A 144,179-nucleotide genomic window follows, 5' to 3' on the forward strand; every position below is an offset into this window, starting at 1 on the left:
GGCCACTAAGTCTGCACATTGCACAGGCTGTTTGTTTCCTCTTCCTGCCCACTCATCCCCTTTGGCCCCTGATAAGGCTAATATGGAAAGGGCAAACCCATTTTCACTTTGCTTCTCGACTTACCCTTAATGATCAGATAGGAAGTGAAGGTGGGAAACCAGCCTTGTGAGTACAAATGGAAGTTCTTTTGCCTAATAAAACCTATTATAGAGTTTCTTATATTTACTTGTACTATTGATTTCATGCATCTGTATAAAAAAAATACAGGTTGAATAAAAATATGCAATTCAGATTTTTTTTAAACTTTTTTTCTGCATTATAAGTTGTCTGTTTTTTATTTATTTATGTTCTTAATTGAATGTGGCTGAAACATGGATGTAAAAGGGGACAATCACATGTAAACACAATGCAAAAATGTAACAGGTGCTTGGAAATTCAAGCTGTTGCCTTCTATAGGCTAAAACAGACCTGTGGGAAAATAATGTGTATTGATAAAAAAAAAACAGCAAACACATAAATATCTGGAAATGTCCACAAAACTACTTGAGGCTGTGTTCACACATAGTATTTCTGTCAGTCTTTTTTTCAACCAAAATCAGGAGCGGATTTAAAACACAGAAACTGGAAAATCTTTCCATTATAATTTTGCTCTGTGAATTCCACTCCTGGTTTTGGCTGAAAAAATACTGACCAGAAGACTGATGGAAATGCTATGTGTGATCATAACCTAAATGTATAATCACTGTATTATTTTTTTTTACATAAAAGAATGGAATCAGACTATTTTGTGTTGCATGTTTATACGATAAATGTATCTGTGGGCCACCAAAACTGTATAATTGTGGCCTCTGGATGACTCTGTAGAGGTTTCTGTAGATTTTCTGTATGGAATAGAACAGATTTCAGTGTTATAGAGTTGTAAAGTACTGTGGAATCTGTTGGCTCTATATAAATATAAATAAATATAATGCTTCCATGCACACTGTGTACCTATGGACTAGCTGCCAGTGGTGAGTGGGCTTTACTAGAGATGAGTATAGTCGTTTGAGTATACTATTTGCTCAAGTATCAGGGTGCTTGAAGGTACGTGGTATTCATGTAAAATAGAAAGTACTCCCAGATTACAGGGGTCACCTGTCAGAATGTTAGAGAGCATTATTGTCACTTCTGTGTCTTCTATTTGAAGTGTAATGGTGGAATATTAGCACATTTATCTAAAATGTCTTATACATTGACAAATAGGGGCATCCAGTTACTATGACGTTTGGTGGCCATTTATCGTAAAACGCAACATCCGGGTTCTTGATCCTTCCTAAATGACCTTGTGTGTACAACGATTTTACAAGTTGATTTCTGTTAATGCTACATCCCCACCTGGCTGGTTGGAGGTCTTCCCTACCCTATTGTACAATGGGATCATAATGCTGCTTTCTTACATGAAAGTCTTTTGGAATACTGTTTATGCAGTTCCAAAAACCAGAAGTGGATCCAACAGGAAAGAAAGGTACAAGTCCTCTCTTTATATTTTCCATCTTTGCGCTTTGCACAAGTGTATTAATGATCCAGCCCATGTTCATTATACACATAGGTGGGGAATAGGAAGCAATCTGCCTGGAGCATTCCTAATGATGAGGAGGGTGGGGAGGAAGGACAGAGAGGGTGTGCCAGCCTAATGCATATACAAATGTAAGCCCCGGCCAGACACAGCGCTGCAGGATTAAAGTTGTTTTTATCACTATAACTGCATCCCCTGCCGAACGGACTCCAGGACACATCTTGGATTAAAAGCAGCTATCTGAAGGTACAAGCGGTTTGGGGGGTGAGATTGTGGGTACGGAGTCGCTTTAAAGGAGATCACCTGAATTTTTTTTTTTTGCATATTTATGCATCCAGTGTCACCCTATAAGTTGCTGTCTGTGTTTTCCTTTTTAAAAAAAATCTGTATATTAGACAAAAATAGTAATTTTTATATGTGCATTTCGTATGTTTAGTGTTCCTTTAAAAATTCTGATTTTGTAAGTAATATATACAGGTATATATATGACAAAAGTAAACAATAATTCCCTGCCTTTGTATGATGTGCGCCGTGCATCCATCTGTTCTATGACTAAGCAACTTCCTTCACTCCCTTTTTTGCTATTTCTCCCCTCTGGGTTTAGACTCTGTCACTGTAACACAGAGAATTCACCTGAAGATTGCTTGTCAAAACCAGGCCTTCATTTTTCATACCTTTAGATAAAGACTTTGATGAAAACAGCATCCCCCCCTGCGTTTGATGACCTGAAAGGTAGGCAAGGACTGTGGTGTAGCGAACGCGCTGTTGGGGGGGGGGGGGGGGGCTGGGTTCTTTGTATCACGGAACACGTTTGCAGTGAGCAGAAAGTGCTCTCTGGTGCCTAATGCAATACGCATCACAGACAGAGCTAGAGGAAATTACAGCTGACACCCATTCTGCTCAGTGTTAGCGTGCAGAACACAGCTACTGTGGTTTCCTAACCCTCATGATAATTAAAGGTATAATGTATTTCTCATCCTCTCTTCAGTGTGCTTTGAAACTGGTTTTCACCTTTCTTAGGGCCAGGAAGATTTCTACTCAGCTCATTTGAGTTATGCTGAATTGCTCTCATGCGAGGTGCAGATGGCTTCACATCACCTTCAATAACGGCATTTTACATAAATATATCGTACGTATCGCCGCTGCTTCATTTGCAATTCAATAATCTTGGTGGTTTTTGGTTGTTATAAGAGTATGAACAAAAAACTGACTAACTAAAGATTCATATTAGGAGGGGGGGGGGGAACAATCACATTATCGGATAAAGCTCTTCTCCAAAAACAGAATAGAAATATACTGTATAGAAAAAACTGTATAAAAATATTAGAGATAAGCATGCTCGAGTCCGTCTGAACCGAAAAGGAGTCTGCCAGAGAAGATTGTAATGATGGAGGTAGAGACACATTGAGAGCCTCTGATATTTGCCAGGCAGGAGAACGTCCCCAGTTCAGATGTTAGATGGATCTTTTAATGGGGGTTTTCTGATACAGTGTGTAATTCATATCATGGCCAAAGGCGTTTCCGGGTTCTCATTGACCTCTTCATCAGTGGCTGGGTTATAGTAGTAATTTTACGGTTCCTGACATGGACAGAGGTGGCAACAGCAAGAATACACCACTTCCTGCAGGACATACAGCAGCTGATTAGTACTGTAAGACTGGAGATTTTTATATAGAAATCATTTACAAATCTACTCTAAAACTTTCTAAAACCAGTTGATCAGAAAGAAAAAGATTTTCAGCGGGGTACCCCTTTAACTTAATCCAGATGCATAATTTTACAGAGGATCCTAAGGCTGACCTGTCCCTGGCCCTGGGGCAGAATCTGCATGAAAGACGTGGATTGTCAGAACTGGCTGTCCGGGATGTCTATGACAGATGGACGTTATCTGTTAGAATGATTCTGGACTGTTGCTTTATCATTTCAACTTGTTGTTTATAGTCCCCCTCCAGCATAAAGGTCAGGCGTCCGCCCCAATTCCGGATGAGCCCCCAAAGGAAGGGTGCCGATACTGTCTGACAACAAATTCTTCTTCAGGCAGAAGTTTCTTGAACTCCTGCGAATCCACTGACACCCTAAGAGGTCTGGTCCAAATCTGTAACAATTAGATGACAACATTTCTGTAAAATGAATAATAAGAGAGGCTCAAAAATCCCCTTTGAAATCTTTATTAAAGGAAAACTCTGTCACCCGCTTACCACCCTGGCTCCTGCGCTGCCGCCCGCTAATCATTGGAAATTCAGGAGAAAAAGCCAAAGGTTTGTTATAAAGAAAACTGACCTATAAGCAGATTCCAGTAATATCTCTCTATATACTCTTGTTGGCCTGTGTGATGGCTCAGGGGCTATGTGTTATACCTCTCATACTGGAGACCTGGGCTCAAGTCACCTAAAGGCCCTTTATTCTCAGTTGTAGGCATATATTGTATGCTCAGAGGAGTGGAACTTATAATACTATCAAAAAGTCTCTTCATTGTGGTTGGTTTGATGGCTCATGGGGTATCTGTTATACCTGTCACGCTGGAGACTGGGGTTCACATCTCCTGAAGCCCCTTTCAAATCACCTTCAGGTGTATATTCTATTGTATTCTCAGAGGAGTGAAACTTATAAGATTGTCAAAAAGTTTATAAGATTATTGAAAAGTCACTTCTTAATAGTGACTGGTGTGATGGCTCAGGGGGTACGTGTTATACCTCTCACGCTGGAGACTGGGGTTCATGTCTCCTAGAGCCCCTTTCAAAACACCTTCATGAGTATATTCTATTGTATTCTCAGAGGAGTGAAACTTATAAGATTATTGAAAAGTCACTTCTCAATAGTGACTGGTGTGATGGCTCAGGGGGTACGTGTTATACCTCTCACGCTGGAGACTGGGGTTCATGTCTCCTAGAGCCCCTTTCAAAACACCTTCATGAGTATATTCTATTGTATTCTCAGAGGAGTGAAACTTATAAGATTATTGAAAAGTCACTTCTCAATAGTGACTGGTGTGATGGCTCAGGGGGTACGTGTTATACCTCTCACGCTGGAGACTGGGGTTCATGTCTCCTAGAGCCCCTTTCAAAACACCTTCATGAGTATATTCTATTGTATTCTCAGAGGAGTGAAACTTATAAGATTATTGAAAAGTCACTTCTTAATAGTGACTGGTGTGATGGCTCAGGGGGTACGTGTTATACCTCTCACGCTGGAGACTGGGGTTCATGTCTCCTAGAGCCCCTTTCAAAACACCTTCATGAGTATATTCTATTGTATTCTCAGAGGAGTGAAACTTATAAGATTATTGAAAAGTCACTTCTTAATAGTGACTGGTGTGAAGAGCCCCTTTCAAAACACCTTCATGAGTATATTCTATTGTATTCTCAGAGGAGTGAAACTTATAAGATTATTGAAAAGTCACTTCTCAATAGTGACTGGTGTGATGGCTCAGGGGGTACGTGTTATACCTCTCACGCTGGAGACTGGGGTTCATGTCTCCTAGAGCCCCTTTCAAAACACCTTCAAGAGTATATTGTATTCTCAGAGGAGTGAAACTTATAAGATTATTGAAAAGTCACTTCTCAATAGTGACTGGTGTGATGGCTCAGGGGGTACGTGTTATACCTCTCACGCTGGAGACTGGGGTTCATGTCTCCTAGAGCCCCTTTCAAAACACCTTCATGAGTATATTCTATTGTATTCTCAGAGGAGTGAAACTTATAAGATTATTGAAAAGTCACTTCTCAATAGTGACTGGTGTGATGGCTCAGGGGGTACGTGTTATACCTCTCACGCTGGAGACTGGGGTTCATGTCTCCTAGAGCCCCTTTCAAAACACCTTCATGAGTATATTCTATTGTATTCTCAGAGGAGTGAAACTTATAAGATTATTGAAAAGTCACTTCTCAATAGTGACTGGTGTGATGGCTCAGGGGGTACGTGTTATACCTCTCACGCTGGAGACTGGGGTTCATGTCTCCTAGAGCCCCTTTCAAAACACCTTCATGAGTATATTCTATTGTATTCTCAGAGGAGTGAAACTTATAAGATTATTGAAAAGTCACTTCTCAATAGTGACTGGTGTGATGGCTCAGGGGGTACGTGTTATACCTCTCACGCTGGAGACTGGGGTTCATGTCTCCTAGAGCCCCTTTCAAAACACCTTCATGAGTATATTCTATTGTATTCTCAGAGGAGTGAAACTTATAAGATTATTGAAAAGTCACTTCTCAATAGTGACTGGTGTGATGGCTCAGGGGGTACGTGTTATACCTCTCACGCTGGAGACTGGGGTTCATGTCTCCTAGAGCCCCTTTCAAAACACCTTCATGAGTATATTCTATTGTATTCTCAGAGGAGTGAAACTTATAAGATTATTGAAAAGTCACTTCTCAATAGTGACTGGTGTGATGGCTCAGGGGGTACGTGTTATACCTCTCACGCTGGAGACTGGGGTTCATGTCTCCTAGAGACCCTTTCAAAACACCTTCATGAGTATATTCTATTGTATTCTCAGAGGAGTGAAACTTATAAGATTATTGAAAAGTCACTTCTTAATAGTGACGTGTGTGTGTGTGTGTGTGTGTGTGTGTGTGTGTGTGTGTGTGTGAGCGCGCGCGCGCGCGCGCGCTCACTCTCATGCTGGAGACCTGGTGATCAAATCTCCTGATGGTTGCAGTAAGAAAGGTTAAGATTCCTTATAGAAGACTCCTACTTGAGTAGTAATATTAGGTTTTAGAAGTAGCTTCTTAGGTTACTAAGGTTCTTAAATTAGGTTAATAAGGTTCTTAAATTAAAGAGCTGCCCTGGCTAGGGCAGCTCTCTTATATAGAGTACATGGGAGTCCCTAACAAACAGGGACCTTGCACTGCTATTAGCAAGGAGCCAGTAGCAGGGAGTACACCCTCCTAGCACAGGGTACTGTGCCTGGGTCACTCACACCAGCACAGAGCATTGAACCTTCATCACCAGCACATGAAGCATTGGGTCCTGGACCTGGGTCTCTATGCCAAGCCAGCATGGGGTGCTGTTCCTGGGAGTCATTGCTCCCCAGCACCTAGCCAGCATTGGGTATTAACCTGGGTCACTCACACCAAGCCAGCACTGGGTCTGGTAGTCCAACAGCAAACAGCACTGGGTTCTGAACTTGGGACTGCAGCACCACATCTGGGACCTCATGGTTCTTACCCCCTGAGCCACTGCTCCAGCTCTTAAAGTTAGTGGAAATAAGTAAAGGATGAAGGTCCTGGTCAGAATAAAGGAATGTTTTAGAAGAAGGGCAGCCCAGGTCTCAGTCCTATAAGCAGATGACACAGGATTAGAACCCTGGTCTCCAACATTGAGCATAGACAGGCTACTCAGACCACTGAGCTACAGCCCCTGCTCTCACAGTCAGACAGCTAATCCTCCAAGCCACAGAAACAAGAGAAGGATGAGAGAGGAGGAAGAGTCAGGTTATAAAGGAAATCTACACTTTTCCTGTAAGATGTATACACTCACAACAAACCAGTATTGTGCCACAGAGGCCAACACCTTTAGCCAGCACTGGGGACTGAACCTGGGAACCTGTCTGGGACATCATGGCTCATACCACCAGAGCCACAGCTACTGCTCTGAAACCTATGGGAAATAAGTGAAGATGAAGGTCATAGTCCTAAGAAAGGAAAGTTTATGAAAAGAGGAAGACCCAGGATTAGAACCCAGGGCCCGAGCACTTACTCAGCCTGCCACCCAGCCCTCCAGGCCAGAGTAATAATACTAGAAAGAACAGGTCTGCTAGTGGGCAGCTTTCTAGAAAGAATGTTATGCAAATTATATTAGAATATATCCATCTATCTATCTGACAGGATATTGAACCTTCTTCACCAACACCACAGATTAGTTGTCTCTTAACCCCGTGAGCTCCTGCTCTGAGAATTAGAGGATTTGAAGGAAATTCATAGCCAAAAATAAATGACTTACCTTGTAACAAAATGGTAGAGTAGGATTTGAGCCCTGGTCCCCAACATATAAGGCAGAGCACTGAGACCACAGCTCAGCTCCCTTACAGAAAGGCCTCTTCCTCATATAATGCCCCAGAGGGCTCAAACAGGATCATTCACTCCAGACCCTTACCTACTGAGCCACAACTCCTCATACTCATCACCATCCATCATCATATCAATGACATTAGAATCCGTCCTTCTAGTCATCACCATGAACTCTGCAGGATGGCGTATCTGGTGGTTATCGGGATGCTCTGGTTCCCGTGTACATCCGGATTGCTTAGAAGCTTCACCTCACCAGCCCTTCCTCAGCCTTGTTCTATCCCATTGTCTACATAGAAGACTATGGCCGGGATGAGGGGAGGAACATAGGGGCAGCGGACGGAGATGATTGGCTAATTTGTTTAGTATCTAATTGCAGCGAGATAAAATAAAATAAATTCATCAACTCATTAAACTTATCGACTCACTCAATAAAATTCATTCATCGACATATTGTATTGGAGAGAATCTGTTCTGTGGGTTGATAAACCTTTCAGTGGTGAGAACACTTCTAGTCTTGTGGTCCTACAGCGAAAACCAGATTGAGTATACAGCTCCGTGTATACGGCTCCACCGGGAGACATCTCAGCCACCGGTGCACAAGGCTCCAAACTTCACTCGTCACCCTAGAATCTATGTAAAGTGTAAAAACCATCTTGGAGGAAGCTCTCATAGAACTTGATTTGGACTCTTAGAAGAGAACGAAAAAAAATAGTAGACCCTACCAGAGGAGACGACTATATGAGTAGGCCATACCACCTGCTGCCTCTCCTGTGGATTCTGCCATGTCGGTGAGGTGGGTCACAGATCTGCTGGAGAAGATCCTGCAGCCTACGAAGCTAAAGGTCTAACCAGACGCCCCCTCAGAGCTTCCTGGGCCTTCTATGTGCTAAGGGCCGTGTTCCGGAAGGGATTCAGCCCCCAGCGGATGTTATACAGGGTTATACTATTACAGTGCTTATATTTCAATGCTCTAGTCACTGACATGTAGCACATGCTGACCTTGAACAAATATAAAGCAACTTTATGACTATTGGGTGTGCAAATTTCTTATAGCTTAGTCACTTTTTCTTTTTGTTTTGCATGTAGCGTATGCTGAAGGTACCTGAAGGGTTTACAGTATTCTGCTGTGAAGTCTGTCACCTTCTTGCAGAGTTGGTCTGTCTGGGTGAGTGCCCCACTGTCAGCCTATCAGGGCTTTGCCTGTATCTCCTTATTCCCCAATGGGCTGTCAAGTTATCTAAGGCCTCTCTCCAACAATTAGAGCTTGCTCCCTTTAGTATAAAAGGGTGACTAGAGCTGGCCTGGGGGTTGTTCAGTCAGTAAGTCCTGCTCTAGTGTTTGTGTGAGAAGTGCTAGCTGTATCCAGAGCCAGAGAGAGTTTTCATCCAGAGGCCTGGCCGCTGGCCAGAGCCTACCCTGTCCCTGAGCTGCTGTACTGCTGTTTCCTGTCTGCCCACATTCCAGAAACACCTAAACACCTGAGGTGCCACTACCTCGGAGGAGCCTGCCAGTCCACGCTGCAACGTCCATCGTCTCAAGTAAGGATGGTCCGAACCTGCCGAGGTTCGGGTTCGTACGAACCCGAACTCTCAGCAATGATTACGCTGTCTGTCCACTCCGTGGAGAGGGTGGATATAGCGGGAGGACCGCCTGGAAAACTGGGATACAGCCATAGCCATAGGCTGTATCCCAGTTTTCCAGGCGGTCCTCCCGCTGTATTCGGCTCCCAGACAGCGGAATCTGATGGCGAGCGTTCGGGTTCATACGAACCCGAACCTCGGCAGGTTCAGGCCATCCTTAGTCTCAAGTCAAGTTGGGGTTTGGAGAAGTTGCGTCTTGACAAAAGGGTCTCCCTGCTCCTGCTGCGTTCCTGTTTCCTATCTCTGGCCAAGGTCAGCTCCTATCAGCTTCCACATTGGTGCCAGTACTCCTGCATGCGCCACATGGGTATCATATCACAGCAAGGTCAGATATCCCTGTGAGTGCGGTTTTCTCTATCTTCAGTCTGCAGCTGAACCAAAGCTGTAAAGTTCCTCGCCAACACAGTCTAATCCTTATTGGAGAGTGTCTTCTTAAGTCTCTGCCAAAAGACAACTTACCAGCACCCTGATTCAGAGACTGACCTTTGTCTAGCACCCTCCCCATCTCAACTCTCCTATATTTCAATATTCAATATTATAATCGGTACAATGAATTTAAGGGGCAGTGACAGACCCAGATCTCAAGTATTGTATTAAACTGGATTGTACTTAAAAGAGTGATTTTCCCAAGATTCACCTGCTAGCCCCACATTGTAACCCCTGTCTGCAGACCCTTAGTCACCGCACCGTCAGGGTCCTATTCCACGGGCCAAGCAGGGCCTGATCAACGATGTAAACGAGCGCCGATCTGCTAGATCGGCGCTCGTTTACTGGGCCTATTCCACTGCCCGACAATCGTTTCATACATTACCGTTCAAGGTGCAGGTCTTCTCCTTCTTCCTCTCGGTCCCGTGCCGCAGCAGCTTCGGAGCGGCCTGTTTGAACTGACAGACCGCTCAGCCAATCACTGGCTGCCGCGGTCCTGGTCAGTGATTGGCTGAGCATTCCGTCAGTTCAGAAAGGCTGCTCCGAAGCTGCTGCGGCGCGGGACCGGAAGAAGGAGAAGATGTGTGCCTGGACAGGTAATGTATGGGGCTGCTGAAATCGACGGTCGCCCGCCGCGCCCACTATTCCACGTAGCGATGCGCGGATGGCGACCGATGATTTTAAAGAGTCACTGTCGTATTTTTTTTTTTGCAGAAATCAATAGTCCAGGCGATTTTAAGAAACTTTGTAATTGGGTTTATTAGCCAAATCTGCCATTATCTGCATGTAAAAAGCCTTTTCCCAGGTCCCCCCCTCCTTCCTCTTTTTCATCCACTCTGAAAAATCTGAAAATTGTGACTTGTTGCAGGAGACGTCCCCTGTCTGCTCTATGGAGAGGGGAGGGGGGAGGAGGAAGGAGGGAGTTAGCCGGCAGCAGAAAGCAGATAACAGAGGATTACAGGCAGGAGCTGGGTGACATCTGTAATCCGAGCTCAGACAGGTCACTGGTGACTGTCACAGGAGATATCCCCTGAGGGATTTGTAAATTAACTCTTTGTTGTCCTGTTTTGGTCTTTTCTTTAGCTCTCTCCATAGGAGAACAATGAAGACAGGGGGGAGAGCTTCAAACTGCTTTTTCATGATAAAAATGCATTTTTCGGATAATAAACCCAATTACAAAGTTTCTTAAAATCGCCTGGACTATTGATTTCTGCAAAAAAAAAAATCACGACAGTGACACTTTAAGTCTGAACCTAAATGAACGATCAGCCGATGACGCGATCATTGGCTGATCGTTCTCTCCATTCCACGGAGCAATAATCGTCCGAATCGGGATGATTCAGCCGATTATCGCTCCGTGGAATAGGCCCCTCATGGTGGGAATTGTCGTTTTTAACAAGTTGGAGGGACGAGGGTTTCCCTTTTTCTTGTATAGGTTTACTGTTGGAACAATTGAGATCTTGAGGATCAGTAAGGTCTTATCCCTATGAAGTGAGAGGTCCCCACAAGTACAAACACATGCACAGTACTTCCATCGATCTCAGTCTTCCTCTGATGTCATGCTACTCCAAAGGTCTTAAGGACCTGTAGGTCATGTGACACATCTGGTGGGTCCTGCAACCCTCTCCTGCAAACACTTATACCTTAGGGATCATTGCCACAAATCGCTGCAGGAACCACCACGTACAAACATCACTAAACTGCAATGTACAATAATCCCTAAGGTATAAGTGTGAGCTGGAGGCTACAAAACGTCACCTGAGGCAAGAATCTCAACCCCCCTTATGGACGGAGCTGCTCCCATACTCTGCTCGCATGTCAGTCTTCACTGTTAGTTCTTATATTCTAATCACATTACAAGATACTGACAATGAAAAGGAAGAGGCTCTTCCCACATGAGGCGGTGCTGAAGTGAAAGGGGTTATGGGAGGACTCCGCAAAAAGTCACCCTGAACGGTACAAAGAAAATATATGATAATAAACCATGTGACTGTCCTCGTCAGGGTGACCTCCTGTCCCTTCAATGTCACCTCACTCCTGCTGTTACTTATTAACCCCCCCGGCTGGGGTCACAGTCTCCTCGGGGGTCAGGTCACCATGACATAGTTATAGGGAAGATAAAGCAGCCATGTTGCCAAGAATATAAATAATAAAGGAGTCCAGATTCTCACTTATGTTGAAGGACGTGGCGTAAAGAGAACAGTAAGAGTTTTACTGGATATTTTGGTGTTTTTGAGTTATTGGTTTATTATATTTGTTTTAAAATGTCAAATCTATTAAAGGAGCAGTCACTATACAGGGAGATGTGAGGAGGGGTGCCCCTGACATTGGGGCAGAATGTTGCATTATGGGACTATATGAGAACAGTATGAAGTGCAGTTTTTGTAAAATTTTTGAAATGTAAGAAATATTTTCAGCTTTAAGGGAATAACACGGTCATCTGAAACTAATCAAAATGGGGCCTCATAAATATTAATCATGGGTCCGCCCCTGCTTACCTTATATGTTGTGTTAAAGTCTTCTTATGTGGCAAAGGAGCCGCACCGCCTGGGTGCAGGGGTTACTTCACCCGTCTGCAACACCCCTGCAACCATTTTAAAGTGTTGCTGTCCTTTTCATGTTTTCTGGGTTCACTATAACTTATGAAGGGGCCGAGGGGGATAAGTGAGCAGGGAGATTATAGAACCAGTCCGCACACCTCCCAACCGCCCCCAATCTGGTGAGACATTCACAATTTTGAGGGTGATGTCCCTCCATTCCGGGACAGCCCCCATGTGTCCCACTTTCTTAAACATACCTGGCCCCTTTTACTATGAGCGCTTGGAGATTCAGGACAGGATTCTCCCTCCCCCTATGTTCCAGCACAATGCTGGGGAAGGAAGGAGGAGCTGGAGGACTGAAGCCCTGAAACCGTTGAGTATGTACTTTTCTTTCTTAATAAGATGGAGGGAGGAGGGAGGGAGGCTAGCTGACAGGGAAAATGCTCAACATGGTAATCCTCTCACAGGGCTGGGGGGCATGCCTCAGTATACCAGCAGTCTCACCCCACACTGTATTATACTGGTGGTATACTGAGGGGGCCACATGAGGGGATTGTGTACCAGTATATACCAGTTACGGGGGCGGGGCAGGGCGGGGCGTGACGTCACAGGGGCAGGGCTTGCCGGGACATACCCGGGACATTAATTTGCCAGGACTGCCCTGTCAAATCCGGGACAGTCCCAGCAAAACTGGGACTGTTGGCAATATGGATGCACAGAGGAGGCCTGACTTCTATATGGGGACACAAAGGAGGCCTGACTACTATATGGATGCACAGAGGAGGCCTGACTGCTATATGGGGACACAGAGGAGGGCCTGGCTACTATATGGGGACACAGAGGAGGTCTGACTGCTATATGGGGACACAGAGGAGGGCCTCGCTACTATACGGATGCACAGAGGAGGGCTGACTACTATCTGGGGACACAGAGGAAACCCTGACTACTATATGGATGCATAGAGGAGGGCCTGACTACTATATGAATGCACAGTGGAGGCCTGACTACTATATGGGGACACCGAGGAGACCCTGACTGCTATATGGATGCACAGAAGAGGGCCTGACTACTAAATGGGGACACAGAGGGCCTGACCACTATATGGATGTAAAGAGGAGGGCCTGACTGCTATATGGATACATAGAAGAGACCTGACTACTATATGGGGACACAGAGGATTGCCTGACTACTATATGGATGCACAGAGGGGCCTGACTACTATACGGATGCACAGAGGAGGGCTTGACTACTATATGGATGCACAGAGAAGACCCTGACTACTATATGCATGCACAGAGGAGGGCCTGCCTACTATATGGGGGCACAGAGGAGGCAATTTGTGAGAAACCAACTGCTGAGACCCCCACAGGATAGGAGAGAACTAGGTGACTGGTGAGGAAAGGTGTTATACTTCCCTTAATGCTCAATCAACTTCTGGCTTTTATCACATTTACGGCTGGAAAAAATCTGCAGTTGAGTTACCCTGGGGTGTAGCTATGGGTATGTGGCTATGGGGGGCATGACTATGGGGATGTGGCTATGGGGGGGCATGACTATGGTGATATGGCTATGGAGGCATGGCGATGGGGGCTGTGGTGCACATGTTCCTCTTTGCTCTCAGTAAAAGTTGGTAGGTATGAGCCTGTGCAGTCTGCAGTATTGGAGCCAGCACAGCACAACATCCTACAGTCTTACCTCGCCAAGTTCCCAGACCAGCACTAATCAGTCAGACCTGTGAATCCGGCGTTTTATGTGCCCAGTCCCCAAACTGCAGGGCTGGTTTTTTGAAATGAGACTTAAAATAGAAGTCTGGTGAAAATTTTTATTAATGTATTGTATGGCCCCCCCCAAAAGGTTATACAAATCCCCAATATACACTTAGTACGGGAAATGCTTATAAAGTGCTTTTTCCCTGCACTTACTACTGCATCAAGGCTTCACTTCCTGGATAAAATGTTGATGTCACTTCCTAGATAACATGGTGATGTCATTTTCTGGATAACATGGTGATGTCCCTTCCTGGATAAAATGGTGATGTCACGACTCCCAGAACTGTGCGGGCTGTGGCTGCTGGAGAGGATGATGGCAGGGGGACACTGAGGGACACAGGGCACTGGAAGGACACTGAGCATCCCTCTGCCATCATCCTCTCCAGCAGCCACAGCCTGCACAGTTCTGGGAGTCGTGACATCACCATGTTATCCAGAAAGTGACATCACCATGTTATCTAGGAAGGGACATCACAATGTTATGCAGGAAATGAAGCCTTGATGCAGTAGTAAGTGCAGGGGAAAAAAGCATTTTATAAGCATTTCCCGTAATAAGTGTATATTGGGAATTTGTATAACTCCAGAGAGGAGGAAAGGAGCCTTGAGGAGGTGTAAGGGAATAGGGTCACTAATGCAGGTGGTCGGGAGAGAGGGGAAGAGGAGACTGGAGGAGGTGTGAGGGAATAGGGTCACTGAAGTAGGTGGGAGGGGGGGACCTGGAGGAGGTGCGAGGGAATAGGGTCACTAGAGTAGGTGGGGACCTGGAGGAGGTGCGAGGGAATAGGGTCACTAGTGCAGGTGGTGGGGCGAGATGAGCCTGAAGGAGGTGTGAGGGAATAGGGTCAACAGAGTAGGTGGGGGCTGGAAAAGGTGTGAGGGAATAGGGTAACGAGAGCAGGTGATGGGGCGAGAGTAGCCTGGTGGAGGTGTGAGGGAATAGGGAAATCACTTCCCACAGATATTGTCAGCCTTTCTTTAGGACATAGGAGGCCATGTCTTCTTTTATTTAGTGTTTTCATGTACTGTAAGCCCATGAAAACATGTGGTGCTGGAAACCCCCTAACCAAAAATGTTACCATGGCCCCAATGACTTCCATACTCTGCAGATTATTAGTGAATGGAAATATTCTGATCTGGTCCTGACCAGCAGTTTCATGCTTTGATAATTCTTACCAGCAGATGGACTTGTAGCCAACCTTCTTATCTGTCACATTGTTGTGTTCCAGACAGAAGATGTGGCTGCCTCTGTTCCTCTTGTTCTCGGTCTCCAAGACCATCGCCTCCAAAGAATGCAAAATGAAGGAAGATACTTTAAGAGGTCCGTGGATAGGTGACAGCTTATCCGAGTCCAGTATGCGCTTCGCCATCTCACTTTATAAACTTGTGTCTTCCAAGACGTCACATGTCGCACCCCACGTCTTCATGTCATCGATCAGTATTTACACCAACCTGGCCATGATGGCTCTCGGGGCGAGATCCTTAAAGGGAATGTGTCACAAAGTCACAAAAAATGAAAGTGTTAAAATTGCATTTGTTATTTTTTTGCTGTTATTTTTTGTGTTTTTAATTTTTTTTTTACATGTAAGGAGATATGAAAAATTAACTATCTAGTATCACGGCCTGTACTGTGAGGACACTGACCTCTCACCATTCTGTGAGTGATTCCTGTTCAGGGTTGTGGTGTCTCCGGTACCACAGGCATTGTGATCGGACTCCCCTGAGCTGATGTGGAAGTCGGCAGAGTATTGGCAGAGCAGGGGGGGGGGGGGGGGTGCAGCTTCTGGCTGCTGCCCAGTCAGTGTCACGGACGGTGGGATAGGACGGGGGAGGGAGGCCTCTGGCTCCTGCTTTGCTTGGTCAGTGTCACAGAGGGGATAGGACGGGGAATGCAGGCTTCTAGCTGCTGCCCGATTGTCACAGGGGGTGGGGGGCTGTAAGCACGACACATGAGGCCATATCGCCACTTACTGGAGGAGTCATGGGGTGCTGCGCTGTATTGCCACTCCTCCTGGCTGCCTCTATTTACTGTTAGCTACCTTTAAGCCTCACACATTTCCACAGTAATGGGTGCAGGCTTCCCTTAAATGGCGCCCCCTCTTACTTTATGATGCGGTTGTGTACTGCGCATGTCTGTAAACATGTGTAGCACACAACTTATTAAACACAGTGTAAGTGAATGGAAAGGACTCCGTCCGTTTACTTCAACACTTTGTGTGTGCCGTACAGCGTCTGTGTAGGTGTCGTGAAATGACACCATACACAGACGCTATTCAACATGGCAACTCCCTTGGCAAGCGTTTTAAAACACTGATGCCATATGCCAACGAAAAGATTATAAACACTAAAACACCTACTTTTTATAATTACATAAAAAAACAAAAAGTGACACTGTCCCTTTAATTACTGGCTGCTGAAGAAGTCACGGAACGGCCAGTGTCTTACACCATGTGAACATGGCCTTAGGCTAAAATAGTGGCTTTTATCTTCAGCTATTGAAGTCTATAGAAACAACGGCTGTTGGTTTACACAATTCAATTGAGTCAAAAATGTGGGATTTTTACACAGCTGAATAAGACTAAAAAATTCTGTCAAATCAACTGGTGCTAGAAAGTGTCAGAGATGTGTAATTTACTTTTTCCAGCTGTATGTCCTGTGGGAAGTGGTGTTTTCTCTCCAGTCTGACACAATGCTCTCTGTTGCCACCTATGTTCATGTCAGGAACTGCCCAGAGCAGTAGCAAATCCCTATAGAAAACCTCTCCTGCTCTCCAGACTGGAGAAAATACACCACTTCCTGCAGAACATAAAGCAGCTGATAATTACTGGAAGACAAGATTTTTTAATAAAAGTAAATTACAAATCTCTGGCACTTTTTGGTGAACAACCCCTTTAAAGCAATATTTATAAACTAGTGAGTAAAAATAATCACTGAATATTCACAGAACTGCTACTGATAAATGACAAATTAGGGCAAATCCCAGGATATAAGAATTTTTCGGTGAATACTCAAAACAGGCATATTAAAAAAAAATTGCATCTATAAAATATTTGGCCGTAGAATACTGGTTCATAAAACAGAACTAAGTCAAAAAAATTTGGTACAAACATATACAGTGGTGCCTTGGATTACAAGCAAAATTAGTTCTGGGACCGTGCTTGTAATTCAAATCCACTCTTAAACCAAAGCAAATTTTCCCATAAGAAATTACTGAAATGCAGACAATTGGTTCCACACCCCAAAAATAATGATTTATTATTCTGAATAACATGTAGAACAGATGAAACAAACATTTAGAAACAGCAGAATATGTGATATTATAAGTTACTGTACAGTATAGCAATCAGCATGTGGAGTATAATGTATAGTGAGTGAGTGTGAGTGCAAGCACAGTATAGCAGCAGTGTGTATAGCTGAGTGTAAGTACAGGCACATTATAGCAGGAATGGAGAGGATCGGAAACACAAGGGCTGACAGAGACTGCAGGGAGCATGAAGGAATGAGTAGGACAGATGTTGGCATAGTATAGCAGCCCTCTCTGTCCGGGGAGAGAGGGGTTACAACTATGAAGAGATTACATCCACAGTCCTGTCCTCTGATGCAAGCCCCAGCCTTAAGTGGATCTGCTATGATTTGGAAGGTGAGGGAGACTTCCTTGGTCAGTGTACAGTGCTGTAGACCCCGCTGTGCAGACCATGCCCCTCCTCCACTCTCCTTCCCACCCAGTACAGGGAGCTCTTAAACCAAAGCAATGCTCTTAAACCAAGTCACAATTTTGGACAACTGTGAGCTCTTAAACCAAAACACTATTATTCCAAGTTATTCTTAAACCATATATATATATATATATATATATATATATATATATATATATATATATAAATATATATATATATAAATATATATAAATATATATATATATATATATATATATATATATATATATATCTATATTAGGCCCAACGCCCTTAATAAATGTCCCCTTTTGTATTTTTGGTGCATGACAACATAAATATGGTGCATAAACTTACACAAAAAAAGTGTCAAACTCATGCTAAGGGTGTGTTCAGACTACGGAATTCTCGTGGAAAAATTCAGCGGAATTCCATCTCCTGTACGCGCTCAAAGCCTCGGGCCTTTCCGCCGGCTCCATAGACGCCATTCTATGGACCGGCTGATTGCGCATTCCGCTGAAAGAATTGACACGTCATTGGCATGTACAGGCGACGGAATTCCGCGGAATTTATACGTGAAATTTCCTCAGTGTGAACCCACCCTCAGGGGGGAATAAATCATGTGGGACTGTTTTTGGCACAGATTTACATGAGTTAATTTGGCTCATTAAATCTGTGATGTTTCAATCCATAGGCATCTCTATAGTAAAATAAAATTCCCAAAATGTTAATGTTGAAAAAAGCCACAAAAAATACAAAGCACAGTTAAAAGTTGTTGAAATTCATAGTAGTTTTTTTTTACACAGGAATAAAAGCTGGGGAGAATGTAAGTATAGGAGGCTCATATGATACTGGATGCCAGATAGCTGACAGCTAGCCAGGAGGCTGCGTACTGAATAAATGTTGATGCAGGAGTGAAACCCCATATGCAGAAGGTTTCTATTAAGGTTTTGTTCACATGTCATAGTTTCTATTTTAACACCTTAGTTACCAGAGTATTTTTGTCTGTACATTGTAGTGGATTTTTGTTTGTCTTCAGCTATCAAAGAAATGCTCTTGTTTGCCGTTTTCTTATCATTTTTAGTTTTTTTTCTTCTAATGTTATTAGTTATGTTTTTATGAAGTGTTTATAGTGTGTTTATCTGACAGTTTTTTTTAAGCCAAAGACCGAGATTTCTCCTCTTCTCAAATCCATTCCTGGCTTTGGCTTCAAACCTCTGTCAGACAAATCCGTCTGCGTAAACACACTATTAGGCTATGTTCACGCTATGTAAGTACAGTAGTAATCACAGCCGTTGTAACAACGGCTGTGATTTCTATGGTATTTACGTAGTGCTGCACCTGAGGGAATCCCAGATGGAGTTTATACGCATAGGTGGAGATTTATGAAAGGGTGTAAATATACACCTGGTGTAAACTGCCCCCAGCAACCAATCAAAGCTCCTCTTATATTATACCAGAGCTAAAAGCTGAGCTGTGAGTGGTTGCTGTGGGCAGTTTACACCAGGTGCATATTTACATCCTTTCATAAATCTCCCCCATAGTGTACACTCCGGCCCGAATCCCTAGCGGCGCCGCAAAAAACTGACATGTCAGTTTTCTGTGGCCTCTATTCACTGAATAGAGGCTGCAGAAAACCTGTCAGTTCACACAATGGAGCAGTACTCAGTCAGTACAGCCTCTTTATTACTTTACTTCCCTGACCTCTAATCTTTGGGAAACCTCTGCCCCTGTCATTGCTGCACACAAATCTTCATATACTGCTCAACACTAGTGCTGAATTTTAGTAGGTCAGGCAGAAGCAACCAGCCCTAAAGAGGTGAAGGGACAGCCAGTCCAGCACCAATCGAAATAACCCATTGAATGCAATGAAGGAAATTTTAAATGTAGTGAAACATAACAAAATTCTGTATCATTTTAATCATCCTGACCTAAAGAATACTTACAATGTATCAGTTTTTCAATGTACCACAAACTATCTATCTATCTATCTATCTATCTATCTATCTATCTATCTATCTATCTATCTATCTCCTATCTATCTATCTATCTATCTATCTATCTATCTATCTATCTATCTATCTATATCTCAATCATATAGGCAGCACCCCGATATGCACGAAGGTAGGTGCCAGCAGACCGGACCGAGACCATAGGTCCAAATTAGCTATAAATCGATACTCCGCAGCACTCCAGATGAGTTGAAAAACGTGAAGTGAATTTATTGCATCACAAAAAACGAAACACAGCAACCAAGTAACAGGTGACACGACGTTTCGGCGTCCACATACGCCATTTTCAAGTGTCTTGAAAATGGCGTATGTGGACGCCGAAACGTCGTGTCACCTGTTACTTGGTTGCTGTGTTTCGTTTTTTGTGATGCAATAAATTCACTTCACGTTTTTCAACTCATCTGGAGTGCTGCGGAGTATCGATTTATATCTATCTATCTATCTATCTATCTATCTATCTATCTATCTATCTACAAATATTAAAGCAAAAAAAAAAAAAAAGTAAGATAATGGCACAGAGAATGCTTTTTTTGCTAGACTCATTATAATCAAACAATGGATGGCTCCCTCGACACCAGATAGTGAGAAGTGGGAAAGGTGTTATGAGAAGTTTGAAGGAGAAGGGAACTAGATGTTAGGGTTGAAATCGGTTCCTTGAGCAGACCAGAGGAGGGGGGGGGGGGGGGGGGGGGGGGACAGGTAGGGGAGGGAAGTTGGGGTAATTTTGTACAGTGTTTTTTGTTATATATGTTTGTACATGGAAAATTGTTAAGATGTAGTAATGATGTTATTTTTATGGAAAAATGGTAAAAGAAATAAAGAGATTGTAATATAAAAAAATCTATCTATCTATCTATCTATCTATCTATCTATCTATCTATCTATCTATCTATCTATCAGAACAACTTTTTTTGGCTTTGTCCCCATACTTGGCCCTCTGAGCTGTCTGTCATGTTTACGGCTGTTATCTAGGTTCTGAATTACCTCTCTGTGTTATTAGCGGTGGCTGGGCTTATGACTTCGGCACTGCTCTTCTCTTCCATGAAGGGAGGGGTGGTCGGATCTTGGAGCATGGCACCCCTGCTCGGCCACCTTATTTGCAAAAATTCATCTTCACACTGGCAGCTCCCAAACCCGTGGAGCTGTCAGAATGGGACCTGACACAGCAGAGCTCAACACAGAACAGCAGAGTACAGGAGAGCACAATGCTGGTGGCCAGAACAGCCAATAACTGTGGAGATGCTCGCCCTCCACTCAGAGCAGAAAGTGAAAGCAGGCCAGGTGCATTAATAAAGGGGCAAGTTTGGCAACTAGGAATATCCCTTTAAGGTTTTAATCCCTTTAAATGCAAAAATAAAAATTAGTTTAGTCCTAAAGGGATTAAAAACACACTGCAGTAGAAGCTTTGTATGCTTTTTGAAATAAAAAAGAGGTCCAAAAATTATCCCTTTTCAGTGTCAGATTCCTGCCCTTGTTTATATGCACACAGAGGAATAAGAAAAAAAATCCTATTTTGGTAAAATGGGAAAAGTGTTCAAAAGCCTCTGCTTTTTTTTTTTTTTTTTTTTTTTTTTTTTTTTAAATATCTTTTTATTAGAGCTCAGACAAGCAGTTTACAAAAACCATCTAAGCGTCGCAGCGCTCAATTTTAGTTTTGTAGTTGGTCAATAGCATAGAATCTTACAATCGCCATTCCAATGTAAACGGCGGTTTAGAGCCGGCAGGCATCTGCTCTCTTTTTAGTAGAGATGCCCCGGAAAGATTATAATGAAAAACAAAACTCAACAAGTTAACAGGCCGATACTATAGTCGTCATAGCGTCAATCATATCAGCTCCAAAGAGAAAAGAAAGAAGAAGAAAAAAAAAAAAAAAAAAAAAAAAATATGAGAAGGGGGGGGGGGGGGGGGGGGGGGAGGGGGATAGGGGGAATGAGAAGGGGAGAGGAAGAAGGTACAGGGAAGGATAGGGAGGACAACACAGAAGCACTCATTCTCCAACCCATCAGAGCCAATCTCCCCCGAACACAGTGACACCACCAGACGGCCAAGCTAACTGGCCGGAGCCTCCGCCACTATTGCACGTCTCGAGGGCAGTTTAAGCTTCCCCAGGGTACCACTAATATCCGCCTTCAGATACCAAGTAGAGAATCTGTACGGGTAAACAAACGAATAGATTTGCTGCTGTGAGAAATGGGTCAATATGAAAGTCTTCCATTTGTGAAAGAATTTTTTGGCGTGCTTGTCGGTATTACGTTCTGCCTCCAACCTATCCGATGCCAGAAAAAGTTTCAGGTCGTCGACAAGCATTGGCACCGTAGGTGCCTCCGGCTTCAACCATTCCCGCAGTAAAACACGTTTGGCGATCAGTAGGACAACATGAACTAGTGCTGGCACCGAGTGTAGACCACAGGCTTCCACCACAGCGGAGTCAATACACTGGAAAATTAGGCCGGTCGGGTCAAGGGGAAGTTTAAGTTTCCAGTGAGAGGAAATGTAAGTCACCACCTCTCGCCAGAAAATCTGCGTACATGAACAGGACCACATGCTGTGCCAAAAGTCCGTGGCCGGAACGTTACACTTAGGACAACTCAGGATCCTGTCAGGATATAGAGGATTAGCTGGTAAGTTAAAGCCGAAGTAGGCATGGTGCATTACTTTAAAGAAGGTCTCCCGCCATATTTCGCTGACCACATGTTTCCTAACTTTGTTCCACCCCTCCAGAATTTTATCCCCAGGGTTCTCCACCCCTAGTCTGTCCGTCCATTTATTAAAGATGTCATGTTTGCGGACAGTCAAAAAACTATCATTAAGCGCCCTATAGGTGTCCGAGAGAGTCACCCGCCGTGGGGTAGCCCCCAAGAAAGTCTCAAAAACGTTGGAGGTAAGCTCATTCTTCAGGTTAGCTAGTCGTTTTTTGCAAAAAGAAGTCACCTGATGTATGGCCAGAAAATGACGGTCATCCAGGCCAAACTTGTCTTTAAGCTCAGACGCTGTAAGCCACCTTTTCTCCCCGTCATGCATCAGATGACTAGCCGTGAAAATGCCCTTTTCCTTCCATACTCTGAAGACAGCATTGTCCTGCCCCTGTGGGAACTCAGGATGGTTCCAGAGCTGCATTCTTCTGGACAGCAAGAAGGGTAGGCCAAAGAGCTTACGTACCTCCCTCCATGCCAACACAGTGTCTCTAATGATGAGGGAATGCCGGAGTAGAGGCGGTAGGGAGGAGACCTTAGTATGTAAACAGGCTTGCAATGCCCACGGGGCCGCTAGCTCCGCTTCCAACTGCAATATGGTGTGGTAGCTGGTGTCATGGAACCAGTCCATGACATGTCGCAGTAGACATGCAAGATTGTATCCCCGTATGTTCGGGAAACCAATACCCCCATCAAATTTAGAGAGCATTAGTTTTTGGAGGGAAATACGCGGACGTTTACCTCCCCAGATATAGTGTGTAAACGCTGAGTTGAGTTTCTTAATATCTTTGTGTTTGAGAAGAACAGGGATAGTCTGTAGAGGGTAGAGTAATTTGGAGAAACTCAACATTTTTATCAAGTGACACCGCCCCAAAAAGGAGATGGGGAGGTGGAACCATCGTTTCAACTCATTGCAGATTTTGTCAAAGAGCGGTGGGTAATTAAGCTGATAAAGGGAATGGGGGTCCGCCCCTATCTTGATGCCCAAATAAGTAATCTGGCACTTTACACTTCCCGATAGACCCACAGAGGACCAGAAGCGAGCAGGCAATTTCCTCCCTAGCTCCAACACTTCGCTCTTCGAGGGGTTAATCTTATAACCAGAGAATGTGCCAAAATGAGAAATAGAGTCCAGAACTCCCTGCAGATGTAGCTGAGGTTTAGCTATGAACAACAAAGCATCATCTGCGAATAAAGCAAGTTTGGTAACGGAGTTCCCCACCCGGATACCCTCGTAGAGCGAAGATTGGAGGAGGTGTCTGGCAAGGGGTTCCAAGGCTATATTAAAAAGCAGCGGCGACAAGGGGCAGCCTTGTCGTGTCCCCCTGCACAAGGGGAAACTGGGCGATAGATGAGCTGGCAGTGCAATTCGTGCTTTTGGGCCACTATATAAGCCCCCCAGAAAGGTGCGGAAATCCCCAGTGATGCCGATATGATCTAGCACCATCCCCAGCCAGTCCCACCGTACATTATCAAATGCTTTTTCTGCATCTAGCCCCAATAAAATTGGAGTCTCTCCCGGCTGAGGATGGTGCCGTGTCCTATCAAGTATCGTCAGCACTTTTCTAATGTTATACACCGCAGATCTCCCTTTCACAAAGCCCACCTGAGCCTTAGTAATTAAATCAGGAAGTAAAGCACTGAGCCTGTCAGCCATGATCTTAGAGGGAATCTTTAGGTCAAGATTTATGAGAGAGATAGGTCGGTAGGATGAGGGCAGTAACGGGTCTTTACTAGGTTTTAAGAGAAGCTTGATATGAGCAGTGTTGGCATGGATGGGGGTAGAGCCCGTATGGAGAATATGATTAAAGGAGGACGTCAGCGAAGGGACTATCTCCTCTATGAGAGTCTTATAAAACTCCCCCGTATAACCGTCTGGACCCGGGGCCTTATTATTGGCCAGGGCCTTGATTGCTGACTGCACCTCTGCCTCTGAAAGATCTGCATTGAGGGCATCCCGCTGATCAGAGGTGATGGAAGGCAAAGTCACAGTATCAAGAAATTGTCGTCCCTCATCATAAACCACCTGGGGTGCCTTGTATAGATCAGTATAGTAATTTTCCAATATTTTCATGATTTTATCAGGATCATTCTGTATATGACCCGACGTGTCCCGCATCGCCGCGATAAACTGCGAGGGATACTGCCCTTTCGCCAACCTCGCCAAGAGTCGGCCTGATTTATTACCAAAGCGAAAATACTCCGCCCTCAGTCTGTCGGCAGAAGCCTTTACCTTGCGTTCTGCCCACACATCAAAGGCAGACTTCGCTATTTTCCAGTCATCGCAGCGGGCCTGGGAAGGTGCGCTGAGATAGGCCGAGTAAGCCTCCCGGAGCTTAGCACTGGCCGATTTGAACTCCGCTAGGGTACGCTTTTTCATGACAGACATATATGCAATCAGACGCCCCCTCAGAACCGCCTTTGCAGTCTCCCAGTACAGGGGCGCATCGCTAGAGTGTGCAGAATTACCGGACAGAAACTCTGCCCACCAGCCTTTTAGAGCCACTACAAACTTTTCATCCCGAATCATGTAGCTTGGAAAGCGCCACACAAATTCTTGGTGCCGTCTGTAAGTACTGGGGACTACAAGGGAGATCGGAGAGTGATCAGAGATCACCAAGTCATGTATCTCTGTCCCTTCTACTTTATCTACCATAGTACCAGAGACACACAAGTAGTCAATCCTCGACCATGCCTTATGGGCATGGGAGTAATGCGAAAATTCCCGATCCGCCGGGTGTAGCAGTCTCCACGGATCCTGAAGATCTAGGGCCTCTAAAAAGGGTTCCAGCACACGATCAGTGGAGCGGGCTACCCTCGGGGGACCAGTCGAGTGTTTCCTGTCTTCCCTCACATTTAGTACAGAGTTCAAGTCGCCCCCTACAATTTTATTGGCCACCGGATCAGCACAAATTACAGCTTGAACATTCCGGAAGAAGGACTTATTCTCCCCATTAGGGCCATAGAGGTTAAAGATACTGTAGTCAATACCCTCCACCGTCACAGTTAGTTGTACCCACCTACCCTCCTCGTCGTGGGAGGTAGAGGTCACGGTACCACTAAAGTGTTTGCTAAGCAGAATGAGTACCCCTGCCTTACCATTTACCGCCGAAGATCCGTAGACTTTCCCCACCCACAATTTTCTCATACGCAGCATATCTTCGCCCGTCAGATGTGTCTCCTGTAACATAGCGATATCTGCACGTAGACGTCGCAAATGTCTCAATACCTGAATACGTTTATTAGGTGAACGGAGTCCCTTCACATTCCATGAAATTACTTTCATGGTTGATGACACTATGGACCAGAGACAAAAGATGATAAGATTAAACAATGAGTAGGAGGAGCTCTGGACTAGGACGAGCACTCAGCAAACAATGAAACACGACAAGGGAAAGGACAAAAGGAGGAGGGAGGGGGGAAAAGAGAAAGAAAAGGGGGGGAGAGGAAGGGATCCAAAAAAAAATGAAAATAGGAAAATAAAGAAGGAGAAAGGAGTGGAGGAAGAAGAAACAAGCGAGAATATGCAAGCTTGAAAACAACCCCCAGTGCGCGTAGAGGGGTGAAGGATCACAAACTACGCCCTCAGCGCCAAGGTCTTGACCTCCTTTTTTCTAACATGGGAGGACCCATCGGCCCCCAACTACAATGCTAACTCAATACAGTATAACCCTCAGATACCTAGTCATACTATGGGCAATAAAACATAACATGAGATAACAGGTCAGTCCCAAATAAACCACCCAATATGCTCTTTAGGGCGCCCCAGGACCCCGTGTCCAGCTGACTGCCCGACAGCACGGAGAAATGCCGAAAGTCTCGATAAGGAGGAGAGCCCCCTCAGTGGAGACAGCTTCAGTAGGTATGCCTCCCCAAGCCGCCCCGGCAGCAACCCCTGAGGCAGTAAAGCACCCGATGGGGGAGCAAGCAACAATGTAGTTCCTCAGTTTCTCTCATTCAGGTCGCGGTCACGAGGGGAACGGGCCCGTTGGTCTCGCACTCCAGAAGAGCTGGGACCACCACGATCATGCAAAGCCGGTCTGCGACCATCCGTAAGCCTCTCCGCGACTAGCCGCTCCGCCTCCTCCGGCGTCTGACACGTGACAGTGGAGCCATCATCAAGTTGTATCTTGAGTATCGCGGGGTACTGCAATTGAAATCGGATCTTGCGCCTGTAGAGGTCCGAGCATAATTTGCTAAAGGCGCGCCTGCGCCTGGCCACATCCGCCGAGTAGTCCTCGAATAGCAAAATCCTGCAGCCTCTTATGCGTATTTGTGTGTTTCGCCTACGGAATGCCCTCAACATCTCCTGCTTATCGTTATAATCCAGCAGTTTAAATATTACTTGGCGGGACCCTGGGTTCTCCCCCCGTGGGCTTCGGTTACCATCGCGCTGCATCACAGGACCGACCCGATGCGCCCGCTCCACTCTGCAGCAGTGCGTCAATCCCAGTGCTTCTGGGAGCTCCCTCTCACAAATATACTGTAGTTCCGAGGATTTGACTGAATCTGCCAGGCCCACAATGCGCAAGTTATTGCGGCGCGTGCGATTCTCGATGTCTTCGAGCTTCTGCCACAGGCGGACATTTTCATTGCGCAGTGCATTAACAGTGTCCTCCACTTTCCCTTGTGTCTCCACTACATTCCCCACTTTTTTCTCCACAGCCTCCACCTTGCTATTAGTGGCCATTATATCTGCCTGCATTTTTGTAAGTGCAGCCTGCAAGGCAGTCTCAACAGCCTGCCGTATGTCGGGCACGAGCTTGAGGGAGACCTCCGCGGCCAGTCTAGAATAGTCAGATGGTAGTGACTGGCATTGCTGCTCCAGCGACTCACCCCCAAACAGATCTCGCTGGGAAGAGATCTCCTCCGCCATGGCTCCAGGTCCCGGTGTAGGTACACGCTGTGGCAGGGATGGGGTCTGGGTCGGCCACGCTGCAGGCCGCAGGTCTGCGTCGGTGTCCTGGGGTCGGGCTGTAGTGCTGCTGCGGAGGACGTAGCGATCCATACGGGACCCCCGGGAGATATAGGGCGCCGTGTCCTGCTAGTTTGCACCTCGAATTGCTGGTTCTGGCAGCTCAGTCGGTCGGGTGAGGGCCGATGGGCGCAGGAGAGCACCTATGCACGTCCTCCCATGTCAGCGCCGGAACCGGAAGTCCTGCTTTTTTTTATTACAACTAGTGTACCACTAATAAAAAACTGGAACATTTGAATTTGAAAAAATAGACTGTATGCAAAACTGACTACCCCCCCCCCCCCAAGGTTCAGCCAGACCAGCATGGTAGCAAAGTTTAACCCACCACTGGAAGCCATAAAGGATTATTGGATCCATATGGAAACTTAAAGCCAGAATGATGTGATTTGCCACGGAATTGCTAAAAATTATTCTTCTGAAGACCTGATGTAAGTCATCCTTATTGGGACATCTTTATAATTAGATGCAATAGGTCTTCGCTATTATCTCATTACATTAGAAGGGCGACAGCTTTTCCATAATACAGTATGTCAAATCTGTCTTCTGAACATCTATCACTATATGCATATCCTCATTCATTCAAAATGTCCAACAATTTGGCACCATGGAATTTAAAAGCTATATCATCGGACTGTTTGGAATACAACAGTTTGCATACAGTCATTAGTATAATAGGAATTGATTTAAATAATTACCATAAATGTTTTTTTTTTTTTGTTCTGTTTTCATATGGCCTCATTGATTTAAAAAAAAAAAGGCAAACCTCCCCCCCCCCCGGGATTGCTAGCATGTATGTTAAAAGGGTATTCTCACCTAGGCATGTTATCCCCTATCCTGTAGTGGACCGGCCAGACTCCCACTGATCCCATGGACAGGGAGGCAATCACCCCGCGGTGTATGGAGCTCTTAGCGTGCCTGTGCAGCCACTGCGGGCAGGGGCCCATTGATTCTCCATGGGGCTGTCATGCTCTTCCGATCCCTGAACTCAGAAGCATTCGATGGCTCTATGGAGAGTGGACTATTTATTACTGAGCAATTGCAAACCTGTTCTTGCGATCAGTGGGGGTCCAACCAGACCCTTATTGATCACCTTGTTATAACATGCCCACAAGGGAAAATCCATTTAATTGTATGCAACTATTGACTACAGCCATCTTTCAATCAGTCACAAGATGAGCGATCAGCTCAGTGCGGAATCATTTTATATTGCCCACAAAAGTCCCTGGGGGAGGGGAAGAGGACGGGGAAGTGGCTATAGAGAGCCAGGGGCACACGGAAACACTACAGGAACTTATAATGAGCTTACATTAGAGCACAGTGCTGGGTTCACAGCTAAGACTGTCCAGTGCTGCTCTATAATGTCCCCCATGCTGCTGCTTCTGAGGGTGTACTATAGAGTTGCAGCAGAGCAGAATCATCTGTTCTACATGTGTGCTGTATATGGAATAGAGGCTACTCTCAACCTTTTATCCTAGGGACCTCAATGTTGTGATCAGCAGGGTTCCAAGCTTACGAAAATAATAAACAAAACAAATAAGTCATCACACTTAAATTATTTTTTTTTATACGTATAAATTTAACAATCAAATCTATGTATGAATATTTCCCATATTTTCAATATTAGTACTCAAATTATCAATGCCTTCTGCTAACTGAAAACATATTTTTTAGCGTTATGAAGACCATCTGCTGTTGTCTTTAGCAATGCAAACTAATTTAATTTAAGCCATTGCACTTTGGATAGATAAACCATTGCCAACATTATTCTTGCCGTTTTAGCAAATTATCAAAAGCCGGAAGGGCCATAAGGAGTTTATGTGTGATGGTGAAGAAACACATCGGGGCAGATTTACTAATGCAATTTTGCCAGTCTTCTTTCTTCACATGTATGAAGGAAAACTTTCTGCCTCTTTTCTGAACAGAAAAGGGGGTTTGACCATTGGAAGCTACATCCTGGTTATGTTAAAGGGTACCTATCATTGGAAGCGGGTGGCAGGATACGCCACAAAAATCCTGCCAGTGGGCTGTCCATTCAGGCGTACACAGGAGGCGCAGGAGGCGGTTGAGCATTTGCCTGCATTGTACGTGTATGCAGCCAAAGGCAGAGACGGAAGAACTCTGTCTCCTTTGCGTGCCCGAACGGACAGCACGTTTTCAGAATTTTTGTGCCATATCCTGTCGCCAGCTCCAAATTGTAAAATACAAATTACACTACTCATCCCTTTCTACTCAGCTAATTTATTCTATAGTCTATTGGAATGCATTTTTTTAGTTGCCATTTAAATGAGCATCAGACGTGTCATAGAAACATGCCAGAAGCCGTAAGTGATGGCAGTCCAGGTCTTAAAGGGGAACTTACAGCAGGTTAGAAGAATCTAGCTAGCTGTTATGTTCCCAAAGAGTAGGGGACACTAGGAAACAGCTAGTTTTCTTACTTTTACCCTTAGCATCATTTTTGGTGAAATTCTGCATTGCACTACAGTCCTCGTTCCACAGATCCGACCCTTCTTCATGAATATTGCCCCCAGTGCACTGAACCACCTAAAAAACATATAAATAAAGTGCAGGATTATGTGATAATGGCAGGAGGAAGGTAAGGAACATAACAGCAGGTTACATTCTTCTAGTCTGCTGTTAGTTTCCCTTTAAGTCTCCACCAAAAGAAAACTTGTCATTTGGCCACAGAGAGCATAAGAGTCCTGTTACACAGGTCGACTATGGCCCGATCATTTTAGTAAACCAGTGCCGATGTGCTAGATTGGTGCTTGTTTACTGGACCTATTAGACGGCCAAATAATCGTTAGGGTCCTTGCCCAAACCCCTGATACCTTTCCTCTCCCCGCTCCTGGTCTTCCACAATTGACAGGCCGCTCAGACGCTGCTGCCACCGGGACTGGGAAGCTGTGGAGCACAGGAAAGAAGACCGGGAGAGGGGAGAGGTACAGTATCAGGTGCTTGGGAAATCATCAGCCATTGGCTTTGCATCGATATTACACATGGCAATGCTTGGTCGGCGCCCAACGATTTTAGGTCCAAACCTAAACCAACAATCAGCCAATGATGTTTGTCATCGGCTGATCGTTGTCTCTATTACACATCGCTCTGTGTAATGGGGCCCTAAGGCATGCCGTAAACACTACATGACCCCTCTCTAGCTGTTGTAAAGTCTCAGCCTGCAGCACTACGACAGGTATCACTCGATGCTGCATAGTAATTAGAGATGAGCAAACTTCACTGGTTTCCAGGCAGTCCTTAGGTTGAATCCACCTTCTCCAGGCAGGAGGATTCAATTGCCAATAATTCACGTTTGTGTGAACCCAAACTTTCTCTAATCTCTAATAGTAACAAAAATAATTCAATAAATAACAATAAACAATTTAGAGGAAAAGTGTACAAACAAACGCATCCTTACTGCTGTTTACCTTCTTTTTCATGTAAAGACCTCACACCCCTTCTCTATACACAATACAGTCCTGTATACTGTGACATTCTGTGATATTCTACTCCCTTTGCTTACTATTCATGTTTATGATGCAGCACTTGTTTCCAGCGCAGAAGTGCAATAAAACATTCAATGTTACTAATATTTAAGGAGAACTGAGATAAATAATATGATTTTTTATTGCTTTAGTCCCACTATGGGACTTCACCACCCTGTAGTCATTTGATTGCTTCGATATTACATGGCAATACTTCTGTATTGTAATGTATTTTGGCTGTCAATGTAAAAACTAAATGACATTTTTCCAGATCTTTCCTCTGGCAGGGTACAAAGATGGCAGATCTGGAGCTCTTCAATAACATATTGAATCCCAGCTTAATCCCCACAATTGAATCACAGTCTGCTATTGATCACAGCGTGTAAGGGGTTAAACGCACAACATCAGATTCCCCAGAGCCCTAAGCAAAGGGGGATATGACTTGGAGGGGGGTGGGTGTCTATAGCCCTTGTAGTCTTGCCTGTTTAATGGTATACACTAAGCACAGCTGGATCTGCTTTAATAGGGAGGAGTATATGCCTAGTGTATTGCTATGAGGAGGGTGGGGTTTATGAATAGCTATAACTTCCTGTCTTGTCTCTTCCTTCCTTTCTCTCACAAGAAGATCTGGAAAAAAAGAACCCTCCCTCTTATTTTTTTAACTCTACCACAGATTCTCTTTTTTCAGGTGTAATGATGTATTAAACTATTGGAAATCTTGTTTGTATCTATGGTACCAGAGAAGTGAGGACCATATCAATTTTATTTTCATCTCACTTGTAAAAATATGGCATTAACCCTCTAAGCGCAAGAAAAGGGCAATCCTTCAGCCATGGTTCCCTAGGGGTTTCCTCCACTGTTTTTTTTTCTCTCTCTTGAGTGCTAGGGGATGACTTTTTCTGATTTGAGGATTAGCTTTATTTTGCCCAATATTCATAGTTTTTCCTTGGACTTGTAGTCCTAAGGTATACAGTCATGGCCAAAAGTTTTGAGAATGACACAAATATTATATTTTCACATGATCTGCTGCCCTTTGGTATTTATGTGTGTTTGTCAGATGTTTTTATCACAAACAGAAATATAATTGCAATCATATTATGAGTAACAAAAGCTTATATTGACACTTAGAATGAGTTAATGCAACAAGTCAATATTTTCAGTGTTGACCCTTCTTCTTCAGGACCTCTGCAATTCTCCCTGGCATGCTCTCAATCAACTTCTGGACCAAATCCTGACTGATAGCAGTCCATTCTTGCAAAATCAATGCTTGCATTTTGTCAGAATTTGTTGGTTTTTGTTTGTCCACCTGTCTCTTAATGATTAACCACGAGTTCTCATTGGGATTAAGATCTGGGGAGTTTCTAGGCCATGGACCCAAAATCTCTATGTTTTGTTTCCTGAGCCATTTAGTTATAACCTTTGCTTTATGGCAAGGTGCTGCATCATGCTGGAAGAGGCATTGTTGATGGCCAAACTGCTCTGGGATGGTTGGAAGAAGTTGCTCTTGGAGGACATTCTGGTACCATCCTTTATTCATGGCTGTGTTTTTAGGCAAGACTGTGAGAAAGCCGATTCCCTTGGCTGAGAAGCAACCCCACACATGAATGGTTTCAGGATGCTTTACAGTTGGCATGAGACAAGACTGGTGGTAGTGCTCACCTTGTCTTCTCTGAATAAGCTGTTTTCCAGATGTCCCAAACAATCGGAAAGGGGATTGATCAGAGAAAATGACTTTACCCCCGTCCTCAGCAGTCCACTCCCTGTACCTTTTGCAGAATATCAGTCTGTCCCTGATGTTTTTTTCTGAAGAGAAGTGGCTTCTTTGCTGCCCTCCTTGAGACCAGGCCTTGCTCCAAGAGTCTCCGCCTCACAGTGCGTGAAGATGCACTCACACCTGCCTGCTGCCATTCCTGAGCAAGCTCTGCACTGCTGGTAGCTCGATCCCACAGCTGAAACACTTTTAAGAAACGGTCCTGGCACTTGCTGGTCTTTCTTGGGCGCCCTGTAGCCTTTTTGGCAACAATGGAACCTCTCTCCTTGAAATTCTTGATGATGTGATAAATTGTTGACTGAGGTGCAATCTTTCTAGCTGCGATACTCTTCCCTGTTAGGACATTTTTGTGCAGTGCAATGATGACTGCACGTGTTTCATTAGAGATAACTATGGTTAACAAAAGAGAAACAATGATGCCAAGCACCAGCCTCCTTTTAAAGTGTCCAGTGGTGTCATTCTTACGTAATCATGGCAGATTGATCTCCAGCCCTGTCCTCATCAACACCCACACCTGTGTTAATGGAGCAATCACTGAAACGATGTTAGCTGGTCCTTTTAAGGCAGGGCTGCAATGATGTTGAAATGTGTTTTGGGGGATAAAGTTCATTCTAGGCAAGTTCTAGGCAAATATTGACTTTGCAGGTAATTGCTGTTAAGCTGATCACTCTTTCACTTCTAACATTCTGGAGTATATGCAAATTGACATTTTAAAAACTGAAGCAGTAGACTTTGTAAAAATTAATATTTGTATCATTCTCAAAACTTTTGGCTATCACTGTACATTCATGGCATTGAATTAGGTGTGTAAAAGAAAAAAAGTGTGGCCATCGAAGCACCAAAAGTGTGGTTTGTGGCTTCATTTCATAGCCAGTGTTTATTCTTGTTGGACTTGTTTTAAGGGGAAGCAAGGGTCTATTTCATAGTGGTTTCTCTGATTCTGGCCATTAGAGTAGGAGCCGAGGAGCCACCTGCTAAACCTGGAAAAAGGACACCAGTTCAGAGCTTATTCTGCACTGCATTAAGGAGGAGCATTCGGGGGAATAACGCCTGTCAGTAACTGCCTTGTAAACACATTTTTGCAGTCACTAATGTGTTAATGTTCTTGGTTGTCTGTTCGCCAGGCCCTTTTTTGCACACAAACATCACAAAAGGTAGCTGAAATTATTGAATCGTGTAAGCGAAAATTGTCTTTTATAAATCCTTTTTTTCTCAGATACCTCAATATGTAGTTGACATCCTAGAAATATCTGGCGTTAAGCAAATTTACAACAAAAAACACAATAAAACAACAGAAGCTTAGGTCACTTTAGGGCATTTTTAAGTTTATTTACTCTTTAGGCTTTTTACATAAAACTTTTACTGTACCTTACAGCTCTATGGAGCATTGTGGGAATGGAGTGTCTGCAGCCTTGTGGAGTCCCCGGCAGTGTAGATGCTAAAGTAGATGGTAACTGAGTTATTATTAAAAGGGCAGAATAAGGATGAGAATTAGTAAACTGGGTTTGATTTCTTCCCCTGGTGGGTATGTTGGCCAAGACCAGTCGTAGTTCCATATTTATAGATGTGTCTGCTGGTTTTAGTTTTCTTTATAATACCAATACATGTAGCTTATGCTGGCCAGTCATTGAAAGTAGATATATCCTTTGACACATTTTGCATCAATGGTTTGACTTGGAGCCATTATGAGCAGAAAAAATATCACTCATGCTTTTTAAGTCCTAATGGTACACCTATGTCCCCATCACCTGTCTGGCCCTGTGTAGTTGGACCAAACTATGAAGATTGCTGCTTACTCATGGGAGTATGTTTTGTGCTCTCCTGTTTTTAGGACAATAAAATTAATCCAGTTTCTGTGGAATTAAAATGGAGGTTGGTTAACCAGGCATACTAGGTTGACTTGTTGTCATTCATTAACCTGACTAATGACTGCGAACAGGTGATTTGCACTTTGTCACAACAATATAGAAGTGTGACAGGTGATTACTAGTGTTGATCAAGCATTTTTTAATGCTTGGATGCTCGGATAACGAACCCTATTAAAATCAATGGGGAACTCGAGCAGTTTCCATCAGCTTCAGAAATGAAGATGCTTTGAGAAGTGTCATTTTTGGAGCACGATATTGATAAGTTTCTAACCCAGTTCTTTTCTCGGTTTCATTTTGTTACCATATTGGGGAAGTGTTTAAAAGGACGAAAGGCACCAGGCAAGAGATTTCAATGTTGTGAGTTTTACAGAATGTTCTTGAACACTTGAGGGTTGCTATGGTGGTTCTATATAAGGCCTCAGTTATTGCACTTGAGCAGACACATGGCTGTGTATAGGGCTAAAGAACAGAAAATGTGTCCCAATCTGCACTGTTGTTTACCTCACTTTTGCTGACAACAAGGCATTTGACCTCAGAGGCTTATGCTAATTGCTCAGATGGGGTGCAATCTGCAGTTAAAGCTGTTTATAAATCAGTGTAAATTAGTGCATGGTGACTCTACAGTGGGTGTTTCCACTTATGATGTGCTAGTGTAATGGAGGGACGTTCTTGGATAAAGCACAAGTTAGAGGCCAAAACTGTCTCTGGAGTTTGGTTCTTGGGATTGGTCAAATTTTTTAGTGGAAGAGGTTAAATAACTATAGTACACTGCACAAAAGACCACATGAGTACAGAAGACAAAATGCCAAGACTAAACTGAGCAGGAGGCAGTTAAAGAGAAACTAACAGCAGGCTAGAAGATTCAATATTCATGAGTGGAGGCAGGCTAGATTGGTGCATTGAGGGAGGAAGTCCTACCCCAGTGCCCCAAAATGCCTAATTTGTACTTTTTATAAACTTAAGATTTACCTTCATCCTTAGCGTCCATGGCCCTATAACACCATAACATAACACCAGGTTAGAGTCTTCTAAAAGGAATTTTTTTTAGCACCCCGGCCCTACCTGAGGTCCTCACAGTGTGCTGTAGTTGGCAGTCCCCCTGTGAGCATGTTATTTTTTGGTAATGTGTCGGTGGAATGGATTTTGCACAATCTCAAGTCTCCTACTATAATGAAGAGTTAAAGAGGAGTTGTGACTAAGCGTTGTGCTGCACTCTTGCATACCTTACCACTCTTTCCTACAATTCTTCATGAATAATCTCTGTTGCCACGCCATCTGCTCTTTCAAGCTGTCAGGTTGTTTGTCTGATTGCAGAACAATCCACTCTAGGAAAAAAACGCTCAGATATAGTTAAATCTCCTAGCCCAAATGTGTTGGAGCTGTGGTCTAGGGGTAAATCACCACTCTGTTTTTTTGCCTTGGTTTGATTACCCTGATGAAAATGAAAATGAAATACAGTTTTTTTTTTTTAATTTGGTCTCATTATTATATAAAAACTAATTTGGACCCGATTAGGAATTGTTTGCACTTTTTCACTAATGGGAAAATAAATAAATAAATACCTATTTAATTTCTATCAGAGGACTCAAACCAAGTGAAAAAAACTGTTGTTGGTCTCTAGGCAGATGATTTACCCCTAGACCCCAGATCCAACATATTTGGGCTAGGAGCTTTAACTATATCTGAGTGTCTCTTTCAGACATAAACTGATCGTGGACTGATCTTCAATCAGAGACACTGGCTGACAACGTGGGAAAGCAGGAGGCTGGGCAACATAGATTATTCATGAAGGCAATGGAGGAGAAAGCAGTGGTGAATTGTGCAAGAGTGCGGCACAAATGCTGAGCCACAGCTCATCTTTGACTCTTCATTACAGTAGGAGACCTGAGATGCATAATCTACTCCACAGACAATTTACCAAAAGGCACCATGCTCACAAGGGGACTGGCAACTAAGGCACACTGTAAGCACCTCAGGTAGGGCCCAGATGCTGAAAGGTTCCCTTATCAAAAAGAGGTCATGTCATACACTTATATTTTTGATCTACCATAGCTGAAAACAAATCTAACCTGACAGGTCACTTCTGGGCCTTGATAAGCTTATCCGAACAGCTACACAGTGCGCTAGTGACAGCCACGCAATATGTTAGTCAGGTACATAATAAAGAGATTGTCATTTTCATTCATTTCGATCTTCACATATAAATATCCTAATCAGAAAAAAATAATTTGGATAAAATGCAGGTGTTGCCCTTTTTTTAACATGATCTTGTGAGGTGATGTAAAAAGTGTGAAGTTCTGATTCCTTATTTCATTTTCACAGATTTCTGGTTTAGGTGAATTGATCTAAGGTGTTATTTGAGACTCGTTTTACTGCTGTGTTACCTCTGGGGAAAAAAAGTAACGAAAACACAATCCCTGTGTGAACACCTATGTTATATATATTTAGAGCTAGCAGGATTATATTTTATATATTTTTTTTTTCCTTTTACCATACTTGGTTTCCAACCGGTCTGACAACATTGCTCAGGGGCAAGCAGTACCCTTTAAGTCAGTAGTGGTCTTAAAGTGCACTTCACTATGCTAAAGGACCAGCAATCTCATTCAGTTTTTTTTGCCACCATATAACCACACAACCCACACACTGAAACTGTACACATAACAAATGCCACCATACAGTAACACACATCAGCGGTAAATCAGGGAGTGGCCTGACTCCCGCATACAGCGTCGGTCTGTTACCGGGCACTGGCCCACCCCCAGTGGGAGGAAACCCCCTCCCCTCTGTGACGCGGCTCCATTGATTCTATTGGAGCTGTGTCATGGAGGGGAGGAAGTTTCCTGCCACTGGGGGCGGGCTAGCCCGCCTCCAGTGCTTCAGGCCAGTGCAGTGCCCAGTAATAGGATGGCGCTGGGTGCAGGAAGCGGCCCGCGGTTTTAAAAAAATTACTGTGGCATTGGTATCTCCATGCTGGCGCCAGTCTGTTCATGGTAAAAACAAAAAAAGCGATGTATCACTGGTACATTCACTTTTAAGTAATGCCATTATACTTGTTGCCCCCATGAAAAAAAGAGACAAAAGAATAGCCCATTGTCATTTGAGTTGTCCACAAAGAATAGAGCCCCCAAAAAGTATTAGCATTATGTGTGATGGTCAAGGGTATTGATGGGGAGCCTTCAACCCTCCAACTGTTGCAAAACTAAAAGGCCCATCATGCCTGGACAGCCAAAACTTTGGGTATGCCTGTCCAGACATGGTGGGTCTCCATTAGAGATGAGCGAACTGCTTGGACTTTTGGTCAGAAAGCAGTTCTCTCTCTCATCATGCCTTTGATCCCGGCCGCATACTTGCGCTCACGGGAATATGCGGCCAGGATATTCCAGGGAATCCCTGTTAAATTTCCTGGAATATCCTGGCCGCATATTCGTGGGAGCGCAAGTATGCGGCCGGGATCAAGGCATGATGAGAGAGCGCCGATGCTGTCGGACCAAAAGTCCACCGGTCCGCTCATCTCTAGTCTCCATCCCTGGTCTAAAGTGTAACTATGATATTTATTTATTTGAATAATTCTAATGTTTTGTAATAAATAATACTAAACAGTCTTTAGAAAAATCCTATTATTTTGTTAATGTAGAATCTGTAGTTGGTTATCTTTCTACTGACATAGATCCCAACAGCACAATGCTCCTGGCTGTGTTGACTCTGTCTACTTTCACCGTCCCTTCCCTTAGTATTAGAGATGAAGCAAAGGTGTAAGCAGATCAAAGTAAAGAAAGAGGAAAGCATCCAAGTCTTCAAGAATATGGTTGTACTGTACCAGACTGTAGATAGTGAGGAAAGCAGACATGAGGAAGTCTTCAGAGTTGAAGTTTCGAGATTATGCAGGCTGTGTTTTAGTGTAGACTATTGTTGCTATCAGTGTCAACATGTAAGCAGCACCAGTGCTTATAGTGTGAGTAGGGCCTCTGGGTTCAACACAGGGTAAGCTGGGAGGTATAGGGTAAAACAGGAACATCATGTATTCAGTGCAGGAATAGTGCTTTGCTGAACCTGAAAAAGGAGACAAACAGTTTCTGTCTTCTTAAAAGAGAGGTACAACACGCAATTTTAAATTCACTGTACACACAGGCTGGGCTTAACAGTCCATAATATTTTAGATTACTTTCTTCCTGGATCACATGAGATTCTTCCTCCTGGTTTCATACTTTGAAGCTCAGGCCACCCAGCTTCCTACAATTGTATGCACACTGGGCCTCATTAGTCAGGATCTCCGATTTGCAAAACCCCACAGTCAGTTGTGTTTCTGTGGCCTCCTGCCCTTGCAAGCTGACACCTCTCACTTTGCTCTTAAAACTCTCACACTCACCACCACCCAAATGAACTGGTGTCTTAAGGGTTAATCAGCTAATCACTGCCACTCCCAAGGTACTGGGCTGTCTATGCTAATTCTCAGGTTGCCATCTTATGGTGTGTTTACGCAGAGAGATTTATCTGACAGATTTTTGAAGCCAAAGCCAGTTACTGGCTATGGCTTCAAAAATCTGTCAGATAGTCTGTGTATTCCAGACTATAAACAGAGGGAGATAAAGGAAAGACTGAGATTTACGGCCCTGTTTTTTTTCTTTCTTTTTTTCTTTAAATTGGGGGAACCCTTTAATACAGGGCTACACTTTTCCTCTGTTTTCTTATATGGTGACAATACATCTCCCAGAAAGGGACAAGTGGCATGGCTAACTTTTATAGATAGAATTTAGCATGTTTTAACCTTTTTGTACTTCTCCTTACTTTCGTAATCTAGTCCCTTCAGAAAAATATTTTTATACAAGGCTGCCCTGTTGGAAAACATAATAAACATTGTATGCTTACCTCTCTGCGCTCCCCCAGTGTCCTGTTGTGGCATCTCGGGAATGGGGGCCTTGAGATGCCGCAACATGTCACCGAACGCGGAGAGGTAAGCATACAGGGGGAGATTTATGAAAAGGTGTAAATATACACCTGGTGTAAACTGCCTACAGCAACCAATCACAGCTCAGCTTTCAGCTCTGGTAGAACAAAAGCTGAGCTGTGATTGGTTGCAGTGGTCAGTTTACACCAGGTGTATATTTACACCTTTTCATAAATCTCCCCCACAATGTTTATTATGTTTTCCAACAGGGCAGCATTATATATAAATATTCCTAAGGCTGGATACCCCCTTTAAATGATAAAAATGGGAGTGATGCGAAATCTACCAAAAATTAAGATACATTAGAAAGGAGAAAAATCTAATCTGGACTCTGGACTGGATGTGACTAAAATCTAGTCATGCAGAAATCTTCATAGATGTGACGATGCACAGTAAATTAATAAAAATCTTTCTATTAGCAAATAAACTATGTCTAGTCCAGTTGTAGACATCAAAGTAGACCCATGTGCACAATGTGGGAAGCTAAAGCTCATGTAAGTTCATGAAATGAGAGTATTTAGAGCAAGTCCTGAACTCGACTTTGAAGGAAAATGTACACACTTTGAATTTTTTTAGCTTGGGCACTGGATTTTTCCCTTTGAAGCCCTAATTATACCCAACCCTTCAGTGGGCCTCTGTGCAGCTGCAGTCTGAGCGGGCTGTACGTCCACCCCTCCACTCCTGTGTGAATATGCAAGCAATAAATATGACATGGCTGCCTAGTATTTGTAATAATCTATGTGCGCCTGTGATTTCCTCTAGGCTTTAGCTATTTAAATATATAAACCAGATTCCGCATTCTTGCTTGCACATTTCCTCTCATTTTCTCTTCTCTACCACTTACGTTTGATTCATTTTCTGGTTTTGAAGCAGATATTTACTTGTCAGTTCAAGGGCAGCAAAGAGATTGAACAAGCCGGGTCTTGTGAACGGAAATCTCTCAGTCACTGGAACCTGCGACATTAGAGAAAGCTGTATGCGTTCACAGTAATCTTAATCTACTGCCAGGAGTTCCCCCTCCATGTCTAGCAAGGTTTACAGTCTCTTTTTATCCAGGGGGTTAAGCCCAGGGATAAAACCAGGATTCCTCGTGTCCACAGCAACTATAACCACAAACAAATGAATAGGCTGTTCTGCTTACATAACAGTTACTCAATGCAAGTAGTTTTTTTCTAATACTTTAAAGTCAAGGTACCACCAGGTACATCGCTTTGGGTTTTTTACATTAACAGACCGGCACGCCAGTAGCATGGTCCTTTTTTTGAGCCACGGTGGAAATCCAGTAACCATTATGTTTTGATAAATTATAACGCTGCATTGATAACTTCTGAAGTCTCTGACATATATTAATTCCCACTTAGGAAGTTTTGTAAGAAATTAGCTGTTTGCTAAATTAGCTTACAACTCTGTAGCACCTTCAGTAATCCCAAGGCTTTTATTGGTGAATTTAACATAATTTTATTTTTTTTCCATATAAGGTATAATTTTTTATAGCTGGGATAAAGGTAGTTGGCCCTTAAAGTGACACTGTCACTCCTTTTTTTGCATTCTGACTTCTCTACACAGGTGTAATGGGTAAATTTAGCAGTTTTCATACCTTATTTTATATCTTACGTCATTGAGCTTGTTCAAGCAAAAAGTGATCTTTTATCATCTGCAGATTGTGCCCCCTCGCCGACCATTGGAACAGGCTGGCCTAAAGGTCTAGGCCCCACCACGTCTACCAATGGGCGTCGAGGGGGCAGGGCCTATGTGCATATGACGTCATGGAGGGGCGGGGACAGCAGTAGCACTGTGGGTGGGGCTAAGCAGTGCTGTTGCTGTGTGCTGCCCACATAGCAAAATCTGCAGTTGATAAACGATCACTTTTTAGTTGAACAAACACCATGACGTATGATATAAAATAAGCTATAAGCTAGACCTGTGTAGAGAAGTCAGAATGCAAAAAGGGGTGACAGTGTCACTTTAAATTTTAACTCCCCACTTCCTCTCTACTATTAAACAGATCTCTACTCCTTTTTCTGCAAATTCTTATTACTACTACTAACAATTTTTTTTGAAAAATGAGGACTTAAAAAGTCATAATGTCTAGAAAATACCTACAGTCCCCAGTTCCTATTATTGCATACATAGTTAAAGGGGTATTCTGCTCAGAATTAACTTTTAATATGTGGCTGCCCAGGCATAGAACATAACAAACAGCCTATTCCTACCCCTCTGCATTTCCCAGCTGTCCTCCCACAGTACGTCATCTTTGGTCTTTGACTAAACTTCTGAGATGGACTCGTCTGGCAGTGACAGCCCGCTCAGCCAAACAACCTAACGTAATCTAATAGTAGCTATAATTGGTCCATTTCCAAGCATATACTGTTATTTTGTGGGACAAGAAAAGCACGACTGTCTGTGCTTTGGATTCCGGCAAAATTGCAGTACATGCTTAGGGTCCTATTACACGGCCCGATAATCGGGCAGTAAGGACTGCATGGACATGTTTGGACAATCATTAGCCGTTGGCCAAGCATCACTATTACACGTAGGTATGTGCGGCCGGCGCCCGACGATTTTAGGTGCCAACCTAAACCAACGATCAGCCAATGATCGTTTCATTGGCTGATAATTGTCTCTATTACACGGAGCGATAATCGGCCCAATTCGGCCAGTATTCCTCCGTGTAATAGGGCCCTTAGAAATGGACTGGATGTAATGACAAGTACACAACATTCAGTCAATTGTGCTCAATTGTGCGTACATTGTGCCACACATCAGCATATAATTCTTCTGGTTTGCAGACATATACCATGAACATAGGATTAGTTTAGATCTGGACATAGGCATTGGGAGGGACATGGAGCGGTCCCACCAAAGAGACACCTTAGGCTGGGTTTACACTACGTTTTTGCAATACGTTTTTTGCAAAAAAAGATGAGAACGGATGGAAATAACAGATGCAACTGTGTGCATCCGTTTTTCCATTGACTTCCATTAAAAAAAAAAAAAAAAAACGGATCAAAACGGATCCGTTCTTTTTGACGGACACGAAAACCTTTTTTTCCCCGTAATTTAAAACATAAAAGGGAGGGGGGGATTTATCGTGGGCAGGTCTTACATAAATTCCTGCCCTCATGCCCCATGCTGGATCTATTGAGAGACGCACACCTCTCAGTAAAGTCAGCAAATCTGAGGCTGCAAGGTGAGCAACAGCTGGAGGGCCGCAGTTTGGAGACCCATGGTATACAGCAATCATTTGTGGGCCCTGGACACGTGACTTAGCGTATGTTGTAAAGGCCCTGCAAGCGAACACCGATGTCACTGATCGCTGCTCATTTGCAGCCATACACTGCTGAATATTGGGCCAAGTAAAAGGACCCTTATAGGATTAGTCCATTGCTAATCAGATTTTCCAGCCTGTTGTAGGAAAAATGACAGGTGACATCTGATTGGTTGCTTTGGACAACAATGACATTGGGTCTGAAAACGATCAAAATGAACCCCTTTCTTGTTGCCCATAGCAACCAATCACAACTCAGCTTCCAATTTTCCACAGCAATTGAAATAATAAAAGCTCAGCTCTGGTTGCTACGGGCAACAAGGATAATGTTTCTATCATAAAGTCAGCCTGTAAAGTGGCTAGCTATTCTTTCATTTACTAAGTCTATAAAATTATATGGTCGACTCTCTAATTAAACTAATAAAAGTTGACGGTGACTTTATTTTTTTTTTCTTCAATTTTTATTTTTTATTTTTATTGAACTGCTAACTGAATTGCAGCAAACTACGGTATCAGACGACATCACAATATAGAAGCATTAATCCCAAGGTATTGTATATTGCTGGACTGGGGAATCTGCCACCACCTGAAGATTACAATTCGAAAATGGGACTTAAAAACTCTGAACAGGGTAAGATGGCTGCAGATGGTAATGAATAGGGGGCCTTCTGTCTGCACAAGGTTAAACTGCATCTGGAACAAATACAAGAGTCAGCAAAGTCTTCTCTTCATGGTGCTTTAGGGAGCATTTTACATGCTTTTTTTTTCCGAGTGTCTCTCCACGGTAAAGCGGCAGAAAGACTAAGGAAGGTTTCTTCTGCGCAAATTAATGAAACTCCCCAAGTCACAAGCTCCTTTAAACTCTGTCTACAAACCTCTCACTGTGTTCCTGCGTGTCAGTCCTGCTCTACAGTGCGACAGACTACGCTGACACTTTATTATGAGCGCACATGAATTGTTAATGAGATTGTCATGCCAGATGTTTATATTCATAAAGTAAAGAAGCATCATTTTTTCTGACAGTTTTATACATTTTCTCTGATTACTTGCGTTTTTTTCTTACATAGTTGCATAGTTTAATTGAAAGAATTCAGAGGAAGGTGATAAACCCCTATATATAGCAGGGCCCCTTTTGCCCTAAAAGGCAAAAAAAAAGTTCTTATTTCCTAGGAGCAATAGCAGGAGATAAATGATCAACTAAAATGTTTATAATTTTAAGTGAACGTTTGAATTTCAAAGTATATTTCACTTTAAAGTGGGATCAGAATGAGCCATACTATTGCTCTGTAGATAGTTCTGAAAGAGTTTTCGCCAAAAGAAAACCCTTTTAAAGGGGTATTTGATTGAGATGAAACTATATCTAATTAAAGGAGAAATCTGGCAAACATAAAAAATCCTGTGCAGGCAGAAGGTGGGGGGAACATAATAAAGAAACTATACTTACCCATCTCCTTGCCACCACAGCGCCGCTGGTCTCCTGCTGCTGCAACATCAGAACCTGGCTCATGGATTGCCTGCTCAGCCAGACAGTGACAATGGGCAATCCATCGGCTGGGTTGGTTACATTCACCCAAGACATGTTGTACCAGAAAGCCATGGAAAAATGAGTTCCAGCAGCGGATCCAGGAGCGGTTATGTGATAATATGGCACTGCGCGGATGGGTAAGTATACTTTTTTTTATTATGTTCCCCCTGACTGCACAGGATCTTTTATTTTCACCTTGACTTCTCCTTTAAGTCTCATACCTACATAAAAAAAAATCCTTTATTTTTTTCTTTAAAAAGTATAAGCACCAATAAAAAACATGAAAATTCCACAGGGAGGTTCAGTACAAGATAACAATTATTACAGGCACATTCCTATGTTTACAGATATTTACATTTCCAATTCCAGAAAAAAAAATCTCACACTTTAAATAATTTATTGTTACCACTTTTGCAAAAAAAAAATAAATAAATAAATAATAATAATAATTACATTATTTTATGGAAACATTTTTTCCCAAATAAAAAAACGATTGAATTTTCTTTAGGTTATATAATTTAACCATTAAATTTATTTAAAAGTGTCACATACCTGTATGGAAAAGCCAAATGCTTTTAGTAATCTCAATGTACTCACCCTCCCCCCAGAAGCTGTGGATTGTTGCTTTCTTCCTGCATGTCATCCCCGGGATCTTTCATTTTCTGCTCTGTTCCCCTTCATTTCTGGGCTCAACACAGATTCATCTCAGGTGACTCTGCTTGCATAGTGAGACCTTGTCTAAATAAATCTGTGACGTGTTGGGCCCAGAGAGAAGGGAGAGGGGGTGGCGAGAATGAAAGCTGTCAGGGACAACACAGAAGAAAAAGAGCTTCTTGGGGAAGGGTGAGTACTGTGAGATCACAGAAAGCCTTGAGTCTACAATACAAAAACGGTATATTTTATAACTAGATACCTTAGGACATGGGACCTACTTAGCTGTAATTTGATCTCACGGGAATATCCCTTTAGAGTGTTGTACTCGAATATCCTTGTCTGGCCCATTAAGGTGATTGAAGTGACAGCTCATTGATATGGTAATATCACTAGACCACCCACTGTCCTGCAGATAAGGGATGAGTATCTTTTGCTGGTTTCTGTGAGTCCACATTCTCATACTGTTGGGAAAAGTGCTGTTGCTTTTTGTACGGGGTAGTATCAACAACTGATGGTGCAGTGAATTGATGCCAGAATGAGAGAGACTGCTGGCTAATAGCTATTTGTTTTGGCTTATAGAGGGAAGGAGATCCAGAGCGGGGGATCGGCTCTTTATATTATACCTACAAGGGTATATGGAGAGAAGTTGTTTCTGTGGGACAACCTTCTAGAGTCAGTTTATGTTCATATTGCATGGAATACTTTTTTTTAATTTAGGGATTATCAGCTGTTTGGGATTGACCTATAAAAAACATTATTGACCACACATCTCGCCGAGTAATAGGGGACTTGTGGCTAATTGCAGTAAAGGGCCATGCAGTGGCCCTCCCTGTCCAGCACTTGAGCACTAAACTGAGGTACACAACAAATAAGACAGTTTAGATAATGGTTCAGAGTATGCCCATCTTCAGACATTCCATTGGTGTACTGTATCTAGAATGACTGCAGTTACTCTAATACAGTGTCTGTGTCCATCTTACCAAGTACTCGAAACTCATTTGATGGTTTATTCCACCAAAGGGAATGAGACTTTAATGAACATGATGTCAAGGGGACAGTCCATCAATACAGCTCAGAGATCTGAGAGTTCCTTCATTCTCCATATACTGTAATTACATAATAATTAGCCTCGAATACACAAAGTTCCCCTATAAAAATGACCAGTGGAAAACATTGGAAAATACTTATTATAAATATTCTATAATATCAATATTTTTTAAATTAAAACATGTTTCACCTTATTAATTCAATCTGGTGCAATGCCAATATAACTAATAAAAACATAAAAAACACAAGACCAAAGCTTAAACAAATCAAACCTAAACATGAATAAGCTGGTATATGATATGTAGCCAAGAGACTGGGTGAAATACAATGCAGGGTGCCGCAATCAAATAAATGAAAGACAATGGGAATGACAAATAATAAACACAAACTACAAAAAAGATTTTATACCAACCCAAGGCATAGACGATTCATGCCGGATGTGGAAGAATATGCATAGTCACTCTCCTTGAAAGTCTTTGGGCATACTGAGTCACCGTGACAGTGATACATTTCTTTTTACAATATAAGCCAAAAATACCTGGAGCGGTGTTATAATGCAAAGGCAGTATAAATGGCATCTGGTTATTAGTAGAGGGGAAAAAAATCTAAAATCTTTTTTTTTTTAGACCTTTTACAATGTTTAAGGAGCAAATAGCAGTCTGATATTTCCCATTGCCCTAAACGTACATGCCTCAACCCTGTATCTCATTACATAATCCAACCCTGCAATTAAAGTTTCAGGAGGGGACTAAGAGACAATGGCCTCACCCTGTACTGGCGTCCGCCTCATTGTCCTTGTCTACTTACCACAACTGCCCTAGATGGCAGCGGATAACTGGGCGACAGTCCCTGACCTGAACAAGTGTAAACACAAAAACACAGACAGGACAAACAAAACCAGTGGTGTAGCTACCATAGAGGCAGGGTAGGCAGTTGCTATGGGGCCCATGGGGGAGGGGGGCCCGGGGATGCACAGGGAAGATAAGAGTCTCCTGTGTCTCCTTCTGAGTCTCCTTCTGCTTAACCCCCTATGTACTGCAGTGTGTAAGTGACCCAGTGTTCATTACATGCTGCAACACAAAAAAGGGTTAATATGCAGAGGATAAGGAGATCTCTGCTTCACTGCTCTGATAACCCATGACCTCTGTTTTCCAGCTGCTGCAAACAAGTAGGAAAATGTGCCAGAGGTCAGGGGTTATCAGTGCACGAGCAGTGAAGCAGAGATGTCCTTGTCTTCCTTTTTATCCCTTTTTTTGTGTTGCAGCATGTAAGAGAACATTGGGTCACTTACACACAGCAGTACATAAGGGGTTAAAGCGTAACTGTCATGTTTTTTTTTATTGCAGAAATCAGTAGTATAAGCGATTTTAAGAAACTCTGTAATAGGTTTCATCAGCCAAAAAAGCCTCCTTCTGTACTCAAGAAGCAATCTCCCAGCCTCCCCCCCTGACTTCTTATCTGTGCATTATCAGGCAAACACGTCTTCATTACATAGAAGCCAGTGAAGACGGGCTCTGCTCTCTCCATTGTAAGCCTATGAAGGGGGGAGGGGCCGAGGGAGATGAGGGAGCAGGAAGAAGTGACATGAAGGTCAGCTGTTTGTAGACTCTCTGGGCACCTAAACTACAGGATTCTGGGGTAGGAAAGGTCAGTGCTTATCTATGAACTTACTGAGAGAAGATTGCAGGGTGTTGTGCTGTGCAGAAATTCTCCGTGCTCAGTCACTCCTAACAGCCCCTCCCCCCTCCATAGCCACATAATGGAGACAGAAATCCTGCTTCATCTGATGTGAGGGGGGAGGCTCTCTGCTCTGTCAGTCACTTTTGTGGCTGCAGGCAGGATACTGCCTCTGGCCACAAGAGATTTTAGTTTTTGGCCACATTACTGAGTATATATATTACTTTGTGTTGTGTGTAGGGGAGGAGGCCCCAAATAGTTTGCTATGGGGCCCCATGAATTCTAGCTACGCCCCTGAACAAAACACAATGAATCGGAGTCAACAAGCATGGTCGGTATCAGTCGGTCGTTGCCGTACAGAATCAGTAATCAGAGGAATAGTCAGGAAGCCAAAACCAGGATCAGTAAACCAGGGGATACAATCAGGATAAATGCTAGTCTATTTACTCTCACAAGGAGGCTCTATCGCAGGCAAAGAGGACATAGAGGAGAGGATACTTATGGAGACTGGAGCCCCAGCCCCAGACCTCATACACAAGCTGACTGGCGGTGTCAGACGCCAGTCAGTAAACATCAATATAGTACCCTTGTGCTGTTTGACCAGGGGCAGTGAAGCCCTGGCTGCAGTAAGATCAAGGAACGCCTTGGCTGGCATACCCCCAGCAACTGGCCGGCTGGTCGCTAAGGATGCCGTAGACGCGCTTACATACGCTACGGCATCCATACCTGTGGGAAGACGGCCTTACGCTCTGGCGTCGTCTGGAGCCGAGTTAGACAGCGGGCTCCTGACATTAAGACTTTCAATGAATAGGAAATAGAGCTATAGCTTGGCTGCAGTGACCAGGAACTTTTATAAACCTATCTGAGAAACTTTAGTTGCCTTTGCCCGATTTTGCCTTTGTTCCTTTGCTTTTGGTGCATACAGCATAGAACCAGAGGTCTATTAAATAAAAAGAGATGACATTAGAGAAAACACAGGTTCATCAGCTTCAAAGTCTTATTGCAGACTATAAGCAAACTGAAGAGTGATTCCCATTCCCCAATGATGATCTTATTTTACCTACCCTGTCTACACAACAGTCCTGCTCTGGATCATCAGTCAAAGTGCTTGATAAAGTCTTTTAAGGTACAAGTAGGGTGTTATTACTTAACATGATACTGAAGAGCTCTCCTTTCTTAATAAGAGAAAAGTAAACTCTACAGATGACGTGACTTTTCTTTCCAATCCCACCTATCCGAGTAAATTTGAGGGGTATACCACTCAAACATCATTTTTTATATGTTGCTGCTCATGGTCAGACTTAAAAATAATCCCATACTTATTATTATCATCTATTTAGTCTCCTCCCAGTTCTGAGCTGCGGCTATCTGCTGAAAACACAAAAGTTTGTGTGTGAGCCTTTTTCTCTGTCTCCCCCTCCTCCCCCTCCCTTCTGAGACAGCTGATGTAAACAAGTTTCTGGCAGGCTGTATCTGCAACATTGTAGCTTCTTTGTAATGCTGGGAGGGTTATTCTGAGGTCAAGTTGCTGATGAACTCACTGTGATTAACCCTCTCAGCATTACAAAGAAGCTACAATGTTGCAGATAAAGCCAGCCAGGTTCTTGTTTACATCAGCTTTCTCAGAAGGGAGAGGGGAGGAGGCAGAGACAAAGAGAAAGATTCACACACAGATTTTTGTGTTTTCAGTAGAAAGCAGAAGCTTTTGGAGAGATTGAGACTGAATAGATAATAACAAGTATGGAAGGAATTGTTAGTCTCACCATGGACAGCAACATATCAAAAGTTATGTTTGAGTGGAATTCCCCTTAAGGGTACGTTCACACGTACAGGATCCGCAGCAGATCTGCAGCATATTTGATGGTCCAGATTTGATTTTCTTTGAATCTCCAATTTCAAATTTGCACCATCAAATCTGCTGTGGATCCTGTACATGTGAACGCACAGGGTAGCTTCACACACACTGTCTAGCAGCAGATTTGATGCTGCGGATGCACAGCACAATGTGTAGTTGTGTTATGCAAATAGAAGGAGGTTTACATTGTGCTCCTTTTAGCTTTAAGGCTACAAACCCACTTGCCGGATCTGCAGCGAGTCCCATCGATACTCGCTGCCGATCCGGCCCTATACTTTCAATGGCAGACAAACATGCAGCAGTAATGTATATCCCTGCTGCGAGTTTGTCCGCAGCCCGCCTCGTTAACCCCCCGGCCACCTGAGCTGATACTTTACCTGATCCCGGCTCCGGCTTGCTTCGGCGGTTCCCGGTGTCTTCAGCAAGCCGAAATGGGGACCAGGTGAAGTATATGCTCCAGCCAGCCGCCCGGCCGCAGCCCCTTTAACACCTCCCTCAGCCCCGGCTGCCCCCCCGCAGCCCCGATCACCCCCTGCAGCACCGATCGCTCCCCCCCCGCAGCACCGATCGCTCCCCCGCAGCCCCAATCACCCCCCTGCAGCCCCAGCCGCCCGAGGGCGGCGGGGGGGGGGCGATCAGGGCTGCGGGGGGGGGGGGGGGGGTCGATCGGCCGGATGGGGCTGCGGGAGGTGTTAAAGGGGCTGCGGCCGGGCGGCTGGCTGGAGCATATACTTCACCTGGTCCCCGTTCCAGCTTGCTAAAGACACCGAGAACCGCCGCAGCAAGCCGGAGCCGGGATCAGGTAAAGTATCAGCTCCGGCGGCTGGGGGGTTAACGGGGCGGGCTGCGGATAAACTCGCAGCAGGGATGTACATGCCTGCTACGTGTTTGTCTGCCATTGAAAGTATTGGGCCGGGATCTGCAGCGAGTCTCGCTGCAAATACGCAGCGATGGGACTCGCTGCAGATCCGGCAAGTGGGTTTGTAGCCTTAGGGAGCATTCACACGTACAGAATCTGCAGCAGATTTGATGGCACAGATTTGAAGTTGCAGATTTGCTTTGAATCTATTCTGCGCCATCAAATCTGCACCATCAAATCTGTTGCAGATCCTGTAAGTGTGAATGCACCCTGCTCACAACTTGTAGATTTTGCTCTCACCTGAGCCTGGAGTATACACTGCGCATCTCATCAATGCGGGGAAGCACAGCACATACAGAGCACACTTTGGCATTACACATGCTCGCCCTTAGGCATATTCACAGTGGGGCATGCCGAGGTGTGAGGAATACATCAATATGAAACAAAAGTCAAGCATTTCCATCCTGTGGGGATTAGAGCGTACACTTCAGAAAGAGACCTTATTTTAGGATGTGCGCACCTCCCTTGTTCCATCTATGGTCCGTTTTTTTTTCTACTGGCCATATAGACCCTTGTTTGGCTGACAGCTATTTCTTCAAAGGCGTCTTTAGGGAACGGGGAATAATCCACTGTCAGGACTCTCAGCATCTTATTTTATGAGAGAACAAAGACATGGCCATATTAAAATCCAACTCATCCAATCCTTCTTCCCCTGACATCTGCTTGGGATGGAGACAGCCAAGATGCCCCCATACACAGATTGTGTGCCAATCTACTAATATCATAGGGTTTATACTTTTATCCAGTGTCTATGGGAAATTTAAAGGGATTATCCAGCGAAAAACCTTTTCTTTCAAATTAACTGGTTTCAGAAAGTTATATAGATTTGTAATCTACTTCTTTTAAAAAATCTTAAATTTTCCCATACTTATCAGCTGATGTATGTCCTGCAGGAAATATTGTTTTCTTTTCAGCCTGACACAATGTTCTCTAGAGAGGGTTTTCTATGGGAATTTATTGTTGCTCTGGACATTTCCTGTCTCGACCAGAGATGTCAGCAGAGAGCACTGTGTCAGACTGAAAAGAAAACAGCATTTCCTGCAGGACGTAAAGCAGCTGATAAGTACTGGAAGATTTAACATTTTTTAAATAGAAGTAAATTACAAATCTATATAACTTTCTGAAACCATTTGATTTAAAAAAAGAAAAGAAAAAAAGATTGTTCACTGGATTACCCCTTTAAAGGGAACCTGTCACCCCCCCCCCCAGTGCCGGGGTGAAGGCCCTCAGACCCCCCGTTAGAGACACTTATACTTATAACATATATTGGGCAGTGTCAGCTCACCTGTTTTATGTCCCGGATCTCAACTTTGAGTGTGGAAGGGGTGAATCCCGGGTAGCCAGCCCACTTGTAACAGAGATTCCAAAAACAAAATGTGCGGATCCAGGATGTCCAAAAAATTTTTCCGTTTAAAACATTAACCTTAATTCATACTGAAATTAAAACCTAGAGCCCATACTACGGAGATGTGTCGGCTGGACGACGCGTTTCGCGCATGCGAGCTTAGTCATGACTCGCGTCGTCCATGGGAGACCAACGTTCCAACGCGTTTCGCACTTCATGCGCTTAATCATGAAATGGTAAGTAACGTCATGTGGAAGAATTAAAAATACTGAGTAACCAATCATGACATGACATGGTCCCTCTTATAGAAGTCACATGATCGTACTCAAATATACTGACATAGATATATTACTAATTATAAGGCATAAGCAAATAATAATTCCACATCGAGTTACTTGCCACACCATGATTAAGCGCATGTAGCATGAAACGCGTCGGTCCGATGATCTCCAATGTGGAGCGTTTTAACATTTTTTTTATATGTAATAAAGATACAATTTTGTTACTTATTGTTAATCAAGGTTTGTTGTAGGGAGTACTGCAGGCAGATGTGCTATTCCACAGAGCCATATACATATAGTCATGTGTTATGTTTTTTTTTTTTTACATAGGTGTATGTATGACAGATGTCACCAAGTAGCATCATCATCATGCATGTTCATTGGAGTTAAAGCTTGCATGACAGATGCTGCAAGGAATAGTCTAGTCTCAGTTGTCACTCAAGCACTGATATATGTTTAATATACATATTTAAATGTACAACATTTGCAGAAAAACAACCAAGAGAGTCCATGCTAGTAAAGTACTAGTTGCACGTGCAGTAAATGCTGATATGAAAGTTATTCTGGCTTTAGGCTGGTGCTCAGAATTGGAGCCATGAGCCAAACTGTTTCCATCCTCACTTAGACTCTCTTTGTCGGTCATCTTGTGTTCTCTACTTTTGTTCTATGTCTTTATATGATAATATAATATAATGATGAATAAATACATAGGACACAAACCAGCTTCCTAAAAAAACAATGTATACATGCCATCCAAAACCATTCGACCACATAGAGTAAAAATATGGAGTTGAATCCATATTGATGTAAAATCTTTTGTGTTTTTTTTTTTTCACAATAGTCTATTTTCATTTATGCAACCGCCATTAAAATAATTAGAGGAGTTGTTATGTGACTGAGTGCCTCTGTTCTGTGTTAGCCCTAACGTATGTTGCTAAGCTGCACTGCACCTATTGGTCCGTCAAATTTAGGTTAATAAAAATACATGTCTTTCTTCCTATTCAGAGAGGACATTAGACAAAGCTACTATTGCTCAATGCAAAATGCGCGTCTTGAAATAGAAAGAAACAGTCAGCGTGGAGAAGAAACAAAGATTATAAAGAGGACCATTGTAGAGCCATACCAGGCCCTCATTAACCAGACTTAACCCTTCACCCCTTAAGAGCCATACTGTGGCACAATTTGCACATTATCCGCAGCGGCAGTCACATGATTTTTTATGAGCTACACAAAATGTCACATGCCGCTGCAATCTCGAACAGGCTCGGGAGAAATAGGCCTGAAATTGTAATAATCGACATGACTCCGGGGTGAAGAATGAATGAGAAATCTTGGATAGCCAAAAAGAGACGTTCCTATAAGAATCGTCTTCTTTCTTCTCTCTTCTTCTCTCTCTTTTTTTTTTGGCTGAATTTCCTCAGGCCAGGATAAAGATGTGCCAAATTTGCAGAACAAGCTGGTGACATACGGGAATGCTTATCAACTGAAAGGAAAGGGCACTAGCAGCAGAAGTCACATAATCAGCGTGAAATTTTCCTCGCATTTGTCAAGTGCAATTACCCCTCGTCATTTTTCACACGTCATTTTGCAAACTGTGTGACACTGTGCTGTTTTCTTCAAATACATGCAAATCAAGCAAAATAGGTGTGGTTTATGCAGATATGGCATTTGGGCAGCCAGCTGGTTGGCAAGATGAACAGGGGTAATAGATAAACTCACGACAGGCGAATCTCACTTGCGTACTTTATGTATACACGAGCTACGGCAATCGGTGACTAATTTACTGACCTGTTTTACTGTAATTCCAGGCAAGGTACAAAAAGACGTGCCGGATCTTTTTATACAGCTTTGAGCCTCAGCCGCTCTTAATGTGAGTTGTGTATGGCCTGCCACCTGTATGCAAATTGTATGCGTGCGGACTCTCTATATCCCTTTATTACACAGTGTTTTGTTTTTTTCAAAACCTGTCAATGTTCTATTTCCAGAAACTCCTCAAATAGATTCAGAAGTAGTCACTTTTAGGCTATGTTCACACACCATCAAAATGATGGACATTTTTATTGGACGTCCGGCATTTATTGACAAATAACAGCCCTCGTTTGTCCAATAAAAACAGCCATCATTTTGATGGTGCGTGAGAATAGCTTTAAGGTTTGTTTATTTTTTAGCCATTTATGAGCCTCATTTTGGTTAGGGCCCTATTACACCAACAGATTTTTTTAAGTCAAAGCCAGGAATGGATTTGAAAAGAGGAGAAATCTCAGTCTTTCCTTTATTACTTGTTCTCTGTTAATAGTCTGTTCCTGGCTTTGGCTCAAAAAAATCTGTCAGATAATCTGTTGGTGTAAAAGTTTTTTTTTTTTCTCCAAAACCAGAAGTATATCTGAAACACAGAAATCTTTCCTTGGCTATGTTCACACAGTATTTCAAGCAGTCTTTTGGTCAGTCTTTTTTCAACCAAAACCAGCAACCAGGTTGAAAACAGAGAAGCTGTTCAAATCTTTCCATTATAATTTTGCCCTGTAAGTTCCACTCCTGATTTTAGTTGAAAAAATACTGTCCAGAAGACTGATTGATATGTACTATGTGTGAACAGATCCCAGTTTTTGTCTGTGTTGATTTTAGTTAAAATACTGATTGAAATACTGAGAAAAATGAGGAGACAGCCCGAGTACCGCCTGGAATTCTGGGATACGGCCCAGGTAATAGGCTGTATCCTGGAATTCCAGGCGGTACTCGGGCTGTCTCCTCCTTCCCCATGGAACGGGAAGGCATCGGGAATCAAATGCGGAAGGTTCGACAAGATTCGAGTCTGTGCTTAAAGCGGTTCGGGCTGTAATAATCGCAGAAGAATAGCTGGTAGAAGAAGAAGCGGAAGAAGAAGAATACTGATTACAATATAGTGCTTTTTCAAGCACTATAATAAATTCATATGACTATTACTCTAGTACCCCAGCATATTATAGTCCTCAGTATCAAGCCACCAGCAAATCACAGAACCCATTATTAGACCCCTAGCATAATACAGTTCCTATTATCAGGCCCCAGGCATTTCATAAACTACAGTATCAGGCCCCCAGCATAATATAGATCCCAATTATCAGGCCCCCAGCATATTATAGACCCCAGTATCTGACCCTAGCATAATTAAGGCCGCAGAGTAATAAATATACACAAACACCTAATTTACTTCACTCTTCCTGTCTAAAGCCTACCTGCAGTAATTTGTGAATCTCTATCACCTGCTCTGGCCATATGATACTCTGCAAAGGTCCGAAAACTAATCTGAGTAGAATACTTGGGACTGGCGGCATTCGCTAAGTATGTTCTTTTTTTTGTACCCATTCCTGTTTCCTGTTTTAGCTAAAAATATTACAAATAGAATTAAAGGAGAAGTTCAGGCAAAGCATATACATGTATTTAAGTATGTTATGGCCTAACAAAAATTATACAAATTCTCAATATTCACTAATTATGGGAAATGCACACACAGGGGCAAGAGGGGGTTTTATCATACGCTTTTTTAAAATCAGGCCCCGTCCCCAATTCTCCCGCCAGATCTACTAAGATGTACAAGCTTCTTAGTGAATCCGGCCCAATCTGCACCTGCTGTGCAGTGGGCACAGAAATCTACACCTGCTTCTGAGCAGGTGTAGATTTCCACCACGATTTACGCCTGTGAGCAGGCATAAATCAAGGTATATGAGGCGCGGGATGAAGCCACACCTCCTTCCTGCCTTGCTGTGCCGCCCCAAGACCCCCCCCCCCGCCCACTCATCGGGTGAGCAGGGGATATGCCCCAGCCGTAAGCTTGAGAAATGTCCCCCCATAGTGCTTTATTCCTTCATTTACTACGGTAACAGCTCCAGTGCGGGACAGGAGAGAGACCACTGGGATGATGGTCTCTCTCCTGTCCCTGCATTGGAGCTGTCATTATGTGTATTGTGTGGGTGGCCAGTAGACCTGGATAGACGACTGCCGGGGGAGCTGCTCTCACCAGCTCTCCTCTCCTCCGTCAGACCTGTCAGCCCGTGCTCAGTCCCTGCCCTTGTAGCTGACCTGCCACCTGGACCTTTCTTAACTTCTCCCCCGTAGCCGTGTCGATCTGCATTCGGAGAGAGGGCAGGTTGTGCCCTTCCTCCCCGGGCACAACCTGCTCTCTACCCAAGCGCAGAGCGACATGGAAGATCCGGATGGCAGGTCGGCTTCACCGACAGCAGGGAAGGAGCATGGTCTGACAGGTCTGACGGAGGAGAGCTGGTTAGAGCAACTCCCCCCAGCAGTCGTCTGTCCAGGTCTAGTGGCTGTCCACACAATACAGATAATGACATCTCCACTGCAGGGATGGGAAAGAGACCACTGGGATTATGATGATTCACATGTCACATTATCCCAGTGGTCCCTCTCCTGTCCCGCACCAGAGCTGTTACCAGAGGTTACCGTGCTTCACACTCCCGTCTCTGCTGCCCGCACCTCTGTATGTTAGACAGTGGGCCGTGACGTCACCATTTCTGCTAGGAATAGAAGACTGTAAGCTGTAGTAAATGAAAGAATTAAGGACTATATGTGCATTTCCCATTATGAGTGTGTATTGAGAATTTGTATAATTTTTGTTGGGAAATAACATACTTAAATATATGGTTTAGGGAAGAAAAAGAGTGCTGCACCTCACACCTATGGCTGATACTAGTACCTCTCGGCTGCATAAAAAACATCAGAATTCTGTATGTGAATTGATCAAGCCACACTGCCCCATGTACCTCGTGCAGGTATCTGATACACATGGGTCCCTACACTAAATCCACACTGTGCCGGTCAGCAACCACCACCCCTGCAGGCGTGCACAGTCAGGGAAGGGAGGCCATGGAACGGCCCTGCAACCCTCATGCCACAGGACCAGACCCAAAAATGCCACACCAAAACCCAGCCAGCACCACCGGCGGAGGAAGCTGCCCCCAAACAGCACAAGTCTGGATAAGGTATTGCACTCACCATAGCTATCAAAGATAGAATGGGACAGACAGGAGGGATTAAAACCATGAGCACTCAGGTGTCTCTTGCTAATTGCTGTCATGTGGGTCTCACCAGGAGGAGTGCAAAACATGGAGAAAAGAGAGAAACAAAATACAGTTCAGGGAAGAAAAAGAGTGCTGCACCTCACACCTATGGCTGATACTAGTACCTCTCGGCTTCATAAAAAACATCAGAATTCTGTATGTGAATTGATCAAGCCACACTGCCCCATGTACCTCGTGTGGCTTGATCAATTCACATACAGAATTATGATGTTTTTTATGCAACCGAGAGGTACTAGTATCAGCCATAAGTGTGAGGTGCAGCACTCTTTTTCTTCCCTGAACCATACTTAAATATACTGTATGTTTTCTCCAGACTTCTCCTTTAAATCAGTAGACCGTCACAATGAAAATTGTGGACAGTCCCTGCCCATGATGGTGGGAATAAATAAAGGTAATTAATTACATTAGATTTAGAATGTAGAAAAGTAGTAGGCGCTCTAGAAGAGGGTGAGATAATCTATATGAAATAATAATCTATATGAGATAATATGTGATGTATGATCATATACTTGGCAAAATCAAATATAAAATGTATACTTGAATAAATCTAAATTGTAATAGTATGGACCATATATGTGAATGATATCAAATATTTAATATGTCCCAAAAAATACATGCACTAATAAGACAATGTCTACAAATGCACTTCTATAAAAGACATAAATTTATAAAGAAAAAGTAATTCAATACCGATAGATGAGAAATGTTAATTAAAAGAAAAAAAAATATAAAATATAAAATATATATATAAAATGTCAATATGAGCCCAGTGGAATTCGGCTGCGCCGGGCCCAGCGCAGTCAATCCACATAAACAGCCCAGCGCAGTCAATCCACATAAACAATATGAGCCGAATTCCACTGGGCTCATATTGACATTTTATATATATATATTTTATATTTTATATTTTTTTATCTTTTAATTAACATTTCTCATCTATCGGTATTGAATTACTTTTTCTTTATAAATTTATGTCTTTTATAGAAGTGCATTTGTAGACATTGTCTTATTAGTGCATGTATTTTTTGGGACATATTAAATATTTGATATCATTCACATATATGGTCCATACTATTACAATTTAGATTTATTCAAGTATACATTTTATATTTGATTTTGCCAAGTATATGATCATATATCACATATTATCTCATATAGATTATTATTTCATATAGATTATCTCACCCTCTTCTAGAGCGCCTACTACTTTTTTTAGTTTCTTCTATCCACTACTCTTCTCCTAGCGCTGAGACAGTAGTGCACTCGAAGTAGGTGTTTCCAGATACATTAGTGAGGTGCAGCGAACCATTATTACTGTTTTAGATATAGAATGTAAATGACGTGGGTGCTATGGTTTACCGCACTATTGTCACCTGTCTGTGAATACCTCTGAGTTCTGCTTTAACAGAACAAACTGCGTTGTTTTAGAACAATTTTAGTCACTAGAAAGAAATCCTGCTTGACGTTATAGAAAGTTCCCCTTCATGGGCTGCTAGAATGATTAAGAGCGTGTGCACACAAGCATTATTTAAATCTGTCTATCCTGCTTCCCACTTTTGACAAGTGAATGGAGAGAAGGATACTTATACAGAGATCATTGATCTCTATGGCGAGACTCCAGTGAGATGCACACAGCTGTCTTTCCAAAGCAATGAGGGAATGTGGACAGCGGAGAAGAGAAAATGCTCTGCTTTCCCTGGTCCCAGTTATGCTGTCCGTCTTGCTAAGAGAGCTGTGCGCACGGCATTAGTGTCTTACCATGGAGATCAATCATGTCTGTGCGAGCTCCTGTCATTTCTCTGTTACACTATGGAATATAGAGGAAACAGATTTACATATAGCAATTGTGCGCAGGCCATAAATAAAATACAATCAAGAAGCAATCACTGCATGGGACGTAGGGTACTGTTATATTGCAGCCAATACGATTCATCTGACTGTATGAACTGAATATTACAATCACAAACTGCAATAGATTTTCCCTTATGTTTCACATATGGGCGGAGAAAGCTCTGGCTGTATGGCCTTGAATATATCCTTAGTGTTCCATAGACATGACGGATGCCGAAAGAGTATCCTTTTTGCATCCGCTGGGAGCAGGCAAATATAGTCTGTATAGTCTGCTGCACTTTGAAGTATGCAAAATAGCTTAGCTCCAGAAGGAAGAGAGCTTGCTCTCTTGTGGCAACAATTGGAGGTCAATAGCAATGGTTCTCTCATCAATGATAAACATTACCCATTGGCGTAGTTACCATGGAGGCAGGCCACACAGCTGCTATGGGGCACATGCGGCAGGGGGGCCCGTGCGGTAGGGGGGCCCACCCCGGCGGAGCGTTGCCTGATTCCATGGTATGGCGCTCAGAGCACCTCCCTTCCCTCGGACAGCACAGTAATCATCCCAGCCCCGTCCCTGATGGTGCTCACATAGCTCACATCACCCCATCTCCTCTGGGACAGTGCTCAGAGCGTCCTGAGAGAGACACTCTAGGTGCCGTCCCAGGGAGGAGGGGTGGTGTGTGAGCGGTGTCCAAGACGGGGCTGGGATGAATTCTGTGCCGTTAAGGCAGCTCTGAGCGCTGTCCTGGGAAGCGGGGTTGGGGGCGTACCATGGAGGCAGGCCATTTGGGATGGGGCTGGGGTGATGGCTGCATCGTGAGGCCGCCCTGGGGGGTAAGGGGCGGCCTCATTGCTGTGCATTGAAAGCCTCTTAGCACAGTCTGGGGGGGGGGGGGAGTGTCTCTCTCACATAAACTACCACTAGACACTAGGATTCATGGGGCCCATACCGTTTTTATTGTCTATGGGGCCCCATGAATCCTAGTTACACCCCTGTCATTAACCCTGCATAAAAGGTCTCTGCTAGCCAGCTAGCATCATGCCCTGTAGTGACGAGTAAAAGATGCTTAGAGATGGGTAACTCTTTCTTTTGGAAGACATTTTGGCTTGGCTATTAATCCTCAGTCATGTTTCAAGGATCTTAAAGGGGTTGAGCACTGACTTCCAACAATGCTGCAGTCTCTGTCTTATGCTGCGTTTACACGAAAAGATTATTGTGCGAATTCACACGATAACGATCGAATTCGATTGATAATCGTTCGTGTAAACGCAGCGAACGATCAAACGACGAGCGAGAAATCGTTCATTTTGATCTTTCAACAACTTCTCAAATCGTCGTTCGTCGTTCGTGTGAACAGTTGTTCGCCGATTTAACCAATGTGTGAGATAGGCTTTAAGCGATCGCAAAACGAAAGCAAAACGAATTTCTGTACGATATATCGTACCGTCTAATTGCTGACCGTTATGAAAAAAAAACAAAAACGTTACTCCAACATCGTTAATTGTACAATCTGGTGAATTATAATTCCGTGTAAAAGTAGCATTAGAAGAGCTACTCTGCATATTTTTTCTGAGTTGATCATTGTATGGCCGTTAAGTACTTTACCCCTTGAAACACAGAGACATTCTGCAAAAAAAAAAAAAGAAAAAAAAATTATATATGTTATGTTCGCACATAGTATTTTTGTCAGTCTTTTGGTCAGCCTTTTTTCAATCAAAACCAGGAGTGGGTTGAAAACACAGAAACTGGGCAAATCTTTCCATTATAATTTTGCCCTGTCAGTTACACTCCTGATTTTGGTTGAAAAAATACTGACCAAAATACTGACGGAAATACTATATGTGAACATAGCCTAAGTTTTAATTTTTAATTTTTTAAATTATTAATTATTTAAATCATTTTTTCTTTTTTAACAAAGAAACAAAAAAGGAAACGTATGCCAGGGCTCGATTTCAAGAATCCTGAACTTTGGGGTGTCAGGGACCCCACCAATTAGCGATTGATGACCTATCAGAAAAATTTGTTGCCAGCAGGTTTTTCCAGTGATATCTGCTCTCTCCAGAGGTATTAGCTACTATACCAGTATCAATCAGATGGACATCAATTAGAAAACCTGTTGTCAAGATAGCATAACTCTATTGTTTTTAAAAGCATTTAAAAGCATAAAATGTTTTAGTGTAAAGGCCAGTTCACATGGAATAAAACTGGTGGAATTCCCTGACGGAATTCTCTGCTGCGGAATCCTCTGTTTCATACTGGCTGTCTATAGGAGAGCTCGCGCGCCTCCTCTCCACTCGGAAGAATTGGCATGATAGGAAAACTTAGGACTGGGTACACAGGTGATAGCATGGACAGACCTGTCATACTGTGGTATCCATGAAGGGCAGCTAGTGTTATGTTGCAGGACTATCTGTGTCCCTCTGTAATGTGCCACGTGGCAGGCTGATCTTGCTAACCCACATTCCCTTGAATGACTTCTGACACAAGGATTCTGTGAAATAACTGTAATAACGTTACTGAAAAGTTCTTGTGCAAACAACCAACAATCATACAGTCTATTTATGGCACAAAAGAAAAAGTAAAAAGAAAAATAAGTGGTTTGTTCCTTTAAGAACTACTAGAAGCAGAATAACTGGAAAACTGGGTTTGTGGCAAAACTATAGCTTTGTTGCTAGTGCCTACTAATGTACTTAAGGGAATCTGTCACTACCGACCACCAATTGAGCTGGCACAGCTACATACTGAATTCACAACATACCTTTGTTGCTTGTGTCTGTGGATTTATTTTATTTAAAAAAAAACTATTATTCAGGCCATGAAATAAGTGTCAAGTAGGCTGGGCCTATTGTTCCCTGGGCCGCAGCACTGCTGCACCTCACTGTGCTATATATGTCTGTCCCTTTGCATAATCAGCAAGCGAGACATAGAGGTGCTAAGGCCCAAGGAACCCAAAGCCCTGACATTATTGACAGCCTGAATAAAAGCCCTTTCTTTGATTACCAAAATGAAAAAAGGACAAACACAGAGATTCAAGTCTGTTAATGAGGATCTTCTTAGTTTGGCTCACTGTGGTTATGTTACACAATCATGCTTACTGAAGAACACTGTGCAGTTCTCTTCTCACATGATACCTGGGGGACAGATACAGTAACATGATTACCAGTATGGCAGTAGACCAGAACCAACTCTGACTGGAGGCATAGAAACAAAACAGGTGAATGCATGCCAGGAGGCCCTTTAGCGAAAATGTATCTAACCCTGGACCAGAAGAAGGAGGTAGAAACTCAAGGCTATCCTTGCAGCATGGACTGGTATCATTGACTAATGCTACCTGTGTAGTAGTTTAGGGGGCCTGTAACAGTTTTAAGGAAAAAAAAAATAAATTACTGTATAAAAACTAAGGGCCCTATTCCACAGCAACGATAATCGGCCGGATCGGCCCCATTTGGCCCGATTCGGCCGATTATCGCTCGGTGAAATAGAGAGAACGATCAGCCGATGATTGTGTCATCGGCTGATCGTTCATTTAGGGCCAGACCTAAAATTATCGTTCCCCCACCATAAATCGCTACGGTTAAATAGCGATGCGCTGCGGGCGACCGAAGATTTGACAAGCAGCAGCATCATACATTACCTGTCCAGGCTTCTTCTTCGCGCTGTCTTCATTCCTGGGTCCTGCGCGCTCTATCTTCAGAATGGCCGGTCAGCTGACGGAGCGCTCAGCCAATCACAGGCCGGGTCCGCCGCGGCCTGTGATTGGCTGAGTGTGGCCGGTCAGCTGACCGGCCATTCTGAAGATAGAGCGTGTGGGGCCCGGGGATGAAGACAGCGCGGAGAAGAAGCTCGGGCTGTGGAATAGGCCCAGTAAACGAGCGGCGATCTAGCAGATCGCTGCTAGTTTACATTGTTGATCGGGCCCTCCTCGGCCCGTGGAATAGGACCCTAAGTATAGGGCTTACTTATCACTTCATGAGTTCATAACAATTATTGGTGGATTGTTTGAAAGACAAAAGGGGGGGGGGTATCATGAGCTAATAGGGAGCAAGGGGCCCCTTTATGCACTGGGGCTCTCTGCTGTCTATGTCTGCCCCTAACTGGCAGCATAAGCATTCAGATAGAAAATGGAAGTTTATCTTCTTTTTTCTACAAAGCCCACTTAGCATGCTATATAGAAGGGAGAGGAAACAGTATTGCTGCATTCTGTCCAAACAGTGATCATGTGACTGCGACAACAATAAATGCTACACTACAAGGGAAATTTCTACCTCGTGCCTGGGTATCTATCTATCTATCTATCTATCTATCTATCTATCTATCTATCTATCTATCTATCTATCTCCTATCTATCTATCTATCTCCTATCTATCTATCTATCTATCTATCTATCTATCTCCTATCTATCTATCTATCTATCTCCTATCTATCTATCTCCTATCTATCTATCTATCTATCTATCTATCTATCTATCTATCTATCTCCTATCTATCTATCTATCTATCTATCTATCTACCTACCTCCTGTCTGTCTGTCTGTCTATCTATCTATCTATCTATCTATCTATCTATCTATCTCCTATCCATCTATCTATCTATCTATCTATCTATCTATCTATCTATCTATCTATGTATTTATCTATCTTCAGATGGTGCAAATTTTGTACTGCGACTCTTGCTACAAAGATCTGGCAAACTCCATTTATTGTTTTTCATAATGCTCTCCACAAGCAAATACACAGCTGATTTGTTACTTCTCGACATGGCCATGCAGTCTTTCCCAAGGGTATAGTCTTACCTCCTGGATACATACAATACACAAATCGTAAAATAAAAGCATACATTTATAAAATATCCATACTGAGCTGTATTATTGTAGGGCCAATTATACATCCTTCCAAGGTAAGGAACTAGCAATCTAACTGGAAGTGATCGGTTTCTGCTCAGTGTAAGAGAAAGAATAGAAGAGATGCGATGGTGCAAGCTCATTTCACAATAGGCGATCCGAGAAGTAGGAACTTAAGATTCCTCGCAGCCTTGTAATGTGGAAGTAGCAGACATGAGCGGGAGAAGGAGGGGGCGAGGGGTTTCTCATTACCAGCTACTAATCGCCTTGGGCGCTTGATTATGGGCAGCCAGAGAGACTCGCAATCCATATACAAGGAAAGATCCGATAAATTACCAACCTATAATCTCAGCGTTGTGCAGATTTTTTACCCTGGAAAACTGAGAAAAAAATTTCATAAAATATAACACATCCCTGTTTACACATGTCGCTTGCCCTTTAGATTCTGAGCTTGTCAATTTTTCTGCATACATCAATGATTCCCAGACTTCCTTTGGACCACCCTGTCAGTGATCACAATCCTTCGCCATCAGTGAATCGATACTCTGAGAGCTGATCCTGACTACGAATGTTTACAGGCCCTGCACGTCTGCATTACGTTAACCCCATAGCTCCTGGCCTAAAGTGAGTGGAGAAAATGTGCAGTCGTCTGCACAGTACTATCACATCAGACATCCGGAATATTGAATTGTTTGTGCTAAATTGTTTTAACCCTTTGACATCTATGCATACATATACCTTTATTACATATTTAAAGGGGTTTTCCAGCCTTTAAAAATTAATGGCCATCAATATTAGATCAGAAGAGGCTACCAGCACCCTCTCAACTGTTTGAAGAGTCCGTGGTGCTTGCGTGAGTGCTGCAGACTTTTTTTAGTCTGTTTGTGCTTGCAAATGGCATGCTTAATATGTAGTGGTGGTGCAAAGCGTTGCAGCATTGTCCTGTTCAAGTGCACGGGACAATTTTGAATTACTTTGCACCATTGCTACATTAGTAGGGCATTTGCAAGTATGTAGTGACTTGCAAACATGGAAGAGACTGCAGAATTTGCACAGGCACTGCAGTCTCTGCAAGCAGATGATCAGAGCAGGGGGTATTGCAGGTCATCCTCTGTAACAAAGCTCAGAGGAAGATATAGTACTGTTTTTGGAAATAAGACATTTAAAGCAAATGTACCATCAGGTAAATGGCTTTAAGATAGACCGGCGCCGATATAGGGATGCCATTGCCACAGTACTTTTTTTGAACCACAGCTTGGTTCCCGCACATTACCCTGGTCTATTGCCGAGCACCAGCCCAGCATGAAGCACTGGTGGAAGACCCAACGGCCCCCAGTGGGACGTTCTGCCCTCCCCTCTGTGACACCACTCCCTTAGAATCAATGGAGCCGTATTACAGAGGGGAGAGGGTTTCGTCACACTGGGGGCAGACTGGCCCGCCACCAGTACTTCGTGCTGGGCCGATGCCTGGGAATAGATGCTGGCGCTGGTCTATTTTTGTAAAAATCTTAAAGCGATGTACCTGATGGTACAAGGGTAGACAGAAGGATATACAGAATGGAAGAACATGGCTGCTTTCTTCCAAAAATAACGCAGCTCCAGTCCAGAGGTTATGTGTTGTATTGCAGCTCAACTCCATTGAAGTAAATGGGGCTGGCTGCAATGCCAATTACAACTTGTGGGCAGGTTTGGTGCTATTTTTACAATTCTAGGCAATCTTTGAAATAATATACTGAAAATGTTGATCAGAAAGCAACCTAAACATTACCATCATCCCGTACTCTTTGTTCCTCCCATCATCCTAGGGGAGTGTTCACACAAGCTTGTTCACATTTCATTCAGACTATAGGAGACATTTTCAAATGCTCATTGGTATTATAGAGGCTACCATAGAGGCAGGGTAGGCAGTTGCTATGGGGCCCCTGCAGAAGGTGGACCCGGGGGAGAAGGTAAGAGCATGTGTCCTTCTGCTGAACCCCTTATGTACTGCAGTGTATAGGTGACCCAATGTTTACTTACATTGTGCAACACAAAAAAGGGTTAACAAGCAGAAGAGACAAAGAGATCTCCCTTGATAACCTCTGACCTCTGTTCTACAGCTGCACAGTCAAGTAGGGAAATGTGCAAAGCTCCTTGCAGAGGTCAGGGGTTATCAGTACACCAGCAGTAAGGCAGATATCTCCTTGTCTTCTGAACTTTGGGTCACTTAAACACTGTAGTACATAAGGGTTTAAGCAGAAGATAGTCTGCTCTTGCACCTATGTATTTATCCATAAGTGCTCCTAATGGGCCCGTATAGGTAAAAACAGAGGACTGTCGTAGCAAGCAGCCATTGGCCCTCTGCTCTGAGGATAGGCCCTCTGGCTCTTGTGGCTGCAGCCAGGATTCTGCCTCTTGCCACAAGAGATTATATATATATATATATATATATATATATATATATATATATATAGTGCTTTGTGTTGTGCGTAGGGAAGAGGGGCCCCTTAAAATTTTTGGCTATTTGTTTTTTTGTTCATGCCTATAGCACAAGAAGCATGGCATAGGAATCATTACCTTGTCATCTCCAAGCTCAATGCTTCATTGTTGTTCATGTGTATAATCCAGTATAGGAATCGTTTTCATGCATTTTCATGCTTTCATTGTCCTTTTGGTGTATAGCATATTATATGTGGCATTGGATTCACTTTTCTATGGTCTACTCTGTGCTGCCTTTCATTGTTCATGTTGCACAATGATATACACAGAAGTTTGTTAGGGCCGTATTTCACGGACTGAACCCACACTGTAACCATGCACTGATCTCCTAGATCAGCGCTCACTTACTGAATCTATTATACGGCTTGAGAAGCCTGCAGCAGGGTGAGATGATGATCGGCTCCTTGAGTGATCATTGTCTCTATTGAACGGGGCGATATCTGTACGATTCGGCAGATAGTAAGAGGGTCTTAAGTCTTGGCTGGAGATGAGCTAGGGAAGGAGGTAACACCAAGGCCAAGACTAGAGAAGAGCAAAACATTTAAACAAAACAAAGTGCTTTGTTTGATATGCGCTCCGCTCACCAAGCCGCCGGCCTTTCAGCGCTATTCTGCTCCCTGACACTCCTCCCAGGATGCCGGGAAAAGCTGGATCCAATTCTGGGAAACTTCTCCCAGTTTCCCAGGATTGGATCAAGTTTTTACCTGGCACTCGGCGTGGAGCAGAGCAGCACTGAAAGGCCGGCGGCTTGATGAGTGGAGACCAGATCAAACAAAGCACTTTGTTTTGTTTAAATGAGCTATTTGTTCATCTCTAGTCTTGGCCTTGGTGCTAGCTCCTACTCTCAAGCTATGCTCAAGATTAGTGATATTCTAGGGCTATATACCCTATGCACCTATGTTATGACAGAAACCAGATCTCAGCATTGCTAACTCTGATTATAATTTCTATAGTATAGTACTAGTAGTATAGTAAAAAGAATAGATTCTTAAAGGAGAAGTCCCATAAAAGTACAAAAACTGCAGACAGGCTGATGGGGCAGGAAAATAACAAACAACTGAACTCACCCATCCTTGTGCCTCGGTTGTGCCGCTCCCGGGTCTCATGCATATCAGCCTGCTCTCATGTTCAGCATGAAACCGGGTACATTATGTACCAGGCTTCTCCTGCTAAAACGTCATGTCCTGATGAGCGATCACGCGCTCAGCCAATCAGTGCCTGGTCCGGTGTCCAGCTCCAGTCACTGATTGGCTTGGCGGGCAAACACCCAGCCAGGAAATGTGACAGTGCAGTTAGCAGAGCTTCAAGTCACTGGCTGGTGTGAATGGGACCTGGGAGCAGCACATCGGAGGCACGAGGATGGGTGAGCTCAGTTTTTTGTTATTTTTCTGCCCCCACCAGCCTACCTGCGTTTTTTGTACTCCAATGGGACTTCTCCTTTAATTACCAACCTTACGTTTTTTTTTTCATGAAATGTTTAATCTTGAGAATGGAGGCATCAAGGAAAAACATCCATGAAATGTAGATCTTGTGGATGTAAACAACTGGTAAATGAAAAGGGTCAAAGGAGGATGTCAAGAATCATTCCAAAGACATGCGGTGCAAGTTACAACCATGTTAGTGCTGGTGCTCCAACTAATGTGTATGAATTCACAACCTGTTGCTCCCATGGGCTACAACAGCAGATGATCAGTATAAATCCTATTGCTGTCTAGGGGAAACAGAGAGTCAAGTCTCCACTCCGGTGAGCAAATTTGGATTGATGAGCAACCGAAATACTTTGCCTGATCAGATGAATAGGGATTTCTGTCACATCATGCTGATGGGAGGGTCACGAATTGGCACAAGCAGCATGTGTTGATGAACCCCTCCTGTTATGTGTAAATAGTTGAGGCTGGTGGAGGTGGAGTAATGCTATGGGATCACACTCTGGCTCCTCTGATATCTGTGAATAGATAGTTTGTATACTATACTTTATGTAGGCATTATGGCCAATCAGGTTCATCCCTTTAGCTGTTTACCCTATGGCAGAAGAACATTTTCTACCAGGCAATGCACCATGCCACAAGGGTTGTATAGTTATGAACATAGATTCGTAGTATGATATACAATATGTGGGACACATCTCTAATACCCGTATTAGGTGCCGTTCAGTATATCTGATGCGAATGGAGGAAATATCAATGTATCATCACATTCCAAACATTTAGAGAGATATATAAGGGATATACTAATGCACTAATGGAGCAGTCATTCTCTATGGGCGTCGGACTCATCTCTGGTAGTAATGAGCGAATAGTGTTCGAACGAATAGATATTCGATCGAATAGTGAGATATTCGAATATTCGATATTCGTACGAATATCCCGCGATTATTCGATAAAATTTCGATAAGCGTTCAAACCCCCCCAAGCTTCCGGTTTCACGCTCCAAATGGTCAAATAGATGTTTTCACTAATCGAATACTTGTTCCTATAGACTTTAATGGGATCGAATATTTGAATATTCGCGGGATATTCGTACAAATATCGAATATTCTAATATCTTACTATTCGCTCATCACTAATCTCTGTTGCTCATCTCTGAAGCAGTCATTCTCTATAGGCGTCGGACTCATCTCTGGTGAGCACACGCGCTGCTTCCGATGAGGATTTCTTGGCAGCGGGACAAGGTATGGGACCGGGACTTCGAAGGAGGGGTAAGTATAAGGGGCTCCAGCGGGGGGGGGGGTCAGACGGCCTTCATCCCGATAGCCTCACTCTTATGTAAGACATGTGATTTTTCAACTTGCGCAGAATTGTTTATATGCTTGTATTATCTTATTTGCATGGTTTTTACCCTTTTGTACATGTGTAAACAACTGGTATAATTATGGCCTTGTGACTCTTAAAAGAAGACAGTCACCAACAGAGTATTAAATGCTGTAAACAAAGTGCCAAAACATGATGCTTTGATGCGTTTTTTTTTTTTTAATAAAGCGGTGCTGGATCCTTTTTTCCCCATATTTGGCGGCTTCTGGGCTGAAACCTTTTGTCCACCAGGAGTGGTTGGTGGATGGAGCAGTTTCTACATTTGTTGCTGTGTAGTCATGCATTGGTTCCAGAAACATGACATTAAGTTTTCCTTACTTCCCTGGCCTTCCAGTCCCCAGATCTTAATCCAATAGAACTTCTTTAGGAAAGGGTGTTATGGGCTTTTCAGATCATTACAGTACGGGGGCGTTCACACGTTCCGCGATTGCAGTGTGTGGCTTTATCAGTACAGTAGCTTGAGCATTTAAGTTCGAAGCTCCTGGCATCATAATGATACATCATGCGGGAGGTCCGCATGTGCTACGTAGCACATCTTCAATGTAAAGACCATAATCCCAGAACATGTGAATACCCCCTAACTTTATCTTACGTGTGACAACTGCGGGAAGCTATCCTGCCTGGATGGACCAATATTCTTGCAAAACTATTTCAAAACCTAGTAATGTACAATGTGCTATTAGATGGGGGTCTTTAATGAGGTGGTCATTCCACCATGCTAAACAATGGAAAGCAATAATTGATTAATGTTGGATTGGGGAGCCTTACAGAGTTGACTCTAATATGCTGTATTTTTCTGATGTCAGTAAATTACAAAAGATGTATTGGTCACCTTTATCATATTCGATGCTTTTTAGACCATAGAAAATGTCAATTGAATGAGGCATGCCGAGGAGCTCTTGACTCTTTCAGCCATGTATGGGAAAAATCTTGTAATGCTTCTTAGATCTCTGGGAAGATGCTGCTTATAAACCACATGAGACCAGGGCGGATGAGGAATGCATAAAAAGCAGAGCCATACGATGCTCAATTGTTAAGGCAAAAAAGCATAATTAGCACCTTGCAAGTACCCACAGGAGCAGCTCTGTCTTCTAAGGGCAAATCCGTATAACAATATTGAGCGCTTGGAGACATGAAAGACGATAGCAGGCAGCGTGTTCCAGGTGCTCTTATTAAATGAATGTGGTTTAACTAGCGCAAACGTATTCATGTCTGCCTAGAGACCCTAACCAACGTCTCCGACCGCTGCCATATGGTCTGACTATAGCAAAAACATAATATGCGCCAAACCTCCCTCCAATAAATCCAATTCCTTGATTCCTAACCAGAACACTGTGCTGTACGAAGACTTGCATTGAAAAAATCTTGAATATACGGTCAGGCATAATATAACGGAGCCGCATGTGAAAATCTGGATCATGCTTTCAGTGCATTCTCTTCCAGGCTGTATGGTAATACGTGTACATACACTGTAGACGGGATCTGACGCTATTTACTTGTGTTGCCTAATTGATCTTCTCCAATATTAATGACCTAGTTTAAACACTGAGATGGTAAATTGGAATTGCTGAGAATCACAATTTTTTCCCCGTAATCTTTAGCAGCCCCCGGAACGTTCTTTCAATGTCCCATTCGCTTCCTGATACCCGACCTTCATGCATCTCATAGAACTGTCTTATAACGTGCCTCGCAAGGCATAATTAGCAATTCACGAGATTCATTTTCAAACGGGCAAGGAGAGGAGAGAAGGAAATCACCTTTTAGCAAATGAAAGGCGGGCAGAGGGAGGCTATTTAAAACCCGTGCATGAAATTCCCCTGAGCACAGAGCAAGCGAGCATGTTGACTCATTGCCAAGAAGCTCTTTCCAGCGCTGTATAATGTGCCTGCAAGAAAATTACGGCTCTAGCAAAGATATCGTGTCTGTCGTAGTCACTTTATCCTCTCGCATTCAGGATCGTACCACCTTCACTTCTTTTCTCATCCTTTGTTTCTCCTAGTAACGGACAAATCCCAACCCATACTTCAGACTGATGCCCCTGAATATGCTAACTACCCCCAGAAGGTCCTACATAATGATTCTCCGGGTATGACTGATAACCTAAGGTTGCCTTTCCTCAAGAGCCGCCTAATTGACTCTGTCTCTTCCCTCCTTCCCATTCCGGAGTATTGTTATGCGCTGCTTCCTCGTAAAGCTGCAGACCCTGAACCATGCTATGTGTGTTCCTATAAAAAGCCCTTTCATTGTGTGTGCTGCGGGCAGATACCATTGTGCATGCATATGTCTGAAGAAGGGGTCTGTTTGAAAAGCAGTGGTGCAGTGTTTTAGAGGAGGAAAAAAAGTAATTTCCAGGTCATTACTATAGGCTCTCGAAAGATGAGAACCTTTTTTTTTTTTTAATGGATAAGTCGGCTTCGGAATTTAGAGCGCTACTTGACGTTCTTCTGAAAGACATTCAGACAGTTTTGTTCTGCTGTCTTATACTGCCCCCGTATCCCTAGAGGAATTGTGCAGAGGTATCGTACAGTGATGGGAGACGGAATATATTTATTTTTTAATGGTGAGATGGAAAAACTTTTTTCTTTTTTCCCGTATAATAAGTACCTGTTGAGCAAAATGCGTAACACCATCATAAAAATGAGAAATACAAATTTTAAAAACCCATATGATTTACATTTTAAAGGGTCGCCTGATTCAGAAAACCCATTTTTAAATACCTTGTTAGGGAATGCCGAGTAAACAGAGGTGAATCCCCTGTTCCGCAACCTCATCTGTTAGCCAGAGCGAAGCCACTACAAAGAGCATCTCTCGGGGTACTGGCGGGTAATAATTCATTTCTCCTGCAGGTTTACGACACCAGGATCGAAAACTTGCTGCCAGGTTCCCGTACGGATTACAGCTCACTACTGGGGTCCTGAGAAGACCTAAGAAGATATGTATGGTGTATCTACAGATTATGTCATAATGTCCGATAGAAGCAGATACTCACCTCACAATGGAGCATATGCCTCAATCTCTCCATTCCCTTCAATAGAGGTTATCCATGCTCACTGTTTTCTGACACGTCAGGCAAGATGGGGAGTCAGGAATGCCCCTTTTCTAGACATACGTGTTGATTCTGGAGGTGGGAACCACTTCTTTCAGACATTGCTGTGGATATGCCATAATAGTATAATAACTGATGGATATGAAAAATTAAAAAAAAAAAAAAAAAACATTCCAAACGGTGTGATGATTCCAGTATGTGGCAGATTAGGTTTTTTTTTCAGACAAGCAATTATGAAGCTAGCCAAGCCAAATACTGTATTAATGGGCAAATTTAAAAAATCCTATCCCTGGATCCTGGCGATCCTTCTTCACTTGGATTATGTGATTTTCCAGTTTCATCGCAATTTATACATGATGTTTTCTTTAATGGGGGTTTTCACCTATGATATTTTGTCACCGCTAATGTTCAGATTTGCACGCCAGCCTCTCGGTGTTAGTCAGATGAGCTGCATTACCTCTACATCATTAACCAACATGCCTGACTAAGATCAAATCAAAATATTTTTAGTCACGGATGGGTTAAGTTTGTTAACTATTGCCATGGTGAGACCCGTTCGCGATGTCACTGCGGATACGGCGGGGATCTGCATTAAACTATTAGCAAGTACATATGCCAGAACGCTGCTAAAATAATAGGAATTCAAGATCTCAGGGTGATAAATCATATAAGACTGAATCCTAAACTTTCTGTTGCAAAGCCATCTTCACGGCTGAATAATGCAATCGGCTTGTCTGCTCAGGATTCATAGACATACTAAATATTTATGACTGGATGGATTGCACGACACAGAATTATACGGTGAGCAGTCCTGATTCTCCTCATCCCTGTATAGTTCCGTCCGTATTATGTTTCCTGCTCCTCATGCTCCCCCTGATCTTATTAGTCCCCCTGCCCTGTTCCCCCTCCTTCACTAATTCTTTCACTCATTCAGCACAGCTGGAGAAGCTTCTAAGAGACAATACGAACCAGACTAAAAACAGATATTCAGCGAAAGCTCTGTACTGAGAAAACTGCTTATCCATGAAAGAAGTGTGTGCTGCCCCCTGTTGGGCTTTCTTGAAGATGGTTTATTATTATCGAAAAACCAGACTATCTTTCGTTTGCCATAAAGCTAGTACATCACTAGTATAATTATTATTGTACTAATATTATACTCTTAATGTAGTATGTACTTTATTTTAAAGATTTTTTTTTAAGCAAAAAGCAAGATTTTATCAGTATCTAAAGTACCAAGGTCTCTAATATACTTACTTGACTAATTCCTCATGGTTCTTCCCCTGCGCTCTTACCATTCCTCTTCCACTGTGTCATGAGATGTTACCCATGATGAAATGTCACATTTTCATGATAGGTAGAGATGAGCCATAGGCTGTGTCCATGTTTTCCTGGCAGCCCTAGGGCTGCATCCATCTTCACCAGCCACCAGCAGTCAAATGCAGATTGTTAAGTTTTTCCCAAACCCTGCTCTCTGTTTCAATGGGATGGCTCCCACCCCTTCGCTTCTGTCGCTCTTGGCTCAAAGAATTGACATGTCGATTCTTTGAGCCGAGAGCCACAGAAACGGAGGTGCGCAAGCTCTCCGCCACGGAATTCCCCCAATTCTACTTTGTGTGAACGGGCCCTAATGATAAGTAATATGAGTTAAAAGTCCCACAATACAAAAGATGTGGATACAAAGTCAAAATAAACTGTAATTCCATTACAATGGCTAAAAGCGTTCAGCATCCACAGTCTTCAAAGCATGATGTGAACCCAACAGACGCCATTAAAGTCAATGGGGTCCATCAAGCAGCAGATCTGACACATTCATTTTTTCCTTGTTCTACGCCAATCAAAACTCAGGACAATGAGAAAATATATTTTTAGGGATGATTGTCAGACACTTGGTGTCATTGGCTGGCTGATCACATGGTTTACATCTCCCCAAGTAATAGGGGATGTGCAGCCAATGAATGATGGTAGCAAAAGGCCGTTTCAGAGATTCACTGAGTTTGCATGGCCCTGCTTACACAGTGGTTGAGCCTTTTAATAGGATACGGACATGGAGAGAAAGGAAGATCTGCAGCTAACACCTATGGCTGACACTTATGCCTCTTGGCTATATTTAAAAACCAACGCCAGGATGTTGGTATACAATTCGATCAAACATATTGCCTCATGTACCACGTGCAGGTCTCCTGGAAGGGAGGCCATAGAATGGCCCTGCAACTCCAATGTCACAGGACCAAACCCCAAAGGCCCCCCCCCAAACTCAGCAGGCACCGCCGGCTTTCATCAAGCAACACAAATGTGAACAAGGTCTTACCACTCACCACTGCACTGGAGGTAGAATGGGAGGAATGGGAGGTACTTACCATGTGTGCTTCCTGCTAATTGGGGTCACATGAGTCTTACAAGGGGAGTGCTAGCACGCAGAAAAGGGAGAAAAGAAAAATACAGACATGGAGAGAAAGGAGCACTGCACCTCACACCTATGGCTGACACTAATGCCTCTCGGCTATATTTAAAAACCAACGCCAGGATGTTGGTATATAATTTGATCAAACCATATTGCCTCATGTACCACATGCAGGTCTCCTGGTCTCCTGAGTCCCTACAGTAACTCCACACTGTGTCGGTCAGCGACCGCCAACCCTGCAAAGCAAGCGAAAGCAGGGAAGGGAGGCAGCGGAATGGCCCTGCAACCCCTAATAGAGATGAGCAAGTATACAGTAACTCAGTGCCGCTCGGGGTGCCTGGAAAAGCTAAATCCAGTCTTAGAAAACTGGGAGAAGTTTCCCAAGACTAGATCTAGCTTTTCCAGGCACCCGGAGTGGAGCGGCACTGAGTCAGAGGGAACTGTCAGGAGGTTAGATGAACCAAACCTGCTGATAGCGCCCTAATTCGGACGAGACGCCAAGGAGGACAGTATGTCTCTTATCTTTCTCCTCTGTGTCCTTCCCGAGCTGGTATTAGTTGAATGCACAGCCTGGAGCACCCTTAAAAGCACTACTTTGCCCCCATTGCACCGATCCCACTCCAATGATTATCATTAGAAGGAGTGGGCCGGCTCCGCACAATGGGGGCATTAGAGTGCTACTAACGGTGCTCCGTAACTAATTGCACAGGAACGGCGCAGAAGAGGAAGGTAAAACACATATTGTAGTTCTAACGGTATACCTTTATCGGCTCTGATAGATGTATTTATCTGCATAGTTCTCTGTGAAGTGCAATGCTGTTATGTATCATTATTTCATTACCATTTAATAAGACTATACCTATCAATTAATTAGACTAGGAAATGAAATACATAACTTGCTGGTACACACTTACATTAATCCAGGTTCCGTCTAGAAACAGTGCTGCTTCTGGAGCCAGGCATAAGATGTATATTCATTTCCCATATTGATTATTTTATATCTCCCAACATTTCAAATGGACACCTTGGATTCTAGTAAATAAATACACATTTCTTTCAGCTCCTCGTGCAGACAAGCAATCGTGTCGACTTCAGCATCAAACATAAATCAACAGCCTCATGCATTCCCATTAAAAGAAGGTCTCACACTCAGATTAATACACGGTATGTAATGGCGTATGGTCAGACAGAAGTTAATAAGGGGTCCAAGTCAATAAATAAGAGCACAAAGAAAGTCTGTAGGCAAAATATAGAGTCGGAAATAAACAAGGCTGTCAAGACTGAAATTTGTAGATTCCTTTTGGTAGGTTCACATGTTTCTTCCTTCTTCCACACCTCTGTGCTGGTGGAGTCAGGAGGTTTAAAACTAAGAGGCTGGAGAAGATGGCTTCTGGAAAGCTGGTGCCAACTTTAATGTGCAGCCAGGATGGACCAAAGGATCTCCTCCTCTCTCACTTAGAAATATACGTCAATCGGGGTAGCATACCCGGGCTGATAATCTGGCGGACCGGGCAAGTTCCTGCTGGGCCATCCAGATCACCAATCTGTGAGCAACCCAGGCTGCATAATTAAAGTGGATATTATTAAAAACTGGCAGCACCGTCATGGTTCCCCGCCACCTCGCTGCTTAATGAGCAGCTGAGGACTGCTGTCAGACTGTAGGCTACTGCTGGACTGCCGCTTGCAGGTAGGAGGAGGAGGACTGTGCGTTCTCCTGTCATCTTCTGGCACAGGCAGAGTGGTACAGAGACACTGCCTACATCGGATGTTTCCTGCAGCCTTAATCATTCATGTGTGTGTGTGTGTGTGTCTCTTTAAGATGCACACGCGCAGATGAATGATTGAATGATTGAGGCTGCGGGGCACATCTGGCACAGGCAGTATGTCTGTACCATGCTGTTTGGATGACAGGAGAACCTGATGTGCCATCCTGGATCAACTGTACTACCTGAGCCACTTGTGTGGGCTGTAGAGTCCATCTCATGCTACCAAGAGTGTGAAAGCACCAACATTCAAAAGTGACCAAAACATCAGCCAGAAAGCATAGGTACTGAGAAGTGGTCTGTGGTCCCCACCTGCAGAACCCCCCCTTTATTGAGTGTGTCTTGCTAATTGTCAATAATGTCCACCTGTTGTCTATTCCATTAGCACAACGGCATGTGACATTGATTGTCAATCAGTGTTGGTTCCTAAGTGGACAGTTTGAGTTATATTGTGTTGTTTAAGGGGTCCTTTTATTTATTTTTTTAGAATAAAAAGAAATTCAACGACTCCGATCAGAGAAGACATCCTGTGAGAGTCTCTTGGTGTATCAGTGTAATCACTTATATGGGAGAGCAGAGTAGGGGTACAATTGGGTTATGGGGGCCCAGGCACATTCTTTGCACAGAATCAAGCCAGGTGGATCAAGTCGTTAGGGAGGATGCTAGGTCCTGGCTGGAAAGCATTTCCTGCACTGGACTGGAGAGGTAGAGACTAGGGCAGCGTTATTCCAGTCAGGATCTGAGGCCTGTGCGTGGAACTGTACCGCCTACTCCTCAACAGAAGAGCTCTCTTACCACAAGTTGAGGAAGGCGGTCTCTGCAGAAGACGCTATTGCAGGCTCCTCAAGCATGCACTGGAACTCAGAGAGAAAGGCCTGGAGGATGTCAGTGACCAGAACATCCCGATCCCACAGAGGAGTAGCCCAGGCAAAGGCCTTCCTTTCAAGGAGACAAGACTCCTGCACATCTTGGGATCTCCATCATACTTGGATGGCAATGCCATTTGGTCCAAGAGCAGACTCTGCAGACAACGAAGGTGAGGGAGGTGCAGGTGGGACCTGAAGAGTTGTTGCAACATGGTGGACAACTTCTGCATCTACTGCAACTATTGGGCAAACTGCTGATTTTGCTGGGCGACTACTCTGGAGACCTTGCAGATGTCAGGCACCTTGCTGGAATACATGGTTGGGACCTGTAATGACTAGAGTTGTGGATCCACTGGACTGCTGTTAGCGATGCCATAAGCCACACCAGGGATTGGAGTCTAAGGGGTCGCTACCCCTGGTTTGGCTTGCTAGCGGTGGAGACATCATAAGCTGGAGACAACATAGGCTGTTCAGCAGGCAGGAATGCAGCAAGTAGCACGGGCAGCACTCACGGCAAGGAACCACAGAAAGGAGTCATGGGCAGGAATCACAGGCAGGAATAATGGGGAGGAGAGCTGGGTCCGCAATGCTTAGGGTAGTAATAACAGAGATTCCAACAAAGGGGTCAGGACAAGTGTGGGTATTTATTAAGGAAGGGATTGTGCAAGGAACCAGTTAGGGGCACACTGCCCCTTTAAATCTGCAAGAGCTGGTGTGTGCACCCTAGGAGGTGGGGATGTGCATGCCAGCCACACCAAGAGGAAGCAGGAGTGTGGACAGGAGAAACGCCTGGGGGAACGAAGGAACTGTGGTCCTGAGACCCTACACATGGGCTCTGGCGGCCACCAGGAACTAAGCACAGGGAGATCTGGTGTGGCGGTGGCCCAGGCACAGGTTGCTGCCGCATCAGTGACATGACCAAGGCTTAAGCAGCCCTGCAGTTCCCAACACAGCTGTTGATGGCAGCAGATGGCCATGCCACGCTTTACTGCTGCTAGTCAATGCAATTACAATTTCATTTCATTTAATTACACTTTCTTTAATAAAGGTATATTGCAAAGTTTTATCACTGTTTTAAAAGAATTGTAAAAAAAGAATAATTTTTATTCACAGGAATACCCTTTAAGATTGGGTGCAGCTAATGCTTAATAATAATAATTATAATTAACAATAATTTTATCTCTATTTCTAACATCAGTATGACAAAAATATGAGGACTATGCCCCGCCAATATCACAGGGTGTTCAAAAGATGACAGATATATGAATAGTACCAACCAAAACGAAAGGAAAGGCCTGTCTTATATACTCACTGGCACACCAAACAAATAAAGAAGAAAATATGTATCTTTATTTCACATAAATCAAAGTATGATGAGGTAGAAAAACTACCAAGAGATGTGCAAAACATCTCTAACATCAGTAGTTACTACAGGGTTCCTGTCAGTACTGTGCTTCCTACTTTGCCACAAAATTTATAATGTCAGCTCACCCCAAATGACTCCACTTAATGAATGAGTTCCTGTTCAGGAGCACTAAGCTGGGTATGCTCGGGGAGACTCCTGGTGGTAATCCAAATAAGATAAGAGGATCTTCAGTTTATCTTTATTATAAATCCAGTTAAAACATTGCATTGATGTGTAAGAACACCAGCAAATACGCTGACGCATTTCGTAGTATCTATTCCTTAAGGCCCTATTACACAAAGCGATGATCGGCCGTATTCGGACGATAATCGCTTTGTGTGATAAAAGACAACTATCAGTCAACATGCACGATGTCGGCTGATCATTGTCTTTCAACATGTTGAAAGATAAACGACTATATAGCAACAATCTGCTGTCGTCGCTCCATGCAATAGGAGTGGCGGCAGAAGACAACCTGTAGTGTCCCACTAGGGGTGTTGCAGTTGTATTACACCCTTTGCAAAAGTCTGTACTTATCGTTATTATTGTGATGAAAGTAGTACTGAAGTTTGCCACTAGATGTCACTATATTATGTATATGGAAAGTGCACAGCTGAAGGATTGCAAAGGGTTATTGTTTTCTATGTGTCACCAGAATCTGTAGACCAGTAGGAGTTCTGCTTTCTTCTTTCCTATCATCTCCCTCCTCTCTTCTTCTGTTGCACTCTTTCACCCACTCACAGTGCGTTTTAAATGCTAGAGAGGAAGTAAGTCACATGGGTGGAGGAGGAACAGAGAGTCTTTCGTTCTGAACATTGTGGAGGAAGGGCGCAAGCTAGATAGCTCTCTACAGTGATCTTATCTGGGCCCTGGCCCTCTGCCAGGTCCCCATACCCCCAGGGGCGTAGCTAGCGGTTTAGCCTAGGGGGGGCGAGTGAGTCTCAGTGGGCCCCCAACCGATTATGTTACCCATAGGGAACCTCAGTAGATGACAATGCTTTCCGAATAATAAAGGGAATATTCTGCTACATTATTCATAGTGAACAGGGACTGAGAACAATGGAAAAGACTTTCTACATTTCACATATATAACCATGTAAAAATTAAAGTTATCCAGCATTACAAATACCTAGCTGCCTTTTTCCAGAAACAGCGCCACTCTCCTCTAAAGCTTGGATGTGGTAGTGCAGCTCAGTTCCACTAAAAGAGAATAGAACCAAGTTGTAAAACCACACACAACATAGAGGAAGCTATGGCGCTGTTTCTGTTTTCTAATTGGCCATCCACCCATTCTTCTATCTCTTTATCTCATACCTATCTGTCTAATATCTATTGGGCAGCATGAGGACTACACCATAGCTGATGGTCAATGACCAAATAGGCAACATCCAAAGGGTATACCCGCAGCACCAATAGAGTAAATGTATAGTACAAATGCTGGGTAATAATAACAATAAATAGTCCCATGGAGTTCAAGGCAATTATACTAAATAATCTATATACAAAAAAACCAGACTACTGCAACATAACTAAATGGAATACAGTGGTGCTTTGGATTACGAGCATAATTTAATCCAGGACCATGCTTGTAATCCAAATCCATGCTTGTAATCCAAATCACTGAAATGCAGACAATTGGTTCCCCACTCCAAAATATAATGATTTTTTTTATTCTGAATAGCATGTAAAACAAATGAAACAAAGATTTAGAAAATGCTGAATATGTTATAAATTCCATTACAGTATAGCAATCGGCATGTGGTGTATAATGTATAGTAACTGCATTAACCTGAAAAAACATCAGCTGTTTGTAGATACAGGATGAAACTGCAGATCCCCATATTGGATGAGTGTGAGTGCAGGCACAGTATAGCAGCAGTGTGTATAACTGAGTGTGAGTGCAGGCAGATTATAGCAGGAATGGAGAGGATGGGAAAAAAAAAGGACTGACAGAGACTGCAGGGAGCATGAAGGAATAAGCAGGATAAATGTGGGCACTCTCTGTCCAGGGAGAGAGGGGTTACAGCTATGGAGAGATTACCTCTACAGTCCTGTCCCCTGATGTGAGCCCCAGCCTGAAGTGGATCTGCTAAGATTTGGAAGGTGAGGGCGACTTCCTGGGTCAGAGTACAGTGCTGTAGATCACCCTGCATCAATTGGCAAAATCTTCAGTGGGCCCCCTGCCTGTGTGGGCCCGGGAGCGGCTGCCCCCTCTGCCCCCACCAAATTACGCTACTGCATACCCCAATTCAGTCTTAGTCAGTACCCCTCATGGCAAGGACGCAAGACTCTCACAACTTCTTCACTATTAACACTCCAAAGCACTATGCACTGTTAAACTCCTCTTAGGAGAGGACTAGCCAGAGACAACCTCAACACAAGCAATAGACAAGGAGAAGTCACAGAGCAGGACAGTATCCACTAAAGAGCCAGGAACTGATCAGGACAAAGCAAAGTTGCCACAGCCTATGAATTCCGTCTCGCAGCGCAGGTGACAGCAGGGAACCCTCAGCATTCCGCTCATCCCAGGCAACAATGTCTGGGGCCTTTGTCACCAATTAGGAAGGTTCAGCCGAGTCTAGTGGGCATTAGGTGTCACTGCTGTATTTACTGTGTGTATTATATTGAGCACAGCGGAAGAAAGCATTGGGATAACTGTGTTAAGACTCCCCTGGAGTCCCAAGCAAAGTGGGACATGACTTTGGGAGGGGCGGACCTATAGCCCCAGCAGTCTTGTCTGCATAATGCTATACATTTAAGCACAGGTTGTTCTGCTTTATGAGGAAGGAGTATATGCCTAGTGTATTGCTATGAGGAGGGTGGGGTTAAGAAATAGATATAACTTATACGTTCAAATGTGTGTATATATATATATATATATATATATATATATATATATATATATACATACATTCTGTCACATCTTTGGTTAAAAGGTTCAGGAGTTAGGTGGAAGTTGCAGGCAAGTTATGGTGGACTCCTTTTAACTCATAGAGGATGTTAAATGGTGGTGAACAGGCTGAGCCTTGGAAGTTACCAGCCTTAGGGATGTCAGAATGGTAATGTCATCCAGGGGCGGACACGGTGGTTAAGCACAGGAGTTAGGATCTTCAGTAGGGTCATCGGGACCCTTAAAGTAGACTGGTTCTGCTAGAATGGCAAGCCAGAATGTGCCGCACCCTTTATTGCGGTCTGGACGGGTGCTGTATGCCAGACAGCTGGGAGTCTCACAGCTGTCTGACATACAGCACCCGATCCTTGAATCCCAGTGACCAAGCACTGCACCTGACTCCTGTGATTGTTTTAGTCCTGTGATTTAAATAAAGCTGTGGCCATCTTAATACCAAAAAGTGTGTTTTGGGCATTCATTTCATAGTCTGTATTCATTTTTGTTGGAGTTGTTTCAAGGGGAATGGAGGGTCCATCCCATATCTAAAAGTTATGTCACATGTTTGTTCTTTTCCTGTCAGAGGTGCAGGTCTGTTTCCCTCCTTTTTTCTACTGTATCACCTTTACTCTCTCTCACACACACAGCCCCCCCAATCCTACACTAGCTAAGGGAACCCTATAAAAAGGAGCTGTTAGCCACCCTTTAGTATGCAGTGTTAGACTCTTCAGGAGGGAGGCAAACCTTGTCCACGCCAGGGATACCATCTACACTACACAGGGCAGTATAATTTAGGCTAGGTACGGACCCCAGTAGGACAAAGCTGCAGTTAAAGCCTATGTATCCCACTGTAACGCAGGGCTATTCTGGGAACTCTTGGAAAGTCTGCTCAACCCAGTGCAGAGACCAGGAACCTTGTAATACCCTAGCAGGATGGGTAACCGGACACTACAGGGCATAAGGTGGTTAGATCACACATATTTATACGTGAGTATGAGTATCTTCGTCTTCAGTTCCTACAAGTAAACCAAGTTGTTCTGGTCTGTCATTTTGCACCTGCACCCAGTGGCGTAGCTACCGTGGTCGCGGCGGTCGCCACCGCGACCGGGCCACTACCAAGGGGGGGCCCGCGAGGCTCCCCCTTGCCACCGCACTGCCCCCTCCCATTCCCTCTTGTGACCGCGGCTCCCCCGGTCTGTCCCGTCCCTGGAAGCACAAGTATCAGTGAGGTCAGTGTGCGCCGGGGAGGTACTTCTGGCGCAGGGGGCTTCTATAACAAGCGCCCCCGTGCTGAAAGTAACATCCCCAGTGCGCGCACTGACCTCACTGATGCTTGTGTTGCCGGGGGCGGGACAGCCCGGGGGAGCCACGCGCCAACCGACAGCCAGACCAGACTGCAGGAGGAGAGAGACACGGCAGGGGAGTGAGTTGTCAGGTGAGGGGGGCATCTATAAGGGGTATTACCTGGGGGAGGACCATCTATAAGGGGTATTACCTGGGGGGGCATCTATAAGGGGTATTACCTGGGGGGGCCATCTATAAGGGGTATTACCTGGGGAGGGCCATCTATAAGGGGTATTACCTGGGGGGGCATCCATAAGGGGTATTACCTGGGGGGCCATCTATAAGGGGTATTACCTGGGGGGGGGCATCTATAAGAGGTATTACCTGGGGGGGCATCTATAAGGGGTATTACCTGGGGGGGGTCATCTATAAGGGGTATTACCTGGGGGGGCATCTATAAGGGGTATTACCTGGGGGGACCATCTATAAGGGGTATTACCTGGGGGTCATCTATAAGGGGTATTAGCTGGGGGGAGCCATCTATAAGGGGTATTCCCTAGGGGGGCCATCTATAAGGGGTATTACCTGGGGGGCATCTATAAGGGGTATAACCTGGGGGGGCCATCTATAAGGGGTATTACCTGGGGGAGGCATCTATAAGGGGAAACTTGAAGGCCATCTATTAGGGGGGATTACATGGGGGCTAACAGGGGGCCATCTATAAGGGAGATAACACATGCAGGGCCATCTATAAGGGGAATACATGGGGAGCCATCTATAAGGGGGACTACATGGGGGTGTATACAATAGGGCATGTACTATAGTGGACCACACAGAGGGGGGCATATACTATAAGGGGGTCACATAGAGTCAGCCTACCCACTAAATGAGGGTGTAAAGGGGCCAATACAGATGTGCAGTTAGTATAGAGATGAGGATGGTGCCTGAGTGAGGAGCCTAATATGTCTGTCTGGCAGATTCGGTGGATTCATGGCTCGGAGAAGTTCTCATAACAGCCCAGGGCAGATGGAGAAGAAAATGAAAAGGGAAGAACTCCGATCAGAGAAGACGTCCCCTGTGAGTCACTAAATCTATCTGCACTGTAATGTATAAGGTGTAAAGAGTCTGCGTAGAGCTGGGTCTCCTTCTATGTGACTGTATGAGATTGTATGTGATAGTGATCTTTGTACAGTGGATTTTATTCAGTAGCAGCTGCGGTGTTAGTCAGTATGTGGTGGTGTTAGTCAGTAGCAGCGGTGGTGTTAGTATGTGGTGGTATTAATCAGTAGCAGTGGTGGTGTTAGTCAGTATGTGGTGGTATAATTCAGTAGCAGCGGTGGGGTTAGTCAGTATGTGGTGGTGTTAGTCAGTATGCAGTGGTAATATTTGTTACTTGTAATCTGGTACTGTGTTTTATTAATCTTAGTATACAGGATTTGGGCAGTAACAATATGGTAGTGGTTGTGGTGTGGCTGTAATATTTGCCTCTTACTGGTATACTGGTATTATTGGCAATATTGGTCTCCGTATACAGAAATTGGTCAGTAACAGTATGGCGGCAATATTTGTTGTGATAATATTTCCTATATACTCGTGGTATTGGTAATATCAGTCTTGAGATTTTATCTATCTATCTATCTATCTATCTATCTATCATTAGCATCGCTTGGAAAGGGGGGGGGGCAAGTTGACCTCTTGCACCAGGGCCCAGGAGACATTAGCTACGCTCCGGCCTGCACCTACCCACCAGGTTACACTTGGGCTATCCAAACCTCAAGCGCAGTGCCCGTTTGTCCGTGGGGTGGGTTACAACATCACTCCTGGCCACCGTGACAAGTGCCCAAGTGTTCCTATACCCACAGAGCTGCCACAACACTGCACAAGCGAGCCTGGCATACGCCACTGTAGCTTGGCAAATCATGCTACAAATGTTCAATATGCCCCCCTTGGTTTTAAACAACACTCTCCATTCCTGAAACTATGTTTTCCATGATCAGCATTAATCACTCAAACATAACTACAAATTCCATCCTTCAGATCACTGATGCAGGTCTGTCATAGTAGACCTGATCCTTTAAGATACCCCATGACCAGAAGTGACATGGGGTGGGAAAGCCATGCTGTTAGAAAACAACAGCTGATGCATCAGCGAAAGCCTCAATTTGTGCAAATAAAATACTGTCACTGCTACAGCGCCACCTATCAGTGACTTTTTGTACTTAAATTTAATGTGCCTGTTGTAAGAATTTGTCTCATTAAGAGAAGTAGAACGCCCTCCCAGAGAGTTGGCAAGTTTTATTTCAGTAACCCTGTATTTGAATTATTATAATGAGTAGCAGAAGGGAGTGATATCTATAAACTCCACTATATCTTTTATGTAAGGCCACAACTCCCGTCTGCTTTTTTTATATATAATCAGACATCAGAGGAACTACTGGCTTTCTCTTTTCCAGAACATCTTTGCTGGGACGGTGAATCAAACATGAAATGTTGATCAAAAGATGAGAATGGAGTCGGTTCTTCTTCAATTTTTTGTTACTAAACTTCCTTTTTTTTGTATTAAACTTCATTTTCTTTATTTTACAGGTGCATTAAAACAAGATGTAGATTGTGGTTGTACCAACCCTTACATTGTCATTCACTTTTATCACTTGTGGTACTGCGCTTATGCACTAGAAACAAAAGGAAAAAGAATACTGAGTTGCATCCATCAAACACCACACCTACTGAAAAGCATGGGGGTGGAAACATCATGCTTTGGGGCTGTTTCTCTGCAAAGGGGCCAGGACGACTGATCCAGGTACATGAAAGAATGAATGGGGCCATGTATCGTGAGATTTTGAGTGCAAACCTCCTTCCATCAGCAAGGGCATTGAGGATGAAACGTGGCTGGGTCTTTCAATATGACAATGATCCAAAGCACACCGCCAGGGCAACGAAGGAGTGGCTTCATAAGAAGCATTTCAAGGTCCTGGAGTGGCCTAGCCAGTCTCCAGATCTCAACCCTATAGAAAACCTTTGGAGGGAGTTGAAAGTCCGTGTTGCCAAGCGACAGCCCCAAAACATCACTGCTCTAGAGGAGATCTGCATGGAGGAATGGGCCAACATACCAACAGCAGTGTGTGCCAACCTTGTGAAAACTTACAGAAAATGTTTGACCTCTGTCATTGCCAACAAAGGATATATAACAAAGTATTGAGATGAAATTTTGTTAGTGACTAAATACTTATTCTCCACCATAATTTGCAAATAAATTCTTACAAAATCACACAATGTGATTTTCTGGATTTGTTTTCTCATTTTGTCTCCCATAGTTGAAGTCTACATATGGTGTCAATTACAGACGCCTCTCTCATCTTTTTAAGTGGTGGAACTTGGACTATTGGTGACTGACTAAATACTTTTTTTCCCCACTGTATAGTGCTGTACTGTAGGTCAGGTGGTCACGCTTCTACTCAGTGCCCCCCAATCTCTGTGTATGTCACCCATGCAAATTGCTGCTAAAGATATTTCTGCCCTATATAAGAGAGCAGAAGTGCAGTAATATAGTATGTGAGTACAGACAAGAATTAGCTGCAGAGTTATAAAACTCCTCTGACTCATATTGTATTCTCTAAAATTTTCTATGTGAAGATTATCTAGTTCTATGAGTTTCTAATTGCTGTTTTCTCTGTCCGTTTGTAAGAGCTGACAAGCAGGAACCAATCACAAATAAGCCAGCTGAAGTTGCATCACAAATAAATGAACTGAGGCTACACTGCCACGTTTCGTGCATGGACCATAATTATAGATGTTGAGCTATAGACAGGACTGCATTGCTGGGAGTTCTGAAGTCCTGTCTATAGCGCATCATGCATAATTACCCACCATGCACGGAGCGTGGGAATGACCCTGAGTCTCTGGAGTTTACGGAGTAAGGGTCCTATTCCACGGGCCGAGCAGGGCCCGATCAACGATGCAAACGATCGCTGATCTGCTAGATCGGCGCTTGTTTACTGGGCCTATTCCACGGCCGGATAATCTTTAGCAAGGGCTGCAGGGACATTGTTATCGATGTCCTTGCAGCCCTTGTTTCCATACAGTACCTGTCCAGGCGCAGGTCTTCTTCTTCTCCCGATCCCGCGCCACAGCAGCTTCGGAGTGGCCTAACTGAACTGACACACTCCTTAGCCAATCACTGGCCGCGGCGTTCCCAGCCAGTGATTGGCTGATCGCTCTGTCAGCTCAGACTGGCCGCTCTGAAGCTGATGCGCCGCGCCCGCTATTTCACGTAGCAATGCGTGGTTGGCGACCGATTATTTTAGGTTTGAACCTAAATGAACGATCAGCCGATGACACGATCATCGGCTGATTGTTCTCTCTATTCCACAGAGCGATAATCGGACGAATTAGGACAATTCGGCTAATTATCGCTCCATGGAATAGGCCCCTAAGGAAACACAAGTTCTAGATAAGACTCTGAACTCTGTTAGAGTGCTCATATGCACTTCTAATTAATTAGATCATTTTCAGAATGTGAGGGATGTCATATAGTTACCACAACCTGTGTCCCTTCATGACCAATGTGAAGCATGAATATTTAATCTACATGCACAATGTCCACAAATGTATTATGTGTATCATATCTGCCTGTGCCAACCCCTGGTAGGTACTACAAATGAGAATTTTTATTTAATTTTTTTTTTAAATCGGGTGGTTGTGGAAAGTGCCAGTGATTTACAATTTACTTCTATTAAAAAAGATCTCGTCTTCCAGTACTTATCAGCTACTGTATGTCCTGCAGGAAGTGGTATTCTTTCCAGTCTGAAGAGCAGGAGAGGTTTTCTATGGGGATTTGCTGCTGCTCTGGACAGTACCTGGCATGAGGTGGCAGCAGAGAGCACTGTGTCAGACTAGAAAGAATACAACACTTCCTGGGAGACTTGAGGTTTTTTTTTTAATAGAAGTAAATAAAAAATTTCTGGCACTTTCTGGTACCAGTTGATTTGAAGAATTTTTTTTTGTGTGAACTACCCCTTTAAAGTATGGTAGAGTTTTTATAAAATATCTGCATGTGATACTGAATATGAGAAGCACTAGTTATCTCCCCATACATATTTTAGAACTTTCAACCTTTGGCTGCTTTCACACAGCTGTAATACGACACTGTGCTTAACCTCCTGCCTTTCTACTGAACCGTCACCATATGATCCCATGATAATTTAGCTGTGCTTCAGTAGAACTGCAGGATTCACAGGTACTGTGGCTGTATATACTGAAAGGCACCTGTATTATCACCATTTAAAAGCAGTCTTATGTTCAGATCCGGCCATTTAATGCCATCGAGATTTGCCTCTGATTCTGTAAATAATATATAATGATACAACCCCATGAATACACTTAAAGGAGCATTCTCAGCACTTGAGTGTACTCATACTCTTCACTCCACCCCCATTATTGATTACCAGACTGCAGAGTGAATAACACAGGTATGGAGAAGTCCAGTGGTAGGCCAGTCTTTAGCTGGCCATATACGAGGGGCTGCTGATAAGTCTGTGGCTTTACCCAGAAAGAAACAAGATGGGAAGATGAAACTACATTTATTCCACATACTCTCCACTGATGTCAACACACTTCTTACATCGGTATTCCAAGTTCTGTAAGCCTTGCAAAAAGAAGGATTTCGGTGGTGCCCCAAACCAGTCATCTGTAGCAGCCATGGCATCAGAAATTTTGTGAAATTTGGTTCCCTTGAGGTGTTTCTTCAGGTTTGGAAACAGATGACATTTGGAGGAAGCTAGATCTGTGAATAAGGTGGGCGGTCAACCAGCTGGAAGCCTAGCTCCACTAGTTTTGCAGTGGTTGCTTGAGCAGTGTGAGCGGAGGCGTAGTCTTGCAGGAACAAGGTTCCTTTGGAGAGCTTGTTTGGTGTAGCCCTATTGACGACCAGTCACTTGCCAGATGGCATTGTGTGATGCCACTACTGTAGTGGTTGGTCGGAATATAGGCACACCTGCTTTTATTTTAAGGTGAATGGCTATATATCGGTAACACCACCCACAGGAAGGGGAGCTGACCCAAGGATGGAGTAGCTACTGTGTAGGTGCCGGAACAATAATCACTAAGTCCTGTTACCATAAATAAAGTCTTTTTTACTTCAGGAATACTTAACACAGTAGCAGATAATAGACTTCTGACTTGACTAGACACAATCTGCGTTAAGAGATTTTGGAGCAGAAGAGCTGTGCTGACTTGGTTGGGTGCTGAGTTTAGAGCACTAGAGAGGATTTTGTACTTAAGGTTCAGAGTAGTAGAGAGGAGATAGTACTGAGAGTTCCGAGTAGTAGAGAGGAGTCTGTACTGAGAGTTTAGAGTAGTAGAGAGGAGTCTGTACTGAGAGTCCCAACCCAGGGTAGAAGTGTGCTCTGCCGGAACTTTAGAAGAAGAAGAAGTAGAATACTGAAGAACACTTGGAAATAGAAGACTACTTGTGCCCGTGTTTTGACCTTTGTTGTCGCTGTACCACCTTTAGCCCTACAGTGTCGGGTGAGCCATCCTCCTAGGGTGACACAAGCCCCAGACCTTGTTACCTGAGTTGAGCAAAGTGGCCAGGTTTTCCTGGTTAGACCTGCGCTGCGAGATAGAGCACGTAGGCTTGAAGAAACTTTGCTCTATCCGGATCAGTTCCTCTTGTTTCAGGATACTGTCCTGCACTGTTAGAAATGTTCACGGCGTGGGTTGGGGTGATCTCTGACTTGTCCTCTCCTGAGTAGTTTAGCACTGCATATTAGGATAAGCATTGCTTTAAAGAAGAAAAGAGTCTCTGTGCTTTCCATACGTCTGTCCACTACCACACTCTAGACTAGACTACTGGTGGGGGACCTGGCAGAGTCAGGACCCAGCTGGACTACAGCAGGGACCGTCTACGTCCTCTCTCTCCCAAGGCTTAACTTAGACTCCTAAGTGTGGGCGATTACTTCCTCTCCCCATGTTACATCTTCCTACAGGGTGTGTAATACCTCCTGTGAGTGGTGGAGAAGAAGGTGTAAAGAGAAAGAAAGGAGAATAGGGATAGGTGGAGAACAGAAATGAGCTCTTATTGGTGCTCATATTACCAAAAAACAATAACCCTTGTTTACTACAGCTGTACAATATAGAAGTGCATATACAAATAGTAGCGACATCTAGTGGCAAAACTTAGGTACAACTTCATTACCATTTTTACTTAGAGTACAGGCTTTTGTGAGGGGTGTATAGACCAGTAACACCCAAGGTGGGACACCACGCCTTTTGGCCTTCAGAGCTACCTTCAATTGGTCCAGAAGCTCCTCCCAGAACACAGACACCATCACCTTAGTGGCTGATTTCTGCACCCTGAAGTTCTTTGGATCAGGAGAACCACTGCACCTCCACTTGTCTGACTGCTCCTTGGTTTCAGGGTCATAAATAAATCCAGGTCTCATCCATAGTGACTAGTTGATCCAGGAAGTTCTTATCAGTCCGGAAATGCTGACAAATGGACCGGGAAGCTTTCACTCACATGCTTTTCTGATCTGTTTTCAAACATTTGGGGAGCCACTTTGCAGATAGCTTCTTCATGTTCAAATGTTCATGTATAATGACACAAACACGTTCACAAGAAATCCCCATGATGTCTGCTATTCCTTTAGCTGAAATTTGCTGATTAACCAGTATGAGGTTGTGCACAGCATCGATGATCTCCGGAAGAACAACCACTCTCGGTCGTCCAGGATATTCCTCATCATTGGTGCTGAAGCGGCCCCTTTTAAATTTGGCAACCCAGCTCTTAACAGTTGAATATCAGGGGCATTGATCCCCCAATGTCTGCGACATATGTATCACTATGAATATCTTTCACAGACTTGCCTTGCAGAAACAAGAATTTTATCACTCCTCTGCTCTCATTTGCTGTGAATACTCTGCTATTTTGTTTTCCTGCGTGCCTAGATCACTGTTGCCATAAGCTACATACACAAGATTTTAAAAACTTACATAAGACACATAAGGCTTTAATGTGATGTAACATTCATTACCATAGAAACACAAAAAGAAAACCAAGCCAAAGACTTATCAGCAGCCCCTCATACATTTGATCAATATTGGATGACTACTACTACTGCCCTCCCCCAGCACTTCCGCCAGTACCATCCTAAAGCTGTTGCAGAACAGCTAATTTAACTGCAGACAATTACACGATCAGTAAAGTTGCAGCAGCTGCTTTTTTTTATCCCTTGTCAGCTCAGGGAGATAGTGATGTAGGCGTGAGGGGCTGGTAAGAGATAGTGACATCACCAGAGGATGGTGCGTTATTACGGGGCAGAATGAGGATTCAGAGAGCTGGGGATGATACGAATTTTGTTCTTCAATTTTCCATTTTGTGTCAGTGGAGAAGCATGGAAAAGCACACTGGAGCCAGAACTATTAGTGATAACACTAAGGTATATATCTTGGAGTGATGGTTTTATTTATATACAATTTTCTGACTCCTGAATACCTCTTTAACTACGTGTATCAATTTGTGTGTATCAATTTGTCAACATAGCTAGTAGACACATAAACCTCCAGCCTGTCAGTTAAAGGGATTGTTCACAAGAAAAAAAAATAATCTTTTAAATCAACTGGTACCAGAAAGTGCCCCAGTGTAGCAATGTACTCTGCCAGAACTTTGAAGAGATACTGTTGAGTGAGAAGTTTACTTGTACCCGTGTATAGACTATGTCTAACAACCTTCTGCCCCTACAGTGTCGAGTGACCCATCCTAATAGGGTGAAACAAGCCCCAGTCGTGGTTACCTTGGTGCAGCTAAGCGTCCAAGCCTTCCTGGTTACCTGCACTGTGATATAGGATACGTAGACCTTCATTGGTAGCTTTGTCCTATCCAGTTTAGTTTCTCTTGTGCCCTGCACTTTTGAGGCTGGTTCTCGGTGTGGGTTAGGGTGTTCCTGGACTCTTCTTACTTTTTAGTGTTTAGCACTGCATAGTAGAAGTAGTAGTAAAAGAACTGGTTGTCTCTAGCTGCATCTGTACACTTTGGTGTCTCAGACTAGACTGAACTGCTCAATTCCTCCCACACATAGCTAACTAACTCCTCCTACAGGGGGTGAGTGTGTGTGGAGAGCTGGGATAGGCAGAAGAAGAGAGAGCACCTCCTATAGGTTAGCACAGAACACATGGTACAACAACAATATTATCCCATTGCTAACTTCAGCTGTGCATGGAACAACAAGACTTACAAATAGCACTTACACCTAATGGCAAAACTGTAGGCTACTCCATCACCACTTAACCTGGAATTAGAACTTTGCAACAGGTGCCTAAGGCACTGAATAGTGGGACACCACACATGTTGTTTATCCACTTACAGGTTCAGGCTCTCTTCCATCACTTTTTCTTCTATCCTGCCTCTTCTTTCTTCTCCACACACAGCCCCACCAATCACACACTAGCTAGGCTGCCCCTATAAAAGGAGCTAGTTTCTGGTGGGAGGGTCTTCTCATTGAGTTAGTGGAGGTGGAGAGAGACACCACAGAGCAGCGCTAGAAAACCTTAGAAGGGAGTGACGTCCTCTGAGGACAACCTTGTCGATGCCAGGGATACCTTCTACAAGATGCTGAGCGGTCACCTGGAGTCAGATACTGACCCCAGTAGGGCAAGTAGCATTCTTTAGGCTAAAGTATCCTACTGTAATGTACAGGTCTTCTGGGAAGTCTCCGAAAGTCTGCTCAACTCAACGCAGAGTCCTGGGACCCCGTACTACCCTACTAGGATGGGTATCGGGCAAAAGGCGGTCAGATTAGTGAATCTATATGTGAGTAGGAGTATCTTTTTCTTTTACTTCTGTTTTCCACTACACATTGGACAGGGCTCTCAAGACGTTCCTCTACTCTATCCTGTTGTTACAACTCTTACTACTACCTCTTGCCTGCACCTGTAGTTAAAAAAGTATGTATTGCTAAAGCTAAAGCTTTGGCTGTCCAGGCATGATGGCAGTTGTAGTTTTGCAGCAGCTGGAGAGCCAAGGTTACCTACCCCTGCCATAAATGTTATAAGGACAAACGTTTTATATCACTTGGGTTTACAAGGATGCTATGCACACATTCAGCATACACGCTGGCAGCACATATAATAGGTTAGTATCATTAGGATGTTCTGAACTGTAATACAGAATTGGGGCAAGTAAATCTTTATTACATTTTATCACTTTTTATTGGAACACATACTAAATAGGGGCAACTTATTTTCCGTCTTTTCATTCACCCCCAATGTATGCAGTCATTATTTAGGTACGGCAGTAGACCCATCCAGCATATTGCCTGTTTCCTGGGAAACCAGGTAAACCCCTAGCATGGCAGTGTTTCAGCTGACATTTACAAGATACATCAGAACTCCCAGAGAAAAAAAATCCAATATTCTCTGTTACTACACCAAACAGCTGATGACTGCAAAGAAGCTGTAGAGCTGATCTGAGGAATAGTTTCATAGCACAGTCAATATTTACCACACAAACAGATAGTTGGTGGCAAATACACTTAGTTCAGGGGGAAAAAAATTAGCACTCGGACATAGTAAAGATCATAGTTCTTATGCGCAGCAGTGCTGCCTATAAGGTGCAGCTGCTTTTTGGCTTGTTAACCTTAACAGCACATTATTTTAACTCTTTCAAGAGTGCATAGCTTAGAAGGAAAAGTGATGATCAGTGGGCATTTATAGTAAACTTTTTGGCAAGATGTGACAGAGTGTATGAGATCACCGTTTATAATGCAAATATACTCATACTTCTGTTGTCGAACACAATCCATTCTGGAAGGCTGTTCCAGGACCTATGAGTTCGAGAACCAAGTTTTTCCATAGAGAATAATGTAACTGGTGCTTATACTCCATGGATCAGGGGCAGAGCAACTGGCCCACAGAGTGCAAAAAATTAAGTAGTGATGCTATAGCATCACCACTTATCTCCTCTGAACTAAAAGTAGCAGTGCATTGAACACTGGTCCATACTCTATGAGTAGGGAATCCCCTCATAATGAAGGGAATGTCAGCACTTAACAGGGTTTTCCACTTGAGCAGAAAGCTTCTGTCCCTGAACAGGCTGTGTCTGAGCTGCTGCTGAGCTCCTGATAAGTTTTCCGGCCTCACAGGTGTTAAGAGGTGATGCTGTGACTAGCATTACCACTTAACCCCCTGGGGAAGCAGAACACCTGTCAAAATAATGGGTGTTCTGACTCTCTTTGGAGAGGTGTCACTTACCACTCCTGGCTTTGTCATTATCTGTACTGAGCGCTCTAGTGATGGTCACAGGACTGCAGCACACATGGATACACAGCCAGGAGTGGTAAGTGATACCTCTCCAAAGAGCAGCAAAACACCCATAATTTTGACAAGTATTCTGCTCCTCTTAGGGGGTTAATGGGTGATGCTATGCCCAGCATCACCACTTAACCCCCTGCTTGTTTGACAAACTAAGCAGAGGTCAGTATGCCTCCCGCTCAGCAGAAGTACAGACACAGCATCCTCAGGAGCAGAAGCTTTCTGCTCTTTAGCAGGAAATCTAGTTTAGAATGGGGATTCCCATCATTATAAAGGGATTCACTACTCCTGTAAATAGTGGTGCCTGAACACTTTCCACCAACAGTTATTCCCCCCAGGTTTGTTTGGATACTGAGTATACTTCAAGTACCGAACAAAAACTTTGGGGGGTAATTGTGGTTGGAATACTGAAGAATTGAGGTGCCACTGTACGTGAATCTTAACAAAAAGTGTTTTTATTCCTATTTTTATTCCTATTCCTTTGTGTTGGACGAGGGGTCTGTATATAAGAGAACTGATGTTTTTAAGGTTTACATCATATAACTGTCCACTTGCAGAACCCAGCAATCAGATAAAGAGGATAAATCACTCCTTTTCACCCACTATAAGCATGTGTAGAATACCAAGAAAGGCAACAAAGAGTTGAGGCTTGGGAGTAGACTCATATTTAAAATAATTCTTCTATGGACATATGGTAAAGGGAACCCGTCACCATGAAAACGCTACCTAAGCTATCAACGTCATGGTATAGAGCAGAAGGAGCTGAGTGGATTGAGACAGTATATATCTGGGAAAAGATTCAGTATAACCTGTGATGTATTGATTGAAATCACTGATGTTTCCATGTGAAAGAGTCCAGTCCATTGAGTGACACCGCCCACTGGACTCCTTATCACAGAATGATCAGGGATTTAAATCAACATGTTATGAGTAATACAGAATCGTTTCCCAAAAAGATATATCTCAATCTGCTCAGCACTTCCTGCTCTATAACATTATGGTGATAGATTAGGTAGTAATGTCTTGGTGACATGTTCCCTTTAGGGTTTCACAGTGACACTTTTGAAACTAAATTCCCAATTGTACCAAACTTTTTAAATTTCAGTTGCACAACTTCAGTGATCAGTCTTGTGTTATTATATCTTGTATTTTCATGCTAGCTGCATTGGTATTAAATCATTCAACTATTGCCATATGGATTTGGTAAGAATCAGGAAAACGTATGATGCAAAACCACAAACATTCATATATATTCTGTTAAGATCAAATTTTCTCATATCATTTGTGCGTCAAAAGTCCTAACTGTTAAACCCAATAATTCTATAATTACGTATTTACAACAAAAATACTTTTTAACGGGTCTGATAAACTTCATAGTCAAAATAAGGGGGAAAATACCTGGCACCACACAATGACTAATGCAAGAGACGCCACACACCCAGACAATATCCAAAGACAAAACACCAGGTGGTGTATGATATACATGCATCAGGTATGTAGAATTTTACATGGAAAATAATACCCTTTATTAGATCCATATAAAGAAATAAGAACAAATACATCTAAAAGCACCAAAGGCATGGGAGCAATTACCATAATAAGCTATCACAAGACAGACTTCCCCTTCATAATATAGCTCAATATCATCAAGTATCCATGATAGCACACACCATGTGGTCCAGAAACCCTCCAATCACAATGAATACTAAAGTGCTGCTATATAACAGAATGCCAAAATACAGTATCACATCCTGAAACCTATCTATGCTGACTGTCACAATACAGACATACTGTATACACATTAAGGCTAAGGCTATGTTCACACTACGTAAAAGTATGGCCGCTGTTGCCGATGGCAACAACGGAAGTACTTTTGGCGCGGTGGAACAATGCCGTACTTTCAATGGGATCCCGGCAGGAGCGTATACACATCGTATGCGCTCCGGCTGGGATCCCGTACGGAGTTGCAAATAACTGACATGTCAGTTTTCTGCGGCCGCAATTCAATGAACTGCGGCCGTAGGAAACCCTGTCAGTTCACACTATGAAGCGAGTGGCTCCGGCCGCTCACTCCATAGTGTGCAGGGGGAAGCTCTGATGCGGGCCCACGCTGATGCACCCGCATCAGAGCTCTGCGGCCGGACAGATCATCCGGACGGTACTTAAGTACCGGCCGCGATGATCCGGGGAGAAACTGGCCATTCCGTGACCCGGACGGGGTCACAGAACGGCGGGATGTTCATGTTGTGTGAACATAGCCTAAGGGTCCTATTCCACGGGCCGAGGAGGGCCCGATCAACGATGTTTACTGGGCCTATTCCACGGCCCGATGATCGTTGAGCGAGGGCTGCAAGGACATCGTTACCGATGTCCTTGCAGCCCTTGCAGCATCATACATTACCTGGGTCCCCGGGTCCCCCGCGCTCTATCTTCTGAATGGCCAGTCAGCTGACAGGCCACACTCAGCCAATCACAGGCCGCGGCGGTCCCGGCCTGTGATTGGCTGAGTGCTCCGTCAGCTGACCGGCCATTCAGAAGATAGATCGTGCGGCACCCGTGGAGGAAGACAGCGCAGAGAAGAAGCCCTGCAGCCAGGTAATGTATGATGATGCTGCTGCTGTTTCTTCTCAAATCGTCGGTTGCCCGCCCCGCACCGCTATTCAACCGTAGCGATGCGCGGTGGGGGAACGATGATTTTAGGTCTGGCCCTAAATGAACGATCAGCCGATGACATGATCATCGGCTGATCAATCTCTCTATTTCACCGAACGATAATCGGCCGAATTGGGCCAAATGGGGCCAATCCGGCCGATTATCGTTACTGTGGAATAGGGCCCTAAGACTACTTTAATTTAAAGTCAGGTAACCTTGGCCATACAGTAATCTATACCAATACCATCTGGTGGCCATTTGGTCATTTATCAATTTGAAAACTAGTGGTCAAGGATATTTTTTCAAAGAAAACATTCATGGATCATAATGGATGAACGGAAGACTTTTTTTTCTTCCTTCCAACAATAATAACACAATATGCTTAAAGGTTATAGACACCATTGACAATAAAAAAAGATTTGTATATATTAGTGGTTATGTAATGGCCCAGAAAGATATTTCTTGTCAGGCGTCTGGAGATGTATTGTTGCTATTGGCAACCTTAGACAGTCTGTATTGGGACCTATGTATTTGCTGCTTTTTCCTAACTCTCTTATGGAGATAGTGTTTTCTGTCATTTATTTATTCAATATATTGTTATGTATATAATCTCTAATGAGACAAGTGTTGAGCTTGATCAGTGCTTCTCCCCTGCAACCTATCACACTCTAGTGATTGGCCAGGGGAAAGCTAGCTCCGCCCACCTTCTACACAGAAGGGCTGTGCGGTCTTGTCAGTGACAGTTGGTAGTCTGGCATTGCCAGAGTCACATCTAACCTCCCTGCATCACCTCAGTAATCCTGTCAGACTCCATCTTCAACCCCCCTAACCTGTTTCCAGTCAGCCATAAGGACTAATACGTGTCTTCAAAGTCTCAGCAGGACATCCTCTGTATTTATTAGTGCCTGCTGTCGGATTGGTGAAGTGATAGAGGGTCTCCCATTCACCGTCCACATCTTCCTGGCTTCCAAGTCAGTCTGTCCATGCGTCTTCCTCCTACATGATAGCGAGCATTGACAGCGTCAAGTCTCTTCAGTAACTTCAAGTACCTATTCACTCGTACCTTATAAAGGCGGAAAGCTATAAAGTCTCTGGAACAGGTCTGTCTCTTTGAAACCCTATTTATCCACCAAGTCTAAGCTATAGTAACCAAGGTAACCCTCCCCCTGAAGCTAAGGACTCTGATCAAGCCAACAGTTTACCGTCATCAAAAGCTGCCCCTGTATTGGATTGTATATAGTTATCCTTCAAGTAATTAAGTCTTAATAATACTTTCACCGCTATTGTGTGAAGACTTTTATTAAAAATTATATGTCCCTGTGTGTATGCTGAAGAAGACAAGGGCCCAGCACCCTCAGACCCCACCGTGACAGGAAGGTTTCAGAAGGTGAGCCCTAAGGTTGCACTACACCACCCAGCAACACAACCCCTCAGCATATCACAGCACAACACCAAAGGGACATTATAGTTAATTTAAAGTGTCGCTGTCATTATAACTTTCAAAATCTAAATCAACAGTAGATAATAGTAAATCAATAGTGATATAAAGTAATATACATTCACAATTTTTTTTTTGTTATCATGGCAAACACGGGAACCCTAAGTAAGTGCACTTTGAAAAATAAAGGAGATTAAACACAGGAAGTCCTGGTCATCTGAGTGCTCACAGAGAAGGCAGTCATATGATTGATGGACACATTGAGCTGTGACACTCTGTACTAGCTGGGACTCCCTTGGTTAAGTCTATTTTTTCAACAAGCACAAGACTAAAACCTGGACCTGGATTTCTGGTAAGTTCAGCTTTGTTTTACAGCATGATAATAAAATAAATAAATGTAATTTGTAAACTTGCTTTATATCACATCTACTGTTGATTAAGATTTTGAAAATTATAACGACAGTGACACTTTAAGTTAAGCATGTTGAACTAAGTTTAAGGCTGTGTGTGTGTGCTATGGTTGCGGCAGGCTGCGTGTGTTTGTGCTATGGCTGCGGCAGGCTGTGTGTGTGCTCTATGGCTGCAGCTGGCTGTGTGTATGAGTGTGTGTACTATGGCTGCAGCAAGCTGTGTGTGTGAGAGACAGCTATGGCTTCAGTAGGCAGTGTGTGTAAATGTGTGTGTTATGGCTGCAGCAGGCTGTGTGTGTGTGTGCTATGGCTGCAGCAGGCTGTGTGTGTGTGATATGGCTGCAAGAGGCTGTGTGTGTATGCTATGGCTACAACAGGCTGTGTGTGTGTGCTATGGCTGCAGCAGGCTGTGTGTATGCTTTGGCTGCAGCAGGCTGTATGTGTGTGCTATAGCTGCAGCAGGCTATGTGTGTGCTATGGCTGCAGGAGGCTGTGTGTGTGTGTGCTATGGCTACAACAGGCTGTTCGTGTTCTATGGCTGCAGCAGGCTGTGTGTGTTTGTGCTATGGTTGCAGCAGGCTGTGTGTGCTATGGCTGCAGTAGGCTGTGTGTGCTATAGTTGCAGAAGGCTGTGTGTGTGTGCTATGGCTGCAGGAGGCTGTGTGTGTGTACTATGGTTGCAACAGGCTGTGTTTGTGTACTATGGCTGCAGGGGCGGATTAACTTTACCATAGGCCTTGGGCTGTTCACCACACATGGGTCCCCCGCACCCCGCTGTAACTATGGCAGCACTAGTGTGGTGTTCATAGTACAAGTTAGTTATTGTTATGCCCTGATTTGTGCAAAATTGTGGTAAAAAAGCAGCAACTGTTTGCAAATCATGGCGGAACTATATGCAGGGACAATACACCACTAAAAGTATAATTTTTTTTGGGGTGGCCATGGCCCCCCAGGAGCTCAGGGCCCCGGGCTACCGCCCGAAACTGACCTATTATAATCCGCTACTGGTAGGCTGTATGTGTGTGTGTGTATGTGCATGCTATGGCCAGAATGATATTCTGGGCACCAGTAAAAATCCAGGGGGGACTGGAGGTGGTGGGACCACAATAAAAAAAATCCTATTTACCTGCCCCTGTAGTGCAACATCACGCTCATGGTCCCCGGCGGGCATCTGATCTACTCAGAAATGCCTGCTAAGCCAATCAGTGAGTGAGGCGGGGAACAGCTGCAGTCACTGACTGGCTGAGCAGGTAGATCTTGGGGGCCCCAATGATTCAGGAGCGCAGACTCTAACAGAGAGCTGATAAATCTGGGCCTATCGATGAACTCTTTATCACTATGGCTGACCCCTCTATATCACTATGGCTAACCCCTCTATATCACTGTGTGTGACCCCTCTATATCACTATGGATGACCCCTCTATATCACTATATATGGTCAGTGACAGTGTGATGGTGATATCTATGGTAATAATTTGCTAATGTTATATAATATATATTTGTTGTATCCCCTATTAGTGCTGTTCTGGGGTCACTTCTGTCAGGAACTACAACTCTCAGCATACTCAGAGAGCTTCATAAGTGTAGGACATTCTGAGAGTTATAGTAACAGCTTGTTATGCACAAGGGAGTTGTGGCCATAGATACAGAGTAATCCAGGATCGGAGCTGGTCAATATGTCATTTCTCACTGGTTCTTCATTGTTGGGCCCCCAGTATAATTTCTTCTGGTGAGCCCCAGGTACCCCAGTCTGACACTGTATGGGAGCAATCCAATGTATTGGAGGAAGCTTACACAAACATACAAACTGTATGAAAAAATTGTACAGATTTCAACACAGGATTGCAGGATAACAAAGGTAACCACTCATTTTTCCAAGTTTCTTAAAACTGTGCTTTACTACAATGCAAAAAATTCAGACAGACACTTCTGACTCCTGAAGGCTTAGCAGCATTGTTACATTAACAAGGTTTGCAGTCTTCCCTCCCCATCCTCATGTGAAGCGCAGCTGACCAGCTGGAGCCAGCGCTGTCAAGAGCTTGATAACAAACCAGCCTTCTTCTCTCTTCATTCATGTATCAGCCTCACCATTTGGAAGCTCCTGTGTCTCCAGGCCATACATAACTTACATTAGCATGCACAGTCCAATGTCAGGCAGTGGAGCCTAAAAAAAAAAAAAAAAAAAGGCAGTGAAAAATAAATGTGTCACATCTTCTCTGAATAGAACATAAATCTGCTTCTAATTGCCACAGGGCAAGAGATAAACAAGAGTAGTGGTGATGTGCATGCTCGTAAACCAACAGATACACAATGTTCTGCTGATAATTTTAGGGGCTGTGGAATGGAAGGAAAACGTACTGTTTATTTAAGGGAAAAAAGTAATTGTGGTCTGCGCACTTAGGGCCCTATTACACGGCCCGATGTTCTGGATAATCGAGCGCCAGTCTAGAATTACACAGCTCGGTAATCGTGCACCAAGGGCTGTATATATATATTTTGTTGGCAATGTCCGGGCATCCCTTGCCTTGAAGGAGAAGTCTAGGCTCTTACTTTTTTTTCCCAAAAGAGCCGGAGAGGAGGTGGCTGAGCATAACAATATGCACCTGCCTCCCTGGCTCCAGCACTGGGGTCCGCTGTCCACTGCTCGGGTTCCCAGTCGCCCAGCCACTTCCAGGTCTAAGCAGGGACCCAGATTGTGACGTGTCAGGCCCACTCAGCCAGTCAGTGGCTGCAGCTTTATACTTACCCTCCACGCTCCCTGTTGCTCTTCTTACTTCTGCCAGCTTTCTGTAGCTGCTGCTGGAACTTTAGAGCCACTCAGCCAATCACTGGCCAAGACAGGACACAACCAGTGATTGGCTGAGTGGCTCATCACTTCAAAGACTGCTGTGGAAGCTTAAGCAGTGGTTGCGGGGAGTGGTCAGAAGCGAGAAGAACACCTGGGAGTGTGGATGGGCATGTATAAAGTTTGTTGGCAGTGCTTCACTATTACATATAGAGATGTGCGCCCAGCAGACAATGATTTTGTACTAAGGACCGAAAGACACAATCAGCCGATGATTGTTTCCATCAGCTGTGTTCGTTACACGTAGCAACGATCTGACGAATCGGTCACAGATTATTTCTACTGCCCTAAGGTTGGAAGTTGATTATGTGCTACATGGGTCAGGGTACAGTTATACTCTTCAGTAGTGATGAGCAAATACTGTTCGATCGAATAGATATTCAATCGAATAGTAAGGTATTCGATCTATCTAATATTATCGAATAGTTCGCCGAATATTCGATAAAAAAGCGTTCAAATCCCCCAGCTTCCGGTTTTTAACTTTAAGTGGTTGAATAGATGTTTTTCAATAATCGAATACTTGTTCCCATAGACTTTAATGGGATCGAATATTTGATCGAATATTCGGGAGATATTCATACGAATATCGAATATTCGAATATTTCACTATTCGCTCACCACTACTCTTCAGCTTACCTGTCATAGCATACAGTTAAAGTAAATGTACTGTATATGTCTTCATATGGGGCACAGTGCAACGCTAGCACACAAAAAACAGGAGCAGTTGCCTTTAGCAAAAAGATGACATCTTTCATCTGTGAGCTTGGAAAAACGGAAGCTGATATCTTCTATGACATTCGGGAATCTGCCTGACTTCTGAGGATCAATGGCTGTTATGGTGGATTCATGCATATAAATTTTCCTGACAAACTACAAATTGTGCTATTTGCAGGTAAATGATTGAATTTAAAGAGAGACCAACTGACCTGTTGTCTAGTCCTAAATGTCATCGTACCGTGACACCAATGATCACTGGTAGAAAGGGTCATTGTAGGCAATAAGACAGCTTTTATTATGCTATATTATAAAAACATCTACTTTCTAAAAAAAATAAAAAATAAATTGTATTCTAACCAAACATATCAATGTGTAAATGGCAAGCCCTCTTCCGAAATTTTATCTGACTGGGGGGAAAATCTCACTATTGCTTATATTGTATATAGCATTCACTACACTGTTTTACCTACAAAGGGTTAACACTGGAATACATCTCTTTCCTCATGGACACTGATAAAGACAAAAGACAACCCTGGCAACTGGAAGCAAAAGCCTTTCAGACCTAGTGATATAGAGTAATAAAGCTATAGCCACGGTGTAATATGGAGGTGTAACCCTTTCAGTGCTTTTTATAAGGACCTTATATTGGCTGTACATATATCCAGGCTGATCTTCATCCTAATCCATTTCCTCTGGATCCCTGCGGTCTCTAGAAGCAAGTTGCTATCTGTAAAATGTACCTTACGCTAGCTATGCATTATTCTGATAGTGTCGCTGAAAGAGTGGAATAGAAAATCTATCTGTTCTAAGAGATGATCAATGTTTGTATATCCTGCGGACATGAGGAGTCAGTTTTGTCACAAATTACCCGGAGACGTGACATTTATAGTTTGTGGACAAGAATCTTCATGACTGTTGGCTGCTTGTCAAACACCTAATAACTGGAAATTTTAAGGGATGGATTAAACAAATTGTCTCATTTCTTGGCTGAAGAACCCTTACGACAGATTGCTATATGACCAAGCAATTCTATTATCTGTTTTCTTGATGGGTCACTGGTTGTTTTCCAACATGAAAAAAACAAACTTGAGTCCAGCGTGCAGTGAAACTGTAGCCAAAGATTTGTTCACCCACACCATTGCAGTTCACCCAGAATGATATCGCCCTCTGTAGATTCCAACGCGTTTCAAGAACATAACTCACCCTTAGGGCCCTATTATAAGGAGCGATAATTGGCCGAATGGGGCCCATTCAGCCGATTATCGTTCTGCTTGAGACAACAAACAGCCGATGAAACGATCATCGTCTAATTGGACCTAAAACCGTTGGGTGCCGACTACGCATGTAATAGCGATGCACGGCCAACGGCTGGAGATTGCCCAAACACCTGATACCTTACTTCTTCCCTCTCCGGTCTTCTCTTCAATGCTTTACAGCTTCTCTGTCCTGGTGGCAGCAATGTCTGAGAAGCCTGTCAGCTGACAGGCCGCTCAGTTAATCACAGGCTGTGGTCCTGCTTGGGCAAGGGCTGCATGGACATTGCTAACGATGTCCATGCAGCCATTACTGCCCGATTATCAGGCTGTCTAATAGGTCCAATAAACGATCGTCAATCTAACAGATCACTGCTTGTTTACTAAAATTATCGGGCGTAGTCGGCCCGTGTAATATAACTCTCAGTCATGGCTACTACAAATTCAAAATTCACCTAAATAGCTACCTGCGTGGAGGACACGGCACCCCTCTTCCCATACCTGACCAACGTTATGACGTTGTGCTCCACACAGGTTTACGCTAATGAACAGGTGCTGCTTAAAATAATCTGAGACTGATGCTTAATAACAAAGTACAAAATAAAAATAATAAGCATAAACAAGTAAAACAAATAAAACAAATAATCATTCTGCACATCATACACTATCCTTGCTAGAGAACAGTGGAGGTGAAGACTAGGGTTATGTTCAACACCAGGAGCGATGGGGGGGGGGGGGGGGGGATGTAGCAGCCTAAGGCACTAGCTAGATCCTGCTCAGCCTCCATGCTCTCCTGCATCCTCTTCCTCTGTCTCCATTACCTCTTCCATCCTTATCAACCTCTATCCACCTACATTCCATCCTCTCCCATAGCCTTCCTGCCCTCCTCCATCCTCCACCTCCGCCTTTGTGCTTTCCTCAACCTTATCCTCAGCCTCCATGCCTTCCTATATTGTCCTAGGCCTTAGTGCCCTATTCCATCTTCCTCCATATCCTCCTCCCTTTTCCTGCAGCACAGCCTCCATATCCTCCTCACTCATACTTCTTCACAGCCTCCTAATTTCTTCCCTCATCCTCCTTCCACAGCCTCAATGTCCCCCCTCCAGCATCTGCAATTTCATGTTCCCTCCCTTATCTCCCTCTGCAGTTTTTATATCCTCCTCCTCATGCTCCTCCGCAGCCTCTAAGTCGTCTTCTTACATATTCCTCAACAGCCTTCATGTTCAAAGGTTTTCGCCTTTGTCTGTTCCTGCTGCATCTTTCATTCCTGTTTAAATAATCTGCTGCAGCCAGTCTAGGGGAACATACTAGGGGAACCTATCTACCTAATAAAAGAAAACTACCTACTTGAGACTTATCTGCCTTCTGGGTTTACCCATCTACCCACTTCTTTGTGCAAGACACCAAGGGGCACAATAATATTTGGGACACTAAAGAGAGTGAAAAGGTAAGGAGGGTGCTGGGAAAGTGAGAAGCTCAAGACTTTTGGTTGGCAGGTCCTGCAGAGATGGTTTGTTGATAGAAAAAAATGTCACGGCAGTCTGGCCTAGATGAAGAAGAAAAGGGACAGAAAATCCTGATCAGAGAAGAGATCCCTTTTTAGTCACTGGACATGGCTGCACTATAATCACATATATGGTTTGAAGTGGTAATTATTAGAGATTAGCAAACCTCAAACAGGCTCGGGTTTGTCTGAATCCGAATGTCCTTCATTTGATTACACATGGCGGAAGACGTTAGCTACAGTCCTAAGCTACCTGGAAAACACGGATACAGCCGTAGGCTTTTTTTCTTTGGTTATGATTATATGGATAGTGTAATGGCACTCCCTACACTTTATAAAGCCAGTGTGCTCCTCCAATATTAGGTGGTAATTGCTCCTGACAATCAGCAAGGGGGGAGGTGAAAATTTATATTGGGCAGGGGGTGAGGGAACATAACAAAGAACATATACTTACCGGACCTTATGCCTGCCCTGCATTGGATCACCGGGCTCCTGTAACCTGTCCGATGCCATTTTCTCCTGGTTGTATGGTACTCTGCTGCCACATCACTGAAGGGTGAGATTTAGCCCGCTCTGCCAATCAGTGACTGTAGCAGTATCCCGCTCAAGTCACAGACTGGCTGAGCGGGACATCTCTCAGCCGGGTCGTGACGTAGGAGCAGGGGGAGACATGCAGGCTGTCGGTAGGGCGCAGAATCGGGCACCAGGACAGGTAAACATACCTTCTTTATTGTGTTTCACCCCACCCCCAGTCTGAAATTCTTTTTTTTACCCCCCTCCCTTTTCAGTCAGACTTCTCTTTAATTTAATTTTTCTTGAGCTGCAGGACTGTGAAAACACAGTCAATCTCCCTGTATTCTGGCATTATTAATGCTGAGTTTGCAAGAGCATTTAAATTCCTTTTAATATGTTAAGACTAAAGCAATGTCAAAATAACTGGAGGGACTGAGGTACTCCTGATGTGATAAACACACATTACTGCATTGGAGGGCATCTATTGCCAAAAGTACAAAGCACCAAAGTGGATGAAACTATTTTTGTAAAGAAAGGATAACATTTTATTTTAAACATTACTATTCAAAGGGCTTATTTTAAGCTCCCTGTCCGTTTATTAGATCTACTTGGAATCCCCTTTCTATGAGAACAGTGGTGGCCTTAGGAAATCACTGGAGCAGTGATTTCCTATGGCAATCCGACTCATCTCAGCTCATCTGCATATTGAGCATGGTATCGCATGTATGTGTGGTGTCCCACCACGGGAGTTGCTTATTGTTGCACTCTTCGCAAAAGTCTGTCCTCAAAGTAAACTGTGTGAAGCAGTACCTAAGTTTTGCCACAAAATGTCACTGTTGTATGTAACTGTAATTATGTTTTTCACAGCTGCATGTAACCAAAGGGTTATTGTTTATTGTGATTCGCAAACCAATGAGGACCTTCTCTCTACCTATCTCTGAGCTCCTTTCTTCTATGCTTCTCTTCTCCACCACTCACAGGGGATATTACACCACCTGTAGGAGGTTGTCACATGGGAAGAGGAAGCATACACCCATACACTACCCTTTAGTGAGTAGTCTTAATTTGGTAGTTGAACAGAGAGCATACAGAATGGGTTGGTCCCTGTCGTGGTCCAGATGGGCCCTGGTCAGGTCCCCACACCAGAACTAGTTAGTAGCCTTCTTGAAAGCAGCACTTCCACACACTATGCAGTGTTAAGCTACTCAAGGGAGAGGACAAGTCAGAGAAACCCCATCCCACACCGAGAATAAGTCTGAAGGTGCAGGACAGTATTCTGATAACAAGAGGAACTGATCCGGATAGAAGCCTACGTACTCTATCTCGCAGTGCGGGTGTAACCAGGAAATCTTGGCAACTCTGCTAAACCCAGGTAACAAGGTCTGGGGCTTGTATCACCCTCTAGGACGGGTCACCTGACACTGGTGGGCAAAAGGTGGTATAGCGACAAAGGTCAAAACACGGGCACAAGTAAACGTTTATTTTCAAGTCTTCAGTAGTCGACTTCTTCTTCTTTTAAAAGCTCCGGCAGAGCACACTAACAAGAGGAACTGATCGGGATAGAAGCCTACGTACTCTATCTCGCAGCGCAGGTGTAACCAGGAAATCTTGCCAACTCTGCTAAACCCAGGTAACAAGGTCTGGGGCTTGTATCGCCCTCTAGGACGGTCACCTGAAACTGGTGAGCAAAAGGTGGTATAGTGACAAAGGTCAAAACACGGGCACAAGTAAACGTTTATTTTCAAGTCTTCAGTATTCGACTTCTTCTTTTAAAAGTTCCGGCAGAGCACACTTCTACTTGGGTTGGGACTCTCACAACACACTCCTCTCCTCTAAACTAGCAGTCTAAACTTCTTTCCACTGTTCTGGACTCTCAGCAGAAACTCTTCTCAACTACTCACAGCTCCTTTACACTAAAGGTCCTCAGTACAGCTCCTGTCTTATCAAGTCTACATTCTGTTATCAGCTTGTACAAAGTATTTCTATAGTAAAGAAGACTTATTTATGCTAACGGGACTCAGTGATTATTACCCAAACACCTACAGAGTAGATACCACATCCTTGGGTCATCTCCACTTTCTGTAGGTGGCGGTACAACTCCACTCCGGACCACCGTGATAAGTACCCAAGAGACCCCCTCACAGCCCGGCAGGTAACCTACCACAGGGGAAAGGGTATAACTCGCCACTCTAAAATAAAAGCAGGTGTGCCCATCTGGCATTGGCGTCATGACAGTATACCATCTGGCTTAACTATATCTCGACCAACCACCACAGTAGTGGTGTCAAGCAGTACCTTCTGGCAAGTGACCGGTCGAGCCTCAAAGCAGTGCACCACATATGCAGAGCCTTTGTCCAGGGGTCGGGTGGGGTGGGGTGGAATTGAGGGGGGCTCACATTACTGACAGGTTCCCTTTAAAGTGTCCCTGTCGTTTCACAAAACTTTTGACATGTCATAGATCAGGAGATTCCCATCATACCTGGACAGGGAAGGCCAAATCTTCAGCTTTGCAGACATGATGGGAATTCTAACTTTGCAACAGCTGGAGGGCTATGAGTTTGACACTTGTAATATAGAGCAGGGATGGGGAACCTTGGCCCCCCCAGCTGTTGCAAAACTACAATGCCCATCATGCCTGGACAGCCAAAGCTTTTACTTTGGCTGTCCAGGCATGATGGGAATTGTAGTTTTTTAACAACTGGAGGGCTGAAGGTTCCCCATCCCTGATATAAAGGATAAAAATCTACTTTTCAGAAGCAAAAGATGGCTAGGCAGATGCTCATAGTCACATGTAAGATCTGTGGGTAAAACAACAACTCCCAATATACCCTTTCTATTGCTCAGGTCATACTGGGAGCTGTTGTTTCACGTGGCAAAGACTTCTATAAAGTGTTAACCTGACTTGGTTATTGCTATATTTGATTATTAGAAAATAAATAATTTTCATTGGCATGCATGTTGGGCATCCAGCTCACCAAAAGGGAACCTGTAGTATTCTTACCCTTGAGAATGCCCCTTTAAATGAATATTTCAAGCTAAAGTGATACAGTAAGGGGGAAGGGAAATAAAAAGGATTTTTCTTTTTTTTTAGTTTCCTTTGAATTCCCGTGTCATGCAGTGCCCCCCTCAGGCTTTAGATAAAACGGAATGGTCCGTTCTGCAAAGATTCCCATTTTTTCCGCTCTACAGTTATTTAGTATTTAATGATTGTATTCATTATGTAAGTTCTCCTACATTCCAGATATTACCAATCAATTACTGGCATAATTTTTCAGGAGCTTATGAATCCTTTCCATGAAGCACGGCGTCATTTAGGCTGGATACGAATTCCCGAGCCAGCGCGGAAACGGTTAAAGCAGAGAATTACACTGGAAGGAAAAAATCCTTCTGGCAATTTGTAATTTTGCATGATCAGCTCAGCCATGGGATTAAGGAGATGGGGAGGCGGAGGGGCGGTGTTTGGGAGAGACAAGGCTCATTTATAAGGATCTTGCACATGAAAGAGAGCCAGCACAGACCTGTGAAAGTCTGCCTCATGTGAGATGCGATCAGATCTACACGCACAGGAAGAGCTGTCAGGGGCTATTTATCTCTTGGCAGCCAGCGCAGGCTCCGGTTCCCACATCGTCTCTGAGTCACAATGGCAGCGATCAGCAGCTTTTCACTCGCTCCACTGAATGAACGGATTGAAGAACATGCCCAGGCTGTGCACGCTTAGCTGCCTCTCTGATTCATCTCTCCCTAGGGTGGACCACCTGGATCTACATCACCAAAGAGCAGCCTATGTGATCCTCCTACCATAGGATATATATATATATATATATATATATATATATATTTTTTTTTTTTTTTTATTATTATTATTATGATCTTGCTGTGGCCGTACTTTGCACTATTCTACTGTCTAGATACAATGTAGCAGATATTGTCAAGATCTATTTTGCTGCTTTAGTTAATCGATTGCAATACTGTTTGCAAAGGTTTGAAAGTTTCAATAATTTTGTGAATATTTGTATCACTAGTAGCAGCAAGGACCTAAACAGTTTGGTTGATCCAAGAAATTCAAACCAATCTGTCAGCTGCAATTTAGGTTCCAAACTGCTGACACTGTTATTGTAGATAGCTGTTAGGACAAGGAGACACATGGTACCTTTCAAATATCTGTCTGTGATTCCAGAATGTAGAAACAATGCTTTTATTCTATAGTGCAAAGAGTCTTTTTTGAGCTCCTGAAGTGCAGCAAGCTGTAACACCTCCTTATTTCCCCCTCCCATACCTGACCCTGCTTTGGAGTCCGCTTTCAGGTTCAAATCAAGCAGGGGGAGCATTCCAACTTGCAGCAGATCAGGAGCTCAGGAAAGCCTTTTTGAGTCTTTGTACCAGAGAATTAAAGCATTTTTTCTATGTACTGGAAGCACAGCTGTTTCGAGGTGTTGCCCTTCATCAGTGTGGAGAAGGATTCTGGCTAAGTTGGAACACTGCCTAGTAGACCAATACGGCAGCCAAAGAAGACACTGTCGGCTGCTGGTTAAAGGGCTCAATACAGTAAAATCTTAGGTGCATTGCTCCATGGGAAACATGAATATTCAAAAAGGTCTGCAGAGCCTCAGTGATGAGTCTCAAAACATGGGACTAGCCAGATATCCCTTCAAGAAAGGACCCTGTACTGAGACCACCAAAACATGAGTCGGATATTAAGTCAGAAAATTGAGTTGGAAAACTGAGACAGATATTGACTGAAGGGGCCACCTAATATAGGGGTTTTAGTCGTCTCCTTACAGGAGCCACCCCTTGGCTAGGTCCTTCCTTAGAGGGATATCCGGCTACTCCCATGTTTTGAGACTCGTAACCAAGGCTGTTCGGACCCCTGTTTGCATATTGATGTTTCCCAGATCAGACAATTCCGCAAGCTTTCTTATGTTTGTTTGTTTTTTTACTACATATTTTTATTTGTATAGACTTTTATTGAGGTTTTATTTTATAAGGTTTTTATTTTTAAATATATATTTAAAAAAAAAATTATACTATGATCCGTACTAACAGTTATCTGCACATAGAGCCTGTGTGAGGGCAGATTCTATGAGAAGATTACCAATCCAACAAGACGGAGGTAAGTATTATATCCCCACCTATGAGGGAAAGTGATCGGGACCCTTACAGCCATGCTTTGAGGGTCCCGATCAGTCAGTGACAGGTGCTTATCCTGTCACGGACTTACTTAAATGCAGCAATCGCTATAGATCATGGAGTTTAAGGTGTTAATGACAGGCAGCTGTGTGATCGCGGCTGCCTGTGATTACCTCTGGCTCCTGGGACTCTGTGGTTGAGGCCGATCACATTGAAGCTGCCCTGCACCCATTAAACACACTCATATACGTTCTTACTGCACGGGGCATCAGCAGAAGGAATGTATATAGTCGTATCGCGGATGTGAATTTCATACATAGTCATACAGAGTTGCTTTTTCTTTGTGCTTTGTTTCATTGGATTATGGAAGTTGTGGAAGTAAGGAATCACGAGGTCATTGGATATTCAAAGCATCTCAAATTATTCATTATTGAATATGAGCACAACACACACACAGAGCTGGTGCTTCAGTATGGAATACATACTAGGGTGATGTGATGTAAAATCAATGAAAAAACAGTCCTGTGTTTACTGTGCAATAGTAATGACAGCAGTGGGCAGGTAAGAAAGCCAAGGGGGTAAGTACGCAAACGGACCAATCAGGGAGATGCATGATGGGAAATGTAGTTTCCTGGCCGTCAACATCTTTTTTTATATATTGGCTTTTAGAAAAACTTGTAACTCAGGAATAGAAAGAGAGGATATAGCTCAAAATACTCAGGGGGATCTTGTGAGTAAGGGCCCTATTCCACCGGATGATTATCGTTCGCATAATCGTTAACGATTTACAATCTGAAACGACCGATATTGCGAAAGACCTGAAAACGTTCACTCATTTCCATGGAACGATAATCGTTACTTATGATCGTATTTGCGATCGTTTTTTCTTTGCTATTGCGTTCGTATCTACTGCGAACGACCGAACAATGTCTTATTCAATGCGAACGATTTGCGAACGTTTTGCGAACGAGCAACGATAAAAATAGGTCCAGGTCTTATAAAGCGATCAACGATTTCTCGTTTGGTCGTTAATCGTTAACTGCCTTTCAACCAAATGATTATCGTTTAGATTCGAACGATTCAACGATAATCTGAACGATAATCGTCCAGCGGAATATTGCCCTAACACCAGCTAGCATTTCATTTTTTAGCTCTTAGGCGGATAATCCCTTTAATGTCATTTTTTGCTTCTTTTGCCTGGCAACTATGTCTTGTGATTCCTGAGGAAAAGGAAGTTCAGCCATCCAGCTGCTCTCAACATATATGTGAGAGTGAGGGAACTTCCCCAGAGGACTCCAGCTCCCTTGGTGTGCTGGTGCTGTTAGTCCACCATGCCAGCTAGAGTTGTAGTAGATATGCCTAAGTTCATCCAGTCTGTAAAAATTTTATATTTCTTAGTAAGTATACTCATATGTAAGTCTTTGTTGGAACAGTTTTTATTTTAAGAGCCCAAACTTGTCTTAAAATCTCAGAACAGCTAAGTGTGCATTACAAATGCTGTACCCCAAACAATTATATTGTGTATTTGTAAAATTTTTGTGATATTTTTAACGTCTTATATTCCTTTCTTGATATCACACACATAACAGCTTGCTAAGTGCCGCCTAGTTATATTTGAACCACCAGACAAGGAGGGCATGAAAAAAATAGAACTCTACTGCGGAAATGACATCAAAAGAGGGCGTCAACTTTCCTAATTTATTCTAACAAGATAATTTTTGGAAGTTTTTCTGGCATTCTTTTTTTTTTTCCAGAGGCCAGAAAAACATCACAAAAAAGCTGTGTGTGAAGCCATGCTAAGGCATAGAAATCATAAAGATCTGCTACTGGCAGCACTGTTTGCAATTGCTGACCAATGAAGCCCAAGATGTGCTTGATTGGAGACAAGTCCAGAGACGCTGCAGACTATGGTAGCATGTTTAGGCCACATAGGCTGCTTACAGTAGTGAGGAAAGCATGGGGCAATTATATTTTGGGGTCACTTGTGCTTTTGGTTCTTACTTTGGTCACATGTGACTAGACTGGACGCAAGACCCAGAGACACTCCCTGGAAAAGTCAAAAAGTTCTCAAGGAAGGGCTGCCTTAGTGTGATGGTATAAGTCCCTTGTGACACACCCCAACACTGTAGCTGGCTGGTAGATTGTGGGGTGCCCAATATAGTGTAGGTACAGATGATAGAGAAGAGGAAGAGGTGCAACAGGAACTTTATGGAGAGATTTTGCATGACAATACATACAATTTCTTAGACTTCCAATTCTGGTGGTGTAAATAGGGTTACCCTTGGGGAGAGATACTACTACTGTGCATTTCAGTCCTTAAGAGGGTATTTCAGCTGATCAGCTGATTTGCACGGCTCTCTCATTACAGTGCCATGGCAATTGAAAGAGTTTCCCTGCTGCCGACATGATGTTGATACATCATGTCTTCCAAGGAAACAGTCCAGGACTTGCATTTAACATCAGTGTTTAACGGACAGAACACAGAAAAGGTGTTTGCAGCCTACATTTTTCTTTAAGAAGCTCCTCCTACTGAGCACTACTTTTTTTTGCATTAATTGCACCTGTTTGAACTCATTACCTGCATTTCAAAGTCGCGAAATACACAGCCAGGGCAACTAAGGAGTGGCTCTGTAAGAAGCATTTCAAAGTCCTGGAATGTCCTAGCCAGTCTCCAGACCTGAACCCAAGTGAAAATCTTTGGAGGAAGCTGAAACTCAATGTTGCCCCATGACAGCCTCGAAACCTGAGAGATCTGGAGAAGATCTTTATGGAGAAGTGGGGCAAAATCCCTGCTGCAGTGTGTGCAAACTTGGTCAAGAACAACAGGAAATGTCTGACCTCTGTAATTGAAAAAAAATTGTTTCTGTACCAAATATTAAAGGGGTTTTCCAGCGCTACAAACACATGGCCATTTTGTTCCACTCGTGTCTCCGGATTGGAAGGGGTTTTTTAAAATCAGTTCCATTGAAGGAAATGGAGCTTAATTGCAAACCCCACCTGATTTGGAGACAAGAGTGGGGCAAAATTGGCCATGTTTTTGTAGCGCTGGATAACCACTTAAGGGTACCAACACACACACACCGTATACGCAGCAGATACGCAACAAATACGCAGCAGATTTGATGGTGCAGATTTGATGCTGTGTTCAGTTATTTAGATCTAATCTGCTGCGTATTTGTTGCGTATTTGCTGCGTATTTGCTGCGTATCGCAGCAGTAAATACGCTGCGTATACGGTGTGTCGGTTTATACCCTAAAAGAGGAAGTCCAACTTTTTTCTTTTTTAAATGGCAAGGCACGTGGCGGCACTAACTGACCTCTCCCCGTGCCTGTGAATCACCAAAACGACTCGGCTGAGGGATAGTACGCTCAGCCAGTCACTAACTTGGTCGGGATGCTGCTCTTGTCACTGATTGGCTGAGCGGGTTTTCCATAACCTGGGATGGGCAGTCTCCCCTGAGTTGTGATGACGTTTCAGCAAGGCTCCTGGGGCGGTCAGATTGCGGATTGCGGGTACATGGAGAGGTAAACTAGTGCCGTTTGTTGTTCCCTCCCCGTGCCCTGCCATTTTAAAAAAAACCTGAGGCCATATTTATCCTTTAAGATCTCTTTTTCTGTTGTATCACATACTTAATTCATACAATTAAATGCTAAATCTATATAATAAAAATCAAAGTCTGTCTGTCTGTCTGTCCTTCTGTCTGTCTGTCTGTCCTCTATAGACTTCCAAACGCCTGAACCGTTTGACCCCAAATTTGGCACACAGATACATTGGGTGCCCGGGAAGGTTATTGCGAAGGTCCCGTCCCCGCCAGATGTACAGGAGGGGAGGGGGAGGGGAAAGGGAGGCGCCCCATAGAGATGAATGGGAAAATCTCCTCACTGCAAACACAGGTGATATAATTAGCTGCAGCAGACACGGCAGCTGGAGCCTTAGCAACCAATAGGATTACTGCTTTCATTTTCACAGGGAGCAATGGTTGCTAGGGAAGCTGCCTCACAACATCCACAGTAATAACTGGTAGACCCCCTACTCCATCTATACAGTACATGTATATACAGGACCCCCTACTCCATCTATACAGTACATATATATATATAGGATCCCCTACTCCATCTATACAGTACATGTATATACAGGACCCCCTACTCCATCCATACAGTACATGTATATACAGGGCCCACTACTGCATCTATACAGTACATGTATATACAGGATCCCCTACTCCATCTATACAGTACATGTATATACAGGGCCCCCTACTCCATCTATACAGTACATGTATATACAGGACCCCCTACTCCATCTATACAGTACATGTATATACAGGACCCCCTACTCCATCTATACAGTACATGTATACAGGACCCCCTACTCCATCTATACAGTACATGTATATACAGGACCCCTACTCCATCTATACAGTACATGTATATACAGGGCCCCCTACTCCATCTATACAGTACATGTATATACAGGGCCCCCTACTCCATCTATACAGTACATGTATATACAGGACCCCCTACTCCATCTATACAGTACATGTATATACAGGACCCCCTACTCCATCTATACAGTACATGTATATACAGGACCCCCTACTCCATCTATACAGTACATGTATATACAGGACCTCCTACTCCATCTATACAGTACATGTATATACAGGACCCCCTACTCCATCTATACAGTACATGTATATACAGGACCCCCTACTCCATCTATACAGTACATGTATATACAGGACCCCCTACTCCATCTATACAGTACATGTATATACAGGACCCCCTACTCCATCTATACAGTACATGTATATACAGGGCCCCCTACTCCATCTATACAGTACATGTATATACAGGACCCCCTACTCCATCTATACAGTACATGTATATACAGGGCACAACAGGTATACCAAACTGTGACTGGGTAACACTGCTACACCAGACCTGACCAATACCGCCATACTGTGCTGGATAACACTGTCATACCAGACCTGACCAATACCGCCATACTGTGACTGGATAACACTGCCAGACCTGACCAATACCGATATACTGTGAATAGATAACACCTCCATACCAGACCTGACCAATACCGCCATACTGTGACTGGGTAACACCGCCACACCAGACCTGACCAATACCGCCATACTGTGACTGGATAACACTGCCACGCCAGACCTGACCAATACCGCCATACTGTGACTGGATAACACTACCATACCAGACCTGACCAATACCGCCATACTGTGACTGGATAACACTGTCATACCAGACCTTACCAATACCGCCATACTGTGACTGGATAACACTGTCATATAAGAACTGACCAATACCGCCATACTGTGAATGGATAACACCGCCACACCAGACCTGACCAATACCGCTATACTGTGCTGGATAACACTGTCATACCAGACCTGACCAATACCGCCATACTGTGACTGGATAACACTGCCATACCAGACCTGACCAATACCGCCATACTGTGCTGGATAACACTGTCATACCAGACCTGATCAATACCGCCATACTGTGACTGGATAACACTGCCATACCAGACCTGACCAATACCGGCAAACTGTGACTGGGTAACACCGCCACACCAGTCCTGACCAATACCACCATACTGTGACTGGATAACACCATCATATCAGACCTGACCAATACTGCCATACTGTGACTGGATAACACCGCTATACCAGACCTGACCAATACCACCATACCGTGACTGGATAACACCGCCACACCAGACCTGACCAATACCGCCATACTGTGACTGGATAACACCCCCATACCAGACATGACCAATACCGACACACTGTGACTGAATAACACTGCCATACGGGTAAATACAACCCTGACGGTATACAGGACACTACAGGTATACAGGACCCCAAAACTATACACTCCAAGTGCACGGGACCTCCACAAAACTATATACTACAGGTATACAGGACCCCAAACTTTACACTACAGGTACACAGGACCCCAAAACTATATACTACAGGTATACAGGACCTCCACCAACTATATACTTCAGGTATACAGGACCTCCACCAACTATATACTACAGGTATACAGGACCCCAAACTATACACTACAGGTATACAGGACCCCAAAACTATACACTACAGGTATACAGGAACTCCACCAACTATATAATACAGGTATATAGGACCCCAAACTATACACTACAGGTATACAGGACCTCAAAACCATACACTACAGGTATACAGGACCTACACCAACTCTATAATACAGGTATACAGCACCTTCACCAACTCTATACTACAAGTATACAGGACCCCAAATATACTACAGGTATACAGGAACTCCACCAGCTATATACTACAGGTATATAGGACCCCAAACTATACACTACAGGTATACAGGACCTCCACCAACTCTATACTATAGTTATACAGGACCCTCAAACTATTTACTACAGGTATACAGAACCCCCGAACAATATACTACAGGTATACAAGACCTCCACCAATTATACACTACAGGTATCCAGGACCCTCAAACTATAAACTACAGGTATACAAGACCTCCACCAACTATACATTACAGGTATACAGCACCAACTATATACTACAGGTATACAGGACCCCCAAACTATACAGTACAGGTATACAGGACCTTCACCAACTGTACACTGCAGGTATACAGGACCTCCCTTAACTATACACTATAGGTATACAGCCCCCCCAACTATGCACTACAGATATGCGAGACCCCTAAAAACTATACATTGTGGGTATACAGAACCACTCCAACTATGCACTACAGGTATACACTAATTTTACTGATTAACTCAGATGAAACAATACCTTTAGCTTGGCCTCCTGGGCACCTTAGAACAAATCTAATTAACACACTGACACTTTATACCCGGGCAGCGCCGGGTACATTTTCTAGTAATTAATATAAATGCTAAATATTAAAAATCAAACAATGTCATTATCTGTTTAGTTTTTTTAATATAGATTCTGTCTACGATATCTACGATTCTGTCTTCGTATATCTACGATAAAATTACACACCTCTCCATTCTTTGCAGGAAAACTTCCAAAGTGTCAGTGTATCAAATACTTATTTTCCCCACTCTAAATAAAGAGTTGCTTATTCTTAACAGAAAATAAAATTTTATTAAGATGAAACCTTCTACCTCTCGGTTTTTTTTTTGTTTTTTTTTAGGCAGAAATTTGTAGATTCATAAAATAAACATTTTAATTCTGGGTCACTTGCAACAAGAGCTTTTTTTTCTTTTCTTTTCCTTTCATACTACATCTGGGAGAGCAGAAGAAGAATTTTTCTTGATGAATAACTGGCAATGCTGTTGCACTTGTGTAACGCCCCATAGGTATTCCAAGTCATTGTGGATGATTTATTTGGATTTTGCAGCAGTACTAGCAATCTTGAAAGCAGGATTTCCCGTCAGTGCTGAAAAAAAAAAAAAAAAAAAGCTAATAGCGTTAAGCCAATAAGAAAAGGTATGGAGTTTTGAAGATAAGAGAGAAAAGTAAAATATAAATTTTGAAGAGAGGAACAGATATTTAAAAAAGAATTAATGCAAAAGGTAATGAAACGTGTTGCCTATATTAATGGGGTACTTCGGCATGAGGCAACGTTTGTTATATTGCTGCAATAATATAGAAAATGATAAAGATGTTAATCTTACCTAATTAGTGCATTCCCCTGGTAGCCTTCTACAATGTCTTCAGGTCCCCTGCTGAACAATCCCACTTCCGAGATGGACTCATCTTAACAATGACAGCCCTCTTAGCCAAATACTGACTGATACAGGACAGCACTGCAGCCAGTGATCTATAGTGAGCTATAGTGGGAATTTGTGGGGTGCGGAGTCTATGATGAACTATTGATATGGCATGTGGGGGTATGTTGGGGGCCTATGGTACAGTTAATCCACCACTGGCATCCACATCACTGCCATAGGTACCACCCATGACGCTGAAAGCTTCCTGCCATAGAGTAGCCAGTATACTAGGCCATCCCCTTAGGTTGGTGGTACGTGTGTCATGGATGGTACATGCAGCTGTCAGGTGGATGCTTCCCTCCCTAAACTTTAATATACTTGCCCTGTATTAACAGTTTATTATATCATTTATCATAGTGCATGGCAGCATGAGACACACACCACTCTGAAAGTGCCAGGAACGCCGCACACACGCTTCAATAAACAACAAGTTTGGCCCACGACTTTGTACAGTGTTTTTTTTTTTATTTTGGCCCACTATGTATTTGAATTTGTTTCTCGATTTTTCTGTGAGAGAGAATTAACAGGTGGGAAAGGACCTCCATTCCCGGCAGTAGCAGCAGGGTCTTGGCTGTGTATTACAGCTGGCATCTTGTTTCTCTAGCAAGAACAGAGGTGCAGGCAGTGACAGAGGGAGCCTGGGCAAAACTATCTCAGCCTTGGTCATCTGCCCGAGCAGGGTTTAGACAAATTTATTGGGGGGTTAAAAACTATTTAATACAAAACTACAAAGTACTTAGATACACTCCTTCCATAGGTGACCTATCACTGTTATACAGGGCATTTAGGGCTCTTAGATAGTCATAGGGTATGTTCACACTATGGAACACGCGCTGAAAGCGGAAGCCGTGCGGCAGACTCCGCTTGCTATTCCGCCTGTCCTATTGACTCAATGATATTCTCTAGCTCGACCTGCCGTCCGCCCACAGAATTGACATGTCGACATACCCTTATACACAAGTTTGTGATCTATTTGGCCAAACTAGTTCAGTCTAAACCAAGCTTGTTGCCAAAATGCAGCCGACCAGCAGAACCAATCGTTTTTTGCTCAACTCTAAGGCCTAATTCACACATCCGTTGTTCTGTCCGCAATTGTGGGCTGCGATCTGTGCCACAAAAAAAATGGACATGTTGTAATGTGGACCATTTTCTTGCGGCACGGATCGCTGGGGTAATGATGTGTGAAAGTAGTGCTCCGTGAAACATGGAGCAATACGGATGCACATTGGGTAATTCGGTAGTGCGGTCCGCCACCTCCACGGACTGCACTACGGGTGTGTGAATGTGGCCTCAAGGGGACAATTATTAAGACTGGCGTACTCGTACATCGGTCTTATATTAGGCCCCACCCCAATGACCCTGTGGGATTCACTAAGGGGCGCAAATTTATGTCCTGCTGCCTGGAGAAGGTGAATGCAATGAATGAGTTTGCCTGGAAAACATGGATACAGCCTACCGAAATTAGTCAGGTTATCCAGCCAAAATTTTTTCTTTTAAATCAACTTTCGGTTTAAGAGTTAAGTTATATAGATTTGCAATTTACTTCTATTTAAAAATTACAAGTCTTCCTGTACCTATCAGCTGCTGTATGTCTTGCAGGAAATGTTTTCTTTTCGGTCTGACACAGTGCTCTCTGCTGCCACCTCTGTCTTAAACAGGAAGTGTCCAGAGCAGTAGCAAATTCCCATAGAAAACCTCTCCTGCTCTGGACAGTTCCTTTCTCGGACAGAGGTGGCAGCAGAGAGCACTGTGTCAGACTGAAAAGAACACAACATTTCCTGCAGGACATACAGCAGCTGATAAGTATGGGAAAACTTGAGATTTTTAAATAGAAGTAAATTACAAATCTATATAACTTTCGTAAACCAGTTGATTTGATAGAAAAAGATTTTCGCTGGATAACCCCTGTAACAGAAAGGTAACTTTTTATGCAAACTCAGTCTCTTGCCAGAAAATGAGAACTCTTATGTATGCTTTACATCTGCTGCTTTGTGCTGCCTCAGATTTTTCTTTCCCTCTTGTCACAAACAGAAGAAGATACATCTCTACAGAATGAAAAAGGAACATTAGTATCAAATCCACCAGTAAAACATGAACGGGGCCAGCCTCGGAGCCTGATAGCCTGAACAATGAGTGCTCTAATCCATTGTTTCCTTGTGAAGTAGCACATTCAGTAAAGTGTGTAGCACTTGTATTTTGCAGACGGTTACAGAGTAGTGTCAAACAAATGGATCAAGTGGAAGCAAAAGGCGTTTTGAGGACAAACTTTCCCTTTGTTTAGAGGTAAAGCTTTCAGCTAGCGTTAACTATTTCCTAATGGCATGGCACTGGTTGGTCCCCAGAGTAAGGTTAGTAACTATGGGACTTTATTAAGACATTTTTATTATTATTGGTGTCCTTGCGACCAAATTAATTTTTTTGTCAAATTGTCAGAGTGCATACAGCAACCACTAGTCCGTCCATTTAATCTGCATTTATTATGCACTGTCATTTCTACATTAACACTAAACTAGATTTCTATTTCTGTGTTTTCTGAATTTTCCGAATTTTCAAAAGTTTCATCAAAAGAATGGTTCATGCACCTAGAGTACTGGGACTAAATACTAAATGTGGGCAAATGGGTTCATAGGAAAACAGAAGGGGGTTAATGAAATATTTTGGTAAACAGTAGCTATTTAGTGTTATTAATCCAATTTATATAGGAATGGATGTAGGGGGTCACGAGAGTAATGTCAACATCTGTAGTGGATATTGCCTAAAACTGACATGTGCAAAAGACTGATATTTGATTGGCAGTAGTAGTGGCAGTAGGTCCACTAATAAGATCATGGGATATGTCGAAAGGGACCAGGTAAGTATAGCTTTTTTTGTTTTAAATACAGATGAAGGGTGTAGTAGTATGATGAGAAAGGGAAAGAGAATGATGAAGGAGGTAGTGGTATGATGATGAAAGGGCAGGAGGATGATGAAGGGAGTAGTAGTATGATGATGAAGGTAAAAGACGATGAAGGGGGTAGCAGTATAATGATGGAGGAGCAGGAAGATGAAGGAGTAGTAAAATGATGATGGAGGTGGTAGTAGTATGATGATGTAGGGGCAGGAGGATGAAAGGGTGGAAGTATTATAATGGAGCTGGTACTAGTATGATGATGGATGGGCAGGAGAATGAAGGGGTAGTAGTATGATGATAGAGGGGCAGGAGTATGAAGGGGTAGTAATATGATGATGGAGGTGGTAGTTGTATGATGATGGAGGGGCAGGAGGATGATGACGGGGTAGTAGTATGATGGAGGAGCAGGAGGATAAAGGGGGTGGTAGTAGTATGATGTTGGAGGAGCAGGAGGATGAAGGGGGTAGTATGATGGAGGAGCAGGAGGATGAAGGTGGTAGTAGTATGATATTGGAGGAGCAGGAGGATGAAGGTGGTAGAATGATATGGCTGCATCATATGGGCACAAACTGGGGACCTGAAACTGGTGTGTATAATATTCTGGTGACCTAATACTGGGGTGTGTAATGCCCCCTTTCTGTTGTTCTGACTGTAAAATTGTAACTGGAAATTTTTGGAGAAAAAAAACAACAAGCCACACCCTGCAACCAGACCCACGATAGACCACACCCTACTGAGATTACACCCACAATAAGCCACACCCCTTGCTGTCAAAGCTAAAGTGTCCCTGGAAATAAAATTTAAATTTCACAAACACACATTAACACAGACACTGACTGACACTGAATGACCGCTTGACTGATAGTGACTGACTAACACAGACACTGACTGACTGACACTGACACACAGCACTTACGGCTCAGTCTTCTCCCTCTTCCTCTCTGTTTGGCTGCTCTCCACACTGTAAGGCCTCATTCACACACCCGTAGTGCAGTCCGCGACCATCGACCCGCGGCTGCGGCCCGCACTATGAATGTGCATCCGTAGTGCTCTGTTCTTCACGGAGCACTGCATTCACACTCTATTACCCCAGCAATCCGTGCCGCAAGAAAATGGTCCGCATTACAACATGTCTGTTTTTTGCGGCACAGATCGCGGATAACATTGGTTTCATGTTCTGTCTGCAATTGCGTGCCCGTAATTGTGAACAGAACAACGGATGTGTGAATTAGGCCTAAGGTTGAGGACCTTTGGGTCATGTGATCAGGTCCTTCACCCTTTTCTCTCTCTCTGCAGGTCCTGCTCAGTCTCTTGTGTCTTCTGATGTTCAGCGCCCTCACCCTGCACTACAGTAATCAGGCTGAACATTAGAACACCGGGCCTCTCTCTCTGGTCGCCTAGAGGCGATGTGGGCTCCAGCACTTGCCCAAGTAAGCCCTGTGCTGACACCGACCCTGTTGACAAGACATCTTTACCTGTATGCAAGTTACTTTTATGGGCACCTGTATATAATAGAGATACAGATGAACTGGAGCAGATTTAGAGGAGACAACCAAACTGATTATGGGAGTGGTGGATTGTGGTACCCAAATAGGGTTTATTTGGTTTGGAAAAAAAGATGTTTATAAATATGTATCATATCTGGGTCTGCATCCATAACATAATTGGTATTTTAAAGGGGTTTCATGAAGACAGCACCTGTTCTTATTAACTATTAGAGCATCTAAATGTCCCTCTGTAGGTTCAGCTCCCATTCTGGCAGGCTTGGGACATCCATTCATTTGGTCCATCAGGTGAAATCAGCAATTTACCAGGAGTGGCCACATTTGATGAGAAATCCCCTTTAATGAAAGGTATAGTCACTGCTTAAGGCCGTGTTCACACATGCATTTTCATTGCATTACTGCATCATTTAATTGCAGTAATTAATCATTATATTGCAGCACTGCATCATTTCATTGCAGCAATTAATCATTTTATTGCCGTCCAGCTGTCCCTTCATTGCCTTAGTGCTATTAAGCTCCAACATGAGCGGACATACCCTAAGGCTGATGGCATCTGCGAAAGAATTAAACCGTCCTAAAGAGTGAACCCTAGTCCTGCTCCTGACGGAAGGCGTCCATGTCTGCAAAAAAACTTCAGTCTAGGCTGCAGAAAATCTCTGTGCAAGAGTTCCATTGCCAGTATTCTAGGACCCATATGGAGGCTTCTGGGCCAGGCCTAGTGAGAAGTAGGTGCCCAGCTACATCCTTGTATTCTGCAAGGGCAGGACCACATTACCTTGAAGGAGGAACTTTCTTTAATTTTTCTAAAGGACAACCCCTATGAGCCAACTAGGGATATTCACAAACTACCTTGAAGTGTTAACACTAAGCAACACTTAAAGTGTAGCTGTCATTCAAATCTTTATTGCAGAAATCAATAGTACAATAGTAAAAGGTTTTATCAGGCAAAAAAAGCTTCTTTCTCAAAAGGCTGTTTTCCTACCCCAACCCCCCACCCCCCTCACTTCTTATCTGTGCATTATCAGGCAAAGCCGTCTTCATTACAAAGGAGCAAAGTTAAGACGGATGTGCTGAGTCCATTATAACATGTGGAGGGGCCTAGGGGGATGAGTGAGCAGGGAGAGCAGAGAAGCAGCTCTACAGTTTGGAGACTGTCTGGGCGCGTTAAACCCTGGATTAAAAGGTCAGAAAGGTCAATGCTTATCTGGGAGCTTGGTGAGAGAAGATTGCAGGATATTGTTTTTGTACAGCTCTGCTTTTCTCCTCTCCGTGCTCATTCACTCCCCTCAACCCCTTCCCTCTCCATAGAGCATAATGGACACAGAAATCCTGCTTATTCTAAAGTGAGGGGTAGGAAAAGGGCTTTTTAAGTAGAGAAGTAAACTCTTTTGCTTAATAAAATCTATTACAGAGGGTCTTAAAATCGCCTGTACTATTGATATTTATTGATTTTTTATTGATATTGATTTTATTGATTAGTTTTATTAAGAATATACACCATAGACAAGGATCAGGTACATACATGAGATACAACAAACATCATATAATACATGTGTGCAATAAACAGGACATATGTCTAATATAGTATGCACTAAACACAGCGCAACCAATGCCTCAGTTGTAACTAAACTAATGAACAAGCAGTAGTGAATCCACTAACGTTTATGGTAGATATAAACATAAGCCATGATACCTAAACACAGGTATACAGGAACACTGCCATGTTACGGATTGGTGCTGCATGGATGCAGAATAATACATTCATAGGAATCTATGCCCCAGGACAGTGACTACCAAGGTTGAGTACCTGCAGTGTACATCCTACGAGCCCATAATATTAATATGCATTCTTCCTTATTCATCTACAGGCATGCAGAGATTTTCCTCACAGACAATTCACATGCTGAATTATGCATTGCTTCTGAGAGAGAATATAGTACTATATAGAAGCATCATACCATGACACATTAGGCACCTATAGAGTGACATTATGAAACTGCAGAGACACAGAGAGGCAGAGACACAGCTTTACCATACTAACAATATAGAAGAAAAGAATGGTGTCTGGTACTGTGCCAAAAAGTACAAATCAGGCTCCGGAGAGACAGAATACATAGGGACCACATGTCAATCCAGCCACGCTGCTGCTCGGCACTAATATAGATGAAAGCTTCTCCAATGTGAATTGGAAAAAAGAACAGGGAAAAAAGAAAGCGACACTCACCAGTGGGATTATTTTCTGCACTTTTGTTGAAGTGCCAAGGACATACAGTGGGTGAGAATTTTTCAGGAACAAGTCAGGCAATTGTTTCACATTGTCACAAATTCTTTTTTTTCTTTTCTTTTATTGGATCACTGACACAACCTTACCGTGTACAGGAGACTTTTGCCTTAACAAGCATAGACCTCTCTTTTTACCTGCTTCTTAGGTGTTTTACATTATATATATATATATTTTTTTTTGTGCTACAACTTTATATTGTTTCCTGCTTCACTCTGTTGTAAAGAAATATGTTAGCCGTCTATTATATATTATTTTTATCATTATTTATTGTGATGAAATCAGGATGTTGCAGATCACAAATAGCTCCCTTGATGGATCCATTATCTCATTGTAACACGTCCTTGATGCATCAATTAGCTCTCTATTGCATTCACTTAATGAACCGATTAGGTCATTTTTCCTCTTATATGAAAGGTGGCTAGCTGTAAAATCGTGTGCCCCTGAGAGTAACCCCACTTTCCTATCAATACAATTAAAGTCTTTGTACAATAGGTTGCATTGAAATATGTAGCACATTTCCATTAAAAGAAGCACGTTGAGTGTAGTAGCGGCCATTACAATCTACCTTCATACTCTTTTTCAGCTGCATAAGTTGTAGTCTTACATCAACGCCTGCTGGGATTTTGGTGTCTGAACAAGGATAAATACAGCCGTGTTATCAAAATATCATTACTGCTATGGTATAGCACGTACAGGATTGTCAGTAATACTCCCAGTACAAAGGATCCCTCAAATCCTGATCAAAAAGATCAATGGGAATATTTAAGCTTACACAGCTGTCAAAATTAAAACATTTCCCCAAATTCTTAGCAGCTGGTCACATACTACTACTACTACTACTACAACTACTACCACCACCACTACTACTACCACAGCACATTGCTAACAAAGGCAAATCACTATTTCTTAGATAGATAGATAGATAGATAGATAGATAGATAGATAGATAGATAGATAGATAGGAGATGGATGGATAGATAGATAGATAGATAGATAGATAGATAGATGATAGATAGATAGATAGATAGATAGATAGATAGATAGATAGATAGGAGATGGATGGATAGATAGATAGATAGATAGATAGATAGATAGATAGATAGATAGATAGATTGGAGATAGATAGATAGATAGATAGGAAATAGATAGATAGATAGATAGGAGATAGATAGATAGATAGATAGGAGATGGATGGATAGATAGATAGATAGATAGATAGGAGATAGATAGATAGATAGATAGGAGATGGATGGATAGATAGATAGATAGATAGATAGATAGGAGATGGATGGATAGATAGATAGATAGATAGATAGGAGATGGATGGATAGATAGATAGATAGATAGATAGATAGATAGGAGATGGATGGATAGATAGATAGATAGATAGATAGATAGATAGATAGGAGATGAATGGATAGATAGATAGATAGATAGATAGATAGGAGATGGATGGATAGATAGATAGATAGATAGATAGATAGATAGATCACTTTTTGCAAAAATTAACAAAATAATTACAGCAAAATCTCCATGGGCTAATTTCAATTTTTTCGTTTTCGTTTTTTCCTCCTTGTGCTTAAAAGGCCATAGCACTTGCATTTCTTTACCTAGAAACCCACATGAGCCCTTATTTTTTGTGCCACTAATTGTAGTTTGCAGTGACATGCTGAATTTTTTCATAAAGTACACTGCAAAAGCAGGAAAAAAATTCAATGTGTGGTGAAATTGAAAAAAAAAACAACCCATTTCTATTATTTGGAGGGTATTTTTTTTACGCTGTTGGCCCTGGGATAAAACTGACTTGTTATATATGTTCCTTAAGTTGTTATGATTAAAACGATATATAACATGTATAACTTTTATATTATGAGATGGCCTGTAAAAAATTCAAACCATTGTTAACAAAAATATGTTCCTTAAAATCGCTCTATTCCCAGGCTTATAGCGCTTTTATCCTTTGGTCTATGGGGCTGTGTGAGGTGTCATTTTTTGCGCCATGATGTGTTCTTTCTATTGGTACCTTGATTGTGTATATGCGACTTTTTGATCCCTTTTTATTACAATTTTTCTGGATTTGATGCGACCAATAATGCACAATTTTGCACTTTGGGATTTTTTTGCGCTTACGCCGTTTACTGTGCAAGATCAGGAATGTGATTAATTAATAGTTTGGGTGATTACGCACGCGGCGATAGCAAACATGTTTATTTATTTATTTATAACATGGGAAAAGGGGGGTGAATCGAACTTTTATTAGGGGAGGGGGCTTTTTATTAACAACACTTTTTTTTTCTTTTACGCTTATACTAGAAGCCCCTCTAGGGGACTTCTAGTATAAGCACTCTGATCTCTCATATGTATAGTTATACAGCATAGTTATACAGCATAGATCAATGAGATAGGCACTCGATTGCTTCCGGCTGCTGCAGCCGGAAGCAATCGAGTGCTGAACTGGGATCAGCGGCATTGCGGCGCAGACCTCGTCCCGAGCCGGACGTGACTACGTCCCGGAGGAGCGATCCACCCCACTAGACACCAGGGAAGGGCTGCATAAGGTAATCAGATGCAGCTGTCAACTTTGACAGCTGCATCCGATTACTTAATTAGCGGGCACGGCGATCGTACCTTGCCCGCTAATAGCTGCAGTCCCGGGCTACAAGCGGCACCCGGGACCGCGGCGGTTCAGTGCATGGCCGCCGCGCGACCCTGCTTTGAACACTAATAGACAATCCTGGACGTATGGCTATGCCCAGGGTCGTCTAGGGGTTAATTTTTGCCTGCTATTAAATTAAACGATTATCTTTTAAATCCGAACGGTCTAACAATTTTTCAAACGATAATCGTCCTGTGTAATATGGCCCTTAGGGTCAGTTCACATTATGGATTATGGATTATCATCCGCCCAAAGAATTGATGTCAATGGGACAGACGAAACTTCAAGCAGAGTCTGCAGCCTGAAATCCCACGCTGATTCTGTAGTGTGAACATACCCTTACAGAAAAAAACACTAGCTTTGTGCTCTGTACTCTCATAATGAGTGCATGCACCAGCAGCTTTTATACTTGCCCATTACTCCACTCGTTTAGTAACAAAGGACCCCCCCCCCCCCTATTGTCATTAGTAGGGGCCACAGACAGAGCTTGTGCTCCAAAATATCATCCCCATACAGATCTCTAAATGTCAAACCCAGGACATATAGCTGCTCTATACAGAATGATGTATCACAGGCATTGTTTTGAGTAGCTGATTTGAAGATCCTCCTGAATAATGAGGACTTTGAGCACTGCACACTAGTCCTTGCCATAATGTGCATGTGCACAGCAGTCCTTGATATTCATAAGCAGTATAAGTAATTGTACTGTTTAGCATTTCTATCACTAGTTTATGTTACCCTCATTTAAGGCAGCATAAATCTAGTGACAGGTTCCCTTTAAATTTCTAATTGTTAAAGACATGAGGTTTCTTACTACCTGAAATCACAAGACTTTTGTAGGGTCACCTTTTGGGCAGCTCATTGCAAAAAACACATTTTCTTTGGGTGAGTCCCTTGTGTGCATAAGAGACCTTATTTGTACAGGGCTAAAATACTGTTCACTGTCTCTTCCAGCCCGGACCATACTATGACATAATCACCCAGTGGTTTTGATTTGCTTCACCCAACGTGAAATGCAGTTTCTTTGCGTAGCCGACAAATGGAAAATTCAACATGCGAAAAGCTTTTCCTTGCTTCCTTCGATCTCGCCATCTTATGTCACACTATGTAAGCACATTTCAAATTTGTCTCTTAAAAATAAAAGCTGTGCTGCAATTGCTTGCTATGGGCAACTAAGCCAGTTTTGCTTTGATTTTTAGTCACTTGTCAGTTACCGCTAATGTCGGCCACCTTTGGAACAGTACAAGCAGATGCATGAAACAACATCCTTTCACTTTCATGTACATAATTAGGGGTGGCCCGACCACTGTAGTGCTAAGACTTCGACCTTATTAGATGTGGTAATATATGCATTAAACAGTGGGAACGCAAACCCACAGAGGGTCATCATCAGTACTTTATGAAATGCACTATTTTTCATCCAGTAAATGACCTTTAATATATCTTAATTCCCTATTAATTACATGTTATAGATTGACTGTAGAAACGAACACATTAACTCCTTAGTAAATCAAGCCCTGTTGAGTTAATTAATTGGTTAATTAATTATGTTTTCAGACCGGGTCGTTTCATTTATGTTTCATCGGTAGTGAATACTGAAGTACTTTTTGGCTATGCTGAATGGGTTTAACCATACACAGGAGAGTCGAAAAAGGTGACTATACAGGACTATAAAAATTCATGAGAATCTGACACTAAGCAATCTGCTTTACAGCAATTAGGTTTTAAAATATTGGACAAAACGACAATGTTTGGTCAATAAGAAATCCGATTACATTTCTCATTGAGTTTATATATTAAACTATAAAAGCCCTTTACTTTATACATTACTCCAATTTATTTAGGCAGATGCTTTTTAGACCAGTTCTAAAATAGAAAAATAATCTAACTTAATGCCGTAGTTTTAGTGAATTATCTAATGATGTATTTATTGTTGTTAGGATCACAAGGCTCTACTTTCCTTAGGACATCACGTTTATTCTAAGAGACCGGAACAAATAAGTCCAGCTTTTGAAAGGCCATAGAAACAAAAAACTGAAAATTTAAGGTAGTAAAAGTATCACAAAATGCATAATTTCTTTAATATTCCAACATTCCAGAGCAGTTTTATTCACGATAAAGATCTAGTCAAGAGAAGACCATTGGCGTGAGGCCTAGCTGAGAAGATGTGGATCCCTTGGGTTGCAATAGATTTGGCTTCGGACTAATCTGAGGAGCAGAGTGTAAAGGTCCCAGTACACCTTAAACTATAGTCCGCCAAACCCACCAGATTTGGCTGCTCGTTCCAGATTCAGACGTCAATCTAAGTTATATGGGGCTCTCTTGATTGTCCACCAGCAGATGATGTTGGCGGAGATAGGGGCCGGGCGTGATGGAGAATAATGGCCAACCTCTTTGTTTCAAGAGATATAAGCCACAGTCAGAGGTTAACCCTGCCTATCAAGAACACAGGAGCGATTGGCCATGCCGAACGATCCTGTGTTAGGGGAGGATGGACGGCGGGCAACAGATAACTGATGGCTGAATGGTTGTTCGGCCATCAGTTATTGAATGTGTATGGCCAGCTTAAGGAATTCATAAGTTGTCACCCTTTAATCTCTATACAGGAAACCAGTTAACCTGTTCTTAGAGATAACTAATGGTGGGACAACTCCTTTAAGCCACATCTTCTTATATCCATGGAGTAAATTAAAATTGAGTTTCCAAGTCCTCCAGTGGCTTGTAGGATCTTTTCCAAGAACCAAAACACTTCTAGTCCACTTGATTCTAGTCAGCCCTATTTAACCCTAAACTTGACATCAGGAGCAGGTGGCAGTAGTATTTCTGGAAAAAACTGTTAACAATGAGCGGTTTAAGGAGGAAAACATGGAAGGAATTGTTGGTTTGCAAGATTATATAACACTAGTTCAATATGTTTTATGCTAGTTTCACATAAGACAGTTTTTTTTTTTTTAAACTGGCCCTGCAGTTTTTGAGACAAAAGCTGCAATGACGGTTTTCCAAAAAAAAAAAACTAAAACTGCCATGTGTGAGACCAGCATTAGAACCATGTACATACCCAAGAACTGTGGAGTTAGTTTGAAGCAAGGAGTCCTTAGGCAGATGTGGTTCAAGGCGATCCAGACATTGTCTCTGGGCAGCAACTGAGAGGGAGGCCTGCAGTTTTTGTCCATAGTGCTTTTTAACTGAAAGATGGCCCTTCAGAGAGAATTCTTAGTATCCTGCCAAATTTAAAGGACATCTGTGACTGGAATTGGCAGCAGGAACTTCAGAAAGCGAGGAATTAGGAAGAGGCAACTGGGGATGCTGTTTAAATATTGTAAGAAACAGCAAAGCACTAGTTGATTCTCCAAAGTGATTTGATTATTGTATGAGAACACTGCCCATGGAGGGAATTTGCTTAAATGTCACATAGACAGGAAATAAATTGCTGAAGCTAGTTCTACAAAATTTGATTTCAATGTTCTATCTGTCCATTAGATTGCTGACACGGAAATATTTAGTTCAGCTTTACCTTTACCTTTACCTTAGTATTCTGTGGGTTAAATGCAATAATCTTGATGTGACCACACCCAAGATGAGGTTAAGCATGGTTCTGTTACTGCAAGAAAGTGGCTATGTTTTTGTAAGCTTGGATAACCATCATGAATTGGAGAGGACCACCAGTAATGGCAAGAGATGAGATCCAATAACTTGCACACACCTATATGACCAGTCAACTTGGAGGAATGATCTTTTCATTTAACAAAACAATACCCTTCTCAGATGGGACAACAGAGGCTTGGACTAAAGCTGCTGACAGAATGCAACTAGCTTTAATAATAATAATAGGTTCAGTAGACAAAATCAGAAATCAAAGCTGGTTGAGAACAAGAATCAATGAAACAGACATGAATTTAAATGGTGAGCAGAAAGCAGGTTCTTGTGGTCCACCTAGTTCGCCCTGAATCCTATGGAAGGAGCGCACATCTCCTCCCAAAATAGAGGTTAGGGTTGGTGAAGGATCAATCTGGAGTGGAAGGCCTGGCTTAACTCTAGGAAAGCAGCTTCTGTCTGAGGTTTCCAGTTTTCAGCACTGTTACCTTCAGGTTCATACTGGCCCACTGTGGTACTGGGGAATCCCCATGTGGGCCTTGAGATATAGTGAGCTCAAAGGAGTCAGCAACTGGTGTCCCAGACAAGTGTTGGGCCTCCCGCCAGGTACTGTGCCTGTTCCTTTAATTATAGGTGCTCCTGATCACTATAGGCTTGATAATGGCTGTGTGAAGCAGCTGAAATATTGTCTCTTGAAAATGTTTAAACTTAAAAAAAGTACATATGCTATCTATCATCATAGCATCATATCATCATAGTTATCATTTCATATCTATCTGCCATGCTTCTGTAAGGGCAACGCCAACCGCACAAGGTCCTGCAAAATGGCAGAATGGCCATGTTTAGTTGTGGCAGCATCACCATGATGCTGTGTCTCTGTCAGGAGCCAATAGTTCCGACGATGTCCCTGGCAATCGGCCCGGACGGTTTCTAGGGGCGCGCTGACAGTGTCCCTAGTGGCCAGCTGGTTGCCGGGGAGCGTGTTGGTGTTCTCCTATTGTGTTGCTGTGGCCGGGGATTCACCGCCCCTGGCCAATCAGCTATAGGTGGCTATTATTATAGTGACTGGAAATCAGCATCACCAATCAATATACTGTGTTTTCCTGGGGCTGGAATCTCGGCCCCAATCGAGCCGAGGGCTGGGACTCCAGCCCTCACATATACCCTATGTTCCTGTTAACCCTTGCCGAATGATAGAGCCTAGTAACCCTTGTGTGTCTTGATCTAGCATTCTTCTGACCAGATTATCCTGTTTATCTGACCTCTGGCTAATGGATCTCGACGATTCTTTTTGGACCCCAATTTTGTACCGAATATAGCAAAGGTTGCCGACTTGGACTGTTGACTACCAGTTATTGTGTGTATTCATCTTGTTTTTTGTGTTTCCACCTCACAGCAGGAGAGGGAATGTTGCTCAGTTGTCCGCTGCTGCAGAATACAGCAAGCAGGCAAGGACAGCCGGGGTAGGTGTCTGCGCCCCATGTCTGTGATGCCTCTCCTTCCTTTCTCTCCACCCTCCTCATCATTAGGAACACCCCCGGCAGGATTTCTATTAATCGCTCATCTAAACATTGCACCTGTGTCACTACAGCCCTGGTACAGTTTAGACAAGTGATGAATAGAAATCCTGCCTGGGGGTGTTCCTAATGATGAGGAGGGTGGAGAGAAAGAAAGGAGAGGCGTCATAGACTTGGGGCACAGACACTCTAGGCCACACCTAAAAGATCATTCTTTGCTCTAATCAAGGCAGCAGGCACATTTTAAAAGACACGATCAGTAAGGATATACGCTAATCAAACAGATGGTACCAGCAGTTTGGTGGGGTGGGTTGGTGGATACAGCGTCGCTTTAATGTTCAACCGTCTTTATTACACTTCCACATGGTTTGTTACCCAGCTTTCTCAGAACCCTAAAAGGTTGCTTGCTCTATAGGAGGAGATTTATCACTATATAACCAGGAAAACTTGTCATTCAGCAGTCTGTGAAAATTGGTGTGTCTATCTATCTATCTATGGTTTTAGCTTATCTACAACATGTAGGTCTACATCTGGGAGCAGCCCACCTATGTCAGGCTTCCTCCACCACATAGGAGGTTACGCTGCCTAAATGTGTCTCAGGCAGGGAAATCTTTCTCGCAGTGAGGGGATTAACTGCCAATTTACCTTGAGAGAAAAACAAGGCAAGACGCAGTAAGATGAATGCTTTTCCCTGGTAACACACAAATGATTTCCTCCTGTGCGCTGCCACTTTGTGTGCGTTTCACTATTGTGTCTACAATACAAGGGAAAAATATATAATTCAACCAGGTTTCGCATCTAAGGCACTAGGGGATTTCGCCGCCATTGAGTGCCTCTCTTTATTATCCCCTATTCCTATTAAATCAAATGGCTTTTAACTTGTCACAGCTCCCGGCGGGCTCGGCACAAATGAGAACTGTTGACTTCGATGTGATTTTGTATACTCCTTGTGTTATACACTGTCTCTATGTGGTCACTAATCCCCTTAAAAACACTATGTTAATTTATTATGGTATGTTTGACCTTTTAATCCAGGATATCTGGAAGAGGCACCATTGTAACAATGCAAATGTGTCTGTTTCTTTTTATATTTCCATGTATGGGATCAAGCTTGATGATCCCAAATGTGTTTGAATATGTGTGATATTACTATTCTTAAAGATTACCTGCCATTAAAAATAACTTTTGACATGTCATCAGGCATGTGAAAAGTTATTAATTGCAGCAGGTCTCACCATTGAGACCCGCTGTGATCAAGAGATACAAGCTTGGAAGAGATCACTGCAGCAACTAATTCCCACAATGTAAGTTTATGCCAGTACATTGTTGGAATTAACAAGCGGCCCGGGGAATGAATCGCGCTGCTGCTGTACTCTGTCCCCAGTGATATCTCCTGATCATAGTGGGTCTCAGCAGTGAGACCGGCTACGATCAATAACTTTCAATGTGCCTGATGACGTGTCAAAAGTAATGACAGTAACTCTTTAATATTTATGATAAATAACTTAATAATTATAATAAGTTACATTATTATAATATAATATGTTAATTCTGTAAAATTAAGATAAATGAAGCCTAAGTTTTAAAAATCCATAGGGAAGCAATTTAGCATTGCTTGCCTATTTGTCCTCCATTCTAGGGTTAATAGGTGGTTTATGAATTCTACATATATTAGCTACAGAAGCTTGATATTTATTGGTTTATTAAAGAGACTGTATCTTTTTCTTTTACTGGTCAGAGACAGATGATGATATGTGTTTTTCTTTTAGGGTACGTTCACACTTACCGGATCCGCAGCTTATTTTCTGCCAACCCGAGTCCATAACTAAACATGTTGTTGGGCCAGACAACCCCTTTAACTGAATGCAATGAAAGTGTTATCCAAGTTCACATTGATGTATATTCCTACTAAAGGTCATGGATAAGTTCTGGGACCTTCACTGGCCCTGAAATTAAGAAACTATGGCCTTGGTAGACCACTGCAGTACTAATGTAGTTTTAAAAAATATATAGAGGTTCTTGTCCATGTTACGCGTCTGTTATTCTAGATTATTCTTATTTAAGGGCATGGAGCTGACCTGTAAGGCTGAGTTAACACTACGTTTTTGCAATTCGTTTTTTTTGTTCATCCGTTTTTGCAAAAAATACAAATGTATCTGTTTCTCCATTGACTTCCATTATAAAGAGAAAAAGAAAAAAAACAGACAAAAAAACATAGTTGACCTTATTTTTGTTTACATAAAAACTGGTGCGTTTGGTTCCTTTTTTTTTTTTTTTTTATAATGGAAGTCAATGGAAAAAAGGACCAAAAAGAATGCACACAAATGCATCTGTTTTTCCATCTGTTTTTTTGCAAAAATGGATAGGAAAAAAAAGCGTATTGCAAAAACATAGTGTGAACCAAGCCTAATACCGAACACTGTATTTGCATCTATTAATACTATGAAGAAGCAGCGGCACTACAGCCTGTTGAGTCTCTATTCAATCCAATCACTCAGACCCCTACTGATCCTACATTAATAGCACATTGTACAGTAGTAATGGGCCATTAATGTGAAAACCCAAAGAAAGTGTTCATCAGCTTCTACAAGATGGACATTTGGAATGGACCATGATGTATCATAAACCTTAAATTAATTAATCTAAAGGGAATCTGTCACTAGATTTATTCCGCCTTAAATGAGGGCAGCATAAACAAGTGACAGAAATGCTGAACAAATCGGTGTATTACCTACATCAGTTTGTGCAGCCGTTCTCCTAATATGCAGGAGAATAGGATTCTTGACACACACACACACACCGCTCTCCAGCTGCTGATTGACAATTGACTGCCTATACAAAGCATGGTTAGATAACTGTCAATCAGCAGCTGGTGGGCGGAGTTTTCTGCTTCTCATGAATATCCAGGACTACTTGGCTCATGCCCATAATGGAGAGGACTACTTATTGTCCATGTTATCCATGAGATCTCCGCGAATGTAAGTGATACATCATTCTGTTCAGCTTCTTTGCCACTAGTTTATGCTACCCTGAGATACAACAGCATAATCCTACTGACAGAGTGTCTTTATAGAACAGAAATGTAATGCATTCAATAATTGGTAAAATCTTACCACCAGTTGTACCATCCAGGAATGAACTAACAGATAATAAAACCTATGAAAATTCTGCTCTGCTTGTGATCTTTTTGGCTCTTATTGTAACATATATGTCTGCGGGGGAATCTTGTGTTCTACCTCCTGTGCGGTTGGTTAATGGTTAGCCGGACATAATGCTGATGGTACAAAGTTTAGCCGTCTTGTGTAAGGACTTTGAAGAAAGCTGGCCACAAGTGAGGGATTTTCCTCTGGCTATTGTTAGTGCAGCTCAGAAAAATACACTTGCCATGTGTGACTCATTCATTAGCAAATGGTAACGTTAAAACCCGTGCCCTGTAATTAAATTGCATATTCAATAGAATTGCTTTCCATAGTTGTGCTGATTCCACGTGTCTGCTAGTGCTACGGTATACAACATGGGGCTGACAGGCCTGGTTTTATTTATCATTTTGTATTATTTGATGTGTATAATGTCATAAAAATACACCTATGCTTTGGTGTGACAGTTTACAACCTCTCCTGCTGTCTCTCTCTGGCACTTTCTGGCACCAGTTGGTTTGAAAGATTTTTTTTTCCTGAACTACCCCTTCAACCTCCTAAGGACACATTTACTTTTCGCCATAAGGGCCTAGCATATTGAGCCTTTTTTTTTTTTAATCTCAGTGCATTCCAATAATCATAACTTTAGAGTACTGTACTGTACTGTACTGTAAAATGATACTTTTATGAAATTTCCTGAAATTTTTTTTCTTAATTTTTGAATTTTTTAACCCTTTATTTTTTTATACCTTACTTTCATAAGTAACATATTTCATAACACCATTTTTAGGTCTGTCCCTTAAAGCTTGCATCCATGATGATCACTGGTCATCACTATTGTCATTGGTGAAAAGTGGCTAAAGAATCGACCCTATACTTTCTTTATGCTCGACCATAGCATAATTCAGGGTGAAATGGTTATGATTTTTATCCCATAACCCCAATGTCATTGGCAAATATCCTCAGGGGCACAAATTCTGAGCAGAAAGCAAACAATACTGTCATCTCTTTCCAGTGAGTTGGAAAGGGTTAAAGTGTATGTGTCACTTAAAAAAAAAACACTTGTGACATGCTTCAGAGACTTGGCTAAAAGTCTGAAAAGTTTTTTTTGTTTCTCACTACAAAGTGCATATTACCTGATTGCTTAAACCATTACATGAAACCTTATTACAACTTATACCTTTTACCTGCTCTGGGTATATATATATATGTTGCAGTGAAATGATAGAATCCAGGGATCTGATCAAATCCCGGGAAATGATGAAATGTCCACGCCGTTCCATCATTTCCCTAGGGATTTGATCAAATGCCTGACCTCTTTCAAGGAAATGACGGAATGAACAATCGAGGAGTCACCCGGCTCTATGTTTGGTGGCGGAGGCGGAGAGGGGAGCAGAGCGGCACACTTCCCTGGCAGGCGTATGGTGGTGGGGCGGACGGGAACTCCCGGCAGGCATGGCAGTGGAGGCAGACAGGGGAGAAGAGCGGCATACCTCCCTGGCAGGCATATGGCGGCAGGACGGACGGGGGAGCAGAGTGGCACACCTCACCAGTAGGCATATGGCAGAGGGGCGGACGGGGAGCAGAACGGCACACCTCCGGCAGGCATATGGCGGCACGGACCGGGAGTGGAGCAGACAGGCTGGGGGAGCAAGAGGCGTGTAGCAGGGGAAATGAGCAGAACGGGGAGCAGAGAGGCGGCAAGGGCGCACAGGGAGCAGAGCGGACAGGCTGGGTAAGCAGAGAGGCGATACGGTAAGCAAATTCTATGTGGCAGGGGGAAATGATAGAATCCATTCCATCATTTCCCTGAAAGGGGTCAGTGATTTGATCAAATCCCTAGGAAAATGATCGAACGGCGAGGTCATTTCATCATTTCCTGGGATTTGATCAAATCCCTGATTCTATCATTTCACTGCAACATATATACCGTATATATATATATATATATATATATATATATATATATATATACGGTATTCTATAGAACGGGGTAGGGAACCTTAGCTCCCCAGCTGTTGAAAAATTACAACATGTGGCCTGAAAGTAGAGATGAGCGAACCGGTTCAGCCGGTATGGGATCCGGTTCGGATTTTTTCAAAAATCCGAGTCCGATCGGATTCAGATTTTTGGAAATCCGCTCCGATTTTTTTTTCTTGCTTTCTAAAATGGCAGCCGCCATTCTAGAAAGCAGGAAGTGTTCCGGACGGGAAAAGCGCTTTCCTATGATGCCCGGAACACATCCAATCAGCAGGGATCTTGCACTAGACCACCCCCTGTGTGACGTCGGTATTGCTTTAAGAGGAGCGGTCACATGACAGCACCACGCAGTCTGCACAGAAAGAGGAAGGAGGTTGTTACTGACTGCAGTGCACACAGCTCGTGATTATCAAAACGCTGCTGGTGCTGCTGCTGTTGTGTACTACAGACTACTGAGAAGATATTGTACGAAAGGAAAAGAAAGGAAAGATTAGGAAAGCGGAGAGGAGAAACATCTAGTGATTGAGAGAGAAATATAGAGAGGGCGAAAGATAGATAGATTAGGCATAGGACAGCAAAGGGTGCACGGAACAAAAACGTGCTGTACAGATATACAAGTCCTATACTTCTGATTGTGTATATGACATCCGTCTTATCCTGAGAGACAAAAATACCTGGTGCAGGTGTATAGCATAAAAGTCTTTAAAAAAGTGCTATACATATAGACAATTTCTATACTTGTCCTATATATTACAAGTCCTATATATATATATATATATATATATATATGTCAGGAATCAGGTGATACAGACACGACAAGACAGTGAGCCTTAGGTCTGAACCCACCCACTGTCACCTGCCTGCTTGCCTCAATCGACCCTAGGCGGTCGCGGACAACCACGAAGACGTTCCCTACGCTGCGTAAGTGAACACACAGAACAATACAGACAGACAAAACACAATAGAGAGTAATGAACGATCCGGGTCAAACCACACTAGCAACAAGGTACAGAATCAGGAAAACAAGGAATAGTCTAAGTCCAGGCAAAGGTCAAAACACGAGTAGTCAAGCAAAAGGAATCAGGACGGGGATGACAGGAAAAGGACAGGGTGAGCTGGGACTAGAACTGATCTATGAACTGATCTAATAGCCAGCGATGTACTGCTGGCTGGCTCTGAACTATATACCAGAGGGAGGGTCCTGGACCAGAGCTAATTGGTCCGGACTCCTAATGAGCAAAACACAGCAGCTGCATCGCTGCATGCAGAGTGGCTGAACTGAAAGCCACTCACCCTGAGTGCAATGCCACTCAGCTGTGTCCCGGTCGGCCGACAGCCAGTCACGTGACCCCACGGCGTCTCCGGTCGCTAGGGGCGCCGTCGGGTCTCCGCGACGTCACCCGGCCGGCGGAGGCGGAGCGACGGCGCTGCACTCCAGCCGGGGCAGACATCGCTGGAGCACGGTCAGGTAAGTTGCTGACATTACCCCCCCCTTCAGGAGGGGCCTCAGGACCCTTATTACATGGACCAGGTTTGGACGGGTTCCGAGTATGGTATCGTCTGACTAGATGAGGGGCATGCATGTCCCTGGTCGCCACCCAGGTACGCTCTTCTGGTCCGTAACCCCTCCAGTGGACCAAATACTGTAATGACCCTTGAACCCAGCGGGAGTCCAGAATTCTCTCCACCTCATATTCCAATTCCCCCTGAATGACGATCGGAGCAGGAGGAGGTGATGGAGAGACAGGTGGAATATATTTTTTCAACAATGCTTTATGGAATACAGAATGAATTTTCAACGCCGTAGGAAGTTTGAGTCTGAACGTGACGGGATTTATAACCTCAGTAATAGTGTATGGCCCAATGTATTTAGGGGCCAGCTTCCCTGACTGTACCCTCAATTTAAGATTCTTAGTAGCTAGCCAGACCTTATCACCTACTGTATAATGGTGGCCAGATATGCGTCTTTTGTTAGAAAATTTATTGTAGGAGTTTTGGGCTTTGACCAAGTTCTGATGAGCTTGGGCCCAAACTGTGCACAGTTTAGAGAATATGGCTTCAGCTGAAGGATTTAGAGAGTCGGCGGAGTGAACCGAGGAGTATCTGGGGTTAAAGCCATAATTGCAGAAGAACGGCGACATCTTAATGGAACGTTGTTCGTGATTATTGATCGCAAATTCGGCGAGAGAAATGAAGTCGCGCCATTTGTCCTGTGTATCAGATACAAAACACCTTAAGAACTGTTCTAATGACTGGTTGACTCGTTCTGTTTGCCCATTGGTCTGGGGATGGAACGCAGAAGAGAAGGACAATGAGATACCTAGTTTACCACAAAATTCTCTCCAGAAACCCGCAACAAATTGGACACCTCTATCTGAGACAATGTCTTCCGGAACCCCATGCAATCGTAGGATATGGTTAATGAACAAGGTAGCTAGTAGGCGAGCATTGGGGAGTTTGCGCAGCGGAATAAGATGGCACATCTTGGAAAAACGATCCACCACCACCCAAATGACCGTCTTCCCCTTAGATACAGGTAAATCAGTGATAAAATCCATAGACAAGTGTGTCCAAGGTCTCGTAGGGGCCGGCAGGGGATGAAGAAGTCCCTCCGGTGGCCTACGAGGAACCTTGGACCGAGCACAGATTTCGCAGGCCTCAACAAATGCCTTGACATCTCGGGCCCAGGATGGCCACCAGAAGTGGCGGGAGAGCAAATATTTAGTGCCCGCGATACCTGGATGACCCGCCAAAACAGAGCTATGGGTTTCCTCCAACACACGGAGGCGAAGGTTCGGCGGCACAAACAGGAGAGACTCGGGCGTGTTAGGTGGGGCCTCATCTTGGGCCTCTGCGATAAGGGCCACCAGATCTGGTTGTAACACTGACACCACCACACCGGGTTTTAGGATAGTATCGACCTGATTCTCGGGGATATCTTCCAGGCTAAAGCTGCGGGCTGGCTATTCTGTCAGGAATCAGGTGATACAGACACGACAAGACAGTGAGCCCTAGGTCTGAACCCACCCACTGTCACCTGCCTGCTTGCCTCAATCGACCCTAGGCGGTCGCGGACAACCACGAAGACGTTCCCTACGCTGCGTAAGTGAACACACAGAACAATACAGACAGACAAAACACAATAGAGAGTAATGAACGATCCGGGTCAAACCACACTAGCAACAAGGTACAGAATCAGGAAAACAAGGAATAGTCTAAGTCCAGGCAAAGGTCAAAACACGAGTAGTCAAGCAAAAGGAATCAGGACGGGGATGACAGGAAAAGGACAGGGTGAGCTGGGACTAGAACTGATCTATGAACTGATCTAATAGCCAGCGATGTACTGCTGGCTGGCTCTGAACTATATACCAGAGGGAGGGTCCTGGACCAGAGCTAATTGGTCCGGACTCCTAATGAGCAAAACACAGCAGCTGCATCGCTGCATGCAGAGTGGCTGAACTGAAAGCCACTCACCCTGAGTGCAATGCCACTCAGCTGTGTCCCGGTCGGCCGACAGCCAGTCACGTGACCCCACGGCGTCTCCGGTCGCTAGGGGCGCCGTCGGGTCTCCGCGACGTCACCCGGCCGGCGGAGGCGGAGCGACGGCGCTGCACTCCAGCCGGGGCAGACATCGCTGGAGCACGGTCAGGTAAGTTGCTGACAATATATATACACAAGTCCTATATATTACAGAAAATACTGTTCTCATCTACCAAGTGTACAAATCAGAATTTGAATATAAAGTCATGGCACAGCGGCAGCAGGAAACCTCCCAAAGCGTTTCAGGCAGAGGGCAGGGCAGAGAGTCTGGGGGCAGCTTCCTCCGCCGGTGGTGCTGGCTGGGTTTTGGTGTGGCATTTTGGGTCTGGTCCTGTGGCATGGGGTTGCAGGGCCATTCCATGGCCCCCCTTCCCTGACTGTGCACGCCTGCGGGGGTGGTGGTCACTGACCGGCACAGTGTGGACTTAGTGTAGGGACCCATGTGTATCAGATACCTGCACGAGGTACATGGGGCAGTGTGGCTTGATCAATTCACATACAGAATTCTGATGTTTATTATGCAGCCAAGAGGTACTAGTATCAGCCATAGGTGTGAGGTGCAGCACTCTTTTTCTTCCCTGAACTGTATTTTGTTTCTCTCTTTTCTGAGTGTTTTGCACTCCTCCTAGTAAGACCCGCATGACCGCAATTAACACGAGACACCTGAGTGCTCATGGTTTTAATCCCTCCTGTCTGTCCCATTCTATCTGTGATAGCTATGGTGAGTGCAATACTTTATCCAGACTTGTGCTGTTTGGGGGCAGCTTCCTCCGCCGGTGGTGCTGGCTGGGTTTTGGTGTGGCATTTTTGGGTCTGGTCCTGTGGCCTGGGGTATGCAGGGCCGTTCCATGGTCTCCCTTCCCTAACTGTGCACGCCTACGAGGGTGGTGGTCACTGACCGGCACAGTGTGGACTTAGTGTAGGGACCCATGTGTATCAGATACCTGCACGAGGTACATGGGGCAGTGTGGCTTGATCAATTCACATACAGAATTCTGATGTTTATTATGCAACCGAGAGGTACTAGTATCAGCCATAGGTGTGAGGTGCAGCACTCTTTTTCTTCCCTGAACTGTATTTTGTTTCTCTCTTTTCTGAGTGTTTTGCACTCCTCCTGGTAAGACCCACATGACTGCAATTAGCAGGAGACACCTGAGTGCTCATGGTTTTAATCCCTCCTGTCTGTCCCATTCTATCTGTGATAGCTATGGTGAGTGCAATACCTTATCCAGACTTATGCTTTTTGGGGGCAACTTCCTCCGCCGGTGGTGCTGGCTGGGTTTTGGTGTGGCATTTTTGGGTCTGGTCCTGTGGCATGGGGGTTGCAGGGCCGTTCCATGGCCTCCCTTCCCTGACTGTGCACGCCTGCGGGGGTGGTGGTCACTGACCAGCACAGTGTGGACTTAGTGTAGGGATATGTATCAGATACCTGCACGAGGTACATGGGGCAGTGTGGCTTGATCAATTCACATACAGAATTCCGATGTTTATTATGCAGCCAAGAGGTACTAGTATTAGCCATAGGTGTGAGGTGCAGCACTCTTTTTCTTCCCTGAACTGTATATTACAGAAAATGTTGTTCTCATCTACCAAGTGTAGAAATCAGAATTTGAATATAAAGTCATGGCACAGCGGCAGCAGGAAACCTCCCAAAGCGATTCAGGCAGAGGGCAGGGCAGAGAGTCTGGCTCAAGGGGCAGAAGAGGAAGTAGCGCAGGAAGAGGGTCCAGTGGCAGGCCTGAACTTCCTTTGTCACACCAGGGTCGTGTCCACACGTCTAATTCCACAGTCCTGGAGTTGCTGGCTCACACTTCGATGTCCACAAGGATGAGTAGTGAGACAGCCAGCCAGGTATCTGTGGGTACCTCGGACACGACCCTGACTTGGCATGGGCACGCAGCAATTCCCCCACGTCCTCCATCTGACATCCTCAGCAACATCCCGCTAACTTTTGACCCGCCGCCTGCAAGGGAACTGTTGGCGTCTATGAGCAGCTAACTGCTCTTTGATGATAATGAGCACGTGGGGGAAGAGACAGGGGACAATCAAGTGTAGGGCATAGCTGTGTCCGAGGCGATATCAGAGCAGGCCCATGTTAGGCCTGGCAGGAGAGCAGGAGGCAGTAGACAAGAGGCCTGGGCAGGAGCCTGATGAGGATGATATCATCATTCTGGAACAGGAAGATGCTACATCGGATGTTACATGGGATCCACGACAGGATTTGGCTTATTCGACGGATTCGTCAACCGGGAATCTGTCCGCCAGCAGGCCTGCCACTACTAAAAAGCAGACAGGCAGCAGTAGTCAACTAACAAGTCAGAAGCGTAGCCAGGACAAGCAGATGACCACTGGGGAAACCCCCTTCACTGCAGATCCTAGTATCGGCAGCGCCCGTCCATCCTCGCAGCCTGTCGGTACTATACTCTACACCTTGCCTGTGTGGCAGTTTTTTAAAAAGTGCCCGGAGGATACCTATGTGGTCAAAGAGGCAAGAGTTGCCATCCTGGCACCAGCACCATGGCTGCCCATATGAAGCGCCACCACCTTTCCGCCTGGGAGAAACGGGATGATAGTGGGTCACAGCAGGCCCAGGCAAACCCACGGTCAACAGCAGAAGGAAGCAGCAGTAGTCAGGGGGGGGGGGCCTTTCACAGAGTCAGACCTCCTCTGTGGAAGGGAGTGTGGCTTCACTCCCTTCTTTGGCTGGTGGCCCCTGTGTTGCTAGCAGTAGGCAGCCTGGCATCATGGAGTCCCTATACCGGAGGCAGACATATGCACCCAGCAATCCTGCAGCAGTCAAGCTGAAGGCCCACCTAACCAAGTTGCTGGTGCTCCAGGCTCTGCCATTTAAAGTTGTCGACTCTTTCCGTGAACTGATGTCGTGTGCGGAGCCCACGGTGGAAGGTG

The sequence above is a fragment of the Dendropsophus ebraccatus genome, chromosome 11 (assembly GCF_027789765.1).
Source record: "Dendropsophus ebraccatus isolate aDenEbr1 chromosome 11, aDenEbr1.pat, whole genome shotgun sequence".
NCBI lineage: Eukaryota > Metazoa > Chordata > Amphibia > Anura > Hylidae > Dendropsophus > Dendropsophus ebraccatus.